Genomic DNA, 127,960 nt, shown 5'->3' with positions numbered 1-127,960 from the left:
GTATATGACCTTTGACCCCGGGGAGTTCCTGCCCTCTGAGGCCTGGGACAGGGAGGGACAGGGGTGGGAAGGACGAGGGCCATAGGGAAATCACAGCAAAGCGCGTGCGTGGGGAGGGGGGTCCAGGTGGACACGGAGGTTACAGCCCTCCCCACACCCCACATGCATCCTGATATCTTGTGGGGACACCATGCATGGTCCTTTGGGGACCCTTTTCTAAGCCCAGAGAGACGAGGGGCCTGGATGGCATGTGGGGTGCTGGCCGGGTGGCTTGCTAGCCTGCAGCACACACACACACACACACACACACACACACACACACACACACACACACACGGTGTGGAGGATTCAGGCCACGGCACAGTAGCCCTGGGCACTCTCGGCCCGCCCTCTGTGCTTCTGGGATTGCATCCCAAGCACTGGTGTACAGATCAGCACAGGACCTTGCTGCCTGGGGGCGACAGGTGGGCGGGAGCTTTGTTTGTGCACTGGCTGTAGAAACTTCTAGAAAATGGCAAGAGACGGCCAGTCCCATGGCTTGCCTTCTACCAGAGGAGCTCCCCACAGCTCAGCTGTGAGAAAGGGGACCACCAGGGCTGGAAGATCAGGGCCAGGGTCCCGGCCTGAGCCAGTGCTGCCGGCGGGGAGAGTATAAGAATCGGAGGGAATGGGCCGACCTTCCTCTGCCAAGGAGAAGCCAGCCCTGGCTTTGAGCACAGGGAAAGGCCCCCCACCCTTGGCAGAACCCCCCCATCCCGCTCCTGCCCAAACGGCTGGCCCCCGCCTGCGTGCTGGCCAGCGCCCTGCCCGCCTCTTCTTGGCCGCTGATGGAGAGGAAAGGTGTTGCTTTGTGGTCTGTTTTCTGGGAGCCCCGTCTCCTGTGGGAGAGGAGCAGCCGTTCCTCTCGGCCCGACGTGTACAGGGTGATGGGAAAGACATGTTGCTGGTTGATTCTTTTCTGTTTCCTTTTCTTCATTGGTATCTGAATGTGGGTTTATAATGTGTGACGGGTCAAGGAACACATTCACAGTGCCAAAAAAATGTCCACGGCCTCTCATCCTGACCCATCACCGCTGCTTCTCTAAATCATGCATCAGTATGTGTGACCAGGAGCGGCTGCGGCTGCCTCGGCCAGTGTACACCCCAGCAGGACACGCGTCCCCGGAGAGTGTGACCCCGCACGCTGGCCTCGCACACGGTGCCTGTCCTCCACTCACACTCGGCCCACCACAGCTCGGAGCGCACGCAGCCTTTTGCTTTAAAAGAAATGCTAGAATTCTTTAGCAGACCTCAACGGCTGGCTCCCCATGGCCCTCATTACCGAATTCTGAACGCAGCTTTCCGCGCCCGGCTCCCGGACAGCCGGTGGGAGCTCTGGCCGGGTCTGCGACCTCACCACCACCTGGAGGACAGGGGCTCAGGCTCGGGGTGGTGGGATCGAAGGAGGGACGGGCAGATGACTGGGGAGCTTCGGGGAGAGCCCCGGTCAGACGCCATGGGTGGCCTCGCACCCCCAAAGTGGGATTTCTCCAAGGACATTTTCATTTTTCAATCATTGAACAGAATTTAGAAGAAAAAACTGACTTTCTAAGCTAGAGGAAGTCATTTCCACTTTGTGTACATTGATGCTAATAAAAGACGTGAAAACCAGGCTGGTGGACGGACTCCTTGGTACCCTCTCCCTGTGACAAGGTGGGGTCCTGCCCCAGCTCGGCAGTCTGTGCTTTCAGGAGAAGCGGTCAGATCTAGCGGGGGCCGAGCTTCCGGGCAAAGGCCCGGGCCACAGCGGGCTCGGCCACAGCACCAGCCAGCGCTGCGCCACGCCTTACACAGCTGGGACCCCCCAGCGGGGTTCAGGGAGGAGGGCCCGGGGTGGGAGGAGGGAGGAGGGCCCGGGGTGGGAGGAGGGAGGAGGGCCCGGGGTGGGAGGAGGGAGGAGGGCCCGGGTTGGGGAGGAGGGAGGAGGGCCCGGGGGAGGAAGGGGACCCGGGTGTTTGTCACTGAATCCTCGAAGTTCCTGAACCCCTGGCCTCGGTTTCCCCAACCTGCCTCACCTCACAGTTCCCGGCGGTGGGCGGATTGCCCTGCTCAGTCCTCCTTGCAGAAAAAATAAGTGACCATGCATTGGAGCTGCCTCGGCAGGGGATGGGGCGATGGGGCGGGGCTTCCGCGGTTGGCAGGGAGGTGGGGCGGGGCTTCGGCGGTGGGGGCGGGGCTCTCTCCCAACAGGCATTTTTAAATATTGGTGGAAGAAATGAACGGCAAGTGGCTGGGAAGGCGGCTTAGCGGTGGAGTGCTGGCCTAGCACGCATGAAGTCCTGGGTTCGATTCCTCAGCACCACATACACAGAAAAAGCAGAAAATGGCTAGCCTTGAGCAGAAGCCAGGGACAGTGCCCAGGCCCTGAGTACAAGCACCAGGACTGGCAAAAAGAGAAAAAAAGAAAAAGAAATGAAGGGCAGATGCCTAGAGGCGGTGGCTGGGCAGGGCTCGGCCCCAGGCCGTTTCCCCCCCCTGGGCCTCAGCTGCCCCTGTCCTCCTCCTGGGCCTCCCTTCACCTCCATCCAGACAGGGCAGGAGGGGTCCCAGCTCTGGCAGCTCACTCCATACCCGAGCCGAGCAGGCAGCTGACAGCTGGGGATTGTGGTTTGAGGACAGCCCGGGGCAGAAATGTTCCAAGAGATGCTTATCTCCAAAGAATGAGCAAAAAGCTGCACTGGAGGTATGGTTGGAATGGTGGAACACCAGCCATGAGGAAAAAAAAATAAAAGCAGAACACATGCAGAGCCCAGGGGAGGTGGGGGAATGAGATAAACACACCGGGAAATGAGGCAGAAGGGGTCCGCAGGTGACCTCCCCCCACTGAGTCCCACGCAGAGCCAGGCCTGGACCTCTCTCTCTGCACAGCCCATGCTCCTTCCAGATCCTTCTCCCTCGCTGATGGGGTGAAGGGATGGTGAGGTCTTGGGGAACGATTTTCATTGTGGCCCCAAATCACCTCTCCTGCTTGAGGGCAAGTTGACCCATATCAGAGAAAGTTCCAGAAGGAGGTGATGTTACCATCTCCCCACCCCCAGCTGCTGCAGCTGTGGCCGCCTCCTCCAAGCCCAGGCTGCTCCCATGGAAACCCCAACGCCCCAGCAGGAGCTGCAGGAGCTGCAGACCCCGAGGCCGGCCTCCCTGCCAGCGTCCTGACCCGACCCCGGGAGGCCTGGGACCTCCTGGCTTCCCACATGGCTGGGGTTCACACCACACACCCACACCTCCTGCCAAAGCCCTCACCCCAGGAACCCCAAAGCTCTTGCCTGTCAATCCACCTCCTACTCTCTGGGATTAAAAAAAAAAAAAAAAAAAAAAAAAAAAACGGCGTGTCACTGCACATGTGATTTTCTATCTCTTTTTTTGATCTGCTCTGGGAGGCAGGAAGGAGGCAGGAACGCGACATGGGCGATAATCACCTCTCCCAACAACCGCTAGAAATGGAGCATCGGGAGAGGAATTTTAAATGACAGCTACAGAGGACACTCGGAGGGGAAAAGAAAAGAAAAGATTCAAAAGGGAGACGAACTGCCAGGTGCTGTGATCCAAGCTACTTGGGGAAGCAGAGACCTGGGACGCTGGGCAGAAAGGTTTGCCGGACTCTATTTCACACACTGGCCACATGCAGAGGTGCAGGCCTGCTATCCCAGCCACCCCGGGGGATAGCCAGAGGATGGGAGTCCAGGCACACATTGCGATCATATATACCCCAAAATAGCCAAGTCCTAAGGTGACTGGAGGTGTGACTCGAAAGGGGGTGGTGCTGGCAGGGTGGACACCAAGCTGTTTGGGCTTACCTGTGGGATGCGGGATGACCAGGGATGGGGGAGCAGACTGAAGGAGTTACAGAGCTGAGTATGGTGGTTCACGCCTATAATCCAGGCATATGTTATCTCCCAGACCACCATCATCACCATCATCCTCTCCATTACCTTCATGTGTGTGGCTTGGCTTTGCCCACAGGATTACTCGCATGTCTGTGCCAACCGGCACACAGAAACTGCACACAGGTGTGTGACTGTGACCATACACAGAAGCACCTGGTGCACACTATTGTACAAACACGCACTCATGTGCACACAGTCATGCACACCCACATGCATTCATGACCCTTGCACATACAGCTTCACACACGTACACGCACTATCAGAAGCACTCTCATAACTCTACCATAATGCTCTTCAGCAGGTTGACATAATTCCTATTTTGCCAAGAATTCTTAATCATGAAGGAAGCCAAATTCTTTCTTTATTTTTGCATATGTAAGGTGAACTTTTTAAAAACAATCCTGCCAGTAAAGCTGGACTACAACAACTAATTTCCTCTTTTTTTTTGTCGGTTGTGGGGCTTGAACTCAGGGCCTGGGTGCTGTCTCTGAACTCTTTTGCGCAAGGCTAGCACTCTACCACTTTGGCCCACAGAGCCACTTCTGATTTTAGAGTGGTTAATAAGTCTCATGGGGAATTTTCTGTGGGGCTGGCTTTGAACAGTGATCCTCAGATCTCAGCCTCTGGAGTAGCTAGGATTTCAGGCATAAGCCATTGGTGCCCTGCTAACAACTAATTTTTAAAGGTTGAGCCATCCTTGCATTCCTAGGCTGTGATTCCCCTCCCCCACCCCTCACTGCCCCCACCACCATCTGATGCCACACTGTGTGCCAGAAGTCCTCAGGGAGATGCATTCAGCCCTTCAGACTCCGGCCACAAGCGTGGCCTCTCCCCGCCCCCAGCCCATCAGCCCCACTCCAAGCCAGCTGGCTCTGAATTGAGGGGTTCCAGCCAAGGGCAGGCAATTGAAGCTCATTTAGCTCCCCCTGCACAGCCCCCCCCACCCCAGTTAGCAGTCGACCTGTTACCCCAGGGTCCCCTGTGGGAGGCCGGGTCCCCTTCCCTGCCAGAACTCCTCCACGAAGGTCACACGGGCTGGATGGAGTACCGCAAATGAACAAAACAAAATAAAATAAACAGCAGGGTGAGTAAAATGGTGTTGATGATATTCTTACCGAGCAAATAAATACTCCCGACTGGTCACCGACCACTGCAGGGTCGTCCTCTATAGAGGGCGCCAGGGGATTCTTAATGTACTACAGAGATGGTGCGAGCTGGGCCTACCAGAGGCCTCTGCCGGCTCCTGAGGCCTCCGACGCCCCGGGAAGCCCCTCCAAGTCCACACAGAGTGATCCTGCTCCCGTTCAGCAAATCGGGGCACATCTTATGGTGTCCAGTGAGAGGTTTATTTTAGCAGGACAAAATGGGGTGGGGTGGGAGGGCGATGTTCTGCTTTGGAGTTGTGAAGTGGGGAGTAACGCCAGGGAGGCTGTTAGGTCCAGGCCGGGGAGGGTGGGAGACCCCAGAGCGCAGGCCGGGGCTCCGGGCCAGCACCGGGATCCTGGGAAGGGGTGATGGTGCCTCTGGGACGTGGTGGAGATGCGTGGGTGGGCGCGGTGGCCCGCGGCGGGGACAGATGGTGGGTGGGCGGGCCACCCACTCCCCTGGCTCAGGACCACCCAAGCTCCTCAGGAGCCCTGCGCTGCCACCTGGGCCCGAGGGCGCCGCCCCGCCCCGTGCGCACCGGGCCCACCCGGGGCCAAGGCAATCACGGGGCTCAGGCCCGGCCCCAGACCCCCAGTCAACACTGCACGGAACAAATAAATTACTTTCCCTGTGATTTCACCCCAGATCCTGCGGGGGGGAGGGGCGCAGGCCGGGGTGCAATGCTGACTCTGTCAATCAAGGGAAGTGACAGGAGAAGACGGGACGGGGAGAACAGGAAGGACACGCCCGGAGACCCAAAGCCGGGAGATGGAAACGATGCACGCGGGACCTAAAGGCGGTCCTGGCGCCCTCCGGGCTCTGGCGGGCTCGGTCCTTGGTGCCCGAGCTCGGACCCTCCGGAGAGGACGCACGGGCGCGCCCCAGGCTCAGGCTGGGCGGTACAGGTGTCCGCGCAGGGGGGTCCTGCCCCGCCCTCCGAGGCCCCGCCCCATCAATCCCCAGGCCACGCCCTCCCTCAATGAGCACCGCCCCTTTCCAGCGCGCGCGGCACTGTGGGAGTTGTAGTCCTCGCGGCCCCGCGGAGCGCGGCGTCGGCACCGGGCGCGGGCACCGGCTGGGCTCGGCAGGGCTCCGGCAGCGTAGGCCGGCGGTGGCGTGGGCAGGGGCCGTCCGCGTGTCCCGGCCTCGGGGTCGGCGCCGCTCGGGTGCCCGCAGCCTCCCCGCCGCCCGCGCGCCCCGGCGCAGGTAAGCCAGCGGCGTCGCCGGGACGGGAGGGCGGCGCGGCCCGGGCCGGTGCGGGGCGCGCGCCGGCCAGGCCGGCGGGGCTCCGACTGCCTGGGTCCCCGCGCCCCGGCCGGGCCCGGCCCGGCCCGGGGTCCCCGCGGCGGCCAGCGCGAGCTGCGGGCTGAGCGCCGCCGCAGAGCGGGATGCGGCCGGCGGCCTCGCCACCGCCACCGCCATCGCCATCACCACGCTCCCCTCAGCGCTTCTTCCTCCTCTCCTCCCCTCCTCCTCCTCCTCCTCTTCTCTCCCCTTCTCCTCCTCCTCCTCTTCCCCCCTCCTCCTTCCCTCCACCTCCTCCTCCCTTCCCCCTCATCGCCCTCCTCCTCCCAGTCACCCCTTTCTTGTCCCCTTCTCCTCCTCGCCTTCCTTACGCCCTCCTCCAGCCCCCCTTCCTGCCCCCGCCATCACCCACTTCCCACATGTCCCGTGGGTTATCCCTTGCCATACACTCCTGCTCCCCCCATCTTTACTAGCCCGCCCACTCCCCCCGCCCCCAACTCTCACCCCTCCCACCCCCAGGGGTCACCATCTGCGCCTGGCTTCCCACTTCATGGGAGGAGGGGAGGGCTGGGTCCCCGCTGGAGAGGGTGGCCTGTATTATGTATTATGTTGGGCTGGTCCTTGGGGGACTTGCCAGGGACCCAGCCTCTCAGCCTGGGGATGAGTATGGCTCTCTTGCCCTGGGCAGCTTGGGGCTGGTCATCTGAGCTGAGTGAAGTGGACAAGCTGAGATGGACCCCACCCCCTCCACTGCCCAGGCGTCCATCCTGTGGGAAGTGATCATTGATTGGCCATGAATTGGAATCCTCTTTCCCAGGGCCAGCCCACCTTCAAGATCTGAGGTTGCACACTCTTTAAAAGTGCAGCCCTGTGAGGTGTCCCCTTCAGGGATGGGGACAAGAGTAAAAGCTTCAGATGAGCGGGTTGTATGAAGGAAGCCAGCCCCAGACCTTACGGTGGCCCCTGAGAGTGGGGGTGGGGTGTTAGTGTCTCCCCCCTTCTCTTCTCCCCTTTTGGGGCTGGGAGTTGGGGTGGGGGAGTGGAAGGGGCTGGGAGAGTTGCATTGAGAGTTTCCCTGTCAATGTAACGGCTCTTGTCAATGTAAGTTTTTGTAAATAAACCCTTCTCTGAGTGGCCAGGCCTGCTACAAGTGACTGGCAGGCAGGCAGAAGCCCTGGCCTAGTGCTGGGTGATGTTTCTGGCCTTCTGGTTGTGTTTGTTTCTGGCTGGGTCTTAGAGGAGGCTGCTGGGAGTGGGAGCTGCTGGGGATCTGGGGATCGGCCCCTCCTCCTCACCCACCCCACTGCTTTCTGTGCCTGCGTTTTCTTGAACTTCAACTTGAATGGCAAGGCTGGCTGGCGGGAACTCACTTCTAGGTATGTGAAGCTGGAGCCCAGCTGCAGCAGGAAAAGCCCTTTTCCCGAAAGTGTGTGTTATCACGGCTGAGTTTCACACTGAGTTTCAGGAATCCTGGGGCTCTGTACAAAGGAGGCACCTTGTGGGAAGATTCTCTCCCCTTTCCTAAAGAGGAGAGGGGAGGGCTGGAAGGACCGAGCCTTTGCACCCTGGGCCCTGGCTCCTTCTCCTGACTCTGAGAGCGAATTGAGACCACAGTAGGAGAAACGGGGTTCGGCATCCCCACTCCTGTGCCTTTTCCTAGAAGCAGAACAACCCCATGAATATTCAGTGCGTGTGGTGTTGACTTACTAAATGTTGTAGTCAAGTGATTGTTCCTCTGACACTGGGAAGGAGCAGGAGGCAGTGGGTGAGCTCTCTTTCCATGGAAGCTTAGCAAGTTCGGGCGATTGATTGCTCAGGTTCACCTTGAGCTGTCGGGGTCCAGGCCCTGGGATTCTTCCTTTCAGTGTCCCACACTGCATGCGGTCACCAGCATGCACTGAGCACACTGTATACAGCTTACTATCACCCACCTGCTCCTGGCCCAGTGTCGTGTCACAGGTGACACAACACCAGCAGAGCCCCGCCAATAGGTGGAGTTGATTCCCTCTGGGGCAGGGAGACCAGAAGTACCCTGGCCGAGCACACTCGGCCCAGCCTTTCTCCACTTTGTCCCTTGTCTGCCATACTGTGGAAGTCTTCAGGCCACGTCAGTCCCCAGAAGAAAGGAGGATGCTTGAGGCAGAGAGGGAGGGCTCAGAGTAGCAAGCCCCAGTGAAGGGGATGCTCAGGCTTGCGGGAGGCAGGAGAGCTGAGTGCTAGAAGAGGAAGATGGAAGAGCTGGGGGTGCGGGGCTTGGGGCCAGGCTGTGATTGTCTAGCATCTGGGTAACTGGAGTGCTGGACCCCAGCAAGGGGACTGTTTGGGGCAGCAGGGTCTTGATCACATAGGGAAACTGAGACAGTGGGCTGGAAAGGCTTCCACCTTCCCTTTACCCTTGTAATTTCACCTCATAACCCCAGGGATGAGGCTACCCCACAGCGCCCAGGCTCCGAGTCCAGAGCTGTCCTGGGAAAAGCAGATTAAATAAGAACGGCCAGGGACCTGAGGAGAGAAAGGAGAAGTCAAGAACATGATGTTTAAAGCCTTTTGTCATTTAGGTTATGTGTGTGTGTGTGTGTGTGTGTGTGTGTGTGTGTGTGTGCCAATACTGGGGCTTGAATTCAGGACCTGGGCACTGTCCATTAGCTTTTTAGTTAAGACTGGAGTCTTACCACTTGAACCACAACTCCACTTTCCGCTTTTAGGTAGTTAGTGGTAGATGAGAGTCTCGTGGACTTTCCTGCTTGGATTGGCTTTCAAATGCAGACTTCAGTTCTCAGATCTCTGAAGTAGCTAGGATTGCAGATGGGAGCTTTTGGTGTTTTGTTGTTGTCTTGCAGTACTGCATAGAACACAGGCCCTAGCATTTGCTAAGTAGACGCTCTACTGTTGGAGCCATAGCCTGCAGCTCTTTATCTTCTGGTTATTTACTTATTTATTTGCCAGTCCTGGGGCTTAGACTCAGAGCCTGAGCACTGTCCCTGGCTTCTTTTTGCTCAAGGCTAGCACTCTACCACCTGAGCCACAGCGCCACTTCCAGCCTTTTCTGCTTATGTGGTGTTGAGGAATTGAACCTAGGGCTTCGTGCATGCTAGGCAAGCACTCTACCACTAAGCTACATTCCCAGCCCCACTTCTGGTTATTTTTTAAATGGTGTCTTGCTCTTTTTGTCAGTGCCAATCTGGACTTCTGTCCTCCTATTAATGCTTCTTATGTAGCTGGGATGACAGATGCTTACACCAGCTTTTTATTGGTCGAGATGGGGAGGGGAGGTCCTCACAAACTTCTGTTGCCTGAGTTGGTCTCTAACTATGATCCTCCTGACTCAGCTCCCAGGTATGAGCCTGTGGCTCTCTGTCTGGCTCTCTGCCACTCACTACAACACTTTGGATCCACATTTCTTTTCATCACAAAGTACAGTGTTTCAAAGATAATCAGCCTATGAAACTGTCCTGGACACTAGATACTGAGGCAGATGGGGTGTGTATCCCTGTGCACCTTGGGTGACTTGCATAACTCTTCTGGGCCTTCGTGTTCTGGTCTGTAAAATGAGCTCACAGTGGATGGGCCACTGTTGTTGTCAGTCCCTAATGGAGAAGGAGAGGGGGTATCTGATTATTTGAGGGGCAGAGAGAGAGAGAGAGAGAGAGAGAAAACTACAAGGCTGCAGAGTGTCCCTTGATACCTTGATCTCACAGGACAACCAGAGGCTTTTCCAGTTACACATTGACCCTGTTTCTCTCCCTCCTTCTTTCCATGCCAGGTTTGCACTTCCTGACACTTCCCCCCACCACTGAACAATGTGTGCATGTGCTACCCCACTGCAACAGCCACCCCGCTACTGCCGTGCCTCCGCAGTTACCCCCCACTGTGACCCCAGCACAGTGACCCCCTCCTCAGTGACTCCCAGTGCAGTGACCCCTCCACAATGATCCCTCTGCAGTGACCTTCCACAGTGACCCCATGTAGTGACCCCCAGTGCAGTGACCCCCTCTGCAGTGACCCCCCCCACAGTGCAGTGACCCCCACACACAGTAACCGCCCCCACACAGTGAGCCCACGACAGTGACCCCTCCGAAGCGACGCTCTGCGGCAACCCCTTCGTGGCAACCCCACCTCCACAGTGACCGGCTCGGTGTGGAGCAGTGGCCGAGGCCGGCCTCGCCCTTAGGCCGCGGGGCCATGGCTGCCATGCCTCCTGCCACCCCTGACTCCCAGTGCCCTCCACGCTAGCCTGCGTGGCGCTGCCCTGTGTGGTGCTCGCCGGGGACCCCGGAGGACTGACGGCCGGCCCGGCTCCCTGCTACTCTTCCACGGCCACTGCCATGTCCCCCGAGGGGCTGGCCGCCTGGCTCTGGTCCCTGGACGGCCTGCGGGACTGCGTGGCCTCGGGCATCCAGGCGGTGAGGGACTGGGATGCCACGGCCGTGGCTGCCGTGGGCTGCCTGCTGGTCCTGTTCGTGTGGTACTGCTACCAGGTGGGCCGCGAGCAGCCGCGGCCCTACGTGTCGGTGAACTCGCTGCTGCCAGGTGCCGAGGCCGTGGGCCTGCAGAACGGGTGTGCGGCCTGCCAGGCCCCCGAGTGCGCCCGCTGCGCGCGCGGCGACGGCCTGGACCAGAAGCTCTACCACAACCTGCAGGAGTACGCCAAGCGCTACTCGTGGGCCGGCATGGGCCGCATCCACAAGGGCATCCGCGACCAGGGCCGCTACCGCGCCGGCCGGCCCTCCATCCAGAAGCCCGAGGTCTTCTTCCTGCCCGACCTGCCCACCGCGCCCTACTTCGCGCGCGACGCACAGAAGCACGACGTGGAACTGCTGGAGCGCAACTTCCAGACCATTCTGTGCGAGTTCGAGGCCCTGTACAAGGCCTTCTCCAACTGCAGCCTGCCGCAGGGCTGGAAGGTGAACAGCACGGCTGGCGGCGAGTGGCTCACCTTTTACTTGGTCAACCAGGGTGTGTGCATCCCCAGGAACTGCAGGCGGTGCCCACGGACGTCGCGCTTGCTCGGCAGCCTGCGTACCTGCATTGGGAACAATGTGTTTGGGAACGCGTGCATCTCCGTGCTGAACCCCGGGACGGTGATCGCCGAGCACTACGGGCCCACCAACATCCGGGTCCGGTGCCACCTAGGTATGTCGCTCCCGGGGTGGGGGCAGGGGCCCCTCTCAGGCTGGGACATGGAGCCTCACAAAGGCCCAAGTGCCTCCGGGTGCTTTGGGCAACATTTGATGTGCGTGAACTTGCTCCTATAATCCTCGCTCCTCAGAAGGCTGAGGTCTGAGGATGGTGATCCAAAGCCACCCTAGGCAAGAGAGTCCATGAGATTCTTTGTTTTGTTTTGTTTTGTTTTATGCCAGTCCTGGGGCTTGGACCCAGGGCCTGAGTACTGTCCCTGGCTTCTTTTTGCTCAAGGCTAGCACTCTACCTCTTGAGCCACAGCGCCACTTCCGGACTTTTCTATACACATGGTGCTGAGGAATCAAACCCAGGGCTCCATGCCTTCAAGGCAAGTACTCTACCACTAAGCCACATTCCCAGACTCCGTGAGACTCTTATCTGTAATTAACTACCAAGAAAAAAAAGCCAGACGAGGAGCTGTGATTCAAGTGGTGGAGTGCCAGCCTTGATCAAAAAAGCAAAGGGAAGGTGGGGGCTGGAGGCTCATGCATGTAACTAGCTACTCAGGAGGCTGAGATCTGAGACTTGTGGTTCATAACCAGCCCAGGCAAGAACATCTGTGAGACTCTTACCTCCAATGAACCACCCCAAAAATGGAATTAGGGACTGGGAATATGGCCTAGTGGTAAAAGTGCTTGCCTCGTATACATGAAGCCCTGGGTTCAATTTCTCAGCACCACATATATAGAAAATGGCCAGAAGTGGCGCTGTGGCTCAAATGGTAGAGCGCTAGCCTTGAGCAAAAAGAAGCCAGGGACAGTGCTCAGGCCCTGAGTTCAAGCCCCAGGACTGGCAAAAAAAAAAAAAATGAAAGTGACACTATGGCTCAAAGTGGTAGAGCACTGGCCTTGAGCAAAAGAGCTCAGGAATAGTGCCCAGGCTCTGAGTTCAAGCCCCGTGACCAACAAAAAATAAGTAAGTAAATAAACAAGTAAAGCTAAGGGAAGCTGGGTGCCGGTGGCTCACACCTGGAATCCTAGCCACTCAGGAGGCTGGGATCTGAGGATCGCACTCCAAAGCCAGCCCAGGCAGGAAAGTCCATTAACTACCAGAGAACTGGAAGTGGCACTGTGGCTTAAAGTGGTAAAGTGCTAACCTTGAGCAAAATAGCTAAGGGACAGTGCCCAAGCCCTGAGTTCAAGCCTCCTCAATACAGGCACAAAAGAAAGGAAAGAAAAAGAAAGGAAGGAAGGAAGGGAGGAAGGGAGGGAGGGAGGGAGGGAGGGAGGGAGGGAGGGGGGCACGTAAGCAGTTGTGACTCAGACATTGGGCCTCAGAGGAGGCTGTGGTCTGTGTGAACCTAAGTCTCTCCCCCCCCCCCCACCACCACACTGCCTTTACTCAGCCCAGGGCCTCACGCATGCTCAGCCTTTGCTTGTCCACTTAGCCACCTCCCAGCCCCAAACCTGATTTTCGATGAAGCTCAGAGGCCATGTGCAGTAGCTTACATCTGTAATCCCAGCTACATGGGAGGCAGAGATTGGGAGGATCATTGTTTGAGACCAGCCTAGGCAAAACAAACAAACAAACAAAAAAACCCCAGAAAGTTAGTGAGACTCCATCTCAGCAAATAAACCAGGTTTGGGCGCACATGCACACTGCTTGTGATCCCAGCTAGGGAAAGCACAAGGAGGGTTGCAGTCCAAGGCTGGCTCTTGGGAAAAATACAGGACTCTGTCTGAAAAACATCTAAAACAAAAGAAAATGAACAAAACATGCTGGGTGCCTTCCTAGCTAGCACCAGGTCCCCACAAGGGGCTGGGAATGTGCCTTAGCAGTAGAGTGCTTGCCTAGCATGCATGAAGCCCTGGGTTTGATTCCCTCAGCACATGAGTAGAAAAAGCCAGAAGTGGCGCTGTGGTTCAAGAGGTTGAATGCTAGCCTTGAGCAAAAGTAAGCTCAGGGACAGTGCTCTGGCCCTGAATTCAAGCCCCAGGACTGGCAAAAAAAAAAAAAAAAATGCCACAAAGCCCTCACAGGGTTGGCAGTTGAGAATATTCTCCATCATATGTTACTGTAGACACTAGCTGCGCAAGGTGGTGAGCGTTTGCTGGCTTGTACTGCACCTGAGAAACCCAAGTCCCGGTAGCTAAACCTGGCTGCCAGCTGCAGCACTGGCCCAGGTGGCTAAGGACAGGAGCATCAGGGTTTGAGGCCTGCCAAGCTCCAACTCCACCTAGGGAGGCTGGGTGCTGGGGTGTACAGCTATAACCCCAGCCACTATGGAAACTCAAAGTGGGTAGACTGTGGCTGGGCAGGAGCCTGGGCTGGAAATGAGAGCTTATCTCAGAAAAACAACCAGCAGGGCTGGGGATATAGCCTAGTGGCAAGAGTGCCTGCCTCGGATACACGAGGCCCTAGGTTCGATTCCCCAGCACCACATATACAGAAAACGGCCAGAAGCGGCGCTGTGGCTCAAGTGGCAGAGTGCTAGCCTTGAGCAGGAAGAAGCCAGGGACAGTGCTCAGGCCCTGAGTCCAAGGCCCAGGACTGGCCAAAAAAAAAAAAGAAAAACAACCAGCAGTCTAAAAACAGGACTAGAAGCATGGCTCAAGGGGTAGTGCTCCAGCCTAGTAAGCATGAGGCCCTGAAGACAAGAGTCCAAAACTGCCAAAAGAAAAGGGACGACTCTTCTGAGAAAGTCAGGCAGATTGGATGGCACACGGCATGTGGAAAGGGCACAGGGCTGGACGGAGGCCAGAGGCGGTGAGGGCTGGGCCCCCCACAGCTTGGTGACGAGTCCCAGTGACCACCGCTGCCTGGCTGCAGGGGCAAGAGGGGAGGCAAGGCCTGCGGAGCTCCAGCCTGGGTTCTGCTGCCAGGGGAGCCCTTCCCCTCTCTGCGGGCTCAATGGCTTGGGAGCGGGCAGGGCAGGGCAGGGCAGGGCAGGGCAGCCCATGTCCTGCATCCTAGCAGCAGAGCAGAGGGACAGCAGAGCAGATCCCTGACAGAGATGGACAGCTGACGTGGTGAGGCCCAGCCGCTGGCCCAGGGCAGCACGGGCAGTGGTGGGGTCAGCCGCCCTGGGGGATGTGGGACGAGAGGGAAGGTCAAGGACAGGCCTCTGCACCTGGGATGGTGGCAAGGGAAACCCCTGGACTCCTCACATGGAGCCTCCCATGCAAATGGAGATGCAGCCTAGCTCACAAGTCCTTGTGGGGGAGCCTGGGTCAGTGAGCCATGGGGGAGGAGAGACCCCGGGGACAGAGCATCCCCCGCCAGCGCAGTGGGGAGCAGTAGGGCGGGGCCCTCCTGGGGCTGCAGTCTTGGGGCCATGGCAGGGGGAACGGTTTCCTTTGCAAGTGCTTTGGTTATGGGACCCCTGGCCTCATGCACACTGAGCTACAGTGATCCTCAGAAGCTTCTGGATGGCAGACAGGGAGGGTTGGGGCTGCACATGTAGTGTGATTCTTGGGGTGGTCTCATGGGGCCTGCACTGTGCATGTGTGTGCATGCACACGTGTTTGTACATGTATGCTAAGCACACCTATGGGGTCCTCATCTCTGCCTGCCATTTCCCTTCTTGGCCCAGGTAGTTATGCAAACAGTAGGCACTTAGAATGCCCAGCACTGTTAGGAACCTTCTGGAAGGGGCCCAGCTGGGGTGTGGCCTGTGGCCCTAGCCTGGGGCTATGTTTTCTCAGCAGCAGTGTGTATACATATACTGGGGTTTGAACTCATGGCCGGTGTGCTCCAGGTTGCTGTTGTACCACTTGAGCTCTGCCCCCAGTCCCTTTTGCCTTGGTTGATTTTGAGGCCTGGTCTTGCTCTGTGCCTGGACTGTGATCAACCTGTCACTGGGGATGACGGTGTACAGCACCCAGCCACTGGTTGAGATGAGGCCCCTGAACATTCATGCCCAGGCTGGCCTCGAACCACCATCCCCCATCCTCATCTCTTACAGGCATGAGCCCCGCGCCCGGCTGGCATTCCCTTGTCTACACTGGCAAGCCCCCAGGAAGGAACCGGAACTGCCCGGTTCCCGCGCTTGTCTGTGCCGGGGGGCAGCCTGTGGGCACGCTGAGCCTTCGGGTCCGTGTGCATCTGGCTGCCGCACTGCCGCTGGCCAAGGCGAAGGAGACACCCCAAGGTGCCCCCCTGCCCTGCCCCTGCCAGGCAGTTCCATCAGTTGTTGCCACCTAGCCACACCCTTCACCTGAGCCCAGCCCCCACTCTCTGGGAGCCCCAGGACTGACCGCTGCCCAGCAAGGTGCCCTGCCACGGGCCCCCAGAAACCCCCTCAGTCCCAAAGCTTGCTGACTGAAGGTCTGCGAGTGCGTGCAGCAGGTCCCAGCTAAGTAAGTGTGATGTGGCCCTGTGTGCCCCTGTGGTGGCTCGTGGGGGCCAGCGGGGGGCACAGACAACTGGGACCGTCCAGGGCCATTTGTAGGGCCTGTCTCTACTCCCAGGATCCCCAAAGTGCTGTGTTTGGGGAGCAAAGGGGTCTGCTCCCTAGGCAGTCTGTGGTCATAGGCAGGTGTGGCAGGCGTGGGGGCCATGGTGAGTCCAGAGCTGTGGGCAGGGCAGGCAGGAGGGAAGGAAGCAGGGCCATGCAGGGCACTGCATGGTGTAGAGGAAGGAGAGCTGTCCTGCCCCGTGGGGTGGGCCCTGATCCCCACGGCCCTCCCCCCTACGCAGCCTGCCCAGGCTTACACAGGAGCAGCTGCCCGGCCAGCACCAATGGCCCCAGCATGCTCCACCCCAGAGGTGGAGGACAGACACACAGACTTAGGTCATGCCTGGAAAGCCCGGGCTGAGACCTGTAGAGACTGCTGCATGCAGGGTTCTGTGGGGGCCGCCCCCCAGTTCCTGGTAGAGCCCGAGTCCAGCCTGCACATTTGCTGTCTGTCTGCAAAGCGCGTGTTGTTGGTCTGTGATTGTTCTGGCAGTCCTGAGCTTTGAACTCAGGACCCATCATGCTTTTGCCCAAGCTGATCTCAGATCTCAATCTTCCTGCCTCTTGCTCAAACTAGCTGGGATTACACTTGTGTGCCACCATGCTCGCCCCTTGCAAAGTGTTCATTTACCATAAAAGCCTTGTAGCATCCTTGGCAGGTAGATGTGGGAATGTCCCCCTTCGCAGCTGGGTAGGGCCCAGAGAGGCTGAATGAATTCCCCAAAGGCACACAGCACATAGGCTTAGAGGCTCTGCCCCTCTTCCTCCTCCACGCAGCTGTCCCTGGAGCCGTTGGTGGCTCAGAGAGCAGTCCAGTGTGGCTGTTGGACAGGGCTGTACTGTTCCTGTGAGGGTCTTCAGGTCAGAAGGGGACACCGGCTTGTGCAGGATCACTTGTCACTGAGGAGCACCCAGCCACCCCCTTCCAGAGCTTCCTCGTGCCTAGGGTGGAGGTGGGACCATGGAGGTGCACACAGAGCAGTAGGCTGTGGGGGGGGGGGGGGTGCCACCCAGCCTTGAGCCTTGGCTTTTTGCACAGGTGCCAGGCTGTTCTGCAGGTACCGGAAGGAGGCCAGGGAGGCCGGGACCAGCAAACCATCCTCAGCTTTGGTGGATGGCGGAGCTCCATGCCAGCGTCTTCAGTGACAGCTGATCCGGGCTACAGGAAGCCCCACCTAGGTCCCCCAAGTCCAAGGCCCTGCAGAAGGGGAAGCCCAGGGCCACATGCTGGGCTGTGACCAGAGCAGCAGGAGCCCAGGGGCCTCTACAGCCTCCTCGCAGGCCTCTGGGACGCAGCCACAGAGCCGAGTGCATCCCTCACACTCAGCCACTGCTGCTGGTGTGCGCCTGGGCTCTGGCCTCCACTCCCAAACACCCTGCCTTCTAGCTCCATCACCTTCCAGCCCCTGAACCAGGGGGCACAGGCTCTGAGCCCCACACGAGGGCCCCAGCAGGGAGCAGAGGCCAGGGCTTTGAGGTTGTCAGCACCCACAGCTTCCCTGTGTCCTCCAGCCCCTGCCCTCTACCCTCTGACCTCCCTCACTCTCCCTCTTTCCTGCCCAAGGTCTGAAGACGCCGAGCGGCTGTGAGCTGGTGGTGGGGGGCGAGCCACAGTGCTGGGCGGAAGGCCGCTGCCTCCTCTTCGACGACTCCTTCCTGCACACCGCCTTCCACCAAGGTGGGCGGCGCCTGGCCCCTTCCTTTTTTTGGCTTTTATTTATTCCTTTTTTTTTTTTTTTTGGCCAGTCCTGGGCCTTGAACTCAGGGCCTGAGCACTGTCCCTGGCTTCTTTTTGCTCAAGGTTAGCACTCTGCCACTTGAGCCACAGCGCCACTTCTGGCCATTTTCTATATATGTGGTTCTGGGGAATTGAACCCAGGGCTTCATGTATAGGAGGCAAGCACTCTTGCCACTAGGCCATATTCCCAGCACTTTGCACTTCCTATTATTTTATTTTATTTTTTTAAGAAAAGTTTTAGGATTCCCCAACCCTAAGTAGAAAGTACCAAGGATGTCCCTTCCTATCACATGTGCGTGCCTGCGTACACATGCACACACCACGTCCCTATGACCCAGGAGCCAGCCTTAACTCCGCAGCTGCCTGTCATCGTCACTTGGTGTCCTGAGCTGAGCCAACCCTAAAGACATGACAGCTCAGGCGCAGTGGGGGGCCCCTGTCCCCCCATTACCCTCTGATCCCGGCCTGGGGCTGGCATGGGCCGCCTGGAACCCAGCGCATCTGGGGCTGACCCCCACACCCCTCTGCCTCTCCACAGGCTCGGCAGAGGACGGTCCACGTGTGGTTTTCATGGTGGACCTGTGGCACCCTAACGTGGCAGCTGCTGAGCGGCAGGCCCTGGATTTCATCTTTGCGCCAGGACGATGAGGACACTGTCCTTGCCAAAGCCAGCAAGATGGGCTGGCTGAGCCCAGCCAGGAGTGCAGGACGGCCGCACCGCACTGTGCCAGGCGCCACGCGGGTGCAGAACCCACCCACGCCTCCAGAGCCCTTCTGGGGTGTCCTGTGGCTGCGGGCCACGCCCCATGGCCACCGTCACACCACGTCTCCGCTTATACCTCCTCAGATTTGTTTCTCCCTCCAGCCATCTGCTCCGAGATCCCTTCCTGGCCAACCAGTGCACTCCCTGGCGTGAGCGGCGTGGACCCCGTCCATCCACGCGCCCCAGCCACTAGGTTTCCTCCATGTCACCACATGGTTGTTTCTCTGAATGTGATCCTGTGCAACTTGTGGTCATCTGTGAAGCAAAACCAAAACACGCCAAGCCAACAGCCAGGGGACTTGTCATGGCGCTGGCATGTGGGGCTGTCTTCATCTGCAGCCCTGGTACCCTGGCTTCTCCTGTGGGGTGAGGGTGGGGAGCCGTCACCACTGCACCCATACCTCTGAGCTTGCCAGGGACCCCCGCGCTGGCAGTGCCCCTCAACTACACAGCTGAGACCCGCACAGGGGGCCCCAGCTGAGCCCACCTGGCCCCGCGCCCACTGCGCTAGCTCCGGTGCGCGTTGGTGAGTGCCGGCACAGCTGGGCTGGCGGGCAGGAGCTGCGGTGGGCCAAGCCCATGTGCAGCCACGCTCCAGGAAGCCTCCAGCCAAGAGCCTCGGATCTGCCCGTCTGTTCTGCTTTAGAGTTCTGTTGCTGATGACTTTCCATGTTCAAATGTGAGGTTCAGATGACAATCACCCCGTATCTGTCACCATACAAAGGTGTGTGCTTAGTGGCAAGCTGTGTTTGCACACGCAGGTGCAGGTGCCAGGAGACTGGCCGTCCCTGAGGACCTGGGCTCCCTGTGCAGCTTGCCCGGCCTCTAGTGAAGATCACACAGTTCTCTTCCCAAAGGGAAGGTTGCAGATGCCCACCGGGGACACCCATCTTGAGACAGCCCCCTGAAGTGGGTGTCACTGGGCCCACCCCACTCTGATGCTGTTTTGGGGCCAGGTCCTGAGTGTGGGGTCCTGTGCAGAGCTCAGGAACAGGACAAGCAGCCCGCCCCACTGCAGACCCAATGTCCACTCGGCGATGCACGCCTGCTGTTGTGAGCTGGGCCTCCATGGCCAGCAGGCAGGAAGAGGCAGCTGCGTCCACCACCACCGTCTTGCACTCAGTGCTGTGTCAGAGCCCCGACGTGCATGGTCCACGCACACTGCCCTACGTTTACAACCGGCAACCCATGGGGGCCCTGCCCACCCTCGGGGAACATGCCCAGGGCATAAGAATAAAAAGATCTAAAACCAGACTGACTGCTCAAATGGTGTTGGAGGAAAGGGGCATGGGCCGGAGCCATGAGGGTGGGAGTGTCACTGTCCTTGGGGGACAGCAAGAGAGAAAGCAACTGGGGCGGGGCAGTGCACAACCTCTGGAATACCAAGGTTGTAAAACCCAGGCTTCTGACACTGGGAACGCCGATGGTGACTTGCGGCACCAGCTCCAGCCCTCACTTGGGACAAGTCCCTTACCTCTCCCTGCCTCCAGTGGCTCATCAGAGATGGTGCCTGGCACCCACTCGAGAGCCGAGTGCTTTGCTCTGCCTGGCACCTGAGAAACAGGTGTGGCAAGAGAGTGGGTCCTCCCCGTGGCCTCCGCTGAGGGAGCCATGTGGGGTTTTGTTTGTTTTGTTTTGCCAGTCCTGGGGCTTGGACTCAGGGCCTGAGCACTGTCCCTGGCTTCTTTTTGCTCAAGGCTAGCACTCTACCACCTGAGCCACAGCGCCACTTCTGGCCTTTTCTGTATATGTGGTGCTGAGGAACTGAACCCAGGGCTCTACCACAAGGCCACATTCTCAGCCCCATGGTGTTCTTCACCCTCCTGTGGGCAACTGCTCACCATTCACACACGCTGGCTGGAGGAGGTGCTCCAAGTGAGGGGAGCTGGCCTGCTGCTCAGCTGCACGTGGAACACGTGTCCCCTGCCCCAGGCAGCCTGACCACACTGGTAGGCCCTGGCCCTGCCTGCCTCAGCACAGCCACTGCCCCCGTCCGGCCCATGGCCCTGGCCTGCTTAGTTATTTAGCACTTGTGTATCTCTGCACTGCGAGGGGTGGAGCCCAGGGCCTCATGCACCTGCGGCTGCACTCCTCAGCGCTTCCGGATCCCAGTGCTAAGCTTCTGGCTAGGCCAGAACAGCCCCTGCTCAGTCCTTGAGTTTGGGATGGGACCCATTAACTCCTCCCAGGCTCCTGGCTGCCTGACTGGGCCAGCACTGGACATACCATCCAGCCAAGTTCTTCCAGCAGAGACCACTGAAGAAAAGTGGGGGTCCATGGCATAGGGATGAGAATCAAGAGGAATGAAAAGCTGGGTGTGAGGTTCAGAAGGGCAGGCATGTGCTCTACCTCTCACCTCCAGTTCCATAAAGCAAGAAACTTTTTTCCTCTCAGTACTGGGATTTGAACACAGGGCCTTCCCACTTGTTTGACATGCACCCCTTAAGCCTTGCCTCCAGCCTGGCCTTTTGTCAATTGGAGATTACCACTGGCTTTTCTGCCCAGATCAGCTTTAAACTGTGATCCTCCGGATTTCAGCTTCCTGAGTTGGGAGGATTCTAGGTGTGAGCCACCAGCCTAGACAACACGAGATACCTGCTCTTGTTGTTATCCCAGACCACACAGAATGACAAAGCAGCATTGTAATGGGTACTGCAAGTCCCCTCCACAACGACCCAAACGTGCAAGTCCATGCCTAGCTTCTAAGCAAATACTACAACGGCAGATGAGTGCCCTGTCACTTGGCACAGGGGGCCAGCCTTGGCTCCCACGGTACTGGAGGACAAGGGGGCAGTGGGTCCTGGGGAGGCCTCTGGCTCCTCAGGACACCCTCAGAGTGTCTGTGGCCCCAGGAGACTTGGCCTTTATTGATGCCCTACTATGTTGTGAACAGGTCACTGGCTGGGAGCCACAGCTCACACCTGTAATCCTAGCTCCTCAGGCAGCTGAGACCTGCTGGATCACACACATGCATGCATGCACACACACACACACACACACATACACACACACACACACACACACACACACACACACCCCTAGCCCTCACCCCAGCCTGGTCACCAAGAATCCTGGGGAATGATTCAGCCCTCCACAGTGCTCTTGGCCCCTTTATTCTCAGCCCTGACAACACATTTCAGGGAAAAGACACCAGGCTGTGACAGACCCATCGCTGTGGTGCATCATGGGCCAGACAACTGGTTGGACACTGTACAGAAGCTGGGAAGTTCCCCCACAGACCCCGAAGCATGAGGCACCAAGGAGGTGTGGCCGGGCATGGCCGGGGGCCCTCCACTGCAGGAGCTTCCCAGCCCAGCCCTCACCCAAAGCCCAGTGAGTACAGGCCACCACCCCATGCCCTACACTCGGGCATTGTCCCCCACCTCCAGGGGCACTGGGGAGCCCCAAGCTGGCGAGGCAGCTGATGCCCACAGAGCTCCACGGCCTGCAGGACAGGGGGCACACACAGAGGGACAAGCGGACTCCAGGCCAGCACCACCTACAGCCTTGCAGGATTGGCTGTTCCATGTGACCCCCACACCCTACCAGCAGGGTAACTCCTCAAGGGCTAGGTCCCACACTAGGAAACGTTGCAAGGAACACAGACAGAGGGAACATTTCAGTACCCTCTAGCTGGGCCATCCGGTGGGGCCTGGGAAACAGGGTGGGCAGCGGGGTGTAGTCAGAGCAGGTTCACCCCATGTTTTAGTAGCTTCTGCCTAGCTTTGCCAGCGAGGCCCAAGGTGCTGTCCTGGGGGCTAGGGAAGCCGGAGCTGCGGGCGGGCGGTGCCAACTGCTGGAAGTAGGTCTCCTGGGCGGGGCTGCAGCAGGCATACACGGCTGTGGCAGCGCTCCTGCAGGGAGGGCAACAAAGCCAGTACCTACTGTGTGCCACGCCCGTAGGGTTCTGGCTGCCACTTCACGGAGGTTGCAGGACGCCATACCCACAGACCACTGTCTTCCTTCAACACCTCGAGCCTGGGAGGCACATGGGTGGCCTGGGAGGCACGTGGGGGGGGGGGGCCTGGGAGGCATGTGGGGGGGGGGCCTGGGAGGCACGTGGGTGGCCTGGGAGGCACATGGGGGGGGCCTGGGAGGCATGTGGGGAGCCTGGGAGGCATGTGGGGGGGGGCCTGGGCAGCATGTGGGGGCCCTGGCCAGAGTAGGCGCTACCCAAGGAGCCTGAAGCTTTCAAGGCTGAGTGGGTAGGGGCAGGGCTGTCCCACCTCCATCCAGAGCAGCCACCGCCCCCACCGCCTCATGAGGTGCTATGCTGGGGTCCCGGGAGAGCAGAACCTGCTCTGCACATGGGCCAATGGCCTGGAGGCACAGGAGACGCATGTGTCCTGTGGATGTGGAGGCCAAGGGAGGGGCAAGCAGGGCACAGCGGAAACCCAGCCTCCTTGGGGAGTGGACCTGGGCTCCCTTCTTAATGTCAGGAAGGCCGGTTCTCCTCTGGCTTCTAGGGATCCCTGGGGGCCAGGACAAGGCCTGGAGGGTGCGAGCTCAGATCTGCCACATGCCCGGGTGCCCATGCAGCACCCCCTTGACCTCGCCGCATGCCCTGGCTCCCTGGGGATAGGCATGGACAACCCTACTTCTGGAGGAGACTTCAGTCTGCACATGTATAAGAGTAACAAGAAGAATAATCCTGGAGCCGCCCAGCAACCTGACCCGGGCAGAGGAGGTGCCGGCAAGCGGTGGAGTCACGTGGCCCCATGTGTCATGAGAAGGCCACAGCCCAGCTCCGGAGTGGTAGGTGGCAAGTGGAGGGCCAGCCTGTCCTAGCACAGCTCTGTGCCCACAAGGACTTGGGGTTTTATCACTGCGCCTGAGGGGGGTGCAGAGCAGGGGGGCTCACCTGGCGGTCACCTCGTACAGCATGGGCAGCCGGGCGAAGTCAGAGTGCATCAGACTGACGACCTGCAGGAAGCGGCGGTCCACGGGCCCTGGCGGCAGGTTCGCTTCCAGGAAGGAACAGAGATGGTGAGGAGCAGAGCCTGGCTGCCCCTCCCACCCTTCCGAAGCCCAGTGCCAGACACTGGACAGAGCCCAGCCAAGGCCAGGCACCTGAGAGGGCCGGCATGGCCGCCTTGGCCATGAGTCCCCGGGGCTCTGAGGACATCAGCACCCTGGGGCAGACGCTGTGGACATCTGAACACACATCACTAGGGAGACAGCCAACAAGCACTGGCCAGTCCACCCGACCCCCAGGGGTACCCAGAACCCAGGGCTCCCTCCACCTGCTTCTAGAAGGCACTTGCAGCCCTCTGCACTGCCAGCGCCCACTCCTTACCCATCAGCACGCTCTGCACGCGGTCGTAGTGCACGAAGCTGTGGGAGCGGCCAGTGGGGCCCACGTTATCGCTGGGCAGCGTCTCCTGCAGGTGGACTTCCAGCCCATTCAGGGATGCCAGGCTGCCGTGGTACTGCGGAGGCACAGGAGTGGGTCAGCAGGCCCCAGCAGCCTTCTGCTTGCTGAGGGCCTAGCTTATACCTGAGCACCCAGGAAACACCTTAGCCCTAATGGGCTTGGCGACAGACTCTGAGCAGTTCTGAACCCCCTGGGAGACAGCACTGTGCAGATACAGCTGAAGCACAGCACCGTCCCGCCTGCGCAGTTCTTATGAGCTAGAGACAGGAGCACACCAGCGGCAGTAATGGACACTCCCCCTTTAACCGCCTGACAGGCTGAGCTGCTCTCCTGGTCTGTAAGCACCCCTTCTTTAGGGCTGCATGGCACTCCCCAAGCTGCCATCCCCGCCGGCTGCCCGCACAGGGGCTTCCAGGCAAGGAGGGCCTGCTGGTGCTTCCTACCAGGATGCCCAGGGCTAAGTCCCACATCCACCCCTGCCAGGTGGACGGGGATGCCCAGGTAAGCCGGAGCGCTACCAAGGTGAGCTTTCTATGGTCAGGTAGTGGAAAGGGTCATCACTGAAGGACACACAGGGTCATGGAGGCAGCAGCCGCTCCAGAGGTGACGCCGGGCCCTGAAGCATATCTCCCCACGTAACTACCTCAGAAATCACATTTATTCACACCTTTCTGATTCATGTTAGAGTTGGGGTGTTGCTTTTAGCCCAGGCTAACCTGGACCTTGTGATGCTTCTGCCCTCAGCCTCCAGACTACAGGAACTACAGATGTACACTGCTACACCTGTCTTAGAAATGGCATCACATCTGCCCTGTCCATGTGACACCAAGATTCCCTCTCTCCCGATGTCCCAACCCTGCGTGAGCGCAGGCTGGCCCTAGGCTACACCTCATCCTGCCCTCAGCCTCATGCTCGATTTCTGCTCAGGAGTCTCCCAGGTGAACAGATGTGTGTGCACATGAGTTTGTGCGTACATGCACAAGCACAGCCTCACGGCAAGCCTGCAGAGGGCGGCCGCCCACCCTGTCCCACGTGGGCGCTCAGAGGGACAATGGGAACAGAGCAAGCCAGGATGAACCTGTTCTCCCTGGGGGCACTGAGCTCAGCCTCCACAATCTTCTGCCTGACTCCTACTCAAGACAAAATTGCTGAGCCATGAAACCGGACACTGTGTGGGCGACCTGCAGATTATTCAGTAATAATAACCAAGTGCACTCTCGGGTGCAGGACTGGCGAGGTGGGGCCATCACCGGCTGCGGGACAGCCGAGGATGTATTCTGCACTTCACACGGCTGAGGAAAGGCAAACGATAATGCTGCGGCGTGGGAAAGCTGTGAGATTCTGCCGGTGCTTGTGGCCCCTGCCACGCTCCCGCCACAGCTCTCCCAGCACAGTGGACTGAGAGGCAGAGCTACCACTTTCTAAGTCTCTACCCCCAAAAGGAATGGGACCCAGAACATCCCTAGGAAGGAAGCTGGGCAAGGTCCCGGATCCTGATGTCCAGCCCATCCCGGCAAGGCCTCTGGGCAGTGCAGTCTGCCAGGCAGAGGAAGCAGTGTGGGGCTCTACTTTTCCACGTCGCCAGGGGGCCCCTCCCACAGTGCACCGACAGCCCATGGCGGGGAGCAGGCGATCTGCTGGCCATGGTCAGAGGTCAGGGAGCCCCTTGGGCTCCGGCAGACCCTACAACAGCCACTCTGCACTGTCCTCGACGAGCCTCCTGCTTCCTCAGCCCACTGGACCCCAGCCATCCTGGTTGTCTCTCTCCCAAAGCCCCTTCCACTCATCCAGTCCATGTGACTTGGGATGCTGGGCCCCACCAGGGCATGGGCTCTAGGAGCCTGCAGCAGGGGTGGCCTGGAGAAAGCGGGAGGAGTTTTGGGTAGCTAGGTCAAGGATGGCAGAGGTGGAAAGGCAGGAGCACCTCTCCCATCGCACCATGAGGCTTCGCACTGCTGAACCAAGTAGTCCTTCCTCTCAGCTCCTCAGACAGGGCTAGCCAGCCCCCAGACACGCTCCACGCACAAGCCCTGAGCCCCAGGCCCCCACATGTGCTCCACGCGCAAGCCCCCCGCCCCACATGTCTGCTCCACGTGCAAGCCCTCAATCTCCACGCCTGCTCCCCACGCCACACTTCACACGTGAGCCACTGGCCTCGGTGCCCAGTCCACATGTGAGCTCACGGATGCTGTCACAGCAGTGTGTGGTCCACACACTGCATCCTGGGGGCCGGGCAGGTGTGTGGGGACATGTCCGCCAGGTCTGCACCTGTCCAGCTTCCACTACACCAAGACCAGGTTTTCATCCTGGAACAGGTGTGGACCGCCTCCCACAGCGGCCGGGGGTGGGGGGGAGCAGTTAACAGGTGCACAGCCTGATTTAAGCATCTAGACACTGGCCTTCAGGGCACTCTGTGCACAACAGGCCAGGGAAACCGAGGCCTGAGAGGGTAGCCAGACCCCAGAGTCCCACTGTCACCAGCAGGGTGGACACCATCCCTTCTGACAGTGAGTGAGTTCACGAGAAGCCAGAGCAACACGGCTGAGCACTTGGGGGTCTGTGGGAAGGGGACAGAGACCAGTCCCACTGCCTGCTTCCAGCCAGCAGTGCTGGGCACAGACAGGCCTGGGAGCCTCCCGTCCTGTCCCTGCCCCTCCAAGGTGACCTGCTCGGTTTATGGTGGGCCACAGCCCCGCATGTCAATAAGATCAGCTTCAAATAACATGGACTAAGGAGAAAAACAAACCAGCCCCAGGACCGCCTCTGCCCTGCAGCAACTGCAACCCACTGTTCCCGCCACTGCTGCCAGCTAGGCAAGGCTGTTACCATAGCAACTCCATCCCTAGCATGGCCCAGCCTGGAGGTCAGTGTGCTGCTCTAAGCAGGGAAGGGTTGGAAAGACTTAAAATGAGCCGTCCAGAGCCCGTTAGGATGGCAGATGGCTCCCGGGCACAGCCTCGCGATGCTGGCCATGGAGTGGATAGGAACTGCCACAGGACCATGGCACAATGCCATAGAGCATGCTCCAGCACACAGCACCAGGAATGCCCTGGTGGGGAACCGAGGCAGCTTCATGGTGGCCCAGTGGCCATGCGGCATCTGGAATGGGAGCCCAGCACCACCCATGCTACTGACAAGGACGCAGAGGCTCAGAGGCGCTCTGCAGGCCGGGTCACTCAGATGGGAAATGAAGCAAGACTGTCCTAGCTCTGTCCTCATCCCAGGCCCATGCCCTCACACCCTGCAGGAGGCAGGACAGCCTCCTGGCTGCCTTTGTAGCAGCCCTGCACCATGTATGGCTGGCTCCTACACAATCCTCAAAACCCCAAAGGTGGGCACCACCATCACATGCCCTGCACAAACACAAGGCTCTAGCCAGGGCCACACGTCAAAGGTTGAGCCAGCCTGTCTGCACACTTAGGAGGCAAGAGAGGCCACACAGAGGCCAGGGAGGGGCTAGGGACACTCACCACCTCCTCGATGGCTGCACCGTCTCTGAGCAATGACTCCTTGGCCAGCAGGGACAGTGCCAGCCCCTTAACACTGTGGGTGTACAGGGCCACGGGCACGAGTCCTACATAGGAGCCTGATGGGGTCAGGCTAGAGTCACTTGTGTCTGCAGAGTCTGAACTGCATGGGGGACCAGGAGCCGCACAGCCCCCCGAAAGCCCACTTCCTGTCTGCCCTCCCCTGGAGAAGGTGTCTTGGCCACAGGCCCCAAGAGGGGCTGGGGACTGCTCCCGGGCTCCATTCTGAGCGAGCAGCTCAGGAGAGCACACGCAGCAGCTGCCGACAGTGTCCTTGGGGGACGCAGGGCTGCCACAGGGCTGGACACAGTCCTTGCTGCACGGACCTTTGCCTGGGCTGCCTTTGGGTAGGAGGGCACTGTGGCCCGAGGAGCCCAATGCCCCCTGAGCTCCTGCACCACGCACTGCAGACAAGTCCCACTCCCCCTGAGGGGAGCCACGGCCAGGACCCCCGTTCCAGGCAGCGCTGTGTGGCCCATGGCTGGGCAAGTGGCCCTCCTCCTCCTCCCTGCCGTCGAGCCATGCTCCACCAGGGGATGTGGGCCCGGGGATGGCGGTGGACACCGTGTGCCTGCTGGCGACTTCTCCAGGGCCAGAGGTGCTCTGGGGAGGGTGCAGCTCTAAGCCATCATGGAGTTCGGCTGGAGGATCAGGAGAGCTGGTAAACAGAAAAGGGGGGGAGGGAGGTCAGCCGCTGCAGAGGGGGGACAAGAGGGCACCGTGGCTGCCTCACTGGAGTGAAGGCCATGGTGCTTTGCCCCCCCACAGCAGCAGCACTTCCAACACATGTGCACCACTGCCAATCAGCATGGGGAGCCCACGTGCTGGGGAACAGAGGCACGCGGCTTGAGGGCTGCAAGGGAGAGCCCACCCTCAGCCTTGACAAGCCCACAAGCTGCAGGTGCTGCCTCATGAACAGGAAGTGAGGAGGGGACTGAGGTCCAGTACTGAGGGTGCTGTGGGTACAGCCACTGCTTACTCACCCACCCACCTACCTGGCCCCACACTGCACTGCGAACTCACGGAGGCTGGCGGCCTCCTCTTCAGTCAGGAACACTGGGGTGATCTGGACGCCGGAGGGCAATGCCACTCCTAGAATTGCAAAGCAACATGGGCAGGGCGTGCTGCTGGGCCCCAGAGAACAGAGGGGTGGTCTGGGGGGGGAGGCTGGGAGCACACCTGCAGCCCGGGCAGAGGTAGGCCGTGCCTGGCCCAGCGCTGGGAGGGCAGGGGAAAACCCGCATCCGAACCCTGAGTGGCACTTAGTACAAGAGCAGGACCTTAGCCCGGAGAGCAGGAATCAGCCCACTCATCCCCACCTGTGGACACAGCCAGACCCTGCAGCACGTGGCTGCCACAGACTCTGCCCAGCCCAGCCTGGCTCCTGGAAGAGGGGCACAGCCCCACATTAGGGGCTCTGAACTCAGGGTGCAGCCAGCATCATGGCTGGCCATTAGGAACCCAATGCGCACTGCTCTCCTAAGTAGGGGAAACACACATGAGCCCTGCCAGCCTTCACCCAGTTCCACCCTTGCCAGGCAGTGCAACAGTGCCACTCTCCAAAGTCACCCACATCACACACTCACCTGCCTTCTGTGGGGAGGCTCCTGCTGCAGGAGGGCTCTGCAAACAAGCACACAAAGGCTGGCACTGGGCACCGTGCTCTGCTCTCGACCCAACCACCAAGGAGCACGGTTCTGCTCACAGGACTCGGTCACAACCAGGGAGCATGTCCCAACCCCAGTAGCAACACTCCCCAAGCCACACAGCTCCTGGCCTGCTTCAGGCTTGGATGCTGCCTTCCCCTGGGGGTAAAGTGCAGATCTGTGTTGCCTCCCTCCCTCTAGGACACAGACACATCTGGCCCTGGTTCCTGGGCTGGGACACCACCTGTGACTCCCATAGGACCAGGCCCCACAGGGCTGGAACCAATTTCCCCCTTGCTCGGCTTCATAGCCTCCTGAGTAGCTAGGATAATAGGTGTGAGCCGCCAGCGCTCACCACTCTTTTATATAATCCTCAACTGCAAGCTCATGCTGCTGCTGATACTAACGCTTTTCTCTTTTCCCTCTGCCTTTTTGTACTTTTGAAACATATGAACAGTAACGCTTCTGACCAAAACAATACACGAAAGGCTCCTCAGAACACCCCTGGCTACTTTTTGGCCACTGAGCTATAGTGACAGCTCATCTTCAGAGATTTTGGTGGTACTGTGGTTTGAAGTCATAAGTGCTAGGCAGGCACCTACTATGTGAGCCATGTCCCTAGTCCTTTTACACTGTTTTTACTTAAGATAGGGTCTTTTCTTTTGCCCTAGGCTAGTCTACAACTTAGACTTCCTGCCACAGCTGGGAAGAAGGGTGTATACCACCTTGCCCAGCCTTTCTGTGGAGAAGGGGGTCTTGCACACTTGCTGCCTAGGCTGGGCTTGAACTGCAATGCCTCCCAAATAGATGTGATGATAGGTGTGTCATCTCAGCCTTCCAGGCCCCTGGCCTCGGCCCCACGCACCCTGTCTGTGCTGTAGCTCAACCAAGGTGCGTGAAGATTTCCCTGTAGGCAGCTGGCCAGTACTTGCCAAGCCTGTACCGCACGGCTATTTATCTAACTGAGGAGGTTTGCAGGTATATCTTTTCCAGCGGCCAGTCCTGTCTTAATGGAGATTTCCTGATAGGAAAGGAGACCCCCAAGGCTATCCTGCCAGACCTCACCAGCAGGGGGCAGAGACTGCACTGTCTAAAGCAGGCTACCCACTTCCCCTGCAGGACAGGGCCCTGTGGCCTGGGACCACACTTTCTCACCACACTGCACAGAGGACAAGTAAGCAGGCTAGGAGGCCTGCACACAGCAGTGGCAGGACTCGTCCCTCTGCTCAATGTTCATGCAGGACTTCTATCCACTAAACACAATGGAACAGGTGCCTCGTCTTCAAGGAACTGTTTGCTCTATCTTCCTAATGACAGACACATCCTTTGTGTCATGTGCCAGGAAAATATAACATCTCAGGCCAGTGTGCAGCTCACACCTGGACTTGCATTACTCAGGCAGAGACAGGAGGACCAAAGTTCAAGATCAGCCCAGGCAAAAAAAGTTAGAGTGAACCTTCCTCATAAAACATGATGGGGAAGTGGTGCCCTGGCTCTAAGTGGTAGAGTGCTATCCTTGAGCAAAAGAGCCCAGGGACAGCACCTAGGCCGAGTTCAAGCCCCATGACCGACAAAAACAAAAATACAATCTCAGCTCCATGAGAAGCGTATATATAAGCATCATGGGTCTCAAACAGGTTCTGGACAAGAATGTGCCACCCCATAGGAAACGTAAACTAAAGCAGAAGGCCTGGGGAGGGGCTCAGCAGTGGAGTACCTACCTGCCTAGCAAATGTGAGGTCCTGCCTTTCAAACCTTAGTACCACCAAAGAAACCACAGTATCTCTGTGTGGAAATCTGCAGGCTCAGAGCTCCACTGGTCTAAAGCAGCAGCTACCCAGCCCACTACATGGAGGAAATGTGCTTCCATCTTGCTTGGGACTGTGGTGAGACCCAGTGGGCAGAAGGAGGTGCCGAGGTGTCAGAACATGTCCCCACCACGCCCAGCATGGGCTCTGGGTACCTGGTTCCCAGGTGCAGGTTGATGAAGCAGGACCTTGGTGGTAAGGGAAGGTGGAAGCTGGGTACTCACAATCCTAGGGATCAGAAACAAGGATGTTAATGCCATAAGCAGCAGCACTGGGGACCTCTGAGCTTGAAGGAGGCCTATTCCCACTGCCTGAGCCTTGGGGCCCTGGCTGCATCAAGTTCCAGCTGGCACAGGCCTACAGGGTCCTCAGCAGTCCCTGAAGACAGCTCCTAGGCCCAAACTCCTTGGCCAGGCTGGACCAAGGTGGGGGGGGGGCTATAAATATCTTTCCAGGGATGACATGAGAGCCCGCACACATAGCTAGCAAGAACCCCAGCAAACCTGCAGCTTCCCCAGCACCTGTCCTCATGATACCAAAGAGCCAGAGGAGCTCACTTTCACGGGGCACTTGGAGAGCTGCCGAAGGCACTCCATGAAGGCTTGCTAGTTCTCTGCTCACATGCTGCTGCTGGTGTTTGTACATGGCTGCTCTGACAACTACAAGGTCCCTCCTCTACCCCAGCTCTTTCCAACAGGACCACTTCCGGCACCCACTGTGCCTAAACATAGGGACATGCCCTAAGTCATGATTGCACCCAACCGGCCTGTGCTTAAGTAGCCAGAGGCTGGGCCCCAGCCCCGAGCCCCGCACACCCTCCCATCCCCCACCCCTCATCCTCAGCATAACTCACAGCCCTTTGTAGCGGACACAGCCTGCCAGGATGTGAGGTGCGCGCTGGCAGGTCTGCAGGATGAGTGTGGCCTTCAGCAACAGCAGGGGCTCCACCTGGGCAGGGAGAGTGTAGGGCCTCATGGGCACGCTCAGAAGGGGGAGGGGGCTGCTACTTACGGGAAGCTCACCATCCCAAACCTGGAGTGAGGCAGTGTCCCACAGCAAGACCCATCAAGATACTGTCAAGTGCCAGACTCTTGGCACAAAGGCCTGAGAACGTGGCATCCGGCTACTCTTAGGGGACAAAGCAGATGGCCCAGAGCACTGGCTGTCACTGCTGACAGGCATGGGCAGCAGAGGGGACAAAGTGCCTGCAACCCCGGCCCTGGGGTGGGGAACCCCACCGCTGTCTGCAGCCCAGTCCCCGGGGCACTGTGGTGGAACGAGCAACCATGCAGGTCCCGGAGCCCACAAATGCCAGCCTGCTCCAGCCTCCCACTGGGTCTGCCTGGCCCAACTCTTGTCTGCATGAGGAATCACGTGTCCACAAGTCCCTAAAGCTGAACACAAGCACCTGAGCCCCATCGGGGGCTTGGTGGCCCCCTCCCCCCCACCCCCGCACTGCCTGACTGCCAGCACTCAGTACAATAGAAACAGAGCCCTGGAGTGTCTGCCCAGTGGAAGTTTCCTTTCCTCTCTTCTCCTGGCCGCGACAGGGCCCAGCCCAGCCCACCACCCCAGCCCACCACCCTGCAAGGCCTAAGCCACCAACCATCACCATCACCAAATCCTCTCACAGGACAGGAATGGGGAGTCCCTGGCCAGGTGACGCCCTGCACACCTATTACACAGTGCTCACTAGGGAGTGGGATGAGGAGGAAACAGGCATGGCACACTCACTGAGGGCTGGTGGTGAGCAGAATACCTCACACAAACCCTTCCTGCCCTCTCAGAGGCTGACTAGCTGAGCCAGCTAATCAGATGGTACCCATGGAGGGAAGAGGACAGGAGCGTCCGGCCAACCAGGCGACCCCTTTCCTGGATGATGGCACGGTGGCATTTGAGGCACAGCCCTTGCTGCCCAACAAAGTGGCTCTGGAGGCCATGCCTGCCTCGTCTCCTGCTCCCCTAGCTGCCAGGATGCCAGGCTGGTGCGCAGCTCCACCCCGGCACAGCGCTGGCCAGGAGGCGGGGGTCACCTTGGTCTGGTCGAGGTTCCAGAGTGAGTCAAATATCTTATGCAGCTCGGTGGTGTTGCTCAGGACTCGCTGGATGAAGGCATCCCACTGCGCGCCCAGCTCCTCCCTCGATCGCTTCTGCAACAGCCACAGTCCATGGTTGGCACCTGACAGCTGGGGGCACAGATTCTGGCAAGGGGGCTCCCGGCAGGTGCTCCCGACTTGGGAAGCCAGCCCCTGCAAGAAGCCTGTCCTTGTCACCACCCAGGTCATGCCAGGTTCCCCCCCAGTGTCCCGCCTTGACTGGGGAAAGGCGGCAGCTGGTGCCTGCCCTTCTAACTGGCCTAGGTTTGTGGTGCTGCATCCTGGCCATGCTGGCTTGCTACATAGGCCCACAGGACGCTTCAACGTGGCATACGCACCTCATAAGCCAGGGCCACAGGGCCTACGTAGAAATGAAAGAAACCAATGAGCTGGTCCAGAAACCGCCTGCAGCTGCTGTCGGGGAGCTCCACAGCACAGCCCAGCGCCTGTGATGAGGGAACATGGGAGGAGAGGCCCACAGCCCCTGCTTCCAGCAGACACCACGGGCCCCACCAAAACCCATCTTGTACAGGCTGAGCCCAGGCCTCTTGCTGTCTCCAGAGGACAGGTTTTGTCCATCCCTCTACTCATGCTGACCTGTTCATTCCCCAGGTCACCCTCGCCTGCAGGACCCCTCCATGATGCCTGGTCCCCTGACCACGGCCAACTCTGGCCTCTGTGTACCGTGTGGGCTGGACACTGGATGGTAAGTGAGGTTTCACCGAACTGTGCACAGCTAGAGAAGGTACTGCAGCCGCTGCTGGGCAAGCCATCAGATCTAACCTCCCAGGGCAGAGTGCAGGGCCCACACTCCACATAGCAAATACTTGCAGAGGCCAAGAGTGAGCTCGCCCTGTGCAAAGACTGCCAGCCTCTCAGAACCCAGAACTCTGCTCACCCAGAACCTGCTCTGCGGGAACAGCAGACATTACAGAAGCACACAGCCCCGCAGCCTGAACAGAGGACGGGGCAGAAGCTCCTCTGGCACTGTTCACTGACGCCAGCCTGTGGCCAAAGGCGGCTCCAATCACAAACCCACCAGCTTGAAGGGATGGGGAGCTTTTTTTCCTGCCATTTGGATATTTATAACATCATCACCGACCATACAAAATTATCAGTACAGGCAGATGGCTGTGGGCAGAGAAGCAAACGGTCTGTCCTTGTCCTGTTCTGTACAAATGATTTCCAAGGCCAAACGGGGAGGCCCGCAGGCAAAAGTGCCCACCCGGGCAGAAACTCACAGCTGAGTGCATGGAGCAAACACAAAGCAGGTAAAGGACTGAGCTTTCCTGGAAACAGCTAAGACCAGAAGAACTCTACTACTGGTCTCAAGACCTAGGGTGAAGCCACAAGAACAAAGGCACTATAGACCTCACACAGAGCCTTCCAAACCAGGGAGGAACACAGGCCCTAAACACTCAACTGTCCAGTGACAAATAGCATCCACAGGCCAGGGACACAGCTTAGTGGCAAAGTGCTTGCCTAGCATGCATGAGGCCCTGAGTTCGATTCCTTGATACCATATAAACAAAAAATAATGTTTAAAAAACAAAAGTGTTTAAAAAAGAAAAAACAGCCATCAACAGGGCCAGGGTATAGCTTTCCACAGCAGTGTTGGCAAAACCAGCCCATACTACTCATAAATATTAATCTAGAACATAGATTGACTTAGTTATTTTTTAATTTACTTATTGTGCGTGTGGTCCTGAGGCCTGAACTCAGGGCCTGGGAACGTCTATAAGCTTTTATGCTCAAGACCGGTGCTCTACTACTTACAGTTACAGTGTCATTTCTGGCTTTTTAGTAGTTAATTGGAAATAAGAGTCTCACAGACAAGCTGGGTACCAGTAGCTCACGCCTATAATCCTAGCTGAGGCTGAGACCTGAGGATCAAGGTTCAAAAGCCAACCTGGGCAGGAAAGTCCATGAGATTCTTGTTTCCAATTAACCACTAGAAAACTGGAAGTAGCATTGTGGCTCAAGTAGCAGAGTACTAGCCTTGAGCTGAAGAGCTCAAGGACAGTGTCCAGGCCCAAAGTTCAAGCCTCACATGACCAGGGGAAAAAAAAAAAAAAAAGAGTCTCACAGACTTTCCTGCCCAGGTTGATTTTGGACCACAATGGATTACAGGCATGAGCTACTGATGCCTACCCCTAGGACAAAAACTATATAAGTGATGAAAGGGGTGACACTGATTAAAATGCACTGTATTCAAAAACTGCTTTGTTGCATGGCAACTTCTTTGTATAACTACTTAAAGACTTAAAAAAGTAAATGTTTATTTTTTTGTAAACTATACAACTCTTACAGAAACAACAACAAAAAAAGGAGGGCCAAATGGTAGGCATGGTTCCCTGGGATGTGACAGCACTGAACACAAAACACTGACTATAAGGCATTACAGTTAAAAATATCTGCTCACCCAAAAAAGCAATAGGGAAGCTCCAGACAAAGGACTGAGTGTAGCTTGCTTACATGCTCGAAGTCCTAGCATCAAATAAAGAGATGCCCACGGGTTGAGGGGGACACTCCACAACACCCACATTGTACAGTGTCGCAGCAGTGTGGACAACAGGTCTAAGTGTGGGCCCACAGACCACCCCAACACCTGGCATCCATCCTACCCATTCACTCACCCACAGATAATCTCCCTGAGCCCTGATGGCAAACTTGAGCTTGCGCAGGCGGATGAGGGTGGGGGCGGAGCCAGAAATGTGGGAGATGCAGCGCACCACACCGGCGATCTGTCCGCACAGTAGCTCCTGTTGCTCCAGCAGTGTCTGTGGGAGCAGGGAGGGTTCCACACACAGGTCATGAGCAACAGAAGCCACAGCCTGCTGCCTGGTGTTGTTTTTTGTTTGGTGCCAGTCCTGGGACTTGAACTCAGGGCCTGAACACATTGTCCCTGAGCTTCTTTCTGCTCAAGGCTAGCACTCTACCATTTGAGCCACAGGACCATTTTCTGGCCTTTTCTGTTTATATGGTACTGAGGAATTGAACCCGGGGTTTCATGCATGCTAGGCAAACACTCTACCACCAAGCCACATTCCCAGGAATGTGCCTGTTTTTATAATGCCCAGGAGCCAGGAATAAAAAGTAACACACACCCCCCAAGAACATGTGGTGGAGCCCACCAGTGGCAGGCAACACCTCGACCACCAACCTCAGGCCTTCTGTGGGCTTGCCAACCCTGCTGGGACCCCGAGTGAGCACCTGGGATGACTGCACACGCTCTGTGTTGCTAGGGTTAAGGGCACACACCTGGGCACGCAGGCGCCCTGCACAGAGGGACCAGGCGCCTGGGCTAATCCCAGCCATCACATGGCAGCACCCAGAATCCTAACCAGTCCCAGCCTTCACAGAGCCACTGGACAGCCAGCTGTGGCATGACATGATGCCACAACAAGGCCACCTTCCTGAAAGACTGCAAGTGCAGTCCCTGTGGCCACACAGGCCCACAGCTAACTGCAAGGACATGGGTGGAGAAGACAGGATATGATGCCACCATGAGGACACAACCAGCCACATGGGAGGATGCCTCCCATACCCCCCCCCGCCCCAGAAACTCCATGGAACTGGGGTTTGGGGGGGAATGGTGAGGACTGTTATAAAGGGACGTAAGAATGAAACAGGCAAATAGAAAACGTGATTCTGATTAGAAAAGATAAAGAACAGATGGGGAAAGAAGGGAGGGAGGGATGTGGAGAAGAAAAGAGGGCTGACCAACAGACCCAATGCATCTAAGATAACAGGGCGAAATCAGTACAGTCTGGGTGTCAGATGCTTTTAACGCTACTGTTACTAACCACTGTAACTTTTGTCAGGTGTGGTGATCTTTAGGGTCCTTTTTGGTGACTGGATACTGGTAAAATATCCCAAAGTTCTGAGTTTGTTTCAAATTGTTCTAGAAGACAGCATGGAGAGGGAGGGGAGTTCCCTGTCAAGTTGTTGATGTGCTGATGCTAGGTGTGGCTAAATGTTCTCCTCACTACCTTAGTGTATGTTTCAAAGCATTTTAAAAAGAGCTGATCAAAACCTCACAGGATAGGAGAGCTGGAGAAGTTGAGGAGGGGGGGCATTTAAGAGGAGGCCAAGAAGCAAGCACTGGCTTCAGCACAGCAGAGCAGAGCACCTGGTGCAGCCAAGCTCAGCACCCATTGCTGCAGCTTACCTGAGATGGATAAAAATAGCAAATGCCAGCTTTGGTTGGGTCACCTTCCTCCTTTACCTTGGAGCCATCATAAAGAAGAAAATAATTCCACCTGGCAAGAGAGCAGAATGGAGCCATGATCCCTTAGCCAGGGACAGCAGGCCAGCCCAGAGGACCCAGGGTGCCAGGGACCCCTCGTGGGCTGGGAGATAAACCAGGAGCCACCACTAGACAACAGGGCTCCACAGTGCAAGAGAAGCAGGCAAGACAAGCAGGCGGAAACCCGCCTCTGCCCAGCTGCAGGAGAAATGTCATGAACTTCAACCTTCACCACACAGCCGCACAGCCTGGCCTGTGCTCCTCAGCTCTGATAAGGAGGGCGGTTACCAGAGTCAGCTATGTTCCTTGCAGCTGCCTGGCAGGCTGAGTGCTGCATTCGGCCACCCAGCAGGAACCGCTTCTGTCATGGAGGCCGATGGGCTCTGTGCTGTCTGCCCAGACATACTGAGGTTCAAACAAGCTCTACTTCTAGTCACACATGCAATGTCAATGAAGGGTACTGAGTCTATAATAGGGGGATAATGGGTTTTTCAGAGTTTTCAGGGAAACACCAAACTCCTCTCTGAACATCAAAATCTTTCCAGGCTCTAAGCATCACTCAGACATGCTTCCTCAGCAAGCCCTCACTTCCCTCAGCCTGCACCCTGGTTCCTAGAGGAATCTTCCTGCTGACTTATCTCCTTTGTTTCTCAAGACCTTCTTCACCTTACTGTTTGAGATTGGGGCTCACTGTATATCCAGGTTGCCTCAAACTCTCTATCCTGCTATCTCCACCTCCCAAGAGCTGGGATTACAGGCATGCATCACTACATCTACTACCTTCCTAGACTCTTACAGGCCACTCTCTGGCACAATGATAACCATTAATACTCCATTTCCAATTACAATCTCCAAAAGCACCCAGGTCAGGCAGCAGCATACCACAGGGATGCAGGGCAGCATTGGGACCATTCTGTCACTTGGTACTGTGCTCATGTGGATCTGTGCCCTGCCTATGCCTCCCACCTCAGCTTCTTAGTGACAAGCACCACCTCTGCCTCCAGCAGGATCCAGCTCCTCAAAGTCTAGAGGTGCACCTCACTGCAGGACCAGGTGACTACAAAGGGCTCCCTCCCTTCCTCCTCCCTTCCTCTCCCACTTCCCAGTTCCCAGGGGAAGTCCCTGTGCCCTTCTAGGCAGGCAAAAGAAGACTGGCTGACTTCCACCTATAAAAGCAGTCACTAAATCCTGCTGAGTCTAGTCTATGTTCCTCCCATGGCGGTGGAAGTTAACCAGGAGAAAGGATGGGCCCGGGTGAGGCTGGCAGGGAGCAGTCTCAGGCAGCTTAGGCAAACACTGCACAATTCCCTCCCAAAGCCAGACTCGCCTCACTTCTTCCCGCAGTGTAACTGTTCCCTGAAAGAAGTCCGGGTGGAGAGGACCAAGCCCAGGAGTGCAAGGTGACCACACCAGCTCTGGAACAGTGTGGTGCCCCACACTCCATGGGATTGCTCCAAGAAAAGTGGCTTTCTTTCTTTTCCCTCTCCCTCCCTCCCTTCTTTCTTTTTTTTCTTCCCACTCTTTGTTATTTTGTGCTTGTCCTGGGGCTTGAACTCAGGGCATGTGCACTGTCCCTGAGCTTTGATGCTCAAGGCTAGCACTCTGTCATTTGAGCCATAGCTCCATTTCTGACTTTTCAGTAATTAGAGATAAGAGTCTCAGACTTTCCTGCCCAGGCTGGCTTTGAACTGAGATCCTTATATCTCCACCTGATGAGTAGCTAGGATTACAAGCATAAGCCACCAGCACCTGGCTCTTTTGTTTCTTAAAATCAAGGCAGGGGCTGGGAATATGGCCTAGTGGCAAGAGTGCTTGTCTCGTATACATGAAGCCCTGGTTTCAATTCCTCAGCACCACATATATAGAAAAGGCCAGAAGTGGTGCTGTGGCTCAAGTTGGCAGAGTGCTAGCCTTGAGCAAAAGGAAGCCAGGGACAGTGCTCAGGCTCTGAGTTCAAGCCCTAGGGCTGGCAAAAGAAAAAAAGAAGAAGTAGAATCAAGACAACTTGCCTGAAGATTACTATTATTTCCCAGTTAAGTTTTGTTTTGAGACAAACTAGTCTCAAACTTGAGATCCTCCTGCCTCAGTCTCAGTGCAGATGACCAGCGTGCACTCCCATGCAAATGATCCATCCAGCAGCCCAGAGAGAGCTACCCAACAGGGGTCCTGAAACTCACCAAGAGGCCGACTTTGTCTCTGCAGAAGTGGAGGTGGCCATCTACCCTTAGGCCATCTCCATCCTCTTCACCTCTTCTGCTTTCTCTTCTACTCAGATGGATCCCCAAACCAGAGAATCTGGGTTGTTTTCTGTTAACAACTGTCACTTGCAGGCTTTTCATTCAGCATGAAAGTGCTATTTCCCTTCTGTGCCAGCACATTAGAAGTCAGGGAGGGAATGGACCAAACCCCTGGAGAAGTCAAATGCACCAGTTAAGAGTCAGGAGTTTCAGCATGGCTGCCACATGTTGATCTCCTCAAGCTCCTTTCCCCAAAAGCCCCACAGGAGAAAGGCAGGCTGGGTGAAGCAGCTTTCTAATAAGATTCCAAGCTTGTCTAGTTCAAAGCCATCTCTCAAGTTCTTTCAAAGATTCTGACGTTTTTCCAGTTAAAATATCGGTGCCTTAGTTCTGAAGTAAACACAAGGAACAGATTATTTCAGAAACCCACAAATTGCCATGTGATTTGGCAGGATTAAATAAAGGCAATGCCTCAAAAGAGCTTTCTATAATAGTGAAAATTGTTCTAAAAAAAGGGGGGGGGGCAGCAGGGACTTCAAATAATGTGCCTTTGTTCCTTCAACAGTCATGGTAAGTACATGACCAGAAGATAAAATAAGTGTGAAAAAGCACTAGGTGAGAAGGGCAGCTATACAGTAAAGTGGCCACTCTAGTAACAATGGGACCCAAATTAAGTCACTGTCGCCTTGACAGCTCAAAAATAATATGGCCACCCAGAAACTCAGAGCTGAGCAAATTTTCAAAAAAGCAAAAACTTGGGTGCTGGTAGATCATGTTTATAATCTTAGCTATGCTAGAGGCTGATATCTCCATCTCCAATTAATCAAAAACCAAAAAATCCAAGCTAGAGGTGTAACTCTAGAGTGGTAGCAGAGGAAGTACAAGGCCTAAAGAGTTCTGTTGATTTATTGTTTTATTTTTATTTTGTTCTGGGACTGGGGCTTGAACCCAGGGTCTGGGAACTGTCCCTGAACTTTTTTTTGCTCATGGCTGGTGCTCTTACCATTTGAGCCACAGCTCTACTTCTGTTTTTTTTTGTTGTTGTTGTTTTGTTTTTAGTGGTTAATTGGAAATAAGGGTCTCATGGGAATGAGGGCTGGGAATGTGGCTTAGCAGTAGAGTGCTTGCCTTGCATGCATGAAGCCCTGGGTTGGATTCCTCAGCACCACATAAACAGAAAAAGCTGGAAGTGGTGTTATGGGTCAAGTGGTAGAGTGCTAGCCTTGAGCAAAATGAAGCCAGGGACAACTGCAACCCCTCTGCAACACCACTTTGACAATAAAGAAATGAAAAAGGGAAAAAAAAATAAAAAGGAAGCCAGGGACAGCACTCAGGCCTTGAGTCCAAGCCCCGGGACTGGCAAAAAAAAAAGAGGACAACTCAAATGTTAGCATGGAATTGTGTGTCTGTAGGGACTCTAATCCTTGTCTGTTCAATTTTCCAAAAAATAAAGACAACTACCTTCACAGCACTGGAAGCTGAAGAGACAGAGCAGTAAGTAGTCCCTGGCAGTAAGGCCATCCCTCCACCCAACCCATCTAAAACCTGCCTCCCCAGGACTCCCACTCATTGGTCTGGATAAATCTATGGGAAAACAAGGTTTAATCCTCTCAGGTGAAACCCCTTTGGGCTCTTCGGATCTGTATTTCTGCTGCCACTCGCTCCACATGAACGTGCTCAGGGGACAGGCCGTCCTGCTGTCTGAGAAGCATCCCAACCGTTTGCAGCTAGGTAGGGAGGGCCCAGTGCGTTTCGAAGCTCCCTAACCCCTCGGTTTTGTCTCGGCTCTGGTTACCGTGCAATGCCCCCGTCCAGGCCCCACTCGTGGCACGCTAAGGAGCTAGGAACATGTCTGGGCACCCGTAGGGAGGCGGGGAGTCTCCGTTCCTGGAAGCAAGGCCGCTCTCGCCTGCGACCCCACCTTTAACACGACGGGAGGAGAGGCGGCGGCGGCCTCGGGGAGGGGATCCGGGCGTGACCAGGACAGGCTGTGGAAGGCTAGGACGCGACGGCCACCAACCCGGGACAGCCAAGAAGGGGACAGCGGAGGCCGGGGGGGGCTGGAGCAGCGGCGGAGGTGTGGGAGGCGGGCAAGGGGGCCACGGGGTGCGGAACAGGCGGGGGATGGCGAGCGCGGAACCCCGGGGACTAAGCGTAGGCCGGGGTCAGGCGGGTCCCGCCCGCGGCGTCCGGAGCCCCTCCCCGAGCCCCACCCCGACCCCCGGGGACAGCCAGGCAGCGGCTCCGAGAAGCTGGACCTGCACCTTGGGCAGCGACGCGGCGCCCGCCACTCACGCGCGTCCCCGAGCGCTCGCCGGAGGTCAGAGGTCACGAGGCGCCCCGCCCCCTGGGCCCCGGAGAGCCGGCGCACGGCGATGACGCCACCGGCAGCGCGTTCCTCTTCTTCCGGGTACCGCGGCGGCGCGGGCCGGTGATACCAGAGGCCGATGGCGGCGGCCGCCCCGGAGGCCTGGCAGACGGTCTCCTCGCGCGGGAGGCCTCGCTCGGCCGCGCGGCGGCAGAGAATCGCGAACGCTGGAGGCGCTCGTGCGGAGGTCGAGGCGGACTGCGGAGTCGTGCTTCGTCGCCTTCGAGAGGCCGAGTGAGTGCGGACAGGGAGCAGGGCGGTTCTGAGCCTCGGTCTCCCGTCTGTACGGCGGGGCTGGGCTCGTGGTGAGGCCTTATCGAAGGTCGCGGGTCTGGGCTACGGTCCGCGCCCGGCCGGGGTTGCGGCTCCTGCTGTGGCAGCGGGAGCCGAGCGGCCCCGGGCGATTGGCCATTTCTCCTTCGGGGGAGGAGGTGGAAGCAAGACCGCTATCTCTGAGGATCCCACGGTTTATTGACGTGAACCGGGCCCTTGCTGGGCCAGCGCTTGCTGCGGATGCCCGAAGGCAGTTCATTGGTACCGTCCACCCGAGACAGCCTGATGAGCACGTGATTACCCATAGCTGCCGGTGCCTGACCCTGGCTAAAGCAGCTATAGGATCCCACTAGTGTAATGTGTGAAGCCATATTTCAGACCCAGGCCTTAGTGACTTTGAAACTTGTGCACCTGGCTTTCCATTATTCTGGACTTTTCATCCCAGCCCATTTAACCCCTCCCCCCGTTCCCCCATTCACTCCCAATAGCTTTCCCCACACAGTCCATTCTCAGCACAGGAAGCACTCAGTAAATGTTATCTACTGCCGTTATTTTGTTTTCTTACTTTACTTACTTGCAGTTTTAGTCAAGCCCATTAAATAACAGATTTAGCTGGGCACCGGTAGTTCACTCCTGTAATCCTAGCTATATAAGAGGCGATCTGAGGATCGCTCTTGGAAGCCAGCCAGGGCAAGAAAGTCAGTGAGACTCTTATCTCCACTAAATCACCAAATAAGTTGGAAGTGGCATTGTGGCTGAAGTAGTTGAGTGCTAGCCTTGAGCAAAAGACGCTCAAGGACAGTACTTATGCCCTGAGTTCAAGCTCCAGGACTGACACTAAACAAATAACAGCCTTAGTTAACACAACTGCACATCAGATCAGTGTATGAAGGAGGATCACAGGGGGAAGGAATTAGGCTAATTTTGTGGACTCCTTACCTCTGGAAGTAGGGTTACCCAAGGGTCACCTGTGAATAGAAAGAAATCCTTGGCTGATCCAGAAAAAGCAACTTTACATATCTCATGACATTACTTCCCACCCAATTCCAAATCCCCAAGAGCTCCCCTGGGCTGTTGTCACCACTGTACTGGGAAAGGGGTGCCCAGCTTGGCTTGCTGATCTGCGCAGACTTGCGTTTCCAAAGCCCTCCCATGGATATTGGACTCCTTTACCCCTTTAAGTGTGGTGGACAGGGTTCTTTAAATTCTCTCCCTTCCTCTCTAAGCTTCCTGAAGGCTGGCTTGGACTTACAGAGGTTGTTGGTTCAAATTCTGTTCCTTCCAATTCTCTGCTGCGTTTGTTTTGCTCTGGATTTGTGGAAATGAGTTGATTTGAATAAAGAAAGCCCAAACGCTTAATTTTGTCTCGTTTTGCTTTTCTCTTAGAACTATTTTGTCCCGTCAGGATTCAAACTCTTGATCTGGTACTTTCGCTCATTGGCTGACACTTTACCGCCTCAACCATGCCTCCAACCCCTCTTAGAATTATTTCTAACAACCAGAAGCTATTTTTGAGTACCTGTTATGTATGCCGTGTCAGTCCACTTAATCTGTCCTGTCACTGCATGGTAGGAACAGTTCTTTCCTCATTCTGAAGGGGAAACCGAGGCTAGAAAGGCTGTATCTAAGTCCTAAGCCACCCTTGACTCTGCAGGTTTGGTCCAGTAGGGCTGTGTTAAACCAGACCCCTCCCTGGGAACCTGGGGGCTCTGGCCTCACAAGTACACCCATGCTCATATAATCCCTCCCTCAGGAAGGGCAGGCCTGGTGTCAGATGATACATCATGTCATTCTCAGCCTCTCAGCTCCTGGTGGGGCAAAGTTACTACTGGGGAAGCTGGGAAGTGAGAGATTATCTCACCTTGTTTTTCTCCACAGGAATGACCTGCTTGTCTCTGATTTCTGGAGCTCAGCACTAGGTGGGTACCACCTGGCTGATGGGAGGGAGGTAGGCCTGAATATGGGCTGAGGACACTGATTCACCACACATGCTTTGTGTGGGGTTCTGAGGCTGATTTCTTCCTGGCACTGATCCCATAGACCCAGCTGTGGGGTGGGGGTCATGGTACGCATGCACTGTCGTGGAATTTTGTCAGTGAAATGAGGTTAGGTGCTTACAACAGTGCTTGCCTGCTGCAGAGGCAAGAAATTCCCTCACTGTTTCTGCTAAAACTTTGCTCCAGCTTTTTTTCTGAGGGGAATTTCCATGTGTTTGTATTTAGCGCACAGAGAACACAAAGTCCTTTCTATTGAATCTTTAGGCACTGCCCTTTTGTGTTTTAATTATGTATAATTGGAATGAACCTTTTGAACAAAGCTTTTGCCAAGCTTAGTGTGACCTATCCAAATTTATTGCCAGTGGTGAAAGAGTTAAGAGAATATTGGTGACTAAGTTTTCATCTCTCCTCTTGCTGTCCTCCAGAAAGGATTCTCTGATCAGCAAGGAGCTACTTTCTTCTTTTTTACTCATTTAGCAAGCATATGTCAGTCATACTAGGAAGAGAACTTTCCTAACTGGGGATCCTATAAGAAGATAGATTGGCTACTTTGAGACAATTCAAACTTCACCATTGGAATGTATGGGTTTGGGGTTCCATTTATACAGACTTGTTCAAATAAATTTCAGTATCTGTGTAAGAGGGACAAGAGCACCGACGTGTTTATGAGATCATTTAGTGTTTTCATTTGTTCTTAAAGCACACATGCCCTGTCTCGATTTCTCAAAAACATTTCAGAGCCTTGCCTGCATGTACAATAGTGTTGTTAAATGACTTAGCATCTAAAAGGTTGGTTTTAAGTGGAAACCGGGGCTGGGGCTGCACTCCAGGCCTGTGGCCCTGTTTGCTGGATGACTGGCTTCTGGGGTTGGAGTACACCCTCTGAATGAATCTGGGGGCCTGCTCTTTCAGAACCCATCAGGCAATGCCTTTCAAAGCAGCTGCAACAAATGAAGTCCCCAATAGGGAACCTTCCAGAAGCCCTTGGAAGCCTGTTTCTTCACTCACCACCAGCCACATCAGACAGGGCAGCTGGCTTCCACCCAGGAGGGAGCCTGGCTTTGGATGCCTGCCTGGTGCAGTGTGTTTGCTATGGGCTGGGGAATTTCGCCTCCTGCATCACAGCCCGCACCCAGCTGGCATTTCTGCTCCTCCTGCTGGACCGGTGCCAGGTAAACCTGGTGTCCCCCTCCCCCTTCCCCCCTGGACTTGCACACCGTGCACACATGGATGCTTGGGAGGAAATAACTCTTTTTTTTCCCCCCTCCAGATACCCAGAAATCACTGCTGGGTCTATGACCCTCTGTTCAGTCAGCTTGAAATTGCGGTTCTCAGCATGCTCGGCGTGGCTGTTCTCACTGAGAACGAGGTGTGTGGCTTTAGAGAGGGGGAAGAGGGGACTGTGGCGGAGCAGAGGATCCTAGGTCTGCAGAGGACTGACGGGAGGCTGGGGCTGCTCCTCTACCCTGCTTACCTGCCCACCAGTGCCCTAGCAGACCTGATGGGCCACCTACATGGCAGCATATGCTGTCCCATCAGCAGGACACATTTACCCAGCTTGAAACCATGTGTGTTGAGTGTGCACAGTCAGTGGGAGGAGACTGTCCTGGCCCAGGGCAGGTGTTATGGAGACACTGCAAAACTCAGGGCACAAGCATGGCCAGTCTGAGCAGACACCTAACTAACCCTGGGCTCCTCAAACAAAGGTTTCCTAGCTAGTCCTCTGATATGACAATGAGAGCTTAGCCCTCGCCAGTCTCCTAGCTCGTCCTCTGATGAGAACTTCACTAAGCTGTCACCACCACGGGTGGCCAGCTTAGCCTACCATTCTGTTCATTTTTTTTTTTTTTTGACACTGGTTAGCCTCAAACTTGTGACCCCTCTGCCTCCCAAGTGCTGGGATTACAGGCTTGAACCTCCACACCCAGCCTACCATTAGATTCCAGTCACTTGAGTATGGAGCTAGGGGTGATGAAACTAAGCCAATACCACCACCAGGAAACAGTCATAGCACACCATGTTGATAGCAAGGAAGCCTGTGTGAGGCCCAGGTAGAATTTGGAGGTAGAGCTGAAGTCTGCCAGTGTGACAGAACTGCAAGCTGTGCTCCCTGCCAAGAGCAGGTTATGGTGTCCTCAGGAAGGGCAACAGTGCCCCCAGGGAGCTCCTGGAAGGGATCTGGCTATGCCAGGGTTCAGCAGGATGTGACTGCAAGGAGACTGCCACCACTGCTACTCCCTGCCCCCCCATCCTTGCCCAAGAAGCCATTTGGCCAGTGAGGAGCATGGTGCTCAGGGCACAAAGACTGTGTTAGCCCTGTGTAATTGCACAGATGTCACACTCATGTGTGACTAATGTGGCTCACCTGGCATCCCTCAGTCTCAGCCCTGCCCCTGGCTCCATCCTTGCTATGAGGAGCTAGGGGTGGGGCTCACTGCTGTTCCCACTGCACCCAGGAAGGGAAGCGGAGTGTGCAAGGCGAGCCCACCATCTTCTACATGCCACACTGTGGGACAGCGCTGTATAACAACCTTTTATGGAGCAACTGGTCAGTAGCTGCCCTTTCCAAGATGGTGGTCATTGGGAACAGCTTCACAGGCCTCAGGGAAAGGTGAGCTGAGCACATGGGTCCTGTCCCCCGAGGCCAAGCTGCTGCCCATCCAGAAATGTGATGGGCTCCACAGATGTCAGCAGAACCATCTGTTCACAAATCCTTTTTCCCTGCTCTTTGGACAACCATTGCACTCTTGGCGCATAGGACCTAGGTGTTGGTTGCCATGTTCTCTGCCCTCTAGCCAGCCCACATCCCCGCCTAAGCCCTCGCCAGGTCAGGTCATCTGGCTCTTACACTCTCATTCCTCCCGATGGGGATTTTTATTTCTAGGATGCTGACGAGGGTTCTGCACAAGAATTACCCGTATGTGGCAAAGGTAGGCACTGAAAGGAAGGCTGGGAGGAGGGTGTGGTGGCAGGAAGCGAGAACTCTCTCCTGGGCCATCCCTGTATTCCCAAAGCTGGGACATCTCAGTGCCTTCTCCATATCACGTGCACACCCCCCCCCACCCCATCCTTAGGGCTGTGTGATTCACAGCAGGAGACCCTAGTCCTTCCTGCTGCACAAGGCTGGCAGGTGGGCCAGGGGGGTGGGGGACCTGCTGGGGCTCACCAGCCCTTTCTCCGTTTGGACTTGTGCACACAGGTCCTAGAGGGCCTGGAGGAGCTGCAGCTTCCGGACACCCCACAATATGCGGACACCTTCAATGACACCTCCGTGCACTGGTTCCCCAGGCCACGGCTGGAGCAACTCCCCAGGGACCTGTGGGCCTTTCAGGAGGAGCCCAATTACCAGGAATGTGAGGACCTGGAGATCATCAGGAAGCAGCCTGCCCATGCTGCAGCTGTTCCCCCGAACCCTGGTGCCACAGAAGAGGGGCTGCACTGAAGAGCTGCATACAGGGCTGCATGTGCTGCCTGTCCTGTGTGGGGACAATGTGGAGATAGTGAGGTCTTCTGATGCAGTCCTGCCACTGTAACACGTCCCACGTCTGTCCCTGAGGGTGCGTGCATGTCCTGACCAGAGATGCTACTTCCAAAACAAGATCAGTTTATTCTCAAGTCGCTCTGTCCTGCACAGGCCTGGCATCTCAGCAGCCTATTTGGCCATGTCGATGAGGCTTTGCAGGGAGGTGGGCACCCAGGTCTTCTCGCCCTGCACAAACACCACACCCCGGTCGATGTAGATGACAATCCGGCCAAAAGTGTACAGCTGCTTGCCCTCGTGCCGCTTGCCGATGACAGGCATGAAGACGATGTTGTGCTCCTCCGCCTTGGTCTCAATGAGGTCCTTGAAGTTCATAGGCACAGAGCTGGCGGCCACACCGATGCCCCTCTGGGCCATGTTCTCAGCCTCCCGCCGCTCCTGCATGGCCTCGTACTGGAAGTCCTTCCTGCGCTCTGTGTGTGTGAGGTACGCGATGTTCTCCCGTGCTCCTGGCTGCATGTAGGCCCCTGCAACACAAGAGATGGACAGAGCGGTGGGTGAGGAAAGGCTTCTCAGGGACCGAACCCGGCACTGCAACCTGGTCCAGGACTAACACAGATCACCTGACATCTCTGAGGATTAGACACCAGCCAGCATCACGAGGATGAGTGTGAGGACTGGTTAATGAGGAGTCGGAGTCACTGGCAGTGTCTGTCCCGCATCCCGCCCCTGTCACAGGCAGCTCTAAGTACTTGTTTTCTTGACCAGATGGAAAGAGAACCTGCTGCTTAAAGGGACAGAGGGGCAACACAGATGTTCACCTGCCTCATTAAACAGTCTGTGGTGACAGTGCCCTCGTGTTGTTCATGGGGTAAGTGGGAGGAAGGAGAGGAAGCTGTCCCTGAGCTTGGGACATGGTTAGTAGTATCAAAGCTGTGACGGCTCAGTGGCAGCAAGAACCTAATGCTTAGCTCCCCAATGTGAGGCCAAGGACACACTCACAGGAGCCAGGCAGAATGACTTAGAAGTGGGTATCTGGGCACAGAGGGAAGGGTGAACTGTCTAACAGCCACCGAGAGCCAGAGTCCATCCCATCCCTAGGATGCAGGCATTGGTGCTGTGCACACGCAGGCGAACCAAGAGCACCTTGGCCACACAGGGCCACATGGCATGGTATACTGGAAGGGCCCAGAACCTAGCTCCAGCCGGGGACAAAGCCCCCCCCCCCCCCCCACCAGTCACAGGAGAGAGAGGTGAGTGACAACAGGCAGCCTACAGGGACCAGAGTCTACTCACCGACATTGGAGGACACTGCCCTGTTCATGATGTCCAGTGCTTCGTTGAACTTGTCCTTGACAGCTGGGTGGGCCAGCACCTGGTCTGAGAACACGGACTTCCAGCCCAGGTACCACTTGGTAATCTCCTCATAATTGGGGCTATTACTGAGCCAGGAGCATAGCACCTGGCAGGTAGCAAAGGAGAGGCAGAACTTAGCCCAGGCAGGGAGCACGGGGCTGCCCTGGTGGGTGGCGACCCCTCTGTGAGCTCATAGGAGCACAGCCTGGCTCTGAAGAGGAGGTGGAGGCAGCTTAGCAGCTGGTGGCCTCGTTCCTAATCCTACCAAGGCTAGCCTCAGCCCCCACTGGGGTGTGAGGGCTGGATGGCCGCAGGCACACGACGGATGTGTAGCACACAGCCACTGTCAGGCCTGTCCAAGGCCACCGAACGCCGCCATGCTGTGTGCCTGCAGCCGCCAGTGCATAATGCCATCTGCAGCGAACCCGTCCTCCCATCTCCCCACACAGCATTGAGGTTGTGAGGCTTACCTGCAGCCACTTGGGGAAGAAGTGCTTCTCCAGAAGGCCCACCAGGCTGGAGACCGAGATCACACCTTCCCAATCCATCACCCAGTAGAAGGCGTCCATGTGCTGCTGGTGGGGGTTGATAACCAGCTCACCCAGACACATGCCTGCAACACAGCACAGGATCAGCCCCGCAGGCCCCGCACAGCCACCGCCAGGCCCCGGCAGCCTCTGACCTTCCTTAAAGGCTTTTGCCTACTCAGAAATGACTTAGTGATTTTTTAGTAATGTTGGGGACCAGCCCGAAGTCCCAAGGGGCCCCATCAGGAAACCGTGGGCAGTGGCCCTCACTGCAGACTCTAGTGGCTGCCATAAGGCACAGCAGAAAGTGCCCTTAGCAGCCTATCCACCTCTCCTGCCTGTCCAGCATACCCCACCTCTGCCTGGCTGCCTTGGGAAATCCCAATTCCTGAGCTGCAGCTCCCGGCCGCTGGGGTCCTTACCCAGCTTGGGCACAATGTTCTTCACCATGAAGGCCTCCCAGGAGCCCGGGGTGAAGACATCCTTCCAGGGCTGCAGGATGAGCTTGGCTGAAGCGTCGCTGGGGTGCCACTTCTGCAGGGCACTGGACAGCTTGCTGCGGATGGGCGAGTAGAGTGGCTCCAGCCGTGCCTGCATGAGGGGCAGCCATGGGTGGATCCACGAGTGGATGGGCACCGTGTCTGTCAGTGGGTTCCAGCTGTCCACCTGCGTGGGGCATGGGGGACAGTGTAGTTACAGGCCAGCCCTACCCCTGCAGGCATCTTGCACACATGCCACTTCCCTCAACAGAGTCCACCCATCCACATGTGAAATTGCACACACACATTTCTGATTTCATTGATGGAACTCGAGTCGGGAGGGCTGGGGAGATGGATGACAGTGGTGATAGCCATCAAGAACCCCTTTGTACAACTAAAGACGACAGTATAGTTTAATTTTTTTTTAAAAAGAATACAGAAACTGATAAAAGTAAAATAAAAGAGCCAGGTGCTGGTGGCTCATGCCTGTAATCCTAGCTACTCAGGAGGATGAGATCTGAGGACTTTGGTTCAAAGCCAGCCCAGGCAGGAAAATCCACGAGACTCTTATCTCCAATTAATTATGAGAACACCAGAAGTGGTGCTGTGGTTCAAAGTGGTAGAGTGCTAACCCTGAGCACAAAGAGGCTCAGGGACAGCACCCTGGCCAAAAAAAAAAAAGGGAAAAGGAGACAAGGTCCACCTGGGACAGGTGTGGGGCAGAGGGAAGAGGGCGGTGAGAGGACAGCGGAGTGGACAGGCGCCCAGTGCAGCCATGCTCAGCAGAGGCGAGGGGAGGAAGGAAGGAAAGGATGCAGGGCGCCAGACTGAGCGCACCCAGCCCACCTCCTTTTGCAGCTTGGGGAAAATGAGCTGGTCCAGTATGTTTTCCAGCACCCACACAGGGATGATGTGTGCCCAGCTGTCCAGGAAGTCCACCATGGGCTCACAGTTCCTTGGCTGCCACTGGGTGACGATATTTCGAACAAAAGGCATCCAAACTTCCCATATGAGCCTGTGGGGTGGGCAGAGGGGTGCAGGGTGGCAGGTGAGCCCAGCGCCACCTTTAGACTGAGGACCTAACAGGCCACAGCTGGTGACCTGAAATCCCCAGAGCAGGGCCAGTGGGGAGCAGGAGGGCCTCTCCCATCTCGTGTTTGCCTCATACCTGTGAAAAGCATCAGCTGAGAGGTCCTGGCCACCGTGGGACAGGATCTGGTCATTCTCCAGCAGGCTCTTCCACTTGGAGATGATCTGGGTGCCATAGGTGCAGTCCTGTGGAGATGGGCAGGTCAGCGGCCCTCCAGCCTCCACCCTGCTTGTCAGCCGAGGTGGTGCCCCTGCCCTGCTCACCTTGAGGGGGTCCCACTCCTTGAAGTAGTCTTTCATGAGTGGGTAGACGATGGCCACGGCCAGGTCCACGCGGTCCGACATGCGGTACTCCTCGTAGTACTTGTCCTGCAGGGTCTGGAAGATGCGGGCGCACTCGTCGAGCGTGAGGGGGTCTGGGCAGTGAGGCTGCAGGCGCCGCTCGCACTCCTCCACCATCTCCAGCACCTTGCTGAGGTTAGAGATGACGCGCTCCTCGTGCTCCAGCACCTCAGACATCTTCTCCAGCTCGTGCGAGAGGTTCACCACCATGTCCCGCTCATGCTGCAGCTGCCGGTCGCTCTGGATGATCTCCTGCTCCGTGAGCTCGATGAGAAGCTGCAGGTTGTGCTCCAGCTCAGGCAGCGCAAAGCCCGGAGCCTTGGTCTCCTTGCCTGGCAGCGGCGGTGGCTGGGCGGCCGGGGGCAGCCCATCGTCCGGCACGCCGTGCTTGTGGCTGATCTGGCTGTAGCTGTAGTAGACCTTCTGCTCCCGGCCCGTCATGTCGATGACCTGCAGGAGGTGGCGGGTGAGTACGGCTACCTCCCAGGGAAGCTTCTGGAGAAGCCAGCATTTTTCAGCATGGGCCTGCACTGGCTGGAGCAGTGCAGCAACTGTTCTTGCCTGGGCCCCTCAACAAGCCAGGAGAACTGATGAAATGTCAACAGAGAACTGGGGACAAGCTGATGAGCACAGGTGCCACAACCATGCGACCCAAACATGGCATGTGGCTGCAGGGCACATGCGTACTGGGAGAGACAGGGACAAGCCAAACAGCAGCACATCAAGGCCTTGAAATTGGTGAACTACATTTCCTATTTTAGCTTCCATTTCTTGGATTCCTTATTTTTTTTGGCTGGGAAGGGGAGATTTCTGGGGGTTGAACTCAGGGCCTTCCATTTTCTAGGCAGGTACTCTACCACTAGAGCCACGTCGCCAGCCCACTGCATTTCAGGTCTCACATTTTCTGCGTGGGTGAGGCTGAACCACTCTTATTTATGCCATCAGCACAGCTGGAAGGCAGGCAAGCACGGGCCTCAAGTTCCCCTCCCAAGGAGCTGGATGACTGGTGTGAGCGGGCAGACACCCAGCCCCCAGTTCCTGCTTATTTTGTAAATGCCCTGAGCACTGCTTATTTTAACATAAAAAATAAATATAAAAGAAAGGCACTGGTTGCTCATGCCTGTAATCCCAGCTACTCAGGAGACTTGAGACCAGGAGCAAGGTGGCTTGAAGTCAGCTCAGGTGAGACTCCATCCCCAAATTAATCAGAGCAAAAAAATGCCAGACTGGACATGTGACTTAAGTGCCAATAGAGAATGGAAGGCCCTGAGTCCAAGCCCTGGTACTGGCTCGTGGGGGGGTACTCGCACACACAGACACATGCATACACATACTCTGCTTCAGGTATCCAGGGCCCCATACCTTGACCTGAGAAAGCTCCTTCTGGGGGGCAGTGAGCTTCTTGCTGATTCTACCCTTGGCCTTCAGCTCTTCCACTGTCTTGTAAGAGTACTTGGGCTTCTTCTTGCCTCCGCTGGGGTCTTTCCTCCACTGGCTCAGCTCCTTCTGGAACTCCTGGACACAGGGATGCCATCAGTTCCCACATGCCGTGTTGCTACAGAGCATCTGGGCCCCCCACTTCACAAAGCTCCCCCGCTCCCACCCTCATATGGGCGACAGGCTTGGCAGCAGGGGCACTGGATTGGAAGAAAGGAAAACAAGGAACAAGGTGCATTCACTGCGTCTATCATGGGCAGGATTATGCCTACCCACTGGGGCACAGTCCCCTGCAGCCCAGAACCTGACCTATAAGGTGAGAGTACATGAGTAGTCCAAGACCAGTCCCGTCCCCCCCCCGACTCCCCCAGGTGCAGTCACCTCCTCAGCCTCCTCCTCTGAGTCCACCACAGGGAAGTCTTGCAGGGACTGCGTAGCCCGCTCTGAGCCATAGGCTCCCACTGCACCTTTTCCCTTCCTCTGCTTGGCCTCAATCGGGTTGATGATGCCTGTCAGAAGCAGAAAAAGAAGGAAAGACTTTGCTGACAGCATCTCTGCTCACTCGGGTTGTTTGTGTGCATGTACACGTACATCTATTCCCATTCAGGCTCACTGCTTGTGTGGACAGGATGGCAAATCACCAAACTGAATCTCACACACCAGCATAAACACGTCTGTCACGGCAAGCGGGGAGAACCAGAGAATATACCAATCCTGACTGGAGAAAAGCTGGTAACTTTGCGGGGGGGGGGGGGGGGGGGACTATACCCTGTCTGATCTCGGCAAGAAAGGTAATCTTTCTCCTGACAACAGCCACAGACAGGACTACAGGGCTCAATGACTTCTACTCCACTTCTCCCCACTCAGTGCTGCAGATCCACCTTCTCCTTCTCCTTCCAGCTACTGCTCTAGAACACTTCCCATGGGAAGCAGCTGGATCCTGAGGGCAAGGGGCTGCATCTGGCTGGGGCTGTTCGAGGATGAGAAAAAGGCCGCAGGGGAAGCGAGGCAGGATCGGCTTGGCTCTGCTCAGCGACTGCTAGCTACACACCTTGCCAGTAAACTATGTACAGTGTCTGAGATTCCCAAAGGTTAGAAGCCCTGTGAGCAGGCACTGCAACCCCAGATCCCTCTGGCTTGAGGAAGCTCATGCACATGAACAAATGGGTGGAGTGACAAGCAAGTTAGTGGTGGAGACTACTTCCAGGTGAAGGCTCTGGGCAGTGCCAGACAGCTAGACACAGCTAAATCACAAGGAGAACCTAGAGTTTTAGGTGATGCTGTCTGATTTTTAAACGCTGGCAGCAAGTTTTTTCTTTATGCCAGTCCTGGGCCTTGAACTCAAGGCCTGAGCACTGTCCCTAGCTTCTTTTTGCTCAAGGCCAGCACTCTGCCACTTGAGCCACAACGCCACTTCTGGCCTTTTCTATATATGTGGTGCTGAGGAATCAAACCCAGGACTTTATGTATATGAGGCAAGTACTCCACCACTAGGCCATATTCCCAGCCCCAGTTCAGTTTTTAACAAACACTGGCCAGGCCATAAAAGCAGCCATTGTGCAGCCTGTCACTTAGGCAAGTGTTTGATGTGATCTACATGTGAGACAGTAAGGCGGCCAAGGAGTATGATTCTGGCTGACAAAGTTGCTGCACAGCCAGGTGCTTTTCAGGGCATGCAGGGCTCTGGCCTTGCCTCACCTTGGGCATTCTTCCCGAGGCCCCGGCCAGGGACATAGCCCATCTTCTGCAGAAGCTTCTGCCCAATCCCCTTCGTATGTCTTTCCCAACTGCCAAAGTCCATGAAGGACTTGCTTCCGCCTGCGAAGCCCTTCTGGCTGGGCTTAAAGTTGCCTCCCTGCAAAGAAAAAAACCAAAGGTGAGTTGATAGAAAAGGAGAAAGAAGAATCTAGCCTGGCAGTGATGTGGGTCAGGAAAGCAGTTGATGTAGGAGAAACCCACACCTAGTGCCCGCTAGCCTTCCCGCATACAACCAGAAGTGCCTGGACCATGGAACCTCGGGAGAACACCACCCAGGAGAGCATCCCACACAAGGACTCTACCGTTCTCAGCTTCTTTGGTCCAAAATCCTTCGGGAAGTCTTCCTGCTTGGCAGGCTTCTCTTCCTCATCAGAATCTTCCAACTCTGCCTCTTCAGCTGCCCCTTTCTTGAGTCCAGCGCTGATGAAGTTCACGGGTGCAGAGTAGTCTCGGGCCCTGCAGGCAGACACCCAGCCCCCAGGCCAGGCCCATAAGGAATGCTCTGCAGCATCCCCTCTGCAAATGGCTCACTAGAACATTCTTAAGACTCAGAGCGCCTCACAGGATGTCCTTTATTTATGTCAGAAAATCAAAAGGACGGGCTGGGGATATGGCCTAGTGGCAAGAGTGCCTGCCTCATACACATGAAGACCTGGGTTCGATTCCCTAGCACCACATATACAGAAAATGGCCAGAAGTGGCGCTGTGGCTCAAGTGGCAGAGTGCTAGCCTTGAGCAAAAAGAAGCCAGGGACAATGCTCAGGCCCTGAGTCCAAGCCCCAGGACTGGCCAAAAAATAAATAAATAAATAAATAAAAATAAAAATACTCCAAGAGCCGGTCACTGGGAGCTCACACCTGTCATCCTAGCTACTTTGAAAGCGGAGATCTAAGAATGTGGTTCGAAGCCAGGCCAGGCAAAAAAGTCTGTGAGATTCTTATCTCCAATAAACCACTCAGAAAAGCGAGAAGAGATGCTATGGCTGAAGTGGTAGAGCACTAGCCTTGAGCCCAGGGACAGTACCCAGGCCCTGAGTTCAAGCCCCAGGACTGGCAAAAAAAAAACAAAACAACTCTAAAGAAAGTAATTCTATGAATTCTACTGACATATAATCCCAAGCACATTAAGAACAGCATTTATGATAAGCCATAAAATACATGAAATGAAACCGCAGTAAAAGAAATCTAATGTTGAAAATAATGATTTATAAACACAAGCAGAATATCAAAGGTGATTTTACATGTCCCCAGCAGAAGCCCTGCCAGATTAACACTTGTGCCATCCCCCAAAGTCATGGCTCCAGGAAGGCAAAGCCAGGCAAGAGCATAAGGCCTAGGGCCCAGGGCCAGGCCCTGCTCAATAAACAACTGGTGCTGAACTTGGTAAAGAACAGCATGCATAAGAAACTGGACAGACAGACACATACTCATACCCTCACTGACAGCTGATGGGGTAGCTGGGACTCACTAAACCCCAGAGAGGATCCTACAGGGATGTTTCCCTCTGCCTCCGGCTTCCCTAGAGCAAGGACAAACAACCCAGGACAGGCAGTAGTACCGTTTGCCTCCAAAGCTGGGCCTCTCTTCATCTGAGTCGTGCTCAGCCCACACTCCATAGGTGGCCTCTTCCTTGGTCTGCCAGTGCCGCTGCCGGTTGGGGTTGAACTCATTCTGGAGATCCCAGTCAGTGATCTCAAAGTTCTCCCGTTCATCATCATCATCATCCACTCGGCCTTCTCCATCCCGGTACAAGTGGGACAGTGACATGGCCACTCACTAAACAAAGGAATGAAAAGGACACTATCTGTAGCAAGTCCCAGGGCAGCACAGGATCCCCTGGGAGGCTCCAGAACTTTCTCCAAATCCAAAGCTCATTATTAAACCATTGCTATCATTCAAGAGCAGACATTAAAATCCTATTTCAGAAAATAGTACTTAGGTAGAAGGTGGCAATAATCATGAATACCACTTTAACACTTACAATGCTGTGGCTTGGAATAAACACCCCTGTGTTAGGTCTGCTTCTGCCCTGAGCACTTCCTTCTGCCATTTGTATGCCCTCTAATATTTCTTCTTATTGCTTAGCCTCTGGCCTGTAAGATTTCTTTCAGATTTTATCCAAGGACTCACACACACACACACACACACACACACACACACACACACATTAACCACCAAGGAACAGTTGCCAGAGGCTGCCTTCTCCCAGACTGGACAACTCCACCTTCTACACCTAATGTTGATGACCCATGCCAGAAGGAAGTTGCCAGAGAGAAGCACCTATATAACTATCAAAAGCCTGGAACGATAGGTTTGCCTGGGAAAAGGGCTGCTTTTCACCCTGCAGAGCCAGGTAATGAGCTTTGTCTACTTCTCAAACTGGATGGATGACTGAACTCCACATTACAGAATGCTCAGTTTGCTCACAAGTACTCTACAAGTAATAGGTTGTATTGGATGAAGCCTGTTAGGTTCCTTGCCCCTTTCTATTACCAGATTCAAGAGAGCATCTAACAAGTGTTGTGGGAACAGGTGCACCAAATTCAATTCAGCTCAAATCCTAACTCCCCCCTAATACTCAAGTGCCTGAGCATCAAATGCACAGGAGTTTGTAGCTTGCATTCCACAGTCGCGCACAATCTTTGACAGCCTCTAGGTTCTTATCTACCAGTACCCCACAACAGCCTTCACCAACAAGGATTTCCCCCATTTCCTCAAGCTGCATTAAACTCTGGACAGATGTCCCCAAGTTCTCCCCAGGGACACTGGTTAGATGTAGCCTCATCCAGGACTGCACAGGAGGGAGATATCCTGAAGGAGGACAGGAGGTCCCAGAGAAATAAGATTCAACAGTACCGCTGCCTCCTTGAGCACAGGACATAGTTTTTTATTTTTAAAAAAAATCCCAAAAGTAGTCATGCGGAATAGAACCCTAAGTAGATGCCAGTACATGCTGGGTACTTGAGACTAATTTCTTAAAATTAATCATAGAGGAGAGTTCATTTCCACACACGTACGCAATGTATTCTGATCAGCCTCAATCCCTCCACCAGCCTCCCTAACCCCATCCTTTTCTTTTTTAAAACAATCTCAAATGACTTCGCTGTTCGATTTTCATGCAAACATCTTCATCCTCATTCCCTGTCCCCCATCAGAGCCCGCTCCTCCTTCCCGTGGACACAAATTAGTAGGCGTCAAGACGAGTCTACCAGGTGTAGACTGCTGACGAGAGATCCCGCGCTACGCACCCCGTGGAAGCTCAGTCAAGCCTCTGCAGAGCTGGGGTTCGAACTGGGGCTGTGAGCTCGGTGCTCCTGATTTCCGTCGCTGTCGCGGACAGCTAGGGGAGATTCTGTTCCTTGCAAGCACTTCTGTGGCTACGAACCCGAGACTAGAAGAATGAGGCACAGCAGGCTAAGCGACCGGCCCTAGGGCCCTGCTGGGAAACGGGAAAGGCCTCGCCGCGGACCCCGACTTCTCTCCGCCAGGCTGTCCGGCTTGGGCCAGGGCCCGGCAGAGCTGTCTGCGAAGCGGAATCTCCACGGTGGGCCTGGCGCGGGGCCCCCGCCGCCGGCCTCTCCCTTCTCACGGTCCTCGCTCACCTCCTTGCGGGTAGTCCACGGCTCTCAACGTTTCGCGTCCCGAGTCGGAAGACTACCGCCCCAACGGCCAGGAGCCCGGATGTGCTCGGCGGCGCGCCGGAAGTGGCGTCTCCGACAGCTCAAGCGTCGCGCCAGTTGCCATGGCAGCCGCGGAACGCTAGGCCTAGAGCCTCCGGGTGGCCACAGCTTGGGGCGGACTCGCGGACTCGCGGGGCGGCTGCGAGTGACGAGTCTTTGGCAAGGCTCTGGCCTGTTCCCCGCTTCTCCCGCACTCCTAATGGCCACGCACAGCCGGGAAGACGGCGTTGAGCCGCCTTGGCCCCAAAGAGGCTTCTTTGCTGCAATTGTACATCTGTAAAATGGGTGAGCAGAACGGGCTGGCGCCACCTGTGAGTGGAGGGCCGGGGCCTTGTGAGGAGGATAACCACAGAGCAGACCTCCCCCCCCCCCCCCACCGCCGGAGTCCTGGGGTGCTCCCAACGAAGGCCGCAGGGCTCCGAGCCGGTGCGGGGGTTGACCGTGCAGATCTGGACTTCTGCCGTTCCTTCCAGGAAATCTCATCGTCAGCTTCTTTCCCAACAGGTCGGTGAACGAACCCATCCTTTCACTGATCTAAAGAGTACAGAGTACCGGCTTGCTAGACTGAAAGATGCAATCTTCTAATGAGGGACCTGTCCTCTCAGGGAACAAGGTCGTGGGTCGTGCTTGCGCACTATCCCTGGGCTTTTCATACTGTACCACTTGAGCCTCACTTCTGGGTTTTGGTTGTTAATTGGAGATAAAAAGAGTCTCACAGACTTCCTTTCCTGGGCCGGCTTTGAACTGCAATCCTCAGATTCCAGCCTCCTGAATAGCTAGGATTACAAGCATGAGCCATCAGCCCTGGGGGCCTGGGACTCTTAGTATAACACTTTCAAAAGCAAACCAGCAGCTGGTCATGGAGAGGCATGTCTGTAACCCCAGCATCCTGTCAAGGATGCAGATTTCGATCAGGTAACCAGAGGTGCATTACCAAAGGGGAAGAGGGGTGGACAGAGTGAAGTCTCCCATCACTTGAATGGCCACAGAGAAGCCTACAAGGTGTTCCTAACCAAGGAAACATAACTTGAGTGGAATCCTGCAAACATAAATAGAGGGGCAGGTACACAACAGCTATCTAGCTACCTTGTCATCTTCTAAAGTGCTAAAGTGCGGAAACCCAAAAAGACTTATACTGAAAGAGAGTAGAGAGAGGTGACAACTAAGTGCAGGGCATGGTGCTGACATTCATCTTAAGACAGGACATGCTTCACCTTTATAATATTCCTTGTTAAAGTGCATCTTAATTGTTCAAAGGGACAATACTGTGACATTTCACACATGGGTGTAGAGGACATTAATCAACTCTCCACCTCCTCCCCCCATCTCCACTGCCCCAGGATGTAACAGCTTCCATTGAGTTTTCTTTGGCCATTTTCATTCATAGATGTCATGTATTTTGTTCCCATTCACCCTGTAAGTCTCCCCTGTCCTTCTATTCCCTCCAAACATTCTTTGTTAGTGTATGCCTGTATGAGGGCTTGAACTCAAGAGTCTTGTGCTCTTGCTGGGCTTTTTGTTTTCTCTTGGCTGACACTCCAACACTTGAGCCACAGCTCCACTTCTGGCTTTTTACAGGCTAATTTGAGATAATTGTCTCATGGAATTTCCTGCTTTGAGCTGGCTTCCTCAGCCACTATGCTCAGCTCAGGACTTTTTTTTTTTTTTTTTTTAATGAAGCCTATGGAGTGGAGATTTCAATGAAGCAAATCACCACATTGCTTTCCAGATGCGGGATCTAGGGCACTTCACCTTTCTGTGTCTCAGTTTCTCCACCTGTATATGGGGGAGCTTGGCAGTGCTGCTTTGAGAAGTGGTTTTTAAAACAACAGCCCCCCCCACCAAGAAAGAAACCAAAGTGTCGTTTAATGCACAAAAAGCATAGTAACAGCTTAGTGACCATGACTACTTTGAAACTCAGTGTTATACTGAGACCTCCATCACCCCCTCTTCCTCACCTCCTTCCAGGATTTCTGGGTTCCAATGCTCAGCCTTTTGCAAAGCAAGGGAAAACAATCAGAAGTTTCAACTCAGGGCCCTGTATCCATCCTTCATGTCCTGCTTCTTCTCAGAAAAAAAAAGGGGGGGGGCTGGGGATATGGCCTAGTGGCAAGAGTGCTTGCCCCGTATACATGAGGCCCTGGGTTCAATTCCCCAGCACCACATATATAGAAAATGACCAGAAGTGGCACTGTGACTCAAGTGGCAAAGTGCTAGCATTGAGCAAAAAGAAGCCAGGGACAGTGCTCAGGCCCTGAGTCCAAGTCCCAGGACTCACAAAAAAAAACAACAACAACAAAAAACAGCAACAACAACAAAATCTGCTTGGGGCTTGGGGACATGTGGACCCATGTCTAGATTCCCAATGAGGTCCTCAAATGTGCAGCCTTCCCACAGGGGTTGCCAGGCAACTCCTGCCAGGCCCTCGGCAGGCAGGAGTGTGGTGGGGCCCTCTGACACTTGCTGGTCCCCACCTCCTCTTTGAGAGATGAGGGAAGCCAGGGCAAAGGGGGTAGTGCCAGCACCACAAGACAGAGCCAGGCCTGAAACCCAGGGGTGGATTTCCAGCTCTGTGTTCTCTGTAACCCCGGGCCTGGGGTGGCGTATGAATGCCATTCAATTGCCTATGAATTCAAGACAATCACACACACGTCTCTCATGCCACAACCTTTGAAGACCGTCTCTGTCACCTTCTCACTGTTCACATTCCTGCTACTTGATAAAGAAATCTACTCTGCACAGCAGTTTCTACATTGCTCCAAAGAGCTGGGGGACGCTCACTCGGTTCCCACTTTAAATAGGGTGGTGCCATAGAAACAAACCTTAAATGGCATTTCCAAGGGGATATATTTAAAGTCTAGCACATGTACTTTTTCTAGGACAGCGACATGATGCAGTGGCACATGGCTCGTTCTCATTCTGAAGGTCGTTACAAAAATATACACGGGTGTCCTGAACTTGGCAGATCGACAGAGATCAGCAAGTTTGATTTATCTCTATACATTTCTGACAGAAGGTTTCTACTGCTCTATGAGGAACTTGGGAAGGCTGTCCATATTTAGAAAGCAGGGACAGGAGGTTCTGCAGGCCTCCGGCACCTCCAGCATTGTGAAGTAGGCACTCCCCAAAACACTGAGGCATGCTGGGTGCTGGTGGCTCATGCCTGTAATACTACTAGCTGCTTGGGAAGTTGAAAAACAGAGGGTCAAGATTTGAGGACAGATCAGACAAACATGAGTGAGATACACACCCTTTCAACCCACAGCTGGGTACAGTGTTGTATGCCTGTCACCCCAAGCTTTGTGAGAGGCTGAGATCAGCAGGATCACAATAGCAGACCAGCCTGGGCAGAGCAGCCCTGGAGACTGCATCTCCATGGAGGGGAGCTAGGTATGGTGGTGTGTTCCTATGATCTTTGTAACTAGAAGCCTAAAACTATGTGGATCAAGACCTAGGCACCCTCCTGGCTGGAATTATGTGCGTGTGCATGCACACACCCACTAGTTCTGGGCCTTGAACTTAGGCCTGGGCACTGTCCCCAGGCATATTTTTCTTGTCGGTTGTAGGGCTTGAACATAGGGCCTGGACATCATTGTCCCTGGTCCTCTTTGTGCTCAAGGCTAGCACTCTACCCCTTGAGCATCACTTGTGGCTTTTTCACAGGTACTTTTCTGCCTGGGCTGGCTTCAAAAAACCACAATCCTCAAATCTCAGCCTTCAGAGTAGATAGGATTACAGGCATGAGCCACCAGCACCTGGCTCCACCTGTGAAATTTCAATGCCCTCATTGTTCAAATGAAAAGATGGGAGTCTCAGATCTCCCGTCCCAAGCAGGTTAGTCTGACTCCAAGCTCATGCCCAGGCTATGGGAAGTCACAGCATTCCCCAGACCCCACATCATAGCTCCAGGCAAGAGGGTGCGACCAACCTCAGTCCTTCCAGCTCCAAAGCTGTCCTAGGCGTGATGGTGGGACATACAGGAATGTTCATGAAGCAGGCCCAGGGATCCAAACCCCACATGGTTCTAGGGAGGTGGCCTCTTACCCAGTGATGTCCTCTCAAGTGGCGGGGGCTTAGAGCCACCACCGGGGACTACCCCAGGCCAGACAACAGGTGCTAAGGTAACATGGGGGCACCCCAGGCCACAATGCAGTCTAGCAGAGTGGGTACTAACTGGGGTCACTCCTGTGCTTGTCAACATGACTGACCACCAGCCAAGTGGACATGGAGGCTCAGCTGAGCGTCCTGGCAGCACTTCCTCCTGCTGTCACACATCCTCTGAGGACATGGACGCTGGTGGAGCTGAGGCCGTTTCTTCAGCTCATTTCACTGTCTCTCCCTCTGCTGCAGTATGTAATCTCTCACCCAGCAGCCCCTGCAGGGCCCAGGGGACCACCCTGTGGGAGCTCAGAGTCACCCTGCCTGGACCTGTTTTTCTGCTTCTTCTGCCTGTCACCAACTCAAGATTCAATGTGGGGGTAAGGGGGTGGGGAAGCCCATGTAAAATAAGATACAGACAAGTGACCCTCGCTTTACTTTATTCAAATAATTTCTTTCTCTCTGTAAAATAGAACAGAATTAGGCAGGAAGTGAAGAAACAGAGAAAGCCTCTTATATTAAATTCTTAAATAGACTCTTTAAGTTCCAAGGCAAGATGGGCAGGCCCAGAGCCTGGTCCCAACACACAAAGCCACAGAGGCGGTCTTTAAATTAAGGAGGAAGGCAACCCCCTTTCTTAAAAACAAGTTCCTGAAGGGGAAAAATAGAAAACTCCTAAGTTTCAAAAGCTGGATGTCCTCCACTCTCATGGCTGTGTGCCATGGAGAGAAGAGAGAGGTGGCCAGGGTAGTTTTCAATAATCCTGCTTTTGCAAACATATGCAAATCCACTCCTCATTAGCAGTCCTGTTTTGGCAATTAATAGCAAGCAATATGCTTGGATTAGAGGTCTGAGTCGTGCTCGAAGGGGGCCAGGGGCCCCTTCTCTTCCAGGCCACAAAGCCGTCTGTGGAGATCTGAAAGGAGGAAGGCTGTGTTAGGCCCAGAGTGACGATTCAGAAATAGAGCTCTTCTATTTCCACGTGTGGTGGCAGAACGGACCATCTTTATCCACCCCTAGACACATTTGTGCATCCCAGATGGCAGCAGAGGCTTTTAGCTTAAAAATACTCCTTGGCTTCTTAATGCTTTTCTCAACCTGCATCTTCCCCACCTCAAAAATCCACCTTTCTTACTAAGCTGCAGGCAATGGTTCTGTGAGGCAAACTGCTGAGCCACCAGGAACCTCTCGGTTCTAGGTCAGTTCTGTTCCAGACTTGGCAAATGCACCTTCCATGGGGTGCATTTAAACAGTCCCACCACCAAACAAGCAGGCACTGTAGATGACAAGGCCCATGATGGATCTTCAGGAACTGGCAAGGGAGGGAGAGGCCAGAGGTGGGAGAAACACAGAAAAGGGGTGTTTTCCGGTTGAGGGTTTTTTTTTTTTTTTTTGCCAGTCCTGGGACTTGAACTCAGGGCCTGAGCACTGTCCCTGGCTTCTTTTTGCTCAAGGCTAGCACTCTACCTCGAGCCCCAGCATCACTTCTGGCTTTTTCTCTGTATGTGGTGCTGGGGAATCGAACCCAGGGCTTTATGTATGCGAGGCAAGCACTCTACCACTAGGCCATATTCCCAGCCCTGAGGGTTCATTTTGTTGTTTTATGCCAGTCCTGAAACTTGAACCCAGGGCCTGGACACTATCCTTGAGTTTTTTGTTGTTGTTTTATCTTCTCAAGGCTAGTATTCTACCACTTGTACCACAACTCCATTTCAGGCTTTTTGGTGATTAACTGGAGATAGGCGTCTAATGGACTTCTCTGCCTTGGCTGGCTTTGAACCACAATCCTCAGATCTCAGACCTTAGTAACTAAGTTATAAGCCACCAGCACATGTCTAATCCTGGAGTTTGGGCTGAGAATGTGGCTTAGAGGTATAGAGTTTGTCTAGCATGCATGAAGCCCTGGGTTTGATTCCTCAGTACCACATACACAGAAAAGGCTGGAAGTAGCACTGTGCTCAAGTGGGGGAGCGCTAACCTTGAGCAAAAGAAATTTAGAGACAGTGCCCAGGCCCTGAGTTCAAGCCCTAGGACAGGCAAAAATTAAACCTGGTGTTCTTCTATTTTGGAATTTTCAGGATGAAAATCTCTTTCCCTATCCCCTATTAGCCAAACATGGGGCGGGGGGGAGGTAAACACACTTAAAATCATTCACTAGGCGTGACATCTGGAAGATGAGTTGAGGAGACTTAGATCCTGGCTGTGCGGTCTTGGGCAGTGGAAGGCCCTCTCTGTGCTTTGGTTTTCTCCTTTGCATATGACAGGAAAGTGTCCTCTGCCTCTCAGGTTACCTGAGAGACACAGAGCACCCAGTTCAAGGCCTTGGCTGCTATTCTGTGACTATTATTAGAACATGAACTTATCTGAAGTTCGCAGCTGCTGTCTGTGGAATGGAACAGCAGGCCACATTCTTGTAGAAATGACCACGGAACCCCCTGGGATCCCCAGGCCCTCGCCATCCCTGGGGTCCTGTCTTGCCTAATCCCATGGTAGACAAAGCTCATGGCTGTCTCGGCCTTTACTCCTGCCCCAACCTGATGCAGAGCTCCTTAGCAGCATCCTAGCCAGTCACCATGGAAATAAACCTCCAAGGGCGGGGCAGCCCACCTGGTGGACCCCTCTCCCAGGGGAGGGTGAAGGACAAGCAGGTTAGGAAGGGATATCTCAGCCCCTGGCTCAGGACCAGAGGGAACCCCCAAGGCAGGGGGCTTACCTGGAAATCACGAGCTTCCCAGGGGGGCTGAGGTGCTGTTGTGGTTCACCTGAAGGGGGACACAGACAGAGAAGGGGGTCAAGGCCAGGTGACAGATGCCAGGGTCTCAGCGGGGCTGAGTCAGGCCATCTTTATCGCAGCGTGGCCAGCAGGTGGCCAGGGGCCACAGTGCTCCCCACCTGTGCTCATGGACCTGACCTTGCTGATAAGGACACACAAGCTGGACCAGGGCCACCTGGCCCATGTTCCATCCCTGGCACACAGAACCTATAATCACCAGATCTCTGAAGTCTAAGAATGTCTTCCGTGTGCGTTGAGGGGGGGGGAGAAAAGAGAAAATGCCCAGGCAGTTGTGGGCTAGGGTGGGTGTCAGGAAGTGCAAGGCAAAGGGAGGGTGGGAAGAGGGGGTGATGGGGGTGAGCAGGATCCAACTACTTCATAGGCATACATACATAAAAACAGAATAAGGGGACCCATTAGAAACTGTTGGATAAAGGAGGGGGGTGAGAGTAACAGAGGGTGAATCTGATCAAAGTACTTCCTGTGCATGGGCCCCTTTGGATACACCGAGAAAGGGGGAGAAAGGGAGAAAGGGAGAGAGAGGCAGAGACAGGCAGAACTCAAGGGTGGAGAGCCAGAACATGGAAGGGTGGCTGAGATCTGGCCTTCGTTGGATGATACCCTAGGGGGTGCTCTGACTTGACACCCCCCCCCAAACACACACATTCACGATGTGGAACTGTCAGCCCCATCTGACTGGAGCAGTGAAGGGCCCCACGTGCCAACCGTGAGCTAGCAGCCCAGCCAGGAAACCACAGTGCAGAAGGCCCCTGGTCTTCTAACCTGAAAAGTTCCTTTCAGATTGGCTGGTGTTTTATAATCTCCTTTCAAGACCTAGGAGAGAGAAAGAAATATCACCACTGTGGAAGTAACAAGAAACTAACATTGAAATCCATCACTGATGACATATCTACCCATCCATCCACCATCTATTCATTCACCCACCTGTCCCATGCACTAATCCTTCCTCCTTCCCTCCCTCCCTCCCTCCCTTCCTTCCTGTGTTTATTAAGCTCTTATTCCACTGAGTTGCCACATTAAACAGATCAGTGAATTCCTGTTCAACAACAACAAGCACAGAGGAAGACAAAAGAACAGAAGGTGTGGCTGGGGTGACCGGGAATGGCCAGGAAAGGCCACCTGGGTGACAAGGGAAACCAGCGGGCTGAGGGGACAGGAACAACCAAGGCCCTGAGGCCCTGAGCCACATTGAAAAAGCAGAACCAAACAGGAGAGACCAATGTCAAAGATGCCAAAGATCTGGACAAGTTAAACGACAAATTTCACACGTTTTTCTTTTTGTCCTAAAATGTCCAGATCCAGTGTTCAATTCTACTCACACTCACCCGGTGGGTGTTGTTGATGACGATGGGGTCCGGATCGCCATAGTTGGGTGGATTGGCATACGGGTCATAGCCTAGCCTGGCCAGCATGGGGGCGATCTGAGCCATGTCCCTCACCACGTCCCCAGGGATATGGCCGGTCCACTTAGACAGCGCTTCCAGATTCACAGGCTTGATGACCTGGTCTGTGGACCTCTCAATCCTGGGGAGACAGAACTGTGGTCAGCAGCACTCAGGGGGGCAGCAGGCCATGAAGGGGGGTACCCGCCCCGGCCGTAGGACAACACACCACCTCTGTATGGAGAGCCAGGAGCCCATTGGGGCGAGGGGCAGAGGGAAACACTAGCCACGCGTGCTGTGGTAGCTAAATTCCACCTCCTTCATGTCTCTGAATTTTTTTTAATGACCTTTTATGCTTATGGCTAATGAAGATTTTATCCTTGGAAAAGAATGTTGGAGCATGCGGGTATCTGCATGCCCGGGCCTGGCAGCCAGAGTGCACCCTCCCATCCCTTCTCAGAGCTTTCCAGTGTGACAGCGGCTGAGGGACCAGACTCCTGGGTTCAAATGCGGCTGTGCCCAGGCTGACTGGGAGGCCTTGGCAGACTTAACTCACCTCTCTGAGCCTCAGCTTCCTCACCTGTGAGCAGGGAAAATAACAGTGCCTACGTCACAAGACTGCTCTCAGGAATAAATGGGTTAATACAAAGGAAGTGCTTGGTAGAGTACATGGCTCACAGTTAGGGTTATCTCTGTCTGACACACACACATGCACACACAAAACATTATAGTTGGAGGGGGGCAGCCATAGTGGCACACACCTGTAGTTCCAGCTACACAGGAAGTATAGGTAGGAGGGCCAAGGTTTGAGGCTGGCCCAGAACAAAAGCACAAGACCCTATCTGAAGCATAAAGTAAAAAACAGGAGGGGGTGGCTAGGGGCATGACTAAAGTGGTAGAGTACATAGCAAGTACAAGATCCTGAGTTCAAACCTCAGGACCACCAAAAGAAAATGTTTCTGTTTAAAGCAAATTGTATGCTGAATGCATTGGCCTACAACATTTCCCCCCTACTCCATACTTCAGTCTTTGTATCAGCTGAGTAGTATTCCATAGCATGAAGAAGTTTATTTTTCTGGGCTGGGAATGTGGCTTAGCGGTAGTTTTTGTCTCGCATGCACAACGCCACTGGGTTTGGTTCCTTGGCACCACATAAATGGAAAGAAGCTGGAAGTGGTGTTGTGGCTCAAGTGGGTAGAATGCTAGCCTTGAGCACAGAGAGGCTGAAGGACAGAGCCTAGGCCTTGAGTTCAAGCCTGAGGACCAGCGGGGAAAAATGGTTTTTCTGTGTTGCTCGAAGATGAATGCTTAGGTTGTTTTCAGTGTTCCACTAGCATAACCATCACTCCAGGCTACTGGCTTACCAAACCACTGGAGCCAGGAGAGGGGGAACTCAGGACCAGGAGTGGATTTCTAGATGCTTCCATCACGACTGAAAGATGACATGGGAAGCAGAGTAAGAAGAGGTTATCACCACCACCACCACCCCCAGGAGTGGGTCCAACAAGACCCCAATGTTATCAGTAGATGCTGAAGACGGCAGGGAACAGCAGAGACTGGGGGAGGGCAAATTAGAGGCTGACTCTCAGTTCCTGCTGATTGACTGCAATAAAGACATTTATTCCCTTGGGAACCTGTGGGGTTTTTGTTTGTTGTTGTTTGTTTGCTTGCTTGCTTGTTTTTGCTTTGTCCTAATCATGTTCAGTATTCCAGCTCCAAATGCCAGGTCCAGAGTTAGGAGGTAGAAGCAGGAGGATTGAATCTTCAGGCCAGTCTGGGCAAAATGTTAGTGAGACCCTATCTGAAAGCAAAAGGTCGGGCATGGCTCTGCAGTAGGGGTGTGGCTTAAGCAGTAGAGCACCTGCCTAGCAAGGCCCTGAGTTCAATGCAAGCCTGGTGGGCAGCGCTGCCATGAGCCTCCCCTGTACTCAACTGTCTATAGAGCTGTGGGGGCTCTGCCTGGCAGTCTGGCTGTGGAGAAGGAGATAGCTGCCTTCTTGGGGGACTCTGGGGGAAGCAGTGCACATTCACATTCCTGGCCCTCTGGGTCTCAGGACAGGAAGGAAGTAGGAGGAGGGGAGCAAAGAGATAGCTGTATAATATTCCACCACAGAGATGACATCACCCCAGCTGACATCTTCTGCTACTGGGCACACAGATAAGCCATGAGGGCTCAAAGACCCACTGTGGAGGCCCAAGGACCTGGGTTCAAATCCTAGGAGCACATTTGTTAGCAGTGTGGTCTTGGGTCTGTGACTTCCCTCTTCAGGGATGAGTTTCTTCATCTCTAAGAGGGGACCCAAGTAGCTCCCAAGCACCTCACAGGTGGCCATAGAGATTAAAGGAGGTGGCACCGGTCAAGGGTCTGACCCGAGCCAGCCACAGGACAGGACTTGAGTTCTTTAGTGTGCTTATTGCTTACTGCCGAGGACTGCAATAACAGCACCTGACACTCACAGGTGCCTACACTATGGGCAAGCTGTAGCTTCCAGCGGCAGCCCAGCAAACTGAAGCACAGAGAGGCTGATTATTTGCTAAAGGCCACCCTAGCTAGGAGATGGCAGAACCCAGATAGCCTGGTCCCAGAATTTGTACACTGCTCTTAACCATCACCCTCTCCTGCCCTGCGGCAAAGCGTGTCCCAGGTCCACTGGTTCTGAGAGAAAGCAGAGGTGCTGTTGCTGCTGTTGTTGGAGCATGATACTGCCTGACCTTTTACTCCGTGCCCAGGTCAGGGAGGTGGCAGACCCCAGCTCTGCAAGGCTTGGCTCTTAACCACACTCCCTTCCCTGAGCTGCTGCATTTCCCCAAAGGACACCGGAGCTCAGAGTGGTACAGAAATCTATCTGCCCAAGGCTACACAGACCACCTTCTGCTGGGGGTGGGAGCAGGACTCAGGCGCACACATGCACACGGACAAGATGATGCCCTCCGCCCACCCAGGGTGCATGTGTGCACACATACACAGACCTCCCACACTCACTTCAACAGGTAAATGGAGGGGAAAGGAAAAATGCACAAGCGCATGCACAGACACCGCACGAGACCAAGGAAAGGAGACGCACGTGTGTACAGAGGCCCACACTGACTTGGATGGGGTTGGACAGGGGCAAATACACCTCTTGCACTCACTAGGACAGAGAAAAGAGGGCGGAAGCCAGGAAGCAGTGCGCATGCGCACACCCCCATCTGCACTCACTTGGATGGGGCGGGCAAGACGCACTGACGCATGCGCGCACACCAGCCTGCACTCATGGGGTGGGGGGGGGGGTTTGCGGGCACGCATGCGCACACCCGCCCGCCCACACTCACTTGGACAAGGAGATGCCCCCGGGCTTGCCAATGAGCTCCTCGTGGTGCAGGACGGCGTCACTCCAGGCAATGCCCAGGAAGTGGAGGATGCGCTGCAAGGAGTGGCGCGGGTGCAGTACCAGCTGCTCATAGTAGACGGGCAGGCACTTGTCCCGGCCAACCTCCATGCACTGCGCATACATCACCTCGATGGCGCGGTTCCACTTGGTGAGGCAGTCTCGGTAGCTGCTGAGGTCGAATCCGGCGATGGTGACCTTGCGCGTGATCATGGAGTGCACGGAGGCGCGGCCGTCCCGCACCATCAGCAGGAACTTGGCGTTGGGGAAGAGGCGCGCCAGGTAGACGGAGGACTTGAGCGTGAAGGGGTCCTTGTTGCATAGCACGCGCGCAGGCTCGCCGTGCTTGGCGATCACCTCCAGGAGGAAGGCCTGCATGGCCGCGTCCAGCACCTCATCCGTCACGCCCGCCTCGTCCAGCCGCAGCTTCTCGCGGCCGGACTTGGCCCAGGCCTGGCGCATGGCCAGCAGGCGCGGGATGATGCGGGTCTCCTCCCCGCAGCGCACAGCCGGGTGTGCATCCAGCATCACACGCATCAGCGTGGTGCCGCTGCGGGGCACGCCGCCCACGAAGACCAGCGGCGTGGCCCGGCTGTAGCGGTACTCGGCACGGTCGGCGCCCACCACCACCAGCTCCTCCTGCTCCGGCCGCATGGCCCGCCGCGGGCCGCCCGGCGCTCCGCACAGCAGCGCCTGCGGCCCGAGGAGCCGCGCCGCCAGCACGAAGGCCAGCGCGCAGCCCGCCAGCAGCAGCGCCCTGCGCGCTGACAGGCGCATGCCGGGCCAGGGGCGGCACAGGCCCGGCTGGGGACCCTGCTTCAGCGGCAGGGGCTCGTGTCTGGAGAGAGAAGGGGACACAGAGGGGGACCTGGGGTCAGGAGGACAGCTACCTGCTGCCTCTGTGCCAGGCATCTGGCACCTGCTGGCCTGCCTTTACCTAAGACAGGTGCCCGGCTGTCCTCCCCAGGCCTGTTAGCCTGGTTCCGGCCCAGTGAGTTGTGTGGCCACCCCTTGGCTGCCGGACCATAGCCAGACCCTCAGCCCACTAATGCTTTTACCATCTCACACAATAAATGGCCTGTAACATCTACAGTCAACATGTGGGAAATGGAGCTGAGTGCTGGTGGCTCACCTAGCTACTCAGGAGGCTAAGATCTGAAAATCTCAGTTCAAAGCCAGCAGAAGGAAGTTAAGTCTGTGAGGTGCTTATCTCCAATAAACTACTCAGAAAGGCCTTAAGTGACATTATGGCTCAAGTGATAGAGCCCTAGCCTCGAGCACAAAGAGTCTCAGGGACAGTGCCCAACTTTAAGCCTTGGGACCAGCAAAAAGAAAAGAAAAAAAAGTAGGAAACATAGCTGGGTGAAGTAGACCCCCCCACACACACACACTTGTTAATCTCAGCAAGAGGTTGACATCCAGAGGGTCACAGTACCAGATGGACCCAGGCAGAAAGTTCACGAGACATCCCATCTCGATCAATAATGGGTGGTTATGGTGGTGTATGCCTGTCATCCCAGCTACCTGGAAAGTGTAACAGGATTGAGGTTTAACCTGGCTAGAGCATAAAGCAAGGTCCTAATCTCAAAAATAACTAAAACAAAAATAAAAAAAAGGATATGGGGGCTGGAGGTGTGCCTGTCTATCCAAAGGCCCTGAGTTCAATTCCTGTACAACCACCCTCCAAAAAAACGGGCAGTAATCCTGGGGGAGGTGAGTACGGCCACTGCCCAGGACAGGGGTCTTGGGTGCCCTTGGTGGTACTCAGTACATCGTTGTAGAGGTCCCTGCATGAATGAGCGGGGTCTGGCCCCAAAGAGCTGTGAAATCATCCCTGCAGAGGGGGGAAACTGAGTCACAGGCTGGAGCCCACAGTTGCCTATCTGGTAAGAAGCCAAGCTAGGGCCAAGAGGGAAGCCTAAGCTAGTGCCCCCCACCCCCACCCCAGCATTCTAGTAGAGGCAGGAAGCTGGGCTGTATCTCACCCTGGGGTCAGAGGCCAGTCTGAGCATCAGAGCAAGCCAGGGTTCTCTGGAAACTGTGCCCAGGCAACTGTGCTGTCAGTATTTGGGGCTCATGGGCACCCCCCCAACCCCAGGTCTGTGACAGGGAAAGTCTGCTCCAGGACACTTTCAGGAGGGAGATGGGCTGGCCGGGACACAAAGCCACACAGCCCGGGCTTCTTTAAATGCTGCCTGAAATTCTCCCCTTGGACCCAACATGGAAATTGTGACAATTACTCTGGGCTGAATTTGAAGCCCCCTGTGGAGCTGCCAATCACACTTTAGCTAGAATTAGAATAATCACCCTTTTGGGGTGAACAGATAGAGGAACAATTTGGAAATGAAGAGTTGCAACCAGAAAGTGTGTTTGTGTGTGTGTGTGTGTGTGTGTGTGTGTGTGTGTAGGGCAGGGGGAGAGGGTAATGGTGCACATGCCAGGGGGGGTGTGTGCCTGCCCATGTGCGTGTGTACTCAAGAGTCTGTTTGCAGCTAGTGATTTAAGTGTCAAGGGAATCTGCCTGGTAGGGGGTTGGGCAGATGAGGACACATGATGGAGGGCTCAGTCACTGGGCTTTGCTAGGTCCTGATTGCTGCATTTTTACATGTGCAGAGTGCTCCCTCTTCCAAAGCTATTCTTCCATACGCTATTCCCACTCAGAGAGATGAAGCAACTTGACCAAGGTTGCACAGCCAGAAGGGCAGGCCTTGATGGGCCAAGGCCATCGTCCACCCTCCCTCCATTCCCCAGGCACAAGGAGGAGCAGAGGCCTGGGTGCCCAGTGGTGGGGGCAGCCGCAGCTATACAGCCAGCCGGCTGTACAGAGGAAGGGCAGCCAGGGTGCCACTCAGTCTCCCCATGATGGAGGCCAGGGGTCTAGGGCTGTGGAGATGCCTTACCTTCCCTGGGCACTCTCATGTCGGGCCTCCAGCTGCCAGGCTTGCTTGGGGAGGGCTGCTGCTGGCACGGCCCTGCAGAAAGAAGGAGGTCCTGCCGTAAGCACCATCCCCATCCCCACCCATCCCCTTACCCAAACTCCAGAATCCTCAGGCATGGCTGTGACCCTGCCCAGGCCTACCCACTGGGCACAACCGGGCTGGTTGGGGCCAGGGCACTGGCAGCACTCCCCAGGACAGGCTGGCTCAGGCCCAGGTGCCCTCAGGCAGCCCTTGAAATGCCAGTGAGCCCAGAGCCTGCCAGCTAGGCAGCTCCCATGGCCACAGCAAGAGCCGGGCCTCTCCAGGGAACAGCAGCCTTTGAGAGGCGTGGGAAGGGGCCATGAGGGCCCTCGTTTCTTAGCACTTAGGGAAAGGTGAAGCTCAAAGAGAACAAAATGTAAGATTCTTTTGTCCATATCAGTGGGTGCTACATTAGGCGGGCTGACCACAGGGAGGAAAGGGGCTAGATACAATGACCGTGCATAGCCGCGCCTGTCTGTTCAGGCAGGGGTCTCTCTTCCTCCTGCCTGCCTTCCCTGAACACCAGTGGATGGCTCTTTCCAGCCAAGACCCTGAACTCAGGACTCTCGGTCACCTAGAGGTTGTGCAGAGTTCAGGGGCCGGGCACAGGTTCCAGGCCACACCTCGTGTTTGTACATGCAGGGCCTGAGCAGTGGCAGCAGGGGCGGGGCATCCTGAGACTCCTCACGCACAGTCCTAAAGACAGCTGTCTGTGTCCACGGAAGGGGACGGGGGGGGGGGGGGGGGGGAAGAAGGAGCACAGTGGAGCAGGGACAACAGAGAGCAAGGCCTGCTGCTGCCGCCATCCCTGGGACAGTTGCCATGGAGACAGGCTCGCAGACCTCCACCCCAGAATGTCCCATCACCACCTAATTCAGGCAGGTCTGGGACCTGGGGCCCCCTCCTCCCAAGAGGATCATCAGCACCAGGGGCAGTTATTGAGCCCCAATGTGTGCCTTGCACAGCACACAGGGATGCTGTACCCCTCTGCCCCTCTGTGTCCACACCCTAGCTGTAGGACAGCAGCACCTCACCAGGCCTCTGCTCCTCAGCTGTCAGATGGGGGGAAAGGGAAGGGAGGGAGAAGGTAAAATGATGTTCTAGAAATCTGCTTACATCCAGACCATGCAGCCTGCGATGTTTACTGCATACCTACTATGTGCCAGGACTGTGCCAGGTGGCAGATCAAGGGGTTCCCAAGTGGCCAGGAGATGGTGGCTGGTGGCCTCAGGCCGGTTAAGCAAGCAGCCCTGGACGTGGGCCCAGTGGTTTGTGTCCAAGCTCAGTACAGCCCTGGAACCCCCCACACCATGCTGGGGTACACGGATTTTACCAGGATGACAGACACGCACCACCACAGCCAGCAACTGGCTGAGAAGGGGACCCACAAACTTCCTTTTGTCCTGGCCAGCCCCTTGTATGAAAGGCCTCAAGGACAGGTCCCTGGGAGGGACACAAAGGTCCACCCTAAGAATGCATAGCAGGCGAGCTCCCACTACTGAGGCTGACCTCTCCAAGCTCAGTGTCCCCTCTGGAAGACAGTCACTTCCTCCAGGGAGATTCCATGGCTCAGGGTGGCCACTCAGCTTCTGGTACCCCAAACAACCCAAAGGCACAGGAGCCACTGAACCCAGCATCCCCCAAACGCCCAGCAGGAGGACAGGGCCATCCACACTTGAGGATCAGACAGCAACCAGCCCAGCTGGTCCCAGCCACTCAGGTGGCTCTGCTAGTGCCCAGAGATGGGCACACTTCGTGCCAGGCAGGATGCCCACTTTTCTTTGGCCAGTGCTACACATCCGGCCACTACAGGCCACTCTGACCTCTTCTAACTGCTCTTCCTTCCTGCCAGCCCGGCTCCATCCCTCATGGGACTCAAGGCATTATTACAAGTGACACCACCTGAAGCAGGGGCTGGGGGCCACAGATGGCTCTGTGGGGGCAGGTCCTGTACAGCACCCCATTTCCCTGCGTGTCCTCATGCTGAGCCACCTGACTGGCAGTGGAGCTCAGGGGTGGACTGGCAAGAGGAGGGCAGGACCTGAGGCTACCAGTCTCTGGTCTCTAATTAGGGATTCATTAGTGCTCTATAGTGCAGCCCTTAGGAAGTACATGCAAGGATTCATCATTCCCTAGGCCACTGAGCACAGGTTTGCATGGCAAGAAACCAAACTAAACCCTGGGCCACGGCACAGGCACCATGATCCTCTGGGAGTCCAGAGTCCCCATCAGAGGAACCCTCCCCCCCCCCCGACACACACACCCCGTGGGAAGATTTCTAGGTCTGCTGTGTCACTCTGGAACCCTGAACCGGAAGCCCAGAGCGTGCCATGCTTTGGTGAAGGTCAAGGCCGGCCGGGGGGAGGGGGGGAGGGGGAACATGGAACGAGATAGGGCAAGGAGGTGCTGGAGGCTGGAGCTGACGTGGCACAAGACTCGGGCCCCTCTCCCACTCGCAGACTAGGCAGGAGCTCAACCAGTTCAGTCTCCACAAACATGTCCAAATCTGAAAATAGTTTAAAAAAAAAATCAGAGCAGGGCACTAGGCACTCAATCTGTTATGCAAGCCACTCAGGAGGCTGAAATCTGAGGACTGCAGTTCAAAGCCAGCCCAAGCAGGAAAGTCCATGAGACTCTTATCTCCAGTCAACCACCAGAAAACCAGAAATAGTGTTGTGGCTCAACATGGCAGAGCCTTGAGCAAAAAAGCATAGGGACAGCACCCAGGCCCTGAGTTCAAGCCCCATAATTGACAAAAATGAAAAAGAAAAAAAAATCAGAAATTCAAACAGTTGTGCAAGGGATTCACTCTGGGTCTGGAGCCAGACATCACCTACCCCAAGGCAAGCCCACTATGGGTCCACAGCGCCAACCCGCTGGCACAGGAGGAGGGGCTGGACTAGGGTACTCAGGAGCACGGCAGTGCGAGAGTTCAAGGGAACCAGCAGGACCGGGAAGTGGCCCAAGGCTTAAAAGTCACCTTAGAGCTAACTCTCCAGACCTGTTCCCACTCCCCTTTCCCGGGAGCACTGTTGGCAAGTGTATGAGGAGACCCTGCACCAGTTCCTTCCCGGATGTCACACACTCAGATCTCAGTGCAATTACACACGCTCTCCCACACTCAGAGGCCCTGGATTCTCCACAGTTTGCTGACACTCACCCCGTCTTGTCCACATCAGCCCTGTCCATCTCCAGAGGACAGGTGGAGCAAAGCCACCCTGCCCAGAGGGCTCAGGCACCCAGGGCAGACAATGGAGGCAGCTCCCACCAGCTGCCAGTGCTACATCCACACAGACCAGGAAGCCAGGGCCGCCTCATGGGTACCTGCGGCCCTCTCCTCTCCAGCTCAAGGACACACATACTCATCACAGGGGAACATGTCCCTCATGCCGGGTCACAGTCCTGGGGACCTGGCCAGGGACCCACAAGAGGTGAGGTCCCACCTGACCATCCCAGGGGGTGCCTCTGCCTGCTGCCCACCCACAGTTCCCTCTTGCACCTACTTGGCACGGCCGAACACTGCCATCCTGAACAAGCTGGTGGCCCCTCCCATGTTCCAGAGGTGGAGACTGAGGCTGGAGGAGATGCCGGGTCCCTCCTGGCTCCGGCTTGCAGGCTGTGGCCACTACACAGGCATCTGCCGTGTCCCCTGCCTGCTTAGCCGCTCTGCAGGTCCCAGGTGCTTGGAGAGGAGGGGATGGACAGTTTGTCCCACGAGGGAAAGAGAGTTCCGGAGGGAGGGACAGGCCCAGTGGGCTGGCATCCAAGTGCTATCAGCCGGGCTCTATGCCCACTTATGTGCACTCATGCAGGATGGGCCTAGGCAGGGCACAGGGCAAGCCCGCCCCACCATGGGTGGACAGATGCCACCGGGCAATGTGTGGGCGGTGGAGGCTCGGGACGGGAGGGGGGAGGGGGGACTAGCTCTGCTCTAGCCAGCTGGGCATTAGCCTCAGTTTCCTCCCCTGGAAAAACAGCCTCTACCACCTGCTGCTGAGGAGACCAGTGAGGACCAAGGGGCAGGGCAGTCCCCAGACAGCAACGCCCCCAGCCTGGCCTCCCTCAGACTGGGGCTGCAGGACCACGGCTAGCCCTCTGTGCAAGCCCCACCTTTCCCTTCCCATAGTCAGGGCCTCCCATGTTCTGAGGTGGATGTCCTATGCATCCTGTCTCCACCCACTCAGGGAGCCCACGTTCCCAGGCAGTGCCGAGTGTGCAGTGGGGTGTGAAGGCCACCCAGGAGGAGCACTGGTTGCCCCCAGGAAAGAGGGGACCATCTCCCAGGTACCACTTAGTGCCGGAAGCATGGACATGCTCAGGCTGAGGAGCACCTGCCCTGGGCTCCCTCAGCCTCCTGCACTGGTCCCCACTGAGCCCCTCTCTTCAAGGGGAGGAACCACGCTGTATTCTCCATGCCTGGCTTCAGGTTGGTATTACAGCATGAAATTAAGAGGGATTGATAGACTTGTCCTGAGGGAGGAAAAGTGACTTTGGCTGAGAGGCCCCACTGGGCCAGTTTCCATATTAGTTCTTGGCTTCCTCATCCAAGAAAAATGGGGTCACCATTCCGGTTATGTGCCAGATGGTGGGGAACACCTGCCACGCTTGAGAGAGAAACTGAGGGCTTACCTACAAATGAACAACTTTGAGGAAACAAAGATATTTGCAATTTACCTCAAACAAGTCAGGTATGTTCAGAAAATATGAAGAACTCTGTGAAATCAATATGCACAGGGCAGGCATCACAACAGTCAAACGGGTTATTTTAAAGAGATATTTTGTAAAAGTTCATTATTCATTATCCACCCCAAATCGCAACACTTATCTGCAAACCCAGAGCTAAAACAAGACAAGAGCGGGTGCTGGCAAGGGCAGGATGCGGCAGCCCTTCCCTGCTCTGCGGTGGTGGGTACGCCTGACCAGGAAGCTGGCCCCACAAGCCCAGCCCAAGCGTGCACCAGGGCACATGGGGTGCCTGTGGGCTCTGCCAACTGCAGAACCCACTGCAAAACTGCCCGATGCTGGCTACCAATGGAGCCATGGGGAGGAGCCTAGCAGGATACACCCATGCCAGCACAAGAGGAAGGGGTGCTTCCCCATATGGGGAGTCCCTGGTGGGGGTGGGGGGGAAGAGGGCCAAGCCCCTCTGGGGAACAGGGTTCCAATCATACACCGACACCTGTATTCAGAAAACCCACTAGGCACACTTTGTGAGGAGGAGGGGGACTGATGCCTAAGTGAGGGCACTATCTCCAGCTCCCCCCCCCCATCCCCAGCTGCCACCGAGGAACACCAGCCCCCTTTGGTCAGGTCCCCGTGGGTCATGAGGCAGGGGGACAAAGCCTTGGCCTCTGATGCCGCCCCACAACCCAGCTCCTGGCACAGGCGCCCCCCAGACTCATCCGGTGGACCTGTGGCCGTGGCCAGCACCCGAAGCTGGCTGGCCTCCTCTCATTTTCCCACATCAGGGGACAGAATGTCCAGCCGCCTGGCCCAGGTACTGGAGCGGAGTATCCTGTGTGGGGACAAAGATAGGTCCCTCTGCCGCATGGGCCCCGCCTATGGTGCACCCTGCTCCCCCCCACCAGCCGCCGGCTCCAGATCTGTCTATGCTCCTGCCAAAAACCTCCAGGGCAGCTTTGTCTCTGCTCTCCCCACCACACCAGTCAAGCCAGCTGCAGATGGGACTTGGCCTTTAAACCAGGGCCAGATTCTCCACTGCTGGACTGCAGCCCTGCACCCAGGGGCCTTTGGAGGCTTTGGGTGCCCATGGCCCACCCTGGTCCCTGCCACCCGTGACTCCAGCTGCAGGATGCTGAACTGGCCAGCTGAGCCAGGCCCATCTCCATCTTCCCTCCCATGACCACCTGAAGACCAAGTCTAGCCACAATCCACATCTGCTCTGAGCCTTCCAGAGCCTCCCAGTGTCCCCTTCCACCCTGCTCCTGTCACCTGAGGCCACCCAGACCTCGCTATCCTCAAACACCCAGACTAGCGTGTCCTCCCGGCCTGTGTGCCTGGCTCCAGCCTCCACCTGCCTCACCTGCTGCTCTTCTGCCCTGCCTCCTCTCACCTCCCTTCTCCTTGCCACTGAACCATGAGCCCGCCCACCAGCCCCAGCCCCAGGCCATGTCTCCTTGGCACTTCCTTATCATTGTGTTTGTTGTTTGGGGCAGTGTCAGGATTTGAACTCAGAAGGAGTTGTTGAGCCCCATCTCCAGTGTACAGGTTGGCATCGAATGCCACCCTATATTCACCACCACCCCAGGGCAAGGCACAGGGCTCAGCAGGCCTCCCCTGCACCTCTCCTTCCTGGGGCCACCAATGCTGCCAGCCCTTACTGACCCCCCATTAAAGACCAACTTGCCCCTCGGAGTCTCAGCCCCCAGGCAGTACCCCTCACCATGCTGAACCAGGCACCCAAGAAGCTCCCTGGCCAGAAGACCCCAACCCAGGGACCCCCCCCCCCACACACACACTGTCCAGGGTGGCCCCTACCTCACTGAGCTCCACTGCCAAGCCACTACCCTCTCTCAACTCTCCTCATGCCACGGGCCACTCTCACCAGACTTCAGAGGCTCCAGCCCCAATGGCAACACACACACTTCATTCCCCTGTCCCCCTTCTCTGTCCACTTTGAACTCAGTATGGACACAAAGCTCAGACCCAGCCAATCACAGCTTTCCACCTCAGGCCTCAGTGTAGATACCTGAGCCCATATAGGTCACTGAAAGCAGGATGGAATTTTTGCAGCCTCCTCAGAGGAGCAAAGCCAGGGCACAGGGCAAGGAATGGGGGGGTGGGCAGGCACTGCTAGCTAGCACCTACTCAACTGCCTGAGAATAAAGCCAGCCCTGGAAGACAGAAGCAAGGCAAGGGAGATTGAAATATAGTTGTTAGACCTATGGAGGAAGCCATGCCTGAAGCCATCTCTACCCTGGAGGTACTGGTGAGTTCTACAGAAGCTGTCTGTCTACCTAGTACTAGTAACACACTCTCTCCCTGGACTTACCTTGGCCTACTAGTTACCCCCGCAATGTGAGCATAAGCTTTTCAGGAAAGCTTTGGTGAACACCCTGAAGAGGTTAACCTCCTGCCTGTGTCACAGCCAGCCCCTGGGCTCCCCTCCTGTACTCTCAGACCATCTGCTCTTTGACCTCCCTTTCCCACACTTGACAGTGAGCCTCCAGGCAGAGGAGCTGTGTGGCCTTATTTTTTATTATTATTATTATTATTATTATTATTATTATTATTACTATTGCCAGTACTGGGCTTGAACTCAGGGCCTGGGCACTGTCCCTGGCTTCTTTTTGCTCAAGGCTAGTACTCTATTGAGCCACAGCGCCACTTTTGGCTCTTTCTGTGTATGTGATGGTGAAGAATTGAACCCAGGGCTTCGTGCATGCTAGGCAAGCACTCTACCACTGAGCCACATTCCCAGCCCTTGGCTTTATTTTAAATATTAGTTTTTAGCATTTCTTGACTTGCAGGCAGCCCACTGTGCCCTGGGGTGTTCCCTCTCGCTTTATTTCCTGGGGCCACCTCCACTGGCTCCTAAATTCCCTCAGAGAGAGCGAGAGAGCAGATCCTGCAGGAAAACAGACCAGAGCTGGAAATCTGAGGGCTGTGTCACCTTAGGCAAAATTACTCAACCTCTCTAGCCAAACAGCACCATGGGAGCCTGGAAGTCTCTCCCCAGCTCCTCACCCCACTTGCCCTCCAGGGGGGATCCTGCCGCTGCCTTCCCCACGAGGGCCCACCTGTCACCAAGCTAGAGGCTGTCCAGAACACAGATCTGTCTCTCTTTTCAGATAAGTCCTTGTATCCAGAATGCAGCTAATCCCACCCCCGGAGGCCTATCTGGTGAGAGGCTCCAAAGTTCACGGATAAAGCTCTAGACTCCAGGGATTTTCAGGAACGACTGGGGAAGGGTTCTCTCCCAGGTGAGAAGGCTAAGCAGGCAGTGGGTGAGGCCGGAGCTTTTCTGGGTGTGAGCGTGCCTGGGAAGGACACTACCACAGAACAACACCTGGCCAACTAAAAGACAGCATGCAGCGCAGCCCCCAGTACTGCCACACCTCAAGGGGGCAGTGCCTCAAGGCCTTTGGACTTGCTTTTACCCAAGCCAAAACTTGCCTTGCTTTCTACCTTGTTATTTGAGTTAGAGCACTTCTACTTACAGCCTGACAGGCACAGGGTAGGCTCTTGAAGACCTTGGCTTGTTTATCCTGCCTAGTTGTGTGGTGTGCCAGTTCTAGGTCTTGAACTCAGGGCCTGGGCAGTAACCCTGGGCTTTTGTGCTCACAGCCAGTGAGCTCTACCACTTGAGCCACACCCTACCTCCCACTTTCTGGTTGTTCACTGGAGATAACGAGCTAGAATCCTCAGATCTCAGTCTCCTGAGTAGCTAGGATTAGGGGTGTGAGCCACCATCAGGCTTCCTGCCTGATTCAGACTCAGTCCGATCTGAGAACTCTCACTTCCTCCCAGGGTGGACTGATGTTTCCATACCGAAAGCCACCTGGAGAGTGTGTTCACAGAAAGCTGCAAGGTTACCTTGTAGTTTTTGCTTAGAAAGCCTTTGCCTAACTTCCCTTTCCTGCCCGCCATCAATTCTTGGTTGTGGAAATTCTCCGCCAGGAAAGAGGAGGAAGAGGGGGGAGGGGAAGGGACGACCTAGAACAAAGCAAGCAAGGGTCAACACAGGCTGTGGGTATGGCCTTTAGCAAGATGGCCTCCACTTTAAGGTCTTTACAGCATCTGAGAGATGTTAGGTTTGGTCCAGTGATATCTGGGCCTATGTATTACTGCAGGCTGGGAGGGGCCTGGAGAGAGGCCCCCGTTCTGAGGACCACTGGTCCCACACATAGCCTGTGGCTCTGCCTCCCTCTTAGAAAGATGGTGTTGCTCCAGGAAGCAGGAAGGGTGGGCTCTCAGAACAGGAAGTGTAAACTGGTAGGGACCTCAGAAAGCTCCAGGGGGAGGCGGCCTAGGAGTCTGGACCTGTGCCTCTAAGCAGCCAGTGCCTCTGAGCAGCCCTGCACATTTGCCTCAAGCCCAGATGTCATCAGGGGAGTCCGTGGTAACTCTGAGCCTCAGTTTCCTCACCTGCAACAACATTCTCATTGCTGAGAATTAATTACAAGGTGGCTGTGTGTTCACTGCCACGGGAGAGGAGGTCTGCTGGAGGAGGCCAAGGCCTAGAGAGGACATCATGCATCTGCCTCCAGAGTGCCACGATCCCAATGGCACTAGGTCCGCTCTCATGGTGGGCCAGCTAAGATGAAGCAACGTCTGGAGGTGGCCCACATCCACGAGTCTTCCCTGGTCCTGTCCTAAGAGGACAGGTTCCCCAGGAGCAGACAGGACAAAGTCAGCAGCAAGAAACAGACCTCATCTGTCACCCACATCCTCCACAATGGGGACTCCAACTAGGCCTCACCCTGTATGCATAACTTCCTGCCCAGCCCCCACACCAGGAAATGGCCACCACCCTGGGCTGGAGGGGACAGCAGAGGCGTGCCCCTCCTACCCAAGCCCACTGAGGACATTATTCTGTCAGTGGCTCTCCCACATGCCCCCCTCTCCTGGTAGTGTAGAGGACTACCTAGGACAGCAAGGCCTGAGGTCTGAGCCCTCCCTGTGTGCCTGGCCCTGCCTCACGGAGCCCCACTCTGCCACAGGAGCTCAACCTTAAGGAAGAGAGAAGCTGTGCTCACTGCTAGTGCCCTGGTACCCCCAGAGCCAGCAGTATTTGCTGCATAAATGAGATCGCACATAGGAGGTGCTCAATAGTTGCTGCATAAATGAGAGCCCACGGGCCATGACAAAACCCTGCTAATGTTCGTGGTGCTGGTGTCCTTTTCTGATGCAGGCACAAAGCAACCCAAGGCCATACCACAGTAGGTAAGATCTTCCCTGGGCCACAGGATACAGCAGCCCAGCTCTCACCGGGGTCTCACAGGACTACCCCTGCTCCTGGGGAGCCATCCCTAACATCTGCCTGACACGCATCATGGCAGGACTATTTGGTACCATCCTGAGCCCTTTGTGCCAGCAAGGCCCTAGGGACAACCGGGAACACCTGGGTCCCAGGTGAGTCTTTTCAGGTGGCTGAGGCCTGCCTGAGTGCAAACAGAAAAGTGGGTAGAGGGGACCACACACACCTGTGATCTGGGATCCGGGAAGGAGAGAGGAGCCAGTGATGTGACAGGTGCAAGTGCAGCAGGGAAGGCAGAATCAGAGCTGGTCTAAGGGTGGCAGTGGTGTTAGCAGGTGCTGGAGGCAGCATAGAGGAACGGCTAGGGCAGAGGCTAGACAGCGAAAATGTACACTACAAAAGCAGAGCCAGCCAGCAAGCAGGAAGGTGCAGACTGAGAGTCAGGATAGCCAGGAGAGGCCAGTGTTTCCCTACCCTTTGCAAGGAGCTTATCCAAGGCCCACAGCTCACCACTCATCCAAGATGGCCCTGGAGAGGCTCCCATTCCATTCCACAGATGAACCCAGAGGCCCAGCCCTGCTGGGAGCTCCAGGACAGGGTGAGGGTGGCAGCAGTCTTGTAGGCTGCTGTCCATTCTGAGCAGAATCTACCTGGAATACAAGCTTCCCCTCCCCCCATAAGCAGGGTAAACTGAGGTTCCAGCTGTGCCAAGTGGCTGGCCCCACCCTGCTGACATAAGATCAGACATCTCCTCCCTGTACCCGGCTCACATCCTCACCTAGAAGTGCTAGAGGCAGTGAGTGTCAGAACAGCTGCCCAGCTTCCCTGCTCATCCCACGGGGATAAGCCCAGCCTCTAGGGGGAGTCTCCATCTCCCGACAGGCTTCGCAGCACATCCTGAGGCCACCTCCTTGTCCTCCCCGACCCCCCCCCCCAGCTGACCATCCTTGGTGCAGCTCCAGCTCCTGGACTACGCCATCCCAGACTCGGTCTTCACATCCACCCATGGGCAGGACACTGCATATGCCATGCCAACACTCTGGCAGAAGAGCTGGGCTGATTAGCCTCAGTTTCGCCCAGAACCCTGCAGCAGACAGGCACTGATGGTCTGGTATGTGCTTGTGATGCCATGGTGCCACTCTATGCCAGGGTTCCAGCTGGCAGTCTACTGGGTGCCCCAAGCCTATTCAGAGCCATGGCAGCTCCCACTTCCTGCCACCACCCAGCTTCCTGTTCCTCCCACAGCCTTGACCCTCGGGGGAGGAACCCCACAGCGTCTGAGAGGAGCTGCTTCACCCTTGGCCATACTGCCAGGTGCCCAGCAGAGGCCTGGGCTCCATGGCAGGATGTGACCAGTGGAGTTTCCTGTGAGGAAGGTGTGTGTGTGTGTGAGTGTGTGTGTGTACAGCCATGAGGCAAGAAGGGGAAGTGCAATGGGGGGGGGAGGGACAGACAGAGGTGGAGAGAGACAGAGAGACAGAACTGAGAAACAGCTGGGGAGGGGGCAGGGAGAGGCAGACAGGGGACAGAGAGTTGAAGAGATCTGGAGAGAGCCAGCAGATGGAAACAGACAGGAGGGGACAGACTTGGGGAGAAGCAGGGGACAGACAGAGGTCACCAGGGTTGCAGGATGAGAGATATAAATGGGCACCGAGGGTACAGAGGTGATGGGGGAGGGGAAAGAGCCCAAACATGAACTCCTGTCAGGCCTGGGGGTCAGACATGTGTCCTCAGCTTCAAAGCCTGAGCCTCAAGGAACGAGGCCTCCCCCAGCCAGGCTCCAGGAGTCTAGGGGAGGCCTGTCCCAGGGGCTCCCCAATGCATACCCATGGGGGACAGTGGGCCTGACCCTGGCTACACCCAGAACCCCTTGGCTTGCTCATTTTTTTGTTAAGCACATTCAGTGCATCTGAAGTCTATTTTCAAAGGAGGCCCGAGTCTATGGCTGCGGTACAATGCACCCTTGTTAAAAAAAAAAAAGTCTGAGTTGGGATGAAAGCCACACCACAGGAGTGGGCTTCCAGGACACAGGGGAGCGTGGAGAGAAGAGTGCCTGCTGGGGGAGGCCCCCAGGAATGGGGACAGAATCTGGGCATTCTGTGATCTCCAGGCAAAGCCATATCCTCTGCCCAGCACCTGCAGCAGTGCTCTTCAGTGGCTTCATCCACAAACAGGCCTCCAATTTGAACACTCTTCCCTGCCACCGGCCCAACCAACCACAACCATGAACCCCAACCCCACCAGGCCAAACAGCATCTCCCACCTCCACGCCTTCCTTCAGGTCCTCCCCAGCCCAGCTAACTCCTCCCCGACTCCTGCTTCCTCCTCCAGGAAGCTTTGCCTGACCACTGCCAGCTCAGGGCCATCCTGTACCCTCCAAGGTGCTGTCCTCCCCGGGGAGCTTCTGTGTCCAAGACAACCCTGACTCCTGGCAGCAAGGCCCCAGCATCCACCCTCCCCCCTCCCCAAGCCAAGCATGATTTACCCACTTAATGGGAAAGGGGATGAAAACCAAACAGAGCCCCTGTGGCTCTCTCACAGGCTCCTGCCCCATGTGAACACAGGCCCCAGCTCAGCTGGGACTCACGATGCTGGGGTCTGGGGTCGCTGACCAGAGCCACCTCCGTGACACAACAGCCCTCCCCACGACAGAGCTGGCCACAGCCAGAGTGAGGGCTCTAGGATGAGCCCCAATATTCCCTGCAGGTGTTACAGCTTTCTAACCACAGAAAATACCACACCACAATACTCTGACTCGCAAGACCCCAAGCAATGATTATTGCAGGAGTGGTGGGGTTTCCATAGAAGGCCAGATCAGAAGTATCTTCAGCTTTGTGGGGCCCTGGTCTTTACTGTAGCCAGGTACCACCCCCTTACCCACAGGGGAGGGGCTATGTCCCCAGACCTTGGATGATCCCCGAAACCAAAGACAGTCCAGAATCCTCATGTACCTTATTCTCTACGTAATGGTAAATCTGGTCTTCAGTAACTAGTGATTAAACAGTTACAGCAACACGCTGTCATATTGTTTGTGTGCTTTGCACATTATTAAGGACAATGAGAGCCACATCAACACAAGCACTGGCACTTCAACCCACCTGCAAGACAGGGGCTACATGACTGACCAGCAGGGACCCAATACAATGCAGATACAGCAAGCCATGAGTTGGTGGAGGGTACTACTGTACTCAGTGATGCTACTGCTGGCCACCATTGAGCATGGCCGTGTTCCCATAATTTTGTCAGAACAAGAGGTAGGCTAGACTTGACCCATGGGTCACATGTCGACTGCCAATCTAGGCCCTGACTGTTTCAAAAGTGGTCTTTAGACCAGCAGGCTTGAGGTCTCTTGCAGGAGGGGGTTGGAAACACAACCATGGGCCACTTCCAAACATGTAGGCCACAGCCTGCCCTGTAACAAGACCCCCCAGTGTGCATGCATTCAATGTGCTGAGAGGCCTTGGGACCCAATTTCCCGGGTTGACCTCATAGGTGATAGACGGGAATACCCCCTTTTCCTTCTTGTATCATGCCTCAACCAGCAAGTCACTCCAGAACTCTGGACCTGATGCTCCTTAGGTTCTATACCCCTTGCCTGGCTGAGCAGCTTTAGAAAATATCAAAATCAGTAGGTTTTTTTGTTTCTTTGTTTGTTTTAAAGCCAAGGCTGGGAATGTGGCTTAGCAGTAGAGTGCTGGCTTAACATGCATGAAGCCCTGGGATGGATTCCTCAGCACCAAATTGCACAGAAAAATCCAGAAGTGGCACTGTGGCTCAAGAAGTAGAGTGCTAGCCTTGTGCAAAAGAAGCCAGGGAGAGTACCAGGCCCTGAGTTCAAGTCCCAGGACTGGCACCAAAAAAAAAAAAGCCTTAAAAGTAAAAGAACTGCTGTTCAGGTGACATCAGCAGGTCCAGGGCATGGGGGAGGGGGGGGCAGAAGACAGTTAGGTCCCTCAGGTGACCATGGGCAGTGCCAGGCACCGTGGTGGTGAGGAAGGACACCTCTTAGGGCAGCTTCAGGCTGCTCTGTTTGGCCCAAGCTCCTAAGTTTCCAAGAAAAGTGAGAAATTGGAATTTTTTCTCTAGAAATGTTGGAACATTGGCTCAATTAAAACCACAGAGAGGGGCTGGGGATATAGCCTAGTGGCAAGAGCGCTTGCCTCGTATACATGAAGCCCTGGGTTCGATTCCCCAGCACCACATATACAGAAAATGGCCAGAAGTGGCGCTGTGGCTCAAGTGGCAGAGTGCTAGCCTTGAGCAAAAAGAAGCCAGGGACAGTGCTCAGGCCCTGAGTCCAAGGCCCAGGACTAGCCAAAAAAAGAAAAAAAAGAATAAAACCACAGAGAAGCCACACAGCCTGCGAGCTAAACTATCACCACAGTGCAGTCTAAACTCATCTATGTGAGCAGGGAGGGAAACTGAGGTTCAGAGAGGGAAGCACTCTGCCAAGGGTCACACAGCAATCTGGAGTGAGAGTTGAGACTCAGTCCCCTCAAGCTCTTATCCACTGCTCAGTAGAGGAGAGTGGGGGGAGGAGAGGGGCAGGGAGAATCCTGCTTGTCTATCCACCCATGAGGTAGTGTGAACAAACAGGCAGAAGGCGTGAGCATGATCGAGGATTTATAACCACTAGCAATGCTGGGTGGCTTTATGTGTGAGGCCTTAGGATGAGCAACTGAGTTGGTCTCAGAGGCCAGGCTTGGGGCTCAGATCCAGTCTCTGACAATTGCTGGCCACTAGCCCCTCTATCATAGGACTGCTGGGAGAATGCACTGTGTTCAGGTGCAGGATATGACTCCACCAGGTCCTGGCGGGCAGCCAGCCCTGGACAACATTAACTGTGATTTTCCCGTCTGGCAGCTGCGGGAGTGGAGGCCCCCAAGGGCTATGCTGACCATGTCAGAGAGTTCATCTCACACCAGGGCTGGGCTTTCTCCCAGGACCAAGTTCCGTACTTTACCACTACCCCTTCCCACCCACAGCCTAGGGTGCCATGCCGGCCAGCTGGTGCCTCTATTCTATACCCAGAGCAGAGGAAAACAGCGACAGCCCCAGGGTCCAGACCTGCCTCTCGTGCAGGCTGAGAGCATGCCACCACCCAGCCTGATTCTGGCCACCTGCCTGCTTTTCCGGCTACAGCAACAGCCTGGGTCAGAAGTCTGGTGGATGCAAGAATTCAGCCAGCAGACAGGCAGGCGGTGGCCATCTGAGCACAGGGAACTCGAGGCAGTACCTCCCAGGCCAGACACTCCCCAGGGCCTGCGGGCACCATCCTTGGGGCCTCCCCTGCAATTTCTGGGGCTTGGCCCATCTCTCTGGAATGACTCATTCCCACAAACCCTTCACAGGCCACAGCTGGGGGTGGGGAGACCTGAGAAGGGCAGGGGAGGGGCTGGTACCCCAGCTTCATCTGCTGTGACCCCCGGTGAACAAGTGTGTCTGTGGGCAACAGGAGGCCTTTGACATCAGGCACAGGTGACAGGTGGGCAGAGGCTGTGGCTACCCAGGGCAGTCTCCACCATGCCACAGGGTAAATCAAAGCCACTTCTAAAAAGGCACTGGGGGGCTCATGCCTATAATTATCTCTACGCAAGAGGCTGAGATCTGAGGACCACAGCTACCCCAAGCCTCCCTTGCTATGTCCCCATCATCCTGTCGCTGTCCTGATGGACAGGAATGCAGGATTTTCAAAGCACAAGGATGGGTAAGCAGGCGACATGTGTAAAAGCACAGAGCCCAATACCATGCCTAGAAGGCACTGGCTCAGCATATCTCAAACAACAGCAGCTCAGGTGGCCCCAGGCGGTTCCCTGGGGGCCTGGAAGGTGCACATATATACAAGGGTAAGTTCCCAAACCAGTTGACTGACTACAGGTCTGATCTCCAGGACCTGACTGGCTTCAGGAACTTTCCTCTGTAAAAACAGCAGCTGACTGGGGCTCTCCTGTGCAACCTCCCCTGATTAGCTGGGGATTCCAAGAGTAGGGGTGATGTCCAAGAGGACATCTGGGGGGGGGGTGTTTGTGGGTCAAGAGCATTTGGAACTCAGGACAGCTCATCTCAGTCCTGGGTATGACACAAATGGGGTGGCCCTCCCACTCCCACAACCCACTTCATGCCACCAGGGGAAGTCACTTGAGTGTGAGCAGGAGGGTCTACATGGGAGATAAAGAGGCTCAGGATTGATCCTGGACCCAGGGGACAGACCTGGGGCTGTAGACTAGGAAACATGGGGTGAGGCAGCGGGTCCCTGGCCTCCGTGGGCATTTGCTATGGAGGGGCCCCATGGCCTTGGCTTCCTACCTCCTATCCCCTCATCTCCCAGTACCATATTGCCAGGTACTAGGTACATACTGTGTGCACAAATAACTAGACAAAGCACATGCCAGGCTTGAGCTCTGTTCCCCTTCATGACATACACCAGAACAAAGAGACATCCCTGGGGACATGAAGGCCCACCATTCCCCTAACGTGTTACTCAATTTATTGAGAACTGAGCATTCACAACTAACACATCAAAGCCACTCATGTTCATCCTGGGGGCCTTCAGCTCATGCTTGTCATCCTAGTGTGACTGAGGAGGCTAAGATCTGGAGGACCACAGTTCAGAACCAGCCCAAGCAGAAAAGCCCATGAAACACCATTTCCAAGTAGTGAGTAAAAATGCTAGAACTGGAGGCATGGCCCAAGTGGTAGAGCTCCGGCCATGAGCGGAAAAAGTTGAGTAAGAGTGCAAGGCCCTGAGTTCACGCCCCAATACAAGCATAAAAGAAGCCAAAAGAAAATTTAAAAAGGTACCAGATGAATTGTACCGTATGTGGATTTTACCCCAGCAAAACGGATATAAAAAATGTAAGCAAGACTTTTTAGAAATAAGGTGAAACAAAGACACTTATATACATATAGAATTGGGATTCAGAAGAGATATAAGCTCAGAAAGACTGCATAACTTCTTTAGGACAAAGCCACAAACCCAATTCTATAGTCACAGAAACTAATGGGAGGGGAGGGGAGAGGCTCATCTAAGCTGCACTCCTATTACCCCAGCAGGGAACACTCAGGCCTATCAAACCCAGACTCTGGCCCAACACAGAGTACCAGCACCCGCCATGCAGGTAAGGAGCAAGAAGTATGTAAGAAAGGGAAGGTTTCTTATACTTCCTGGAGAAGGGGATGTTATTCAACTAGGAAGCAGTCTACCCTGCCTGGGCACAGCCAGGGGGACTATGGTGTCTTTTCAGGACCATCGAAGGTTGCAGAAGTTTGAGTAGGAGTGTGCCAACCCTCTTATCCAAAATCTTCCACAGGACACGAAATCAGGAGGCCGGGGGATGAACTTTTTAGCTCAGCCTGCTGCTTGCTTTGCAAATCCTAGGACCACAGGTAGATATCACACACACACACACACACACACACACACACACACACACACACACAGCATCAGCTTCCCCTCTTCCCCTGGTAAAAGAGGCAGGGATGACAAGTGCCCTGTTAGGAGTGCACAAAAAAGTCTGCACCCTTCCTGGCTCCACAGAGGCCGGGCCTTCCAGAGAGAAGGCCAGACCCTGACCCCTGTCCACATGGTTAATGCCTGGGCCGGTTCCCCCCTCCACCCCGCCCCGCCACACAGCTCCCTCCTGGGGGGGTCGCCGGACGGGAAGTGGGGTGTCCTCTGCCCCTCCTCCTCCCCCGCCGGGCTCCGTGGCCGGCGATTTCCACCCGGCGCCCCAAGTTAACTTCCCCGCGCCTGGCGGCCGCCGGGCAAAACCAGGGGCCTCAGCGGGCGGTGACACCGGGCGACCCGCGTGTGAGCAGGCCCCGGGCGCGCGAAACGGGAAACGGGGGAGCCGGGGCCCGGGGTCGGCCGCTCCCCAGGCGGGAAGCGGCAGGCACCGGAGGATGCGGAGCCTCAACCCGCGCCGCCCGCTCCGCTCGCGCCCAGCTCCAGCGGTGTGTGTCCGGGGCAACGCGCAGGGCCAGGGGCCGCACGGGGGACGCTGAGGAGCCCGAACCCCGAGGCGGACCGGCCCGCGCCCAGCGCCCCGCCGCCGCCGCCATCGCCGCCACCACCGCCCAGGCCCCGCGCGGCCCCGCATCACCTACCGAATCCAGGCGCGATGCCGCGGCCCGCGCCACAGCGATTCCCCGCTCGCCAGCCGCCAGCCGGGAGGGAGGCGCCGCGCGGGGCGGGGCGCGCCATGACGCCACGGGAAGGGGGCGTGGTCTGGTGGGGACACGCCCTTCTCTGGGCGGTGCCTGGCGGGGGAGGCCCTGCGTTGACGTCAGGGCTCCCAGGACCACGCCCACCACCCTGGGCTGCTGGGTACCCAGAGCCGGCTACCGCCACCTGGCTTCCTCGCCTCCTCGCGATCCCTAAGCTGTGGAGTGCGAGGAAAGTCCAAGAATATACTGTGTAAGCGGAAAATGAGCGGAGAGAGCGGGGTGGATCGGAACACACGGCCAACACGTGTGGGGATGTCACCCCTCCCCCGTGTAACTAATACTAGCTAATAAGAAAAAAGAACAACCAGTCATCAGGACCGATCTGCCGTTTCCTTACGAAAGATGTGGGTCCGAGGGTGCACGCGTGCGGCGGGGCGCTCGCCGGCGTGGGTCCGAGGGTGCACGCGTGCGGCGGGGCGCTCGCCGGCGTGGGTCCGAGGGTGCACGCGGTGCGGCGGGGCGCTCGCCGGCGTGGGTCCGAGGGTGCACGCGGTGCGGCGGGGCGCTCGCCGGCGTGGGTCCGAGGGTGCACGCGGTGCGGCGGGGCGCTCGCCGGCGTGGGTCCGAGGGTGCACGCGTGCGGCGGGGGCGCTTGCTGAACACCATGTGGAACATGAACTATACAACTTGTGGGTGGGGATGGAAGGGGAAAACGGGATAGAGTGAGGGAAGGGGTGACATTCTCGAAAATAAATGTACTCATTACCTGACTATGTCACTGTAACCTCTCTGTACATCACTGTTATAATAACAGCAAAATTTTTAAGATGTTTATCCATGAAGGAAAGTGCAGAGTAATCAAATCTAGCTGTATAGCAGTTTCAGACACAAACCAAAAGAAAAAAGAAGAATATGAAACTCCAGTAACTAGGCAGGATCAAATCATACTGAATATTCACAAATATCAGGAGAAGGTATTGTGAGAACGTTGGAGTTGCTCTAACCATATGTTTATTCAACATGTTTGCATAAAAATTTGCTTTTCATTCTGTCAAAATATGACAACTTACTTTTGTTGTTTTATTCCATTTATTTCTTAAGGAAAAAATGGGAACAAATTTAGGGGTTATTTAGTTTATTACTAAAGATCCCTAAAGCTAATAGAAGGAAAAGAGAGAGAGAGAGAGAGAAAAGAAAGCCTAGTGCTGGTGACTCCTGACTGTAGTACCAACTACTCAAGAGGATCACAGTTCAAAAAAGACTCAAGCAGGGGCTGGGGGATATGGCCTAGTGGCAGCAAGAGTGCTTGCCTCGTATATATGAAGCCCTGGGTTCAATTCCCCAGCACCACATATACAGAAAATGGCCAGAAGTGGTGCTGTGGCTCAAGTGGCAGAGTGCTAGCCTTGAGCAAAAAAAAAAGTCAGGGACAGTGCTCGGGCACTGAGATCAAGCTCCAGGACTGGCAAAAAAAAAAAAAAAAGAAAAAAGAAAAAAAAGACTCTAGTAGGAAAGTCAGTGAGACTTTTATCTCAATTAACCACTAACAAGCTGGAAGTGGAGGTGTGGCTCAAATAATAAAGTACTAGCCTTGAGCACAAAAAGCTCAGGGACAGTGTGCAGGCCTTGAATTCAAGTCCCAGGACCAACACACAAAGAAAGGGACAAAGAGAGGAAAAAGAAACAAAATTAGAGCACACTTGTGGCACTGTATAAAACAAAGGAAAAGAAGGAAGGGCTCAGATGTGTTTTTCTATACCACTAAAATCTTCGATGTAGGGCTGGGAATATACCCTAGGTTCGATTCCCCAGCACCACATATACAGAAAACGGCCAGAAGCGGCACTGTGGCTCAAGTGGCGGAGTGCTAGCCTTGAGCTGGAAGAAGCCAGGGACAGTGCTCAGGCCCTGAGTCCAAGGCCCAGGACTGGCCAAAAAAAAAAAAAAAACTTCGATGTATATGGATGAAATCAACTCCAGGATGGCAAACTTAAGCTCATTCTCACGCAGAGTCCCTACCTGTCCCTCTGCTTCTTCCTGTGCAGAGGAGAAAATAGTAGATTTGTGCCTGTGTTGTACCTTGAATACCTGAGAGAAGGCTGGGGAGAGAGAAAGCTGGGCTTACTTCTCTCTCTTTACCTGTGTTCTCTTTAATCTTCTTTTATATGTATACACACTATATATAATCTGTTGAAAATGAGTGTACTAATTATAATGACTGCAGCAAGCTTTGCACGTACCCTGTGAATCAAAGACACATAGATATTAGGTAATCTGTCCATGTCAGCCATATGCTCATAACTCGTCCCTCCCTCCCTTCCTCCCTCCTTCTACTTTCATTTCTCTCTTCCTTCATTTGTTCCTTCCTTCCCCTTCCTTCCTTCCTTCTTTCCTTCCTTCATCCCATAGACATGGCTGGCTGCCCTGTGGACCTGTGGACTGACTAAATAAATTCCACTCCCTCTGTGAAGCTGGTTATTAAGAATAAAACAGTTTTATGTAGCATTTATGAAGTATATATTAGAGTTTTCATGTTACAGATCAAATGGACATGCAAGCTTGAGCTAGTGTTTAAAGTTATTAAAGTGTGTGTGTGTGTGTGTGTGTGTGTGTGTGTGTGTGTTGGCATTGGAGTCTGGGCACTGTCCCTTACCATTTTTTGCTCAAGGCTGGGTGCTCTACCACTTGAAACACATCTCCACTCTGGCTTTTTGGTGGTTAATTGGAGATAAGAATCTCACAGACTTTCCTGGCCCTACTAGTTTTGGATCTCAGTCATCAGATATCAGACTCTTATTTTTTTTTGTCCATCATGGGGCTTGAACTCTGGGCCTGAGTGCTGTCCCTTAGCTATTCAGCTCAAGGCTAATGCTGTACCACTTTGAGCCACAGCACCACTTCTGGTTTTCTGGTGGGCAGTTGGAAGTTAATTGGAGATAAGAGTCTCATGGACTTTCCTGTCCAGACAGGCTTTGAAATGCGATCCTCAGAACTCAGCCTCCTGAGTAGCTAGGATTACAGATGTGAGCCATAGATGCCTGGGTAGATGTCAACCTCTTGAGTAACTAGGATTATAAGCATGAGCCTGGTGTTTTATAATGTCAGTGTGGGTGAAGAAATGGAGATCAAAGAATGAGAGAGGCAGGAAGGGGGGGGGGGCTGTGTTTTAATGACATGGGAACAACTGAATTTGCTGAGTCCTCTGCTTGGCAATGCTAGGATTTCAGTAGCTAACAGGAAGTATAGATGCTTGCATTCAGGTGTGGAGGAGGGCAGAACTTGGACCCTCCAGCAAGCTTTCGGGATACAATGGGTGCTTAACTAGCCACTCAGAAGCAAGGGATTAGCCTGGTCCGGGGAGTGTGAAAGCTGGGTTGCTGGTGCTCCAAGAGGGGTGGGGGTGACTCTAGTCACCAGGAGCATCAGGGGCACTGGCCCAGCAGAAAGGAGCTGAGCATAAGAACTTGAAGCACAGAGTGGAGAGGATGAGGTGAAGAGATCAGAAGGATCTGCAGGGCTGATGCTGCCAGGCTCAGGGGCTGTGGGAGGGAGTCAGAGCTGAGTGTGTGTTGCAGCAATAAAAACTCAGGGCAGATTCTCAGCAGAGGGAGGTTGCTGTGTGGAGGAGCTACCAGGAAGTGGGGTTGGAAGTCAATGGGAGTAATCCAGAGGAAGTTAAGACAGAGAATGGGGGAGGAGGGACAAGGGCCTAGAGGACGGGTTCTTGGAATTGGCAGATGGCAGCTGCAGGGTTTTTGCTTGGGCCTTCTCCCTCCCAGTCCCTGAGCTCAGCAAACCACTGAACAACTCAATGTCGCTGTGGTCTCGGGGGGTTGGGGCGGGGAGAAGCCTGATTGTCCTCACTGCATCCTGGAGAACTGGACTCAGGAAAAAGATGTGACTTTGAAGGCCTGAGAGTGAGCTCCGTTCCCTGGATTCCCAGCCTGGGAAGCCCCAGCCTGGAGCCCCTGGGCTTTATCTCCACCCTCCCTCCCCTGCCCGGCATCTACACAGAGCCTGGCACTCAGGAGGTCATTAATCAATATTTGCTGAAAGCACGAAGTTAATGTAACATAAAACACATTGATCCTGAAACTCCTTCCACCTCTGACGTCCAAAAGGATCTGGGGCTGGAGGAAGGGATCCAGTGTGAGAGCATCTGCTTAGCAAGCATAAGAGCCTGATTCAAACTCCAGGACCACCACAGAACAGCAACAACTAAGATCCTTGGCTACTCAGGAGGCTGGGATCTGGTGATCCAAGTTTGAAGCTGGCCATGGCAAATACATTTAAGAGATTCTTATCTCCAATTAACCAGCAAAAAAGCCAGAAGTGGAAATATGGCTCAAGTGGTAGAGCACCAGCCTTGAGCAAAAAAGCTAAGCAAAAGCATTGAAAGCCCTGAGTTTGGGTCCCAGTACACACACACACACATACACACACACACACACACACACACACACACTAATAAGGAGACCTTATTCAGATGTTTTCTGGACTCCACACCCCTGTGCAGGCTGATCATTTCCTCCCTCTGACAACCCTCTGAGATTTCAGCATCACTTGTGTGGTACAGATGAGGGCACAGAAGCTCCATCTGGTAATTTGATTTGACGGCCAGCCCTGGGACACAAACTCAGGTCCTTTGTGTTCCCAGCGCCTGGCGCAGGAGGTGATGTGACAGTGGGCAGGACCCAGGGTTCCTGTCTCCGGTTTTCTCCATGGGTACTCTGGCTTGCTCCAGAGTGCTCTTTGATCCTGGAGATCTGAAGGAGTCGCTGGTTACCATGACAACATAGTTTTCCTTGAGATGCCCAGGAGACTCGGGGACCAGATCTTATCCCCTAAACTCAATTGCTGTGTGTCTGTCCCTGTCGGGTACTGGTCTGAAAATGGTCAGTGCCTCTAATGACCTTCAGAGTGACCCCCTTGCTCACCGCACCCCCACACATACACTGCCAACCTTGCGGAAAGAGCACTAGCAGGTGATATTCTACAACTAAGACACTTTGTCCACAGGATATGAGATCTAGTGGTTGAAACACAACAAATCCCCAGCTGGCTCTGTCTTGGAATTGTGTGCCACTGTCTGCAGAAAAATCTCATAGAGCCAAAACTGCCATAGAGGAGAAAGGGGGAGAAGGGTAACTTAGCTAGTTCTGCTCTTTGCTACAATATCATCCCCAACACCATTTTTTCCCTACCTTCTGCTGGTACTGGTGTTTGAACTCAGAGCTTTGCATTTACTTGGCATGCTTGTTCAACGGATATTCTACCACAACTGTACCTCCAGCCCTGCTTTTTGCTGGGGTTCTTCTTGTTGTTGTTGTTAGTTGTAGGGCTTGAACTCTGGACCTGGGCACTGTCCCTGAGCTCTTCAGCTCAAGGCTAGTACTCTACCACTTTGAGCCATAGTGCCACTTATGGCTTTCCGGTGGTTAATTGAAGAGTCTCACAGCATTTTCTGTCCAGGCTGGCTTTGAACCGCCATCATCAGTTAGGATTATAGGCCTGAGCCACTGGTGCCAGCTTTTTTTTGCTGGTTTTACAGATGGAGTCATACAGACTTTTATGCCTGTGCTACCACTGAACAATAGATCTCAGCTTCTTGAGTAGTTAGGGTGACAGGCGTGGCCCCTGGCAACTGGCTCCCAAGATACTTATGTTGGTTGGTTGTGGGGCTTGAACTCAGGGCCTGGGCACTGCCCCTGAGCCTGTTTGTGCTCAAGGCTAGCACTCTACCACTTGAGTCACGGCACCCCTTCCAGTTTTTGAGTGGTTAGTTGGAGATAAGAGTCTCACGGGGACTTTTCTGCCTAGGCTGCCTTTGAACCACAATCCTCAGCCTCCTGAGTAGCTAGGATTACAGGTGTGAGCCACCAGCACTCAGCTAAGATTTTTTTTTAAAGTTTTTAGCACCCAATGAAATTGAAATTGGAAGTTTCAGTTTTTAAATAAAAAATGAGACTGATGTTTAAGTTTAAAGTTCTTTTTCCCCCTTTCTCTCCCCTTCCTCCCTCCATTCCTCCCTCCCTCCCTCCCTTCTTTCCTTCCTGCTGTACTGGGATTTAAATTCAGAGCCTCCAGCTAGCCTCCAGCAGCAGCTGCTGCTCTACCATTTGAGCCCTGCCTGTAGCCTCCTTTTGTTTAGTTATTTTTCAGATAGGGTCCCACATGTTTTCCTGACTGGGCCCTCAGGCCACCTTCCTCCTACCCCAGCTCCCACATAGCAGAGCTCCAGGGCCTGGTTCTTTTAATCTTTATTGTTTATTTTTACTTATAATTTGTATGTGTTCTGTTTTTATTACACCATGTTTCATATGTTCATATATTTGTTTGCAAAACAACTTAAGAAAAACACAGTGACTTTGTTATTTCTGTCTGGTGTTTGCTTGTCTTGGCAGGTGTCTACCCTCTATTTCAACAGAGCTAATTTGCTCCATTGTTTTGTTTGTTTGTTTTTATACTTAGCACCTGTGAGAAAATGCAGCTTTCTTAAAGTTGAAGAGTTCTAGAAGACCCAGAATTGTCACCACAATAAGTTTTAGGATTCAGCTAATTGGTCAATATATAGTATATTTTCTTTTATTTATTTATTTATTTTAGTAGCACTGGTGAATGAGCTTCAGGGTGTTGTGCTTGCTAGAGAGGCACTCTACCGCTTGAGCCAGGCCACTAGACCTTTTGCTTTTAGTTTTTTTGTTTTAGTTTGTCTTTGTTTTTTTTTTTTATCAAGTTTCTTGCTGTTGCTAGATGAAGGCTTGGAAAGCAATCCATCTACCTCTGCTTCCTGAGTAGTTGGGATTACCAGCATGCAGCTGCTACATTTTCTCTTTTTAAGACTCAGATTGACTCATGGGAAGAGGAACACATTACAACTAAATAAGTCTGAGGTGGTTCTTTCAGTAAGTATAAAATACAAACTCTAGCTGGTGGCTCATCCTAGCTAAAGGAGGCTGATACCTGGAGAATCACAGTCCCTGGCTTGCCTAGGCTGAAAAGTCTGGGAGACTCCATCAGAAGCCAGAAGTGGAGTTATGACTCAAGGGGCTCCAGTCTTGAGCAAAAAAAGTTCAGGGACAGTAAGTGCCCAGACTGAGTTCAAGTCCTAGTACTGGCACACACACACACACACACACACACACACACACACACACACACACACACACACATGCTTGCCTGTGGGGACAGGCAAGCATAAGAGAGGTCATTGTGCAGAAGAGAAGATTAAGATGAGACAGAATCTGTATAGGGTCAGTCCCAGGAAAGAACAGAAAGACTGACTCTGTCTGTCTGTCTGTCTGTCTGTCTGTCCCCCCTCCCCCTCTCTCTCTGATCTCTTGATTCACCCAGACCTCAGACAACCCTGTCTTCTAATCTGAGATGCTGGCAGAGTGGAGAGCAGTGGAGGGGAGCATGGGGTGAGAAGAAGAGGCAGTGGGAGGAGCACAGGGTGGGAAGAAGAGGCAGTGGAGGGAGCATGGGGTGGGAAGAAGCAGCAGGATGGAAGCATCCGAGAGACCAAACAAGATGGCGCCTCAGCTTGGAAGGTGGGAAAAACCAGAGTGGGGTGTCTAGAGGCCCCAGCTTTCTCTTGTGGCTTTCTCTCCCACTACTGGCTTTCCAACCCCCACTCCTGTGCACACCCAACCCACCACGCAGCAGCTCCCACCCCCATAACCTTCTCTTGGGTCACCTCATGCTCTCTGAACCTCCGTGCCCATCACTCATGGTACGGCAGCCCTGCCGAGCAGAGCGTCCAAAGTGGGCACTGCACAAGGCTGTCACGTGGAGGTGGTAGACATCACAGATCTATACCAATAATTTCTGACAGATGGCAGTGAAATCTCTTGAAGATAATTGACATCATTTTTTATCATCTGTACAAAGCCCCCACACAATGTGTCAGAGCACCTGCTGTTGCCTCTGCCTGGAATCCTGTCCTAGTTCTTCAAGCCAGCTTCATATCTCTATATATAATATACATATATTTTATATATATATACACACACATATGGAGAATGTAATTGTGGGACTATTTGAGGGAATTAGTGGCAAAGGAAAGGAAAAGAGAATGTTAGAGTGTGAACAATACTGAAGTATGTTACACTGATGAATGATAAACAAAACTCCCTAAAAGCTGTGGGCTAATAGGAAGTGGCAGAATGGGGAAAAGGAGAGAAAGCGAGGGGTGGATCAGACCAAACAACTGTGTGTGCATGCAGGTGTAAAACACCACCTCGGAAAAACCTTTGGGCAATGAACACACACTTTAAATAATGAATGAATGACAGGCTAGCTGCAAGTGGCTCACCTCTGTAATCCTAGCTACTCAGGAGGCTGAGATTTGAGGATCTTGGTTTGAGGCCAGCCTGAGCAAACAAAACTGAGAGACTTTTTATTTCCAGTGAACCCAAAGTAGAGGAATGGCTCAAGGAGTAGAGCAGTAGTTCTTGGGGGGTGGGGGGAAGGGCAGGGTGGACCCAAAGAGCTAAAGGCCCTGAGTTTTAGTCGCATTACCAACACACACACACACACACACACACAATGAGCTGGAAAATACTTTCTTCTCCAGTGGAGACAGACCTCTTTAGCCACACCCTTCAGCCAGGCAACTCATTAATGGTTAATATCAATGTTAATTGTCGCTGGTGAGTCAGTAATGCCTGGTAGACCTAGAACCTGAATGGGCTACACAAAAGCAATGCTCTTTTCTATGTTCCTCCATGAAGGAAGTCAGGGCCTGGAGGAGAAGCTGGTCTGGAGGGAGTGCCCTGGCACCTCCCAGTCACCCACACGGTGAGCAGCCTCGTAACACACTCAGCGCCTTAATGCTAGCAGCAACTAAGAACTGGGTATCTGGGCCAGCTTGAAATCGTGTTTGATCTGCTCCTAGAATTTCTTCCTGCCTGTGGCCCATGATGCTGAATTTCCACTTCCTGGACAGTTGTGAAGTTTGATTCATAAATCAATACACTGAAGCACAACCTAGTAAATCCACACCAATAAAATTATTAAGTCCCTACTAGACCAGGTGTTATTTGGCATAAGCAAACAAGCCCAGGATGGTGTTCTGCCCAGAGGAGTGGAAACAGGAGCATGTTACACAGAGAAATTTGAAGGGCCTTTATTGTATCTAGTGTGGAGGAAGCCTGGGGGCAAAGTTAAGTGGAGTTTTTTAAGGCAGAAACTGCAAATTTTACATATGTTGAGTTAGTACCAGGGAGATTAGGTACTGACCAGATAAGGCTCTGGCTACTGGGGGATGGTGACATATATCTCTTAATTTAAACAAAAGTGACAGTGAAGGGGTTCATGACCTAGGGGGGTTGATAAACAGGAAGGCAGGAAGTGGGAGGGGTGGCATATTTGCTCTTTAACTCCAGATTTTCCCTTCTGGTGAAACTCTGCCTGGCCCTTTGCTGTAGAATTGGGGTCCGAGGACGCTGGGGATTTCATTAGAGCTAGGTTAGGTGTTTCAGTGGGAAAGAGGAGATGTGGGAAACCCAGATTTGTTGATGATGAAGGCTCCAGGGTCAAATTCCCTGGGTCCAGAGCTCCACTGTCCAGTTGTATCACCCCAGTTCAGACACGTCCCCTCTCTGGACCTCAGTTTACATAAGAATCCGGAAGATATGATAAGACAACATGGATACAGATCTTTGCCGTATTTATCTGTTGATACAAGTATATATGTATGTACATGTGTGTGTACATAAATGCATAGATATCTGTATCTCTGGGTGTTTGTGTGTGTGTGCTCACACAAGCGTTACTGGAATTTTGAACTTAGGTATTTGCTAGGCTAGGGGCTCTATCACTGGAGCCCCGACCTTACCATTTGACCTGGTCCCCATGGTTTGAGTGACGCCCCCACTGCGAGCCACGCCCCACCCATTTAGCCACGCCCCACCCCGAGGGCCCGGCCGCTTAAGCCACGCCCCATACAAGCTCAAACCGCGCCCCAGACTGCTTGCTTCCTGTTACCTTTCAGGCAGGGCTTGCACTTCTGTCTGTGCGGGTCTCCGACCTCAGTCCACCCATCTCTGCCTCCTGGACAGCTGAGGTGACAGGTTGCCATCACACCCCCCCGGAAAGTCTGCAAGATGGGGTCTCCAGGAGCTAGGCATGCACCCGCACACCGGGCCTCTTTTTTTTTTTTTTTTTTTGGCCAGTCCTGGGCCTTGGACTCAGGGCCTGAGCACTGTCCCTGGCTTGTTCCCGCTCAAGGCTAGCACTCTGCCACTTGAGCCACAGCGCCGCGTCTGGCCGTTTTCTGTATATGTGGTGCTGGGGAATCGAACCTAGGGCCTCGTGTATCCGAGGCAGGCACTCTTGCCACTAGGCTATATCTCCAGCCCCACACCGGGCCTCTTGACACCAAGACTGAGGACGCCCCACCAAGGGGATCTCGTAGCACACTCACACACACAGTTCACAGACTCCGACACGCTTTTCAATGTCTAATTTTTGGCTTTAGGAACTTTTATTTGCATGGGTAGGCCGGGGGGCATGGGGGCTGGGGCAGGTCTGGGGCAGGGTGCCTGGGGTCGGGGGCTCACTTCGGGGGTTCAGCAGCCAGCACAGGGAAGCACCCCTCCTGGTGCCACTGCCGGTCCCGCAGGCGACGCACAGCCTGCATCTGCGGCTGGAAGGCGCCCCACTCGTTCCAGTGCCGGAAGTCCCCTGGTTCCAGCAGGTACTGGTATCCACGGTAGCCAGGGTACTGGTAGCCCACCCAGCTGCAGGGAGAGGAAGGACGGTGTGGAGGCAGCCAGCCCTGTGCAAGGCCCCAGAGCCCCTGCAGTCACCTTTAGTCCCCGGGCTTGGGTATCACAGGGCTGATCTGCTTAGGGACATGAGCCCACATCCCCAGCCAATATAGAGATGCTGGGCTCAAGGACAGAGGATAAAGATGGAGTTGCAAGGACTGTGTAGAAACAAGGGCAGAGCTCTGTGTCCCTACCCATTTCCTGCGTACTCAGGGGTGGCCCCTGGGAAGCTCCCATCCACTGTCAGGCCTGCCAGGGTTCAACCTTAACTCTACCACTGACCAGCTATGGTAGTCCAGGTAGCAGTGGGTGGGGGGAGATGAGGAGGTGTGTCACTTTGTTGGTTTCTTTGAAATGGTTAGGACCATGCTAACCCTGTGTTATCATCAAAGGTTCATTGGAAAGATCTTTCCAGGCTCTTCTCAGTCTTCCTGGTTAGCTTTCAAAGCCTGGGCTACATTTTGGCCTCTTTGGATCAGCCTCTATTTGTACCCCAGCCACCACACATAGGTCAGGAAGCAGGGTCCCAAACTTCAAGGAAGAGAACAGAGCAAGAAAAAGACCAAGGCCCTGAGGGTTTTACAGGACCTCGCACCGAATTATAGGACCAGGGGGTCTCTGGCCTGGGTGTTTGGAGGCAGGAGGTGGGTAAAGTAGCCTTCTTTGGCACCTGTCAGTCCCTGCATGGGAAAGCAGGATGGGAGCTTTTTAGATGAGTTTCATCTGTTCATCATACCACTGGCACTACTGAGGCCCACAGAGGGGTGCAGGTCCCCCAGGCTCCCCAGCAATCATTAGCCATGTGAAACCTTCTTCCTGGCCACAGTCAGTCATGGAACCCCTTCTACGTTCATCCTACCTGCATTCTAACATCTGTTCTGACCCTGGCTTGATGATTTCCTCCATCCCATTCTGGCTGAGCAGTAATCTACTGGCTTTTTCTTTTTGCCAGTCTTGGGACTTGAACTCACTTGACTTGAGCACTGTCCCTGGCTTCTTTTTGCTCAAGGCTAACACTCTGCCACTTGAGCCACAGTGCCACTTCTGGCTTTTTCTGTTGATGTGGTGCTGAGGAATCGAACCCAGGGCTTTGTGCATGCTAGGCAAGCACTCTACCGCTAAGCCACATTCCCAGCCCCTCTACTGGTTAAAAAAAAAAAAATGAACAGCTGGATGTGTTGATGTGACATTTGTCAGAGTCTGAAGCTCGAGGCTCTCTTGAGTCAAACCCTAAGACCCAACTGGCCCTGGGGGCTTTGGAGAACAGCCTCAGTACCCCATTGAGGAGAAGCAGGGACTCGGGGGGGGGGGTACTTACGTTCCGCTAGTGACCCTTACGCTGCCCACACGGTCACAGAAGCCGTACACCCAGAGGCTGGGCACATCATCCTCATGCACCTCCATGGTGTTGCCCTTGAAGTTGTCCCGCTCAAACAGGCAGATTCGGTGCTCATGGGGGTCCTGGGGAGGCATAGGTTGGTCAGGGAATGGGGAACATAGGAGGAGCAGGGAGGACGGATGCAGAAGGGCCTCTGGGGACCAAGGGGGAGGGTCAGGCCTGAATCTGCACCTACCACTAGGGGGCTCTTCCCTGATTGCTGATTGCAACCTGGTCATCATGGGGTTATTATAGTGGTAGATGAGTCAGGCAGTACAGTCACTGAGCTGGCTGTCTGGTATGCACCAAGCATTGTGATTATGATGGCCAGGGCCACTGGGGCTCAGAGAGAGTCACACTTGCTTGTTGACAGCACACAGGTGGCAAAAGGCAGAAACTTTCACAGATGTAGGTCATTCTCAAGCCCAATCAATTTTTCTGAATCTAAGACCATTTATTCTAAAAGTTGTGTGTGTGTGTGCGTGCGTGTGTGCATGTGTATTGGTACTGGGACTTAAAATCAAGGCCTGGAGCTCTTGTTTGGCTTTTTCACTCAAGGCTGGGGCCTGACCCTTTGAGATAAGAGTCTCACTGACTTCTCCAAACTGGGATGGTTTTAAACCATGCTCTTTAGATCTCGGCCTTCTGAATAGCTGACATTACAGATGTAAGCCACCAGTACCTGGCAATATTTCACACACTTAAAAATAATATATGTGCATATATTGACTCTGACACTCTTTCTTTTCTTGCACACGAAGAGGACAAGTTATAAATGGGACCTGGTGGAACACAGATCTGAGTTCAAATCCAGCTTCTGACCTGTATGCATCGGTGACCCTCCCCTGCCACACTTCCAGGTGCTCCCGGATAAGGGGGTTAAAATTGCCTCGTGTACAGGATTCTAGGTGGTAAGTCCCCAAGCTGTGGTTCAGCAGAAACAAGGGGAGAAGCCCACCTGGGCACCTGGGCATGGGACTGAGGTCTGGCTTGCACTTAGTTGCAACAGCCTCTGCCTCCTCTGACCATGGTCAGGATTCCATGAAAGATAGGAAAAATCACCTGGCATACAGTAGGTGCACCATAAGCGCATACTTTCATGTGTGACTGTCATTCAGCAGCAGCAGGAGGAGGCAGGCAGGACACACCAACCTCCCTCTATGCAATACCCCAACAGAAGAAGGTTGATGGAGCAAGAGTCAGTGAAATCTTCCAGAGGAAAGGGGTGGGATGTTTGAGTGGGGCCTTGGAGGTTGAGTAGGAGTATGAAAGGTGGAGAAGGGAATGTGTGTGGGGTGTGGGGTGCGGGGAAAGGGACTGAGCAGAGGAGAAGACACAGAGGCAAAGACTGGGAATGGTGTGAGGTAGGGATTTGGGGTGTGGCGAACTTTGAGCCAGGTGGTATAAAATGCTCTCTATGAGGCTGGCAGCTCATTGGTAATGGGTAATAAAAATATACTTACTGCTGGGACAGTCTTGAGGGCCTGGTGAGGCTTAAGCCATGGTCCCCCACTGCGGGTGGGGTGGAGATCGGACTCCCCGCTGTGTTCTAGGAGGCCCTGTGTGGGTTGGCCTCTAGGGATGAACATGGATGCCTTCCTCCTTTCCTTCTTCTGTCCCTCCCCCCTCTGCTCCCTCGGCTACTGACCTGAAGGCCTTTCTCCTGTCTCTTCTCCAGGCCCCCTGGGTTCTCAGCCTTCAGAGGCTGGGGGGTCCTGGCCCTCCCCCCACCCCCATGTCAGAAGCTCCAATTCACCTCTTCCACTGCCCTAGTGAGAAGGCCCAGCCCTTCAAGGCTGTGCAGCTAGAAATTGTTTTCCATGGTTAGGATCTGAATAGCTTTCATACTGTGAATATGTGTGTGGGCAGGGGTTGTGTCTGGCCCAGCACAGCCGCTGCTGTCTCTGAGACCATTTTTTTTGTTTTGTTTTACTCAAGGCTGGCTCTCTACCACATGAGCCACAGCTCTACTTCCAGCTTTGGGGGTGATTCACTGGAAATAAAGAGTCTCATGGGCTTCCCTGACTGGGCTGGCTTCTAACTGCAATCTTCAGATCTCAGCCTCCTGAGTTGCTAGAATGACAGGTGTGAGCCAGAGGTTCCCAGATGGGGCCCAGGTCTTTATGGAAAGATCCCCACCCCCACCCCGCAACTTCTATGCCTGGAAATGGAACTGGAACCCAGCAGGGAGAGGGAGGGGCTGGAACCCAGCAAGGAGAGAAAGGACCAGGACCAGCAAGGAGCAAGGGGATGAGAACACTGGACACAGCCCTGGCTGCATGGAGAGTAGCAGGAGTGGAGCTTGTATGGTAAAGATAGGGACCCTGGTCCAGCCCCAGAGGTGAATTGATCTGTGGAGAAGTTGTCCTCCCAGAATGTGCCATCACATGAGAATAGAACTGGGCATCACATGGGCTAGCACTAGCGAGTAAGGTAGGGCTGGTGACTCATCACTGCTCAGAACTGTGGGAAAACTACAAATTAAGAGGTGGGGCTGTCTCCACTTAGTTCCACTTGAGTCTTAGTTAACATTACCTGGATAGTTCACTTTGTCATGCTATTAGCAGGATATTCCAACTGCCTTACACAATTTCAGCTAGGTGAAAGGTATTCTGAAATTGAGGCTGGACACTGGTGGCTCACACCTGTAATCCTAGCTGCTCAGGAGGCTGAGATCTGAGGATTGAGATTGGAAGCCAGCCCAGGAAGGAAAGGCTGTGACATGCTTAATGCCAATGAACCAACAACAACAAAAAAGCTGGACATGGAGCTGTGGCTCAAGTGGTAGAATGCTAGCTTAGAAGGAGGGGGGGTGGGAGGGGGGAGGAGGAGGAGGAGCCGGGAGGAAAAGAGGAGGAGGAAGGGAAGGAGGAGGAGAAGAGAAGGGAAGGAGGAGGAGGAGAGGGAAGGAGAAGGGGAAAATGGGGAGGAGGAGGAGGAGGAAGAGGAGGAGGAGGAGCTCAGGGACAGCACGCAGGCCCTGAGTCCAAGTCCCAATACTGGCAAAAAAAAAAAAAAAAAAAAAGAAAATCTCTCCCCGGGAAGGATTCAACATCTTTGACAGTTAATAGGAGGAGCCCACTCTTATTACTGCTAGCTCTAATAAGAAGAAGTTCAATTCCAATCTCCCGTCTTTGTCTTTCTATTTGTCCTGGGTGGATGACACACAGACTCTCACCTGCCAGACATCCGCGCCCCGCCCACCACAAGGCCACGCCCACCACATGGGCCATGCCCTTTCGCCATCCTGATTGGACGGAAGGACAAGCAGTCATGCTCAGACTCTCACCCGCCAGGCATCACCTCGAGGCCACGCCCACTCACCATCCTGATTGGACGGAAGGACATGAGTCGGTCACTGCGGTAGCTGCTGGACCACGTGTCCCAGCGCGGGTACTCGCCCTTCTCCAGGACGAACATCTCCCCGCGGAAGTTGGACTGCTCAAAGGCCACCCAGCTGGAAGGACAAGGGCAGGAAAGGCCATTAGCAGATCCCCAATCCCTCCACCCTCCTACCTCCCCGGCCCAGCAGCCCTCCGGACCTCCGGAGAAGCCTCAGGGCGCCTCACACGCCTGGCTTTAACTCTGTGCTGTGCCCTTTGCCTGCTGTGTGACCATGGCAGTGGCTTCAACTTTTCTGAAGCGGTGACCAACTCATCTACCTTCTGAAGTCAGTGAAGACCTAAATGAGATAGTATGTAGAAGTTATCTAAGCAGGCTTTTCCCCCTAAATGTTAAGATTCATAAATGTTTTTAAGTCGTATAAGGATCATGGTGGTGCTAGGGTTTGAACTCAGAATCTCATGCTTGCTAAGCTTGGTGCTCTGTCACTTGAGTCACACCTCCAGGCTTTTTTTTGTCATTGGTTATTTTTTTGAAGTAAGAGTCTCAGGTACATGTCGGATCACTATCTGCCCAGTTCATGCACCCTGACATCGCTGGGTGACAGGTGTGCATTGCTGCACTCAACCCCCTCATGAGCACTAATTAGAAATCTGAAGTCTAATGTGAATGCTTTTGCAGTGCTGCCTTGCTAAGACAGGACAGCGAGTTTGTGTTTGGGGGCACTGGAAATCTGGGGGAGAAGGTGACTTTCATTCCATAAAGAAGAAGACCAGCTAAGGGGCCTTGACTTCCTTAGGGAACAAGAGAGGAGCCTTATCTCCCTGAGGGTTGCTGGGACCATGTTCCCCACAGAAAGATGGGAGAGGAGACTTATCCTCATTCATGGTCAGAGGAAATGCACATGCCAGGAGACCCAGGGTCTGGGGAATAAGCCGGTTTCATTGGGTGACAGAATTGAAGGTGTGGATGTCCTTCCAGAACTGAGTCCAGTCAGCCCCTCTCTGCCTGGCCTGGAGTAGAAGAGAAAAGAATATAGTGAAGAATAGATGGATGGATGGGTTGGTGAATGGATGATGAGTAGATGGATGGATGAGTAGATTGTGGGTGGATGGGTAGATGGAGGGATGGGTTGATGAGTAGATGGGGGATGGATGATGGATGGATTGGTAGATTTGTGGTTGGAAAGGAGGATGGATGGATGGCTGGATGGATAGATAGATGGGTGGGTGGAGATAGATAGATAGACAAACGGGTTAATGGGTTGGTGGATGGATGTGTAGGTGCACGTATGCATGTATGTATGTATGGATGTATGGATGGATGTATGGATGGATGGGTGAATATAGGGATAGAAGGAAGGAAGGAAGGGAAGGACAGAGGCACAAGTGGATGGGGATGGAGCCTCAGAAGGTAGAGCCCTGTAGGTTATAAGAGCATAGACTCACAGCCAGATGGAGTGGCTCCTCCCTGTTATCTCGGCTACTCAGGAGATGAAGATTAGGATTTGAGATTCACCCACGCAAAATGTTGTTGAGATTCCCATCTCAACAACGTAGGCACAGTGCCACAGCACCCCTGTCATCTCTAGTATGAAGGAAGCTGGGACCAAGAGGATTGAAGTCCAAGGCTAGGTTAGGCAAAAAGTTCAAGATCTGAACAGAAAAATAACCTAAATGGAAGAAGAGTTGGGGAGGTGCTTCAAATTATACAGCACCTGCCTAATGTAGGCAGGCCTAGACCCTGTGTTAAAACCCCAACACTTCAAAGAAAGAAAGAGAGAGCCAGGGGTGGGGTCAGAGAGAAAGGAAGGAAGGAAGGAAGGAAGGAAGGGAGGGAAGGAGGGAGAGAGGGAGGGAGGGAGGGAGGGAAGGAAGGAAGGAAGGAAGGAAGGAAGGAAGGAAGGAAGGGAGGGAAGGAGGGAGAGAGGGAGGGAGGGAGGGAGGGAAGGAAGGAAGGAAGGAAGGAAGGAAAGAAAGAAAGAAAAGAGAAAGAGAGAAGAAAAAAGAAAATAGGAGAAAGAAGCTGGGCACTGGAGGCTCATGCCTGTAATCCTAGTTACTCAGAAGGTTGAGGCCTGAGGATCACAGAAGTAGTATTGTGGTTCAAAATGGTAGAGCACTAGCGCTAACTCTGAGCAAAAAAGCTCAGGGATAGTACCCAGGCCTTGAGTTCAAACCCCATGACCAACAAGAGGGGGGAAAAAAGAAAGAAGGAAGGAAGTGGAGGGAGGGAGGAAGGAAGGGAAGAAGGAAGGATAGGGAAGGAGGAAGAGAGAGAAAGGCTAAACCCAGAAACAAGCAGACCTGAGTTCTAATTCCACCTCACCCCTTACTTGCTGAATGGCTGGGGGCACACACTTAAGCTCATCAGGAGATCTGAGGTCTTTAAACTGCAGGACCGGATTCTGCCTAGAAGAAGCCTGATAAATACCACGGCATGTGCCTAGAGGCTGGGTGAGGCTGCAGATCTGAGCTCATGGGAAGACAGACCATGCTGAGGCGCTGCACCACCTCCATCCCCCTGGTCTTCTTTTCCAGGCCCGGCCAGCACCTCAGGCCAAGGTCACTGGGTGGTGTCAGAAGTATGGGTGACACCTCCAGGTCTCAGAAAGGCAGCCTCTCCCGGGTACCTTCTGCCTACCTCCTGGCCATCCCTGCTAGCCCTCCCCCAGCCTCAGCCCCTGGACTCCAGGACATTTCTTTCCCATGAGGCTGGGAGGGAAGGAAGGCCTAGCCTAAGCCAGAGTCCATCTGTGTCTCTGCTGGAAAACCAGTACTCCGGGTTTGAGTCACCCATGTCTACACCAGCCTGAAGCCCCAGGCTGCCCACTTCCGGTCTTTTCTTTTCCCAGCAGGGCTTGGGGGAGGGATGTGGCTGGGCCAAGTCACCTGTGCCAGGTGTGGGATGGGTACAGGAGGTACAAATGTCCCCAAGAAAGACCATGAGGCCCAGGTGACCTGGCCAAACTCCCAGAGGAGTTGAGGGGGGGCCCCAATCACCCAAGGCACCTGTCACGCTTGGATGTCCAACAAAGGCCAGGCCTACGTGAGTCACCTCCCAGGAGCCTCAGAGGAAGCCTGTGGGGGTGATGGGGTCCATAGCTCTCCCCATTTCAGAGACTGCAGGAGGCACCTCCAGAGACTGATCTGGGACCCAAGCTTATCCAATGACCTCTGGGCTCTGTGTAGCCGACAGCCCTGGGATGGCCAGAACCCAGGCTGACCGGCCCTTAGGGGCTTTGGGTTGGAGATCAGGAGCCAAGGGGCTGGTGTGGGTCCTGTCCCGGGGCAGGCCAGGTGCCTTGGCCGCGGCTGGACAGCCTGTAGGTGTGGGGGACAGTGATGACCCCTTCCCATGGGGGTGAGTCAGGGAGAGCCCGGATGTGAGGGGAGGGAGTTAGCACAGCGGGGGCTGGCATGGCCAGTGCTGGAGGCTTGCCCCTTGAAGCCTCAGTTTCCCTCTCTTTCTCTCTGTCTTTGTCATCTCTGTTTCGGTGCCAATCCTTGAATCAAGGGTTGGGGCTGTCCCTAAGCTTTTTCTCCCCTCAAGGCTGGTGCTCTACCACTTGAAGCACAGCTCCATTCTGACTTTTTGCTGGTTCTTTGGAGATCAGAGTCTCATGGACTTTCCTTCCCCGGTTTGGCTTTGAACATTGGTCCTCAGATCTCAGCTTCCTGGGTAGCTGAGCAGGACAGCTGTCCCTTGCCCTCACACAGGGCACCACAGCAGGGCCTGGGGTGTCCCAGGTGTGGAGGTGGTGATGATGATGATCATGATGATGATGATGATGATGATGATGACCATCTACTGAGTCAAGAAGCCCCTCCCCCGCACACTCCCCTTCCTTCCCACACTCACGGTCCTGAGATGACGATGAGACTCCGAACCCGGTCAAAGCCACGGTCCCCCAGATTCAGGCACTCCCCGGAGAATTCTACCCGGCGGCCCTGGAAGTTCTCTTGCTCGAAGACCACCAGCTGCAGGAGAGAAGCCCCCACATCCGGGTGGGGTCAGACTGAGGGGCCTGTGTAACCTGACCTCCCACCCCAAAACCAAACCAAGCAGCCTCCACAGAAGCTTCACTTCTGTGAAGCTTGAGCGCCTGGCTCAGGTGATTTAAGATCTGTGGCCCCATCCCTCATTAGGAATGGTGTGTGTGTGGGGGGGGGGGGCAATCCCTTTCAGATCCTGCTCTGTGTTGGCTCTTCCAGCTGAAAGCACTCTCTCCACTATGTTAACCCACCCCACCCCCATCTTGGAGCGCCCACCACCAAGTTGTGCTCTAGACTCAGTATCAGCATCACCTCACATGTTGACTCCTCCCAGAAGCCTTCCAGGATCGCTCCTCCTCCACCTCCTCTGTGGAGGCTTGACCGAGTCTTTCCCTATGCCGAGTCAGCCAGGTGACAACGTGGTGTGGTCACCACAGCTGGGCTTTGGCACTCTCCCTCTCTATGCGCCATTCTCCTCTTGACCGAACCCGTGTCCCCAAGACTCCTGTGCAGACCCTGAGCTGAGCTTCTTGACCTGCCGTCCCCAGTGTAGGAAATGCTTGCCCGTGTCTCCTCCCTGGCACAGGGAGAGCTCAGAGCCTGACCTGGCGTTTGGGTTCTGTATCTGCTTTCGTCCCTTTGTGGTTCAGTGATCAGAGACGCCTGCCTCCCTTCGGAAGCCTCTGACTTGGAGCGGTGAGGAGGAGGCTCCCACAGTCTCCACATAGCTCTGCCACTTTCCCACAGGCTCACCAGGGAGAAGCTCTGGCCCGAGGCCCCCAGCCTCAGGAAGACCACCCAGCCAAGCCAGGGCATGGTAGCTCACACCTGTCATCCTAGCTATTCAGAGGCTGAGATCTGAGGATGGTGGTTCAAAGCCAGCCAGGGCAGGAAAGTCCATGAGACTTTTTTTTTTTTGGCCAGTCCTGGGCCTTGGACTCAGGGCCTGAGCACCATCCCTGGTTTCTTCCCGCTCAAGGCTAGCACTCTGCCACCTGAGCCACAGCGCCCCTTCTGGCCGTTTTCCATATATGTGGTGCTGGGGAATGGAACCTAGAGCACTCTTGCCACTAGGCCATATTCCCAGTCTCATGAGACTCTTATCTCCAAGGAAACACCAGAAAACCAGAAGTAGCGCTATGGCACAAGTGGTAGAGCACTAGCCTTGAGCTGAAGAGCTCAGGGACAGTGCCTGGGCCGAGGTCAAGACCCCTGACCAGGGCCAGGGGTGGGGGGGAGGGACTTTTGTACCCAGGTTGGCTTTGAACCAGGCTCCTCAGATCTCAGCCTGCAAGTAGCTGGAATTGCAGACATGAGCCACGGCATCTGGCTGTGCTTGGTACTTTTGTTTAGTATCAAGCACAGGGACAGAACCCAGGCCTTGAGTTCAAGCCCCACTACCAACAACAAAAATAGTCTCACAGGCTTTCCTACCCAGACTGGCTTTGAACCTTGGTCCTCAGATCTCAGCCTCCACAGTAGCTGGGATTACAGGAGTGAGCACCAGCACCTGGCTCCACCTGCTCCTCCGCCCCTTTCCTCATGTGTTCTTGGCTTTAGGTACATAGTGTGCTCACACTGCTTGGGCCACATATCTGTCTGGGAAAGAGGAAGGTTGGAGGAGGGAGGAGGACAGGAGGAAAGAAAATGGCCCACCTGCCTATAATCCCAGCTACTCAGGAGGCAGAGACCAAAAGGATCATGGTTTGAGGCCAGCCTGACCAAAAACAAAAGAAGAAAGTGACACCTCATTGTCAATCACCAGGTCTGGGAAGATGGTCCCATCTATAATTCCAGTGATAAGAGAGACCTAAGTAGGAGGATCAAGGTCTAGTTAAAAAGGGAAAAAAAATGGGAGGAGGAGGCTGAAGGCTAGGCTCAAGTGGTAGAACTCCTGCCGCCCAGAGAGGGTGAGGTCCCGGCTCCCAAACTCCATACAACCGAGAGAGGGAGCAAAGAAGGTGAAGGAGAAAAATGAGCAGGGAGGAGAGAAGAGGAGGAGGGGAGGAGGAGGAGAGGGAGAGGAGAGGGGCAGTAGGAGGAAAGGGGGAGGAGGAAGAGAGGGGGAGGAGAGGGGGAGGGAGGAGGAGAAGGAGGAGGAGGAAAGGAGGAGAAGGAGAAGGGGAGGAGGGGGAGGAGGAGAAGAGGAGAGGGAAGGAGAAAGGGAGGAGGAGGAAGAGAGGGAAGAAGGGGGAAGGAGGAGGGGGGAGGAGGAGGAGAAGGGGAAGAGAGGAGGAGGGGAGGCTGCAGCAGACAAGGGGAGGAAGCAGAGGGCTCACCGCCCAGCCATGCAGGTTCTTACTCTGTAGCTCCCAGGAGGCAAGTCCCCCACTTTGGCACTGGGCATGGGCAGGGATGCTGGAACCAGGGCAGGGCCGGGGCCCGGGGCTGGTCCAGTGGGTGGTGCTCCCTTCCCCTTGCCTTCGGGCCCTGGGTTCACCGCCGTGGTGGTAGCTGAGGCCTTGGCCGCCTGAGACATGGTTCCTGCAGCAAAGGTGGTCCAGAAGCCTGTGGCTCAGGTGATATCTGGAGCAGTCCCCTCCCCACCACCTCCCTTTCTCCTCCCCGCTCTTACCCCCGACCCTGTGTTTGCAAGTCCCACGTGCTCTCTTTCTCCTTCACAAACACAAGCCTTGAAATGCTCTGTCCCATCTCTGCCCCCTAGACAAGGGCTCTTGGGGGGACGGGGGTCCCTCAGTTCTGACAACCTCTCCTCTAGGCCTTTGCTTATGCTGTTCCTCAACACAGCCACTCCCTGTGTTGTGGCGGCCAGGACCGGGGCCATGCAGGACCCGTGAGGGGTCTGAAAAGCAAGGGCTGTGGCCACGTGGCACTGGGTGGAGAGGACGTGGGTCAGTTCCATCCAGCGGTTTCCGAGGCCTTGGGCACATGGCCTCTTTGGGGGAGGGGGTATCAGGAGCAGAAAATGCTCCTCTGAAGGTTGCACACATCAGAGGACCCCCACCGTACCCCAGCAGCCTAAGTCCCCACAGGTTCACAAATCTCCCTCTAGTTAGGGAGAGTCCCTGGCCATCACCCCCCACCCCCCACGCTTTCCCTGTGGGGTGCTCTGCCACCCAGCCCACATCCAGATCTTTGGGCCCTTTCCTGAATGTTCTCATCCTTCTCTTCACCTCCACCTTTTCTCTGTCCACCAGTTATGTCTTCTGTCGCCATCTCTTTATTGCTGTGGCTCTCGCTGGTTTATCTTTTCTGTATTTCCTGCCTTCCTTCCTCCCCCTTCCTCTGTCTGTCTGTCTGTCTGTCTGTCTGTCTCTGCCTTTCCCCTCCCTTACTCTCATCTCTCAGCAGTATAGCAGTTCCCCCCCCCCCCTTACCTGTGGACCTGAGGCTTCCTCCCAGAGGACAGGCGTGTGCTGTGGGTGCCTAGGGGGCCAACCCCCCATTTTATAAGCTGGCAGACACCGGGCCCTCTCCTCCGTGGCACAAAGGGGCAGCTGGCTCAGCAGCCCGCACAGAGGCCCCGGGCCCCAGCCCCACTCCTCTACTGCACAGGGCAGCGATTTCCATTGTGAGCCCCAGCTGGCCCAACAGCCTTTGTGCCTGACCTGCAAACCCCTCTCTCCATCACCCTGGCTGCCCAGGACAGGCCCAGGGCCAGGCATAGGTTCCCACAGTGGCTGGTGGGGGCAGGGAGAAAGAGGCCCTGGGGAAAGCAAGGCAGGGGACCCGGATGGGGACCCTGGCTGGGGCGTGGTGTGCTGCATGGTTCTGGCTGGGCCTGCTGGGGTCCCTGTCAGAGCTTCCTGTCTGCTTGCTGGCCCCAATGCTCTGCCTGTGGCATCTCTGCCCTGGCCCGAGGACAGCTGCCTCACTCTGTACCTCGATTGTACCCATTTCACGGACAAGGAGGGCCAGTACAGAGCAGGCGGGCAGGCAGGGCCTGTGTGCTACCACCACACCTGACCTTGGTCTGGACCCAAGACCCAGGAAGAGGGCCGGGAGCAGAATGTCCTGTGCTCCAGAGCTTGAACATTCAGGTACCAGAACCCTGTCCTTTCCTGATCTGTCTCCTGCCTCCAGTCCCATGATTGAACATGGCTGGGACTCTGAGAGCGGGTCTCAGAGCTGCCCTCAGCCAAGGCCACACTCGTGTCCCCATTGCCCCTGACCCCCACACCTGCCCACAGCTCCAGCCCACGGCTCCAGCCGTAGCGGACTCCTCCTGTCTGCCCAGTGGATGATTCCAGAAGGTGGGAAGGGGTGAAGGGGAAGGAGAGATGGGAGGCAAACAGCAAGAGAAAAGAAGGGGACAGGGGGCTGTGATGGGGCCAAAGAAACAGAGGTTATGGTAGGATGAGGATCGGAATGATGGAGAGACACCAGATCATGCAAAAAGGGGAGCTTGGGGGCCCAGTGAAGTGTCCCTAGAGACACGTGTGCGGCGTTCCCATGGCTCCTGTCACTCCCTGGGGATGTGTGTGTGTGTGTGTGTGTGTGTGTGTGTGTGTGTGCAGCATTCCCATGGCTCCTGTTACTCTCTGGGGACATGTGTGTGTGTGTGTGTGTATGTGTGTGTGCAGCGTTCCCATGGCTCCTGTCACTCTCTGGGGATGTGTGTGTATGTGTGTGTATGTGTGTGTGCGCAGTGTTCCCATGGCTCCTGTTACTCTCTGGGGATGTGTATATGTGTGTGTGTGTGTGTGTGTGTGTGTGTGTGTGCAGCGTTCCCATGACTCCTGTCATTCCTTGGGGATGTGTGTGCAGTATTCCCATGGCTCCTGTCACTCTCTGGGAACTTGTGTATGTATGTGTGTGTGTGTGTGTGTGTGTATGTGTGTGTGCAGCGTTCCCATGGCTCCTGTCACTCTCTGGGGACGTGTGTATGTGTGTGTGTGTGCGTGTGCAGCGTTCCCATGGTTCCTGTCACTCTCTGGGGACGTGTGTGTGTATGTGTGTGTGTGTGTGTGTGTGTGTGTGCAGCATTCCCATGGCTTCTGTCACTCCTTGGGGATGTGTGTGGAGCATTCCCATGGCTCCTGTCACTCCTTGGGGATGTGTGTATGTGTGTGTGCAGCATTCCCATGGCTCCTGTCACTCCTTGGGGATGTGTGTACAGCGTTCCCATGGCTCATGTCACTCCTTGGGGATGTGTGTGCAGCATTCCCATGGCTCCTGTCACTCCTTGGGGATGTGTGTGCAGCGTTCCCATGGCTCCTGTCACTCCTTGGGGATGTGTGTGCAGCATTCCCATGGCTCCTGTCACTCCTTGGGGATGTGTGTGCAGCGTTCCCATGGCTCCTGTCACTCCTTGGGGATGTGTGTGCAGCATTCCCATGGCTCCTGTCACTCCTTGGGGATGTGTGTGCAGCGTTCCCATGGCTCCTGTCACTCCTTGGGGATGTGTGTGCAGTATTCCCATGGCTCCTGTCACTCCCGGGGGAGGGGGAATGCTCTGCCTTGTGGTCCCCCTGGCCTGGGGCCAACGTGCCTTGGTCTCCCCACCCACCCCGCCTCCTCCTTCCCCGGCCTCCCCTCTGCCTTTCACCCCCAGCCAACAACAGGGAAGGCAAAGCAGCAACCACAGGATGGAACCCTGGGCCCAGGCTGCGGGGCAGCTACCCACAGAGCTCAGCTTCCAGGCCAGGTGTCTGGGGGCAGTTCCATGCCCCGCTAGGCACTGGAGCAGCTGCCCAAGGGTGGGAGCAGAGAATGGAGACAGCCCAACTGGCTGGACACATCATCTCCTTCTTCCCTCTGAGAGTGACCCCCATCACCCCACTCACAGGTGAAAGGCTGAGGTCACCCCTTGGCCCCTCCCAGCTTCCTTAACCACTGGCCCTATGAACTCAGAACACTGTACTGCCTGCATCCCAGCTCCCAGAAGCTAAGGTCTCCTGTTCTTTTTTTGTTTGTTTGTTTTTTGCCAGTCCTGGGGTTTGGACTCAGGGCCTGAGCACTGTCCCTGGCTTCTTTTTGCTCAAGGCTAGCACTCTATCATTTGAGCCACAGTGCCACTTCTGGCCTTTTCTATATATATGGTGCTGAGATATGGAACCTAGGGCTTTACGTATGCGAGGCAAGCACTCTACCACTAGGCCGTATCCCTAGCTCCATAATTTTTTTGTTTTGTTTTTTTAATCTTGATACAGAGGTTTGAACTCAGGGCCTGGATGCTATCCCTGAGCTCTTTCGCTCAAGGCTAGCACTCTATCACTTTGAACCACAGCAGCACTTCCTTATGGTCTCCTGTTCTTGATGCTCACTTATTTAGTTTGCTGGTACTCAGCATTTGAATTCGGGTCTCAAGCTCACTAAGCTTTCTTGCTCACAGCTGCTGGTGCTCAACCACTTGAACCAGGCCTCCAGCCTGATTTTCATTTTTTGCTGATAGGTTTGGAAATAAGAGTCCCGAGAACTTTTCTTCCCCACGCTGTCTTTGAATCACCATCCTCTTGCTCTCAGCCTCCTGAGTAACTGGGACTGCAGAGGCAAGCTGCTGTTTAGGGCCTCCTGTCTGCCATGTGTAATAAGGAGCGCGAGGACCATGGACAGCCTGGAGTTGTGTATGTTCCACAAGTTTGCCCTCCCAACCTCCCGTCTCTCAGGCCAAACCCGCCTGGATTTTGTTATGCCCATTTTCTGCTCATGGAAGCGGAGGCCCAGAGATCTTTAGGGACCATGCTTAAGGAAACCCCCTTCTCCAAGCACTGAGCCCCAGGCTCCTGGCTGTAGACAATTTCATTCAGGCCTTTAATTTTCAGAGTCACTTGTCCCCAGTGCCACACGGAGCTGAGGTGCCCCCCGCACCCCCCCCCTCCCATGCTGCCAGTGGGGCTGTAGGGCAGGCAGGCTGGGCATCACTTCAGGGACTCTACTCCAACATCTCGGAAGTGGGGGATACACGCTCCCCCTCGCAAAGCACCAGCTCAGCCAACAGCCCCAGAGTGGCCTGGACACTTCCTCAGCTTTTGTGACCCCTGCTCACCTCTCCTGAAGGACCCTCAACACCAGTCCACATAGACAACTGGCTCTTCCTGGTATTTGTATCTTCAGTTCCTTGCTCTGAACTTTGCTTAGCATGGCCCCTCCTTCCACCCCTCTCTAGACCCTCCCCTCCATTGGGGGTGGGGGTGGGGCTCTAGTTGAACATCACATCACCTCCAGCAGGCAGCCTGCGTAGATAGCTTGTCGGGGAGGATGAGGAGCATTTGAAGGGGGAAGGAACAGGCAATTGTTCAATGTTCCTTCTGTGCTGGGACCGGTGGCCCTGTGATGTGGTTTATATCTGTTCCATTTGAGGGCCACATGCTAAGAGGGACTTCCTCTTCTGCTTGGGTCAGGAATCTTGGGGAGCCCAGGAGGCCGATCTTCCATCTGCACCCTTCCTGGTCACCTGGACAGGCACCCGGCACTGTCCCTCCCAGCTCAAGCCTGAGGCTGCTGCTGACATGTCCAGCGGGGTGGGGGGGGGCAGCCAGTGTTGGGCTTTGCGTCTGCCCTCACTTGCTGAATCGGGGCTTTGTCTCCAGGGGCCCCTGTCCCCTCCATGCCTATAAAAGCCCGGCCTCTGCTGGTCTGGTTCTGACATGTTCCTGGGGCTCCATTCGGTAAGTCTGGCTGCAGATGGGGCGGGAGCAAGAGCTCTCAGTGAGCTTCCCTGGGCGGTGGGGAGCCCAGGACCCCCCCCCCCCAAATCCTGAGGAATCGCAACCTCATCCTAACCAAACACCAGCTTGGCCCCAGAGACCCTCACCCAAACACAGAGTCACTCCTGTCATTTTTCTGCTGGGATTTTTTTTTCTTTTATTATTCCGGGGCAGATGGGGGCTGCAAGGACCGGCATGTCCACCTGGTGACCCCTAGACTGCACAGTGCCCCCAACACACACAGCACCAGATCCAAGAACACAGAGTGAGGCCCGCCATCACAGGAGCCAGAATGGGTAGATTCTGAGGTGGAGACGGAGCAGAGGTGGCCCGGATCCTAGGTAGAAAGGACAGGACAGGGACAGCTGCATAGCTCCTGGACCCAGCACAGCTTGAGAAGGAAGTGGGAGAGGCAAACAGAGAAAGACAGCCCTGCTCTCCTTCCGTGCAGGCAGCAGACAGCATGGCCCTGCAGTGCACGAAGTCCGCGGGACACTGGAAGGTAGGAGGGGACAGGGAAGGGGGGTGCAGGTCAATCTGAGGCCTAAGACCTGCCCCCTTCCTTCTCTCACTGCCATCACACTCTCACCTCACCCCTGGTGGGGGAGGGTGCTGGCCAGGGCCACCAAGGCACAGGCTGGGGAAGGGAGCCAAGGACACACACACACAGAACCTGGATTTGAACTTGGGTCTTCAAGTTCCCACACTGGAACTATTATGCTCTCTAGCAAACAGTTGCACAGTCTTTTGCTCTCACTTCTGTACCTATGTCTTCAAGTAAAATAAATAAATAAAATAATAGTCAGAAAATGAATTAGAATTTGTCAATGGTCTTCCAAAATCTAAAGGAACCACATGAAAGAAAGTGTGGGGCCAGGCGCCTGTGGCTCACACCTGTCATCCTAGCTGTTCAGGAGGCTGAGACCTGAGGATCACAGTTCAAAGCCAGCCTGGCAGCAAAGTCCCCGTCAGACTTTAATCTCCAATAAACCACCAGAAAACTAGAAGTGATGCTGTGGCTCAAAGTGGTAGAGCACTAGCCCCATAACTGACAAAAAAAAATGTGTGGGGATATCAAGATTGGGGAGCTGTCCTACCAGGCAGAGGCCCCCCAGCCCTTCCCTCTGACTATCTCTGGGCTTGCGACCCCTGTTCCCCTGCACCGCACAAAACTCTCATGTGGGCCCCGCCTTTCTCCCTGTGCAGATGGTCGTGTGGGACGAGGAGGGCTTCCAGGGCCGGCGCCACGACTTCACCACCGAGTGCCCCAGCGTTCTGGAGCTGGGCTTTGAGACTGTGCGTTCCCTGAAAGTGCTGAGCGGAGCGTGAGTCTGGCAGAGGCGGGGGAGGGAGGGGCTTCAGGTAGGAGTTGGGAAGGAGGGGGTGGTGAGTCAGGTGGAAGTTGGGAGGGGTAGGGGAGAGTAAAGTGGGGAGGGGTGTGTGGGGGGGGGAGTTAGGTGGGAGTTGGGAGGGCCCCGATGAGACCTAAAGATGGGTGCTGGGAGGGTCAGATGTCCCCAGCCCTATTTTCCCAGGCTTTGACTGGACCCATGAGTCCTTCAGAAGTGCAGAGGGCTCTGCACCACTGCCTGGAAGGTTGCTCAGGCTGTCCACTGCACACCCGTAAGGAGTGCTCTTCACACAGTCTTTGCCCAGTGGGCCAGGCAGCCCTGTGGAGGGAGGGGGAGGGTCTAAGGACTGCGTGCTGAGTCTAGAAATGTCCTCAGTAGAGACAGATTGAAAACCAACCTCACTCACTAAAAGGAGAAGGAAAGTATAAGGAAACAGTAAAAATATGACTCGTGTTTAGGTAAAGTCTATGCATAATCTCATATGTGCATGTGTGTATATATGTGGAGAGAGGGTGGAGAGAGTGGGAAAGGGAAAAGGAGGAAGAAGGGAAAGGAGACATAGGTAGCTAAAGAGATGATAGGTAATAGAACGATGAATAGATATGGATTGATAGATGAATGGATGGATAGGTGGGAAAACAAAGAAAGATGAATATATGTGTGATAGATGGTTAGATAGGAAATGCATAGATGATGATTGATAGCTAGATAACAGATAGCATAGATAATGATTGATAGATAATGATGTATAGCTAGAAAGACAGATAGAAGGATGGATAGATGGATAGGTAGGTAAGTAGATAAATGATAGATGAATGGATGGATAGATGGATAGATAGATAGGTATATACATACATACACATATACACACATACATAGGTAGATAAGTGATAGATAGGGGATAGATAATAGATGGATGAGTGGATGGTGGGTGGATGGATGGGTGGGAGGGTGGGTGGGTGGGATGGATAGGTGGGTGGATGGTGGGTAGATGATGGGTGAATGGTTGGTGGGTGGGTGGATAGTGGATGGATGGGTGAATGGTGGATGGGTAGACAGTGGATGGATGAGTGGATGGGTGGGTGTATAGATGGGTGGATGGATGGATGGATGGTGGATGGGTGGGTGGATGGTGGAAGGATGGATGGGTGGGTAGATGGTGGATGGGTGGGTGGATGGGTGGATAGGTGAATGGATGGATAGTGAGTGGATGGGTGGATGGATGGGTAGATAGATGATGGATGGATGGTGGGTTGACTGAGAGCTATCAGGTGACAGTGGCAGGGCACAGGGACTTGGGGACCAGTGCTCCCCAGCAGAATGAAGCAAAGAGGCTCGTCATCTTTCCTTGGTGACAGAAGGTCAGTTCTTGCATCCAAGTCGCTGGTCACCTATGGGCCTAGAGGATTTGAAGTGTGGATAGGATGACCAACAAGAGTGAAATGCTAATGGCAGAAAATATTCGTTTATTTAAGTTCAAATGAAATGAGTATCCTGAGCCAGCAGTTCTCCTATTGAATAGGAAGTTCTAGAAGTTTAGAAGATGGCTGGGAATGTGGCTTAGTGGCAGAGTGCTTGCCTAGCATGCACGAAGACCTGGGTTCAATTCCTCAGCAACACATAAACAGGAGAAAAAAACAAAGCTGGAAGTGGCGCTGTGGCTCAAGTGGCAAAGTGCTAGCCTTGAATAGAAAGAGGCCAGGGACGGTGCTCAGGCCCTGAGTTCAAGCCCTAGGACTGGCAAAAAAAAAAAAAAAAAAAAAAAAAAGGTTAGAAGAAAACCACCAGGAGAGTAATTCTGAATGTTGACCAGATACATTTCAGTGTCTATGCCCCCCCCCCTCCAAAGGGCCAAGGACCCAGGTGGGGTCTTCCTCCCCATGCCCCATGCACAGGTGGGTGGGCTTCGAGCACGCCGGCTTCCAGGGGCAGCAGTACGTGTTGGAGCGGGGCGAGTATCCATGCTGGGACGCGTGGAGCGGCAACACAGCCTACCCCAGCGACAGGCTCTCCTCCTTCCGGCCAGTGGCCTGTGCGGTGAGTCCCTGACACCTGACTCCTCCTATCAGGGAACAGGGGGCGTGGCAGGCCCGCCCCCAGCCCCCACAACGTGGACCCGCCTGACCACTCCTATCAGGGAACAGGGGGTGAGCCAGACCCGCCCCCAGTCCGACAATAAGTGACCGCCTGACCCCTCCTATCAGGGGACAGAGGGCGTGGCAGACCCGCCCCCAGCCCCACAACATGTGCCTCCCCTGATGGTAACTCAGGGACCCTGGAGGGTGGAAGGGCTGGGGAGCCGGCAGGAGGGGCGTGGGGAACCTTCCTCCTTCACCTTGGTGAAGGTGGGCATTCTCACCCCACCTTGTGGGTTGAAGGCTGAGGCTCACAAAGGTAGATTCGTTTTCATTTTCCTCCCACATTTCTCATGCAACATTCAAGGGGAAATACTCAGATAGGACAGAGCAGAAAACAGTAGCAACCACACCTCTGAGATGAAACTCCTTTCTCCCTTCAGTAGTTCTGGAGAAGTCTCCTCTGTGGGGGCCTGTGGGGGCGGTGTGATGGTGATGCCATCTGCAGCATTACCCACATCCTTTACATTTATACACATTTATCTCATTATAATAACGGTATTGCAATTCACAATAGCCAAAATATGTAAACAACTCAGATGTCCTTCTACAGATGAATGGATCAAAAAAATGTGGTACCTATACACAATGGAATACTACATAGCAATTAGAAATGATAAAATATTGGTATTTGCAGGGAAATGGTCAGAACTTGAACAAATGATATTGAGCGAGACAAGCCTAGAACACAGAGAACAAAGGGGCATGATCTCCTTGATATATGACTGGGCTGGGGGTGGGGGACAGTAAAGACCAGGTCTGTGAAACAAAAAACTTCTTGTCAAATGGTATTTCCACAGGTTTGGCTCAGCGACCTTACATTAGGTATCTAAAACCAAACAACTACTAAACATGAAAAGGTCTAAAATAGACCTCTCAGTGGATCACAATAGCTCAACAGCTATGTATATATGATAATATAAGACAAGGATAAGCAAACTCTATTGTTGATGTTATATTTAAAGTTCTAGGTGAATTTCTTTTGGCATACGCCATGTGGTTACTGTATATGATTTCGGTACACTGGGTATTGTATATACGCCTACCTGATCTAGGGAAGGGAAAGAAAAACAAGGGTGTAAGATATCACAAGAAATGTACTCACTGCCCTATTATGTAACTGTACCCTTTTTGCACAACACCTTGTCAACAAAATTTAATTAATAAAAAAATAATAATGGTATTGCAGAAGACAGATCTTAGGATCATGGTTTGAAGCCAGCCTTGGCTCTCAAGTGGTAGAACGCTAGCTCTGAGCACAAAAGCCCAGGGACAGTGGCCCAGACCTTGAGCTCAAGCCCCAGGACCAAAAAACAAAACAAACAAACAAACAAAAAACCCAAAACAAAAAACTGAAATGGAAGCAGAGGCGCTGGGATGGAGCTCAGCAGTAGAGCACTTGCTTAGCAAGTGTGAGGCCCCAGGTTCAAACCCCAGTCTCCCATCTCTCCTCTCCTCTCCTCTTCTCTTCTCTCTCTCTCTCTCTCTCTCTCTCTCTCTCTCTCTCTCTCTCTCTCTCTCTCTCTCACACACACACACACACACACACACACACACATTATCCTAATGAACCCAAGGCTTAGAACTCCCTTTCTCTCACTGGGTAAACAACCTGCCATCATTCTTCCAGATGCTGAAATCTCATACTCATCCCTTTTCACAGTTCTAGTATTCCACAGAGACAGATAACCTGCTTCTTTGTCCCATAAATAGCCAAGACATTTCTCTTTCTTCCTGTATGGTGAGCATTCTTCTAGCCTATTTCCTCCACTGTTATTTTCGGTGTGGCTGTTGTGGAAGGACACAACTGTCACAGGCTCCAGCACCTACTGCCTTATTACCTGGGCAAGGGGTTTGCTGAGGTCCCAGGCGGTCTGCAGGATGCCTGCAATCTGAGCTTGTTTTCTTGCACACAGAACCATCGAGACTCCAGGCTGACCATCTTTGAGCAGGAGAACTTCCTGGGCAGGAAAGGAGAACTGAGCGACGATTACCCCTCGCTGCAGGCCATGGGTTGGGACGGCAATGAAGTGGGCTCCTTCCATGTCCACTCTGGGGCGTAAGTGGACAGGGCAAAGGGAGGGCCAGAGCATTTCCTATGCAACCCATTTGCTGGGGGCTAGTGTTTACTCCCCAGAGAAGGATCCAGAGCCACCAGGCAAAGCAGATGTGATTGCATTAATTAGACCAAGCCAGTTTAAGCCCAGAGGAAATGGATTGGTCCCTTCAGGTTCGGCTGGATCCAGCCCCATAAAAAAAGACTTTACCAACCAGACGCTGGTGATGCCTGTCATCCCAGCTACTCAGGAGGCTGAGGTCTGAGGATTGCGTTTGAGACTCTTAATGCCCAATGAACCACCAAAAAGACTGAAGTAGAGCTATGGCTCAAGTGGTAGAGCACCAACATTGAGCACCAGCCCTTGAGGTCAAGCCCCAGGACCAGTGTTGTGTGCACTGCGCAGGCAGACACACCTTTTCCCGGATAGTCCATCAAAGGTTCCAGGAAAGACACTGATTGGTCCAAGATGGGTCACGTGCTCCATTCTGAGCCAATCACCAGCACCCTCAGGGGGATGCAGTGACCTGATTGGCTGGGTCTGGCCACTCACTCACAGCTAGTCTGCTCCATTCCCACCATGTCTGGGAGGGAGAGTGGTGCTCTCCCCCCTCCCACCTTCCTAGAGCCACCTTCCCAGGTGGCCTTGGGCTCCTGGAAGTCCAGGTGAAGGAAGGAGGTAAGGGTTTCGCTTGGTTTATCTTGAGTTCTCTCTTTTTCAGAGTACTGTGAATCCTTGGGACTCCTGAGTCTAGCATTCCCTCTTTTTTTGCTCAAGGCTGATGCTTGACCACTTGAGCCGCATCTCCGTTTCTAGCTTTCTGCTGGTTAGTCTGGAGATAAGCATCTCAGGGACTTTCCTGCTCTGGTAGGCTGTGAATCTTGACCCTCCACTCTCAGCCTTCTGAGTTGCTAGGATTACAGGCTTGAGCCACCCGTGCCCCGCCAGCGCCAGCGTTGCTCTTTTTGGGAACAGTAAATAGAGGCTCAATAAAAACCCAGTGCCTCCGGGAAGGGCCAAGGTGAGAGCTGCACTCCTAGTCAGCACCCAGCCATGTTAGCTGCTCCTCTTCTAGTATGTTGATCTGGGCTGCTGGCTGGTGGGGGAGGCAACATTTTATAAGATGAATCTTAAAACCTTACAGCCAACCTCAGTGTGTGGCAGCCCATTGCTGGACTATGGCCTGGTGTGGGGCCTGCCTGGGTCACACCAACATGGAACCTCAATTAGGAGAGAGGCACCTGAGATGAGGGACAGGTGAAACACACCCTGGCCCAAGGCATAGCACAAGCAAAGGCCCGGTGGTGGAGAGACGACGAGGTCCACCGCCGCCCCGGTGGCTGTGTCTGGCACGGTGTGTCTTGGTGAGCCATCAGTCTGTGGCTCAGGGTCACTCTGTCCGTCCGTCCATCTGTCCCCTCTCCTTCCTTTTCCAGCTGGGTCTGCTCCCAGTTCCCAGGATATCGGGGCTTCCAGTATGTGCTGGAGAGTGACCACCACTCTGGCGACTACAAACACTTCCGGGAGTGGGGCTCCCACGCCCAGAGCTTCCAGGTGCAGAGTGTCCGCAGAATCCAGCAGTGAGCGTGCGTGGGGCACGCGGAGGGGGGGCAGAAGGGCCCATGCTCGTGCGAGGTGTGCAGAGCTGGTCTGGAGCCTGCGGTGACACCCCACTACTGCCTCCCTGCCAGCCCCAGGAGCCCAGCAACCTAACAGCGAGGCTGGTACAGTCAGCCAAAGAAATACTACCACGACCACTATTACTAATACTGCTACTTACTAATAAACGCAGGTCCACTGTTAACTGTGTATTTTTTTTTTTGAAAGACAAGGTAAAGAACTTTATTAGTCTTTGCTTCAAACTTTATCCTCGGCTTCTTCAACTGAATTAGTTGAACTGTACATAAGCAAGAACTGAAAAGAGTGGTTGGAGCCAGGGGCTCATGCCTGACATCCTAGATCTGAGGATGGAGATTTGAAGCCAGCTCCAGGGGAAGACGAAACTGCAACACTTAGCTCCAACAAGATGGCCAAAGCTGGGAGTGGAGGCGTGGCTCCAGGGACTGAGTCCCAGCCTTTGAACGAAAAAGCCCTTAGGGACTCAGAAAGTAGTCCCTCACAGTTTAGTATGAATAAGTTTGTAGATTCTGATTTATCACTGGAAAGCCTCTGATCTCTGGAGGCAAAGCCAGGAGGATCTTGCAGAAGGAAGGGAGGGAGAGAGGGAGGGAGGGACGGAGGGGGAGGGGGAGGGGGAGGTAGGTAAGTATTAGGTTTTTAAAGTAGGTAGCTAGTAAAGGAGAAAGCCACCCGGTATTCAGGCAGAAGAGAAAAGTTTATTACCGAACTGCTGGCTAGTGGCTGAGATGATGCAAGGCTGGGGAGAAGGGTGAACCCCCCCACCCCAGCCAGCTCTGCCTTATCTAGGGCAGGGGCTGGGAGGTGTGGCCAGGTGGATTCGGATGTGACCTCAGGGAAGGGGGAGGTAACTGCCTCCAGGTATGGCGGTTACTCAGGCAACTGGGTGGAGACTTAACTAGGTGGGGGGCATCTGCACGGAGTCCCCTGGGGCAGACCTTCCACAGTGTTGGCCCCCAATCATGGTGGCCTTTTCTGGGCAGACCTGGGTCCTGAGTTCTGTACCTTACTCAGAGGGAGGCAGGTCACCGCTGGGAAAGGAAATGGCTCCCCTCCCCCAGCTGCTGGACGTCATGGAGATAAAAGTAGCCCAAGGCGTCCAACTGGTGGCAGGAAGGGAGGCCCCTGGGCCCTCAGTAATCTGCTCAGCACAGCTGGGCAAATGGAGGCCCCCCAGGGGGTTTGGGGTGGAGTCTCCACCCACAGCCTCAAGGAGGAGTGTGGATCCCCCTCCCTTCCTCCCCGCCCTGAAGGACGGCTCCTCCCCTCCCCTACACACACACTTGTGCTCGGGCGCACACACACACACCATGCTGGCTTCTCAAGATAGAGGATGGCTAAGAGCCTGGCCCAGTGTGGACCCCCTGCCTTCCATGATCAACCTGCTCCCATCAGGGAATATCCAGCCTCCTGACTCAGGACGTGGGGTGGAGTGGGTGGGGGGGGGAGGGGGGAGAGAGAGACAGACAGACAGACTGGCTCCTGTCCACTTCCCCTCTTTCCTCCCCTTCCCCTCTCCTCCCTCCTCCTTCCTATTTTGCTTCCTCCTCTTCCTCCCTCCGCTTTCTTCCTCTCTCTCCCCAGAGCCGCTGTATGAGATCTTCACTTCTCCTTGCTCGCCATTCTCCCTCCCTCCTCATAGCCTTGGTTCTGTGTCTTGGCTCCTGGGTGGCAGTGGGTCCCTTGTGCCTGAGGAAAGCTGTTGACACTGCACAGGGAGAAAAGCCACACGGGGGAGGAGAGACATCAAGGTGTTGTGCCAAGTCGCGAGAAGACCACCAAGGTCACAGGGCCTGCTTACCTCAGGTTCACGTGGTAAAGTGGGGCCTGACTTCAAAGTCTGGCACTTCAAAGGAAGAAGCAAGACACGGGGAAGGGGGGCTCCCGTGTCCCACCTGTTCCCCTTAGGAGGAGAAAGGGAACCCAGCCAGCAGAAGCTCCCTGTCTGGTGGGCACAGGCAGTGATTCTCAGTGTGGATGGCAGGTGTGTGGCCTCCAGCACATCCCTTCCCCTCTCTGCACAGGGTTGGGTCCCCTGTCCCCCAGAGTCCTCCCCCCTTGGTGAAGCGCCAGGACACTCCTAGGAAAATTGGTCTCCTTAGCAAGATAGGAAAAATAATGTCACTGTTATGCCAGATTTCTGGTCCCCAAAGACCACCAAGGAGCTGATGCCGATGCAAATGCACGAGAGTCTTTATTGCAAGCTGGAGCTTGGACCCCCAACCGTCACTGACACAGCGGATCTGGATTGAGAGTCCCGACCCTCAGAGAGGCAGGGTTTTCATTGTTTTTTTTTTTTTTGGCCAGTCCTGGGCCTTGGACTCAGGGCCTGAGCACTGTCCCTGGCTTCTTCCCGCTCAAGGCTAGCACTCTGCCACTTGAGCCACAGCGCCGCTTCTGGCCGTTTTCTGTATATGTGGTGCTGGGGAATCGAACCTAGGGCCTCGTGTATCCGAGGCAGGCACTCTTGCCACTAGGCTATATCCCCAGCCAGGGTTTTCATTGTGATTACAGCAGGGGCAGGGTATTTCCAACTTGGCAGATACTTGATTGGATGGCATTTAGCAAGCAAGTCTTGTCCTATTTCTATTGGCTATCTACCCTTTCAGTTATCTATTTTGGCTTTGATATCGGGAACTGGCCTCCATATCAGGAATTGACAACAGGTGATCACATAGCACTGATGCAGGGGGTTAGTGCAGGGGGTAGAGCAAGTCACAAATGGGTTAAGCAAGCCATTTACAGAAGCAGAATATTGCGGTCAGGCTGACCTAGTACCAACTTTATTTTAACAATTGAGACCATGTTTTCCCATTACCACTAAGCAAGCTTGAGTGGGCTAAAACAATCCAGTA

The 127,960-nt window shown here is 54.8% G+C and overlaps 7 protein-coding genes across 12 annotated transcripts; 3 read left to right on the top strand and 4 right to left on the bottom strand.

Annotated features, from left to right (window-relative positions):
* Positions 1–10,642: 10,642 nt before the first annotated feature.
* On the top strand, positions 10,643–18,381 carry Asphd2 (aspartate beta-hydroxylase domain containing 2). Its single transcript, XM_048342749.1, has 3 exons — positions 10,643–11,450; positions 17,459–17,572; positions 18,171–18,381. Exons 1-3 carry the CDS (start codon positions 10,643–10,645, stop codon positions 18,278–18,280), a joined length of 1,032 nt encoding a protein of 343 aa, XP_048198706.1. The 3' UTR covers positions 18,281–18,381.
* A 3,111-nt stretch (positions 18,382–21,492) lies between these two features.
* On the bottom strand, positions 21,493–41,729 carry Hps4 (HPS4 biogenesis of lysosomal organelles complex 3 subunit 2). Of its 4 annotated transcripts, none has more exons than XM_048342742.1 (14): positions 41,628–41,729; positions 39,273–39,503; positions 37,018–37,108; positions 35,483–35,626; positions 33,185–33,292; positions 32,784–32,900; positions 31,604–31,698; positions 30,906–30,978; positions 28,883–28,919; positions 28,292–28,394; positions 27,240–27,954; positions 23,692–23,824; positions 23,257–23,359; positions 21,493–22,249 (listed from the first exon to the last, which is right to left on the bottom strand). In XM_048342742.1, exons 2-14 carry the CDS (start codon positions 39,311–39,313, stop codon positions 22,078–22,080), a joined length of 1,932 nt encoding a protein of 643 aa, XP_048198699.1. In that variant the 5' UTR covers positions 39,314–39,503; positions 41,628–41,729; the 3' UTR covers positions 21,493–22,077. The 4 variants fall into 4 exon arrangements, with proteins under 4 accessions (XP_048198699.1, XP_048198700.1, XP_048198698.1 ...); XM_048342743.1 differs by having other exon boundaries at positions 41,591–41,633; XM_048342741.1 differs by lacking the exon at positions 41,628–41,729 and adding an exon at positions 41,254–41,542.
* An 11-nt stretch (positions 41,730–41,740) lies between these two features.
* Srrd (SRR1 domain containing) lies at positions 41,741–47,430 on the top strand. Of its 3 annotated transcripts, none has more exons than XM_048342747.1 (7): positions 41,741–41,934; positions 43,852–43,892; positions 44,883–45,142; positions 45,241–45,339; positions 46,427–46,581; positions 46,855–46,900; positions 47,302–47,430. In XM_048342747.1, the coding sequence occupies exons 1-7, from the start codon at positions 41,780–41,782 to the stop codon at positions 47,410–47,412; spliced, it is 867 nt and encodes a 288-aa protein (XP_048198704.1). In that variant the 5' UTR covers positions 41,741–41,779; the 3' UTR covers positions 47,413–47,430. The 3 variants fall into 3 exon arrangements, with proteins under 3 accessions (XP_048198704.1, XP_048198705.1, XP_048198703.1); XM_048342748.1 differs by having other exon boundaries at positions 47,259–47,408; XM_048342746.1 differs by having other exon boundaries at positions 41,744–41,934; positions 47,170–47,412.
* Positions 47,431–47,604: 174 nt separating this feature from the next.
* Positions 47,605–58,120, bottom strand: Tfip11 (tuftelin interacting protein 11). Its single transcript, XM_048342740.1, has 13 exons — positions 58,041–58,120; positions 55,997–56,214; positions 54,742–54,895; positions 54,380–54,536; positions 53,063–53,190; positions 52,607–52,759; positions 51,167–51,694; positions 50,982–51,088; positions 50,660–50,828; positions 49,757–50,000; positions 49,278–49,420; positions 48,748–48,913; positions 47,605–47,978 (listed from the first exon to the last, which is right to left on the bottom strand). Exons 2-13 carry the CDS (start codon positions 56,203–56,205, stop codon positions 47,623–47,625), a joined length of 2,514 nt encoding a protein of 837 aa, XP_048198697.1. The 5' UTR covers positions 56,206–56,214; positions 58,041–58,120; the 3' UTR covers positions 47,605–47,622.
* A 4,519-nt stretch (positions 58,121–62,639) lies between these two features.
* On the bottom strand, positions 62,640–90,818 carry Tpst2 (tyrosylprotein sulfotransferase 2). Its single transcript, XM_048342739.1, has 7 exons — positions 90,767–90,818; positions 72,661–72,732; positions 69,705–70,598; positions 66,336–66,534; positions 65,773–65,823; positions 64,930–64,978; positions 62,640–63,132 (listed from the first exon to the last, which is right to left on the bottom strand). Exons 3-6 carry the CDS (start codon positions 70,535–70,537, stop codon positions 64,937–64,939), a joined length of 1,125 nt encoding a protein of 374 aa, XP_048198696.1. The 5' UTR covers positions 70,538–70,598; positions 72,661–72,732; positions 90,767–90,818; the 3' UTR covers positions 62,640–63,132; positions 64,930–64,936.
* A 10,566-nt stretch (positions 90,819–101,384) lies between these two features.
* Positions 101,385–112,792, bottom strand: Crybb1 (crystallin beta B1). Its single transcript, XM_048340901.1, has 5 exons — positions 112,616–112,792; positions 110,180–110,298; positions 106,301–106,433; positions 102,917–103,059; positions 101,385–101,568 (listed from the first exon to the last, which is right to left on the bottom strand). Exons 1-5 carry the CDS (start codon positions 112,790–112,792, stop codon positions 101,385–101,387), a joined length of 756 nt encoding a protein of 251 aa, XP_048196858.1.
* A 5,594-nt stretch (positions 112,793–118,386) lies between these two features.
* Cryba4 (crystallin beta A4) lies at positions 118,387–125,051 on the top strand. Its single transcript, XM_048340898.1, has 5 exons — positions 118,387–118,425; positions 119,130–119,248; positions 121,171–121,312; positions 123,327–123,469; positions 124,904–125,051. Exons 1-5 carry the CDS (start codon positions 118,387–118,389, stop codon positions 125,049–125,051), a joined length of 591 nt encoding a protein of 196 aa, XP_048196855.1.
* The last annotated feature ends 2,909 nt before the right edge of the window (positions 125,052–127,960 follow it).

This window comes from Perognathus longimembris, chromosome 3 (genome assembly GCF_023159225.1).
Source record: "Perognathus longimembris pacificus isolate PPM17 chromosome 3, ASM2315922v1, whole genome shotgun sequence".
Classification (NCBI taxonomy): Eukaryota; Metazoa; Chordata; class Mammalia; order Rodentia; family Heteromyidae; genus Perognathus; species Perognathus longimembris.
This window is presented reverse-complemented; position numbering and strand designations above follow the sequence as displayed.

Excerpts from the sequence above, each read along its gene's own strand:
- Asphd2 (XM_048342749.1), top strand. The coding sequence starts at position 10,643 with ATGTCCCCCGAGGGGCTGGCCGCCTGGCTCTGGTCCCTGGACGGCCTG. Across the intron at positions 11,451-17,458 it reads CCGGGTCCGGTGCCACCTAG|GTCTGAAGACGCCGAGCGGC; the intron begins GTATGTCGCTCC and ends TTCCTGCCCAAG. Across the intron at positions 17,573-18,170 it reads GCACACCGCCTTCCACCAAG|GCTCGGCAGAGGACGGTCCA; the intron begins GTGGGCGGCGCC and ends GCCTCTCCACAG.
- Hps4 (XM_048342742.1), bottom strand. The coding sequence starts at position 39,313 with ATGGCCACCTCCACTTCTGCAGAGACAAAGTCGGCCTCTTG. Across the intron at positions 23,825-27,239 it reads GTGCAGCCATCGAGGAGGTG|TACCACGGCAGCCTGGCATC; the intron begins GTGAGTGTCCCT and ends GTGCCTCCGCAG. Across the intron at positions 22,250-23,256 it reads CTGTACGAGGTGACCGCCAG|GAGCGCTGCCACAGCCGTGT; the intron begins GTGAGCCCCCCT and ends CCCTCCCTGCAG.
- Srrd (XM_048342746.1), top strand. The coding sequence starts at position 41,780 with ATGGCGGCGGCCGCCCCGGAGGCCTGGCAGACGGTCTCCTCGCGCGGG. Across the intron at positions 45,340-46,426 it reads CTGTTCTCACTGAGAACGAG|GAAGGGAAGCGGAGTGTGCA; the intron begins GTGTGTGGCTTT and ends CACTGCACCCAG. Across the intron at positions 46,582-46,854 it reads TTCACAGGCCTCAGGGAAAG|GATGCTGACGAGGGTTCTGC; the intron begins GTGAGCTGAGCA and ends TTTTATTTCTAG.
- Tfip11 (XM_048342740.1), bottom strand. The coding sequence starts at position 56,205 with ATGTCACTGTCCCACTTGTACCGGGATGGAGAAGGCCGAGTGGATGAT. Across the intron at positions 51,695-52,606 it reads AGGAGCTTTCTCAGGTCAAG|GTCATCGACATGACGGGCCG; the intron begins GTATGGGGCCCT and ends CACCTCCTGCAG. Across the intron at positions 49,421-49,756 it reads GAACATTGTGCCCAAGCTGG|GCATGTGTCTGGGTGAGCTG; the intron begins GTAAGGACCCCA and ends GCTGTGTTGCAG.
- Tpst2 (XM_048342739.1), bottom strand. The coding sequence starts at position 70,537 with ATGCGCCTGTCAGCGCGCAGGGCGCTGCTGCTGGCGGGCTGCGCGCTG. Across the intron at positions 66,535-69,704 it reads GGGGGCATCTCCTTGTCCAA|GATTGAGAGGTCCACAGACC; the intron begins GTGAGTGTGGGC and ends CTGTCTCCCCAG. Across the intron at positions 64,979-65,772 it reads ATCTGAAAGGAACTTTTCAG|GTGAACCACAACAGCACCTC; the intron begins GTTAGAAGACCA and ends GTCCCCCTTCAG.
- Crybb1 (XM_048340901.1), bottom strand. The coding sequence starts at position 112,792 with ATGTCTCAGGCGGCCAAGGCCTCAGCTACCACCACGGCGGTGAACCCA. Across the intron at positions 110,299-112,615 it reads TGCCTCCTGGGAGCTACAGA|CTGGTGGTCTTCGAGCAAGA; the intron begins GTAAGAACCTGC and ends TCTCTCCTGCAG. Across the intron at positions 103,060-106,300 it reads CCTTCCGTCCAATCAGGATG|GACCCCCATGAGCACCGAAT; the intron begins GTGAGTGGGCGT and ends ATGCCTCCCCAG.
- Cryba4 (XM_048340898.1), top strand. The coding sequence starts at position 118,387 with ATGGCCCTGCAGTGCACGAAGTCCGCGGGACACTGGAAG. Across the intron at positions 118,426-119,129 it reads AGTCCGCGGGACACTGGAAG|ATGGTCGTGTGGGACGAGGA; the intron begins GTAGGAGGGGAC and ends CTCCCTGTGCAG. Across the intron at positions 121,313-123,326 it reads TCCGGCCAGTGGCCTGTGCG|AACCATCGAGACTCCAGGCT; the intron begins GTGAGTCCCTGA and ends TCTTGCACACAG.